Below are 144,179 nucleotides of genomic sequence, written 5' to 3' on the forward strand. Positions count from 1 at the left end.
ACCGGTCCCAGTGCTACTGCCACTGGTCAAACATTTTCTGGAAGTCCTGTTCTTTGAGGGTGTTTATCACTGCCAGTGATACTTCTTGAATCCTCTCTAGGGTGTCGAACCAACGGCCTTTCAACTTGAGTTTCAGTTTTGGGAATAGCATGAAGTCTCAAGGTGCCAAATCCAGCGAGTACAGTGGGCACTACCCTCATGTTGTTTTTTGCCAAAAAGGTCCTGGTGAGCAAGAACGTGTGACAGGGCGTGTTGTCGTGATGCAGCAGCCAGCTCCCTTGATGCCAAAGTTCAAGCCATTGTTGCCGCATATTTTCATGAAGCAGTCACAAAACATCAAAGTAGTACATGGAATTCATTGTTTGGCTGGGTGGGATGAATTCTCTGTGCACAATTCCCTTGGTATCAAAGAAAATGATGATCATGCTCTTCACCTGTCTCACTTTTTTGGGTCTTGGGAGAGCCCCAGCTCTTCCACTGAGACGATTGTTGGTTTGTCTCTGTGTCATAACCATAAACCCAGCTCTCATCACTGGTGATAACCCGTGACACAAAGATTGGATCATCAGATGTGGTCTGACGAAGGTCTGTGCACACTTCAACACGCTATGCCTTCTGATCGGCAGTCAAGATCCTTGCCACAAATTTTGCAGCTACACGATGCATGCCCAATTCATCAGTCAACATTCATTGATATGTCCCATAACCAATACCCATTTCATCCGCAAGATCTCAAATGGTTCGATGTCGATCCGCATGAACCAATTGTTGAAGTTTGGCTACAATGTCTGGCACTGTCAGAGTAACGGGCCTTCCAGTGTGAGCATCATCTCAGACGTAAGTATGGCCGGCCCTGAACCGAGCATGCCACTCAAACACACGTGTAAGGCTCATGCACTGTCCCCTAAACACTTGTTGAATCATTGCAAAGGACTCCATAGCACTTTTCCCCAGATTCACACAGAATTTTGATACACACACGCTGTTCTGTTTGCAGATCTATCGTAAAATCGCCACACACCAAGCACAGAGTAATATGGAAATCAATGTGGACATGCAACACATCCTCCCAGCTGATTGCCACTCCGCACACTGACTCATCAGATATGCAGCTCTCGCCACCAAACGGTGTGAAGATCTACTACTCCTGCTTTCGAGATGGCAGCACCAGTCCCAAAAATTTTGGATTCCACCTCTTAGTATTGCAGGTTGGGACACATCGAGAAATTGGCTATGATGGTGCATGCACTGTGTGTGGGCTACCACATAATAATAAAGTTCATCAAGATGTAAGTTCTCCCTATACGGAAGAGCTAACACACTGGCCTGCTCAGAGAAGCCACAGAAATCCACAAACTTGACAATAGTTTCAACAATAAGGCAGACAGCCTCCAGGTAAACAGATCCTAGATTCCTGTGCTGCAGCAAATGACTGTATGACTGTTGCAGGAAGCACGGTGAGAACCACAATAGTAATGGTCAGGGAAAACCCCTTACGTTGGCATGACAGGCACATATAATCATTGGCCATGGGTTTGATTACAGTCTGCAACCAGCAATGGAGGGTGAATGTTTGACAATGCTAGACAAAATATCAGGCTGGCAAAGTATCAGGAAAATTGTTTACATATGCCGGCTGAAGATCCTGAGACAGAATCCAACAACCAATATGTCAACAGTGTATTTGTTTCAGTTGTTTTAACTGAAATCTTGTGTGTTGGTTGCTCTGCAGCTTGAATATACTGTGTGACAGACATCTTGTTGGTACACTTTAAACTGCATTAATTATTAAACTTCATCCAAAATAATGTACACACTCTTTGTAACAGAATATCTCTTTAATTAAAGGAGACAGAAATACAATTTTTATGGGTAATAATTTAGAAGGCGGTGAAAAACATAACAATGCTTTCTTTTATTTCAGGATTGTCAGCAAACATGGCATTATCGTTTGAACAATGGAAATGGGTGCTAAAGTGTTACTGGAAAACAGAGAATGTGAGTCTGGTACACTGACATCAGAGAGTTGACCACCGACAGGAGTAACAATTACAAGAATCAGAGATAAGTTTGAAGTCAAAGGATATGAAGAAGGGACATAGCGGACAAAAGAGAAGTTCAACAGACAATGAGAGTTTTGATGCAGTAATCCAGGCATACACACGATCCCCAAAGAAATCTGAGGCAATGCTTTCGTGAGACTGGGATCTGCAGAAGCAGTGTTCATAGAATTTTGTGGTCTCGGAACTTTAAGCCTTACATTCCAAGACTTCTCCATGCTCTTAATGAGGATGATCCTGATGAGTAAAGCGAATTTTGTTGAGTGGTTCATTAACAGTTGTGAAAAAGAGCAACATTTCCAAGATTGAATTCTTTGGTCAGATGAAGCAACGTTTAAACTTGATGGAACAATTAACCTCCATAATTGCCTGGGCCAGGGAGAATCCATATGTAACCAAGCAATGGCATGTTAATCTACCTGGAGTAACAGTCTGGTGTGGTCTGTCTTCTTGAGGGTTAATCGGGTCGTATTTCTTTTACAACGTTGTCAAGGGTGACTCTTACTTGAAAATTATAACTCCTGGTCTTAGCGTTGTGTCTGGAAATGAAAATTGTTACTTTCAACAGGATAGGGCACCACCTAACTTTCACCTGGATGTGAGGACATTTCTCAATCGTACATTCCCTGTCAGATGGACAGGACGAAGAGAGAGTGTGGAGTATCCCGCTCGATCTCCAGTTTTAACTCCTCTAGACTTCTTTCTGTGGGGTACTCTCAAGAACACAGTTTACACTGGATGATCATAGAGAGTGAACTGAGCAAGCCTGTGATGCTATTCCATTGGAAACAAAGTTGGCAGGTCGCTCAGTCGTCAGTCATTGTCGACAATTCAGTTGTCGGTCATTGTCGACGGTGTATTGTGATGGACAGACATCAGTTTGAACATTTACCACCTTAAGTCGGACCATGAGGCACCGAACACCACTAAAATTTTATTTCTAACCCCTTTAATGTTCAGCTTCAAAGAGTGTATACATTATTTTGGGGCATCCTGTATATCACCTAGTGGCTAAGTTTTACATATTTTAGTTATATGAAAGGACCAGACTATTCCATCTTTCATAATGTATCAATAAGTGATAGTCAATATTTTCTACTATTTCATTTTGTTCTTGCCTGTGACCTACATGGGTAATAAGATCTTCAGGTTTTGATCATCCAGTACAGTTATATTTGTGGGTATTCTATAGCACATTGGATGTTGCATGTCAGATCAATCATACCAATTTTGTCGAATACTGCAGGAGAGAGTACTGTGAAATCTTGGTCAGCAGTTCCACATTTCCTTGAATTTTATCTGAAATGGGCTAATGTAACTTGGAAGCACAGCCATGACAAATGATATTACTTTACTTGGGAATACATTTATTATAAATTGTATGCTGACTGGCATTATCAGCTGTTCTGCCAGATGTTTTTGGCTCCACTGAGGTCATCTGGATTTGGTTTTTTCTCTAATCACTGTACTCTTACAAGCTTGCATTGGGTTATGCTTTTGGTCCATACTATAATGAATGTTTTCCAGAAGTAATGCAGATGTTCATATTTATGTAGGTTATTCCCTTTGTACTATGTCAATTAGTAAACTGCTTGACAATTGCTAATGGACAGACACACTGTTGGACAGGAGTAATCACTGCCAATGGTGGATGACATGAAACACAGTACATACGTAACATAAGTGTAGTGATATAATTGTAATGAAAAATAATACAGGTTTCGCCACATGGGAAAGCAGGATAACACGATATAAATAACATTCATGTTTGACACAGGTCTGACTCCCAACATAAATGTTGATATTGGACTCTCAGTAAGGAATTTGCCTACCTCACACACTAATGCACATTTTGCTTATGTTACTCATGCTGGCTATCAAACTATTGAGGAGTCCTTAGAGTACATCGCCCCCCTCCTCTTTCAAGGAGGTCTTCTGGTTATTGCATGGTTTGGGGAACAGGTGTTCATTGAGAAACACATTTGCCAAGGGCATTCCAGGCATGCTCTAAAGGGTTTAGGTCTGAGGACTACGCAGACCATTTAATATGTTCAATATATTCACTTTCAAGTGTTTCTGATACCTCAGCTGTCCTGTGTGGGTAGGCACTGTCATCCATAAACAGAAAGTCAGCATAACGCCTGCCCACACCATAACATCTAGGCCATTCCAATAATGTTCATGAATATTCTGTGATGTACAATGTGTTCCTGTCTCTCCACAGTACCTGGTGACCAGAATCAATTGCTGCAGTGAAGTGAGATTCCTTCAAGAACACCACTCTGGATCACTGCTGCCGCCCCCAACTAACATGCTCCCTACCCCAGCAACCTCTTTCTCGACATTGACATGGTTGAATGAGATGCATTTAACACGCTTCTGAGCATACAAACCAGCCTGATTTAATCGCCATGAAATGGTTCTGGCAGTGACTGCAAGGTCTGTAGCGATCTGCCTAGTAACGAGATGTCTGTTCCTCTTCATCACTAGAATTACATATCAATCCTCTTGCTGTGTGGTGGTCCGTCTATGACTACTAGCATACGTTTGCATACGATTTCCACCTTCAGTGGCCCTTTCTAATTGCAAAATGGCACTTTTGGACACAACTATTACTGTGACCACAGTAGTGACACTGAGTGGCTTTGAGCTATCCATCTGCCCAGCCATAATCTTAAGTACTCAAATGATGTTTTGCAGACATGTTGCCATACAATATGGAATGTCACACTAATCAGTTCCACAACAACTTTTGTCAAACACCATACTGCATGAAATGTCAAATGCATACAAAACATTTGCACACAAGCTTTGCTGCAGTTAACATGTCCTGCCCTTTACATTTCCTTTACTATCATGGGTCGTAGCAATTGTTGGTTGTTCCACAGCAACTGGCAGTTGTTCCTTTGTAGCTGTGAAGCACGGAAATTTTTGGTGTAGTGATATACACTGAATAGCCAAAGAAACTGGTATAGGTATGCGTATTCATATAAAGAGATATGGAAACAGGTGGAATACGGCACTGTGGTTGGCAAGGCTTATATAAGACAAGTGTCTGGCACAGCTGTTACATCGGTTATTGCTGCTACAATGGCAGCTCTCAAGATTTAAGTGAGTTTAAACATGGTGTTATAGTCAGTGCACGAGCGATGGGACACAGCATCTCCGAGGTAGTGATGAAGTGGGGATTTTCCCATACTACCATTTCACGAGCGTACCGTGAATATCAGGAATCCGGTAAAGCATCAAATCTCCAACATCGCCTTGGCCGGAAAAAGATCATGCAAGAGTGAGACCAACGGTGACTGAAGAGACCCGTTCGACATGACAGAAATGCTACCCTTCCACAAACTGCACCAGATTTCAATTCTGGGCCATCAACAAGTGTCAGCATGCGAATCATTCAATGAAACATCATTGATTTTGGCTTTCGGAGAAGAAGGCTCACTCATGTATCCTTGATGACTGCACAACACAAAGCTTTATGTCCCACCTGGGCCCCGTCAACACCAACATTGGACCGTTGATGACTGGAAACATGTTGCCTGGTCGGGAGAGTCTCATTACAAATTGTGTCAGACAGATGGACGTGCACAGGTATGGAGACAACTTCATGATTCCATGGGCCCTGTATGTCAGCAGGGGACTGCTCAAGCTGGTGGAGGCTCTGTAATGGTGTGGGGTGTGTGCACTTGGGAGTGATATGGGACCCCTGATACATCTAGATATGATCGACAGGTGACATGTACGTAATCATCCTGTCTGCTCACCTGCATTCATTCATGTCCATTTTGCATTCCAATGGACTTCGGCAATTCCAGCAGGATATTGTGACACCCACCATGTCAGAATTAATAAAGAGTGGCTTCAGGAACACACTTCTGAGTTTGAACACTTCTGCTCACCGCCAAACTCCCCACACATGAACACTATTGAGCATATCTGAGATGCCTTGCAATGTACTGTTCAGACGAGATCTCCACCCCCACATACTCTTACGGATTTATGGACAGACCTACAGGATTCATGGTGTCAATTCCCTCCAGCACTACTTCAGACATTAGTCAAGTCCATGCCACATCATGCTGTGGGACTGGGACTTCTACGTGCTCGTGGGAGTCCTACATGATATTAGGCAGGTGTACCAGTTTCTTTGGTTCTTCGGTGTAGTTTACTAACTGAATAAAGTTTCTGTTTTTCTGTACTCCGTATTTGATACCCATGAAGGTAAACCATGCCAAATACTGGTCTTCTACTACATATAATCATTAATGTAGCTTGAAGTGTACCAACAAAATTATGATAAGATTTTAACTGAGTTGTATTAATGTTATGAATATGGACTTCTCACCCAGGTCATTATGCATTCAAATATATTGAACCTTTATTAACATTTTAGTATCTTAATATCTGCCAGTATTATGCTGAAAGTTACAGTCAGCACAATAATGGAATATTAAAAAAAGTCAGCTATTAGATGTTTATTTGCTGACCTAGGCCAAGTATCCTATTTAAATGTGGAAATTAATTTCATAATTATGATCTGGCACTTGTAATACAGACGATGAAACTAACTTTAGTTGTTCCATTTATTCTTGAAGTATTTATTTCAACATTTCATTAACATCTAGCAAAGCTCTATCAGTTCCTAGTACTCTCTCTCTCTCTCTCTCTCTCTCTCTGTGTATCACAGAATGGTTCACTTGAGTATCACAGTTATGCCAATAGCTCCTCCAAAAGGAGTATCAACAACAGAAAAATTATGTACAATGTTCACCATTCCCTTTAATCTCAGGTTTGTGGTGATAGTTAATCTGTACTTAGTGCAGTGATATTTACCTCATTCAGTTTTTTTTTTCTATGCTAGTCATTTATCTGGTAAAAATAGACAAAAACGAGCCTAATGAAACTATGTTGATAGTAGTAGATGAATAAAGACACACATTGTAGACAGTTAAATGATAACCTTAGGAACAAAACATGTAAAGTACTGTATTTTAAAGGTTCAACTCAAGCATTCTATAAGTACAAAGAAAAACATACACATATGAAATGAAAGAGAATTAGAATGTTGTGATGAGTGTATAAATAAAACCTACAATTAATACTGGTTGAAAAGTGGGATGCATATGTATAAAAATATAAGAACTATACAAATAAGTTCACTTAGTTTCTTCTCCATTTTATCAGCATGTCTCTGGACATAACATCTCCTTTACAGAAATTTGCACACATTCTCTGTTCTCCTCATTATGTCCCAATGAGAGGTATTCGGATCTAAAAGCGGAAATTCAACGCCTCCATTGGTTCTCCTTTGGAAACAATTGCGATGTATTCATTTTCAGCTTACTTCCTGAATTATTTTTCCATGTAATCATATATTAGACGGTAAAAGGATGAAAATACTCTGCAGTTAACAGAAATAATTTTCTTGCAATACTTTATATTTTAAGTTTACTGTCCTCTTGGAACTCCTGCTATTGTCTTATCTGCCATACTGGCTAAGGAGTGTAGCCAAAGGCAACTCCTGTAGATAGCCTTCCATCACAGTCTTATTGGAAACAATCTCATGCGACAGGCAACTGGTAATCGTGCGAGGATGTCAATCGCTTTCGGGACCAAGAGTCCCTTGTCAACATCCAGCCATGTCGCAGAAGAATTGGTAATAAGAATGCTGCCATAATCAGTGCATATAAAGCACAAACAAAGCACAGTGCAATCCTGCAACAAACAGGAGCAATAAACAGGACACGATTAACATTTCCTGCTTAAAAATTATACATTAATATTTTAGAATACTTTTTTGACTTAACTAGGAATCTGAGACCATCTTAACAAGAATTAATAATTTCTACTAGAAATAAGAAACAAAAAACTCTTCTCATTTCTTATTCTAAGAATCCATAGAATTCCACAAATATGTTGCCTACTCAGAAGTAATCAGTCATGAATAAACTTAAAACAATATCCAATTTCTACACTGCTTTACTTGGATGCCATATTTGTCACAGTGATAAGCAATAGGGCATGAAATGACAGACAGACAGACACACACACACACACACACACACACACACACACACACACACGTTCCACCAGTTAGCATAGAGCAAAATGCAGTAAAATAATTTTTAACAAAACAGTTTGATTCTTATACCCATGTTGCATTACCCCCTCATACAATAATAATAATAATAATAATAATAACAACAACAATAACCCACTGAGACGTGGGTGACAAGCAGCATCATGAATCGATGATGCTGCTGGACTAAGAAATCAAAAGTGTCAACACCTGACTTCACTTTACAGGATTTGGTACTGTAATTTGAATGGAGAAACTTAAGTTAGAAGTCATGATGACTTAAAAATTGCATAGGCATAATTCTGCAGTAATACTGATATGCTGGTTCTGTCTCGTATATTCCGGCTAAAGCTGTTTCTCAATATTTGTTCAGAACAGTCGTCACGGGCACTATACTTTCCAATTCTCTGCCCTGAAAAAAAATCTGTAATTTTTATTTCACTGTTGCTTCATCTATTTAAGTCTTATCATCCCACTGTCATGCTGTTCTGTAATTAGTTGGTTGGTTTGTGGTATAAAGGGACCAAACTACAGGGTCATCAGTCCCTTTTTCCAGATGCAAACAAGGGTCACGGTAAGACAACACCCAAAATTACTTTGGGAAAGTAAAGGGGCAACCACAACAAAAGAGAAAATGAAAGAAACGAACAAGAAAGGGGGAAAACATACACCATAAGGAAAAGTAGAGGAAGGTATTAAAACCATAGAGCAGAAGAGCAGATAGTCTGGGTTGGCTGATCACAAGAATAAAGGAGGATGAGCCAGCCACTCTGCAACACACTAAAATGTCCAGAGAGAGAGAGAGGGGGGGGGGGGGGGTGAGATGAGCACTTGTAGAAAAAAGATGAACACCAAAACAAACAAAATGCAAAGAAAGGGAGACAGAGAGTTAATTAAAATGGAGGGAGGGTGAAGGCCTTGGAGAGAAGGCCAGACACCCACCCTTAGATGGTACGATAATAACCCCCCTCCTGTATAAAATGTAAAACTAAATCTGCTGTTGAGGCACTGTCAACCAACACTGTAGGTAGTGTGCTGGGAAGGTTAAAAGTCTGCTGCAGAGTGGCTAAAATTGGGCAGTCCAACAAGATGTGGACGACTGTCATAGGTAAGCCACAGCGACACCGAAGTGGGTCCTCGCAACAGAGATGACAGTGTGATAGTCACGTATGGCTGACGCGGAGCCAGCACAGGACAACAGATTTCCTGCGATTGGCTCACATAGATGACCACCACACATCTGTCGTCTCCCTAATAACACATCGTTTATTTGGTGTACTGAGGGTGTGCCATTCTGTATCCCAGGTCGCAAAAACTTTGTGGAGTGACAAAAAGTTCTGTATAAAAATTGGGAGCGGGCCCCGCAGACCCCACTCATGCAGGGTAGCGAGGATGTAGTGTCGCCAAGTCATATCATAGGCCTTCATCAAGCCTATAAAAGACGGCAATCAGGTGCTGGTGCCAGGAAAAGTCCAAACAAATGGCAGAGTCCAGGTGAAGCAAGTTGTCAATGGTGGAGCGTCCTTGGTGAAAACTGCCCTGCGACGGAACCAGCTTACCATATGTTCAATTATCTTGCACAGAACGTTAGTGAGGCTGATGGGACAGTAGCTATCCACCTCTAGTGGGTTCTTATAAGGCACTACAACTGGGATGATGACAGTCTCCCACCACTGCAATTTGTCATTGCTCCAGATGCAGTTGAAGACAGCAAGGAGGCAGTGCTGGGAATCTGTTCACAGATGCTTCAGCACTTGTGAATGGATGTGGGCTGAGCTAAGGGATGTGTCAGAACAGTCAGCAAGAGCACTGAGAAATTCCCATACACTGAAGGGAGCACTAAATGGCTCAAGGAGGCGCGGAGAAAAAGAGGGGTGTTGTCATTCCATCCTGTGTTTGAGGAGACGGAAGGTGGGGTGGTAATTCTCAGACCCAGAGGTGTGAGCATAGCGCTCAGCAAAATGCTCTATGATTACATCTGGATTGGCAGATACAGTTCCAATTGTGGAAATTCCAGGTACAACTGCAGGCGTCTGATGGCAGTAAAATTGGCAGAGCTTGGTCCAAACGTGGGAGAGGAGGTTCATATTCCAATGGTGGAGACATAGCATTCCCAACACTCCTGCTTCCTTCGTTTGATGAGGAGGCAAACCTGGGCATGGAGCCATTGGAAGGCAATAAGGTTCTCCCGGGAGGGGTGGCGCTTATGATGTTGGAGGGCCCACCTATGGTTTCTAATGGCCACAGTGATTTCCGGTGATCACCAAGGCACTGACTTCCACCAGGTGCAGCTGGAGGAACAAGGAACTGCCAATTCAGCTGTGGCAGTAATAGCATTAGTAATGGTGTGAATCACCTCATTGATGGTTGCATGCAATCGGAATTCGATGGCAGTAGCAGACGTGAAAGCATCCCAGTCAGCCTTGGAAAGAGCCCAAATGGCAAGTGTCGAGATGAGGGACACAGGGGTAGGGACAGGAAGAGTGGAAACTGGTCACTAATTGTCATGTGCTCTCCAGTGGATAGATGGAAGAAGGCCAGGACTTCCAACCAAGAGATCAATGGCTGATAAGTGCCATGTGCCACATTGAAATGTGTGGGGACACCTGTATTTAGGAGGCAAAAGTCAAGGTGAGTTAGTTGGTCCTCAACGTCTTTAACACAGCCAGTAATCTGGGTTCCACCCACAAAGGGTTATGGGCATTAAAATCATCCAGAAGGAGAAAAGGTTGCGGGAGTTGCGAAATGAGTGCAGACAAGACATGGGGCGGTGTGTCACCATCTGGAGGGAGGTAGATGTTCCTGTGTTGTCCTCACCCTGACAGCCACAGCTTCTAAAGGTGTTTGAAGGAGCACAGGTTTGTTTTAGACACAGGTAAGGACACAGATGCATACTCCACCTGACGATCTGTCACATGCAGGACAGTTTTTTTTGGTATCCCTGATAGCCACGAAGGGTGGGAGTCTGCATTGCGGGAAACCAGGTTTCCTGAAGGACAATACAAAAAGTAGGTGTACTGCTTAAGAGTTGACAACTCAGCCAGGTGAGAGAAAAAACCGCGACAGTTCCACTGGAGAATGACGCTTCCTGTCAGCTAGGATGGCATGAAGTGACCAAGGAGGCAAATTAGGCCTCAGCATCACCTGTCGCCACTGGTTGAGTGTTGGCATCCAGTAACAAAGCTGTGGAGGAGTGCTGGTGTGGGGACCACTGTAGGTTCCTGTTTCTTAGCGGACTTCTTCTTTGATAGTTTGCCCTCTCTCCACTCCTAAGGGGCTTGCTGGGAGGGCTTCTTGGAAGTAGCTTCAGGCACACAGGAAGACCTTGAAGTCCTTCAACCAGCAGCCAGTGGCACTTTCAGCCACTGGCTGGTTTCCCAAAGTAGAAGCTTTGGGAGCAACAGAAGAAGACATGCCCCCAGCCAGCTGGAGGAGTGAGGAAGATGGGCAGCCCTGAGGGCCCACTGGGGCAGGCTTAGATGATAGGCATAATGGCGTCATCGATGGCGACACCGTCACGGTAGCAGAATAAGAACATAGCATTCAAATAGGGTTTACCGTTCATATTTGAGTTTAGCCTCACGGTATGACAGCCTGTCCAGGGTCTTGTACTCCATGGTTTTCTGCTCCTTTTGGAGTACCAGGCAGTCTGGCGAGCAGGAGGAGTGGTGCTCTACACAGTTCACACAGGTGGGAGGTGGCGCACATGGAGTACTCGGATGCAGCAAAAGTCCAGTCTTTACTTGTGGTGCTGGACTTGCACCGGAAGGACATGTGCCCGAATTTCCAGCACTTACAGCACTGCATAGGGAGAGGGACGTAAGGTTTGACATCACATCAGTATACCATCACCTTGAACTTTTCAGGTAACAAATCACTCTCAAAGCCCAAGATGAAGACACCAGTAGCAACTCTATTGTCTTTGGGTCTCCTGTAAATGCACCAGATGAAATGAGCACCTGTCATTCTAAATTGGCGCACAGCTCATCATCGAACTGCAACAGGAGGTCGCGATGAAAAATAATTCCCTGGACCATGTTGAGGCTTTTATGGGGAGTGACTGAAACAGGAGTAGTATCACCCAGCTTGTCACAGGTGAGTAACACCCAGGAGTGGGTTGGGGATGCTGTCTGAATCAAAACCACCCATTGTGCATTTTGGACAGCACTGTCACTTCCCCAAATTTATCCCTCCAAGTGCTCAACAAAAAGTAGAGGCTTCGTATCCAGAAAGGAGTTCTCATCAGCTCTGTTGTACAGTAAGTAACAAGGTAAATATGGATCCCATTGTTCTGTAGCCCTACATTCATCCCTTGGTGTTGCTAGGGAGGGGAACAATTTAGGGTCATACCTATCAGCATTATAATCAACCTTCTCTTTCTTACAGACTGCTGGGGCTATTCGGTCCACAGTAAAAGATGACTTGGTCCGCTTCATTGTGGGTCATCCGCCCTGATGCCACCCACTCCAATCAAGTGCTCTCCTCACAGGTGCCACCCAGCCACAGCGAAGGCCACCTGGCATGATGGTGGTTGCCACGAGCGTGATCCCTATGTTGTCAGGGGGCTACCACCAAATGGATACATGACAGCCCCACCACAACGGACTGGTTACCATGCTGGATGCTGGGTGCAGAGAAATCCAATATTGTCTTAGGCGAAAGAGGGCAGAGAACTATGGAAGTACATGGTGTACCCTGTAATGTGTTCCTTGCCCAGATAACTGGATTGCAGGTGGAGATGCAGATCCAGGACAATATGAGGTGCAAAAGGCCTAACTGCATACTGGATATATGGCGCACCACATAAGGCATCCACCCCCAAATGGTCCGCACTTCTGTAGAATTTGGAAAGTGGGAGGTCAAACCATAAAATGGGACCTGAACTTATAGGGCCGAAAAGTGGGAGACTCCTTTTAGTTGCCTCTTATGACAGGCAGGAATACCTTGGGCCTATCCTAAACCCCGGACCCACAAGAGGACTGTAATTAGTCTGAACAAAAATGAGAGTACAGGAAATCTGATTCATATTGTCTGCTGTAAAACTGACGGAGGATTATATAAATAGATGATGGAGGAAGGAGAAAGGAAAGGGAGAAGGAACTGTTGATGTCAGTTGTTTCTGGATTTTATGCAGAATTAGCGACGATGAGTGAAAACGTGTGCAGTGCCAGGTTTCAAACCTGGGATATCCTACTTACTAGGCAGTTGTGTTAACCACTGCGCTATGCAGATACAGTGTTTCTCGAAATTGCATGGACTATCCTCCCAGCTAACCACATTCCCACCTCATGCCATCTATCAGCAATCGCCATCCATGTCCTTCATACTCACTACTTCAAGGTTCCCACTGGAGTTCAAACGTGATTTCAGGCATGTCTCTAAGAACAGAAACTGTGCACTGACATATAATTGATGAAGGATTCTTGATAATGTACAAGGTAAGTGCAGAGGTTTGTTGGGGGATCAGCTACAAAACAATAACTTATGTTAAAAAGGTATGGAGGAGAGAAACAAATGTTTAGTTGAAGTGCTGAGTCAGCATTTTAAGAGTGTACATGTAATGCAATCCTTAGCATACTGCCTGCGAAGTACAGTGTCCAAGTTAAGATTCTCAGTCGGGCACAATAGTTTTACTTATACAAATGTTCAAAAGCTATGAAATACCACTTAACTACAAGAAAGAGGCATAAGAAACCAAAAGCAACACCTGATCAAATATTACATCAATATAATAGGTAAACAGTGTTAGAGACAGAACAATGTTCCTTACATTATTTCAGAATGTCAAGATGCATTTCAATGCATTAGAGAAATAATTATCTGACACAAATGAAATGGGATAGTGAAATTTAAAATGTTCCCAGTGAATTAAATGTTCAAAGAGATTTTGGGATTGCAGTTGGTCATTGTAAACTTCACTATACGATATTTCAACTGGACACCTGCCAGTCATCTTCTGATGAGCCATTGAAGACTGACAAAGACGTTCTCTGCTCCGCCTTGTATAACATGTATAACACGCTGGTAGTATTGCTGCACGTATGTCTGAGGCACAGTGACAGAAGAACCACACTGTCTGGCGGCAGTGCTCTCACTGGTGGAACTGCAATGATCAACTGCCTTTGGCATTACCGCTTGCCGAAGTCATCAGAGTATTCTGGCATCTTTGTCTGGAGCATATCTTGGAGATGACAGGATTACATGCATTATCCAGTTGGTAGCTGGTGTCATGGTTCATTCAATTTTCCGCAATGTGTATTTTAATGGATTCAGCTACAGATTTTTCTAGAACATTATAATCTTTATCCAATTCCCAGTTATTGGTTTTAGCTGATAAAGCCCTGTTAATTTGCCACGTCGAGTATCCATTGTTTCTGAACACTGTCCTTAAATGTGCAAGCTCTTTAGGTAAACTAATTGCATCTGGCACTGTATGGGCCCTGTGTACAAGGGTTTAAGCATGCTCATAGTTTGGAATGGGTGATGGCAACTTAAAGAGTGCAAGTACAAATCTGTATGAATGGGCTTACAGTAAACAGAATGTCCCAGACAGCTGTCAGTCCTCTGTCTCACCAAAACACCCAGGAATGGGAGACAACCATCTTTCTCTAATTCAATAGTAAACTGAATGTTCTCATGAATGGAGTTAAGATGATGAAAAAACTCCATTAACTTATCTTCTCCATGGGGTCACACTAAGAAAATATCACCCATGTACCTCCAAAAAAACAATTGGTTTAACAACCACTGATTCAAGTGCTCTTTCCTCAAAATTCCCCATAAACAGGTTAGCCACCAGGGGAGACAAGGGGCTGCCCATGGTGATGCTGTCAGCCTGTTCCAAATATTCTTGGTTCAACATAAAATAGGTTGACAAAAGAGCATGCCGAAAGAAAGCAGTGATGTTCGACAAACTGTTTTCCAATTAGTGCCAAGGAATAAGCATGAGATACCTTTGCAAAAAGAGATACTACATCAAAACTCGCTAAAAGATCCAAACTACTTATGTGGAGTGAAGTTTACAATGATCGGCTGCAATCCCAAAATCTCTTCGAACATACAAATCACAGGGAAAATTTTAAATTTCACATCAAACGCCTTTATGGGGAGGAGGTGGCCTCACTTGTGAGAAGTTTCGACAAGCTGAGTGGTAAGAGAGCAAAACTTTTAAGTTTTTACAATGAAATGTCAGAACCATGACATAATACCAAAATTTGCCAGAGTGACACATTTTATTAAGACTGCCTCTGAATGGAAGATAACAGAGAAGACCAGTCATACTACTGTTAAGGAGAGAATCTGTTATATGAGACAGAGGTTGGACGGCATTTCAGAAGAACTGTTCAACATAATCTGACGACTGCAGCACTTCTTTCTAGGGAATAACTGCACGGCGTTCTGTTATTAATTTCACGGAGAAGAATTTGGACAATATCTGCTTTGTCCAAAGGACTCAATTTTGCATCTACACCTAGTTCACTACCTCTGATAAGTTTCATGAGTGACATTGAAGAAGCTGTATGATGTCTTCCTATGGACGCTGCTGAAGAAACAAGAAGAGAAACTTGCTGTGCTCTTTTGAAAGCTCCTCCTCAGTGCAGTAATATAACCTCTGAAGAAAGGGCTGCACTATGAAATCTCTGAGAGGATCCGGATAATAGTGGTGCTGTTACCTCATAGTTTGTATTTGGAGATGTATGGCCTACTTAGTGATATTATGTACAGGAAGACTGATCACAACCCTACAACATGTATTCAATGGAAGACATATACCGTATTTACTCGAACCTAAGCCGCACTTTTTTTCGGGTTTTTGTAATCCAAAAAACCGCCTGCGGCTTAGAATCGAGTGCAAAGTAAGCGGAAGTTCTGAAAAATGTTGGTAGATGCCGCCACAACTAACTTCTGCCGTCGAATATATGTAGCGCTACACAGGCATGCTTTGCAGGCACAAGGATAAAAACTGGCGCAAAAACCTCTGCATCAGTAAACAAATTTAAAAAAAGGTGGAAGACGAGCTTTTTTTCTCTGCCCCAAGTTTCGACCACAGCATTTTCATACATTATCCAACGAAGTAAACACAAATTCCGTATTGTTCATTTTCGAATGTAGCAGCATTTCAATGTACTATGAAAATCCGACTGGCAAGACTGTTTGGGATGTTTCTCAATATTCTGAATTTTTTCCTACCTGTGAGAAGAGATGGTTGCTAATAGGAACTCTTATGAACTGTGAATCACTTGCAGTATTCTCTTCACCATAAGAATAATAGGAATATAAACATTTTGCCATGTATTCTTTCATGTTTGCTGCTATCTCATTTAAATCCTGTCTGCCTAATAAACTACGAAACTAGAGTGAGACAACAGCAAATGCGGAAGAATATATGTATCGTGTCATGTTTATATTCGTATTATTCTTATGCCTAATAGTGATACAGTCAGAATTGAAGCACGGCAGTTGATTAGATTTTTAAATCTAAGATGACTCTAATTTCTGTGCAGAATGTAATGTACTACAGAGGCATCTACAAAGATTTTCAAACGGAGAAAAATTTTCGCTAAACTCTCGTTCAGAACATCTTCTATCATACACAGTTTATTATTTGGTTCTTGTTGATCATTATCAAAGAAAGCAGCAGTGTAAGTAACAACAAATAGCACTCTCTTGCCATTGTTTCGCTAATGAGACATTCCCTCTCTCTTTTTTCCTTTTTAATTGAAAGCGGCGGTGGCGTGCACAAAAGCAAGCCATGCCGCGAGAGGCGACATGTCGTTAACACTCATTATCAGAACGCGACAAACAATGCACGACACAGTACAGTAATGCATCTTCATCTTAGAGTGACGTAAACACCTATAACAAAGAGAACGGCACTTATCAGATCAAAGCAAAATAAGCAATCAATTCAAACTTGACGAAGCACGTGAAAAAGGAAGGGTACCCGAATAAATACAGACGGAGCGCCTGACGCATAGCAATGGCTACCTGGTAAAGCTTAACTGCTAAGCTTACAACTCGAACCAAACTACTGTAGCTGTATCGTCATTCATTCCACCTAAATTGTGTCTCATATTACAATGGACCAACTTTGTTTCAATTTGGAGGTGCAGCCTAAAACTTTTCTCTCACCTTGAATTTCGAGTCTCAAATTTCAGGTGCGGCTTAGATTCGAGTAAATACGGTACACTCCTGAATGCTTCCATGTTACCTCCAGACACCATCTGGCAGTTAAGACCATATGGCAGCTTACCACAAAGACTTTATCGTCTTCCTAAAGTGCACGAAGGTCTTCCTTTACGGCCTGTAGTGAGAAATATTGATGCTCTCATATATGGTTTAGCCAAAACATCTTGATTCCTTGCTATGACTATTCATTGGTAAATGTCCACATCATACATGGAACTCTGCCGATTTTATCAACAGCTGGGGGCTCTCCACTTAAGTAGTTTGGATCTTATAGTGAGTTTTGATGTAGTATCTCTTTTTACAAAGGTTCCTCTTGCTGATTCCTTGGCACTAATTGGTAAAAAGTTTCAGTCAGACATCACTGCTTTGTTTCAACACGCTCTTTCCTCGGCCTATTTCATGTTTAACTAAGAATATTTCAAACAGACTAACGACATCAGCATGGACATCTCCTTGCCTCCCCTGGTGGCTAACTTTTTTGTGGAGTATTTTCAGAAATGATCATTTGGATCAGCAGTTCTTAAGCCAACTGTTGTTTGGAGATATGTGGATGATACTTTCATAGTGTGGTCCCACAGAGAACGTAAGTTAATGGAGTTTTTACATCATCTTAACTCCATTCATGAGAACATTACATTTACTACAGAATTAGAGAAAGATGGTTGTCTTCCATTCCTGGATGTTTTGGTTAGACGGAAGAGTGAAGGCTGTCTGGGAGATCCTGTTTATGCATAAGCTCACTCACACTGGTTTGTACTTGCACTCTTCAAGTTGCCATCAACCATCCCAAACCACGAGCAGGCTTAAAACCCTTGTACACAGGGTCAATACAGTGTCGGATGCAGGTAGCTTACCTGAAGAGCTTGCACACTTGAGGACAGCGTTCAGAGACAATGGATACCAGAAACGGCAAATTAACAGGGCATTCTCAGCTAAAACCAAGAACCAGGAAGTGGATAAAGAGGAGAATGCACCAGCAAAGCCGATAGCTTTTCTTCCCTTCGTTGGAAATATTTCCTTCAAAATATAAAGAATCCTTAGCAAGTTTCAAGTGAAAGTGATTTTCTGCCTGCCATGAAAGATTTTAGACTTGCTGGGATCAGTGAAGGATAATTTGTTGTCACGTAAGGCAGGAATTTACCAAGTACCTTGTCTGTGTGGCATGGCCTATACAGGACAAACAACATGCACAGTGGAAGAACATCGCACAGAACATAAACGTTGCACCCGCCTTCTGCAACCCAGCAAGTCTGTAGTTGCATAATACTGTATCTCCAATAGACATTCACAGGAGTGTGACAAAACATTAATTTTGGCCACAGCAACACCTTTTTGGGACTCCACTATAAAAGATCCATTGAAATACACATCACGGAAAATCTAATGAAGCGTGACAGTGGCTACCAACTGGATAATGCAAAGAATCCAGTCATCTCCGAGATTTGCTCCAGACAAAGACGCCAGACTACTCCGATGACTGGAGCAAGCGGCAATGCCAAAGACAGCTGATCCTTGCAGTACCTTCAGAGTGGGTGCTCCTGCCAGACAGTGTGGTTTTTCTGTCACTGTGACTCTGACGCAAGTCCAGTAACACTATCAGCATGCTACCGTATTAACTCGAATCTAAGCCGCACTCGAATCTAAGCCGCACCTGAAAAATGAGACTCGAAATAAAGGAAAAAATAATTTCCCGAATCTAAGCCGCAGCTGAAATTTGAGACTCGAAATTCAAGGGGAGAGAAAAGTTTTAGGCCGCACCTCCAAATCGAAACAAAGTTGGTCCATTGTAATATGAGACAGAATTCAGGTCGAATGAATGACGATACAGCTACAGTAATTTGGTTCGAGCCGTAAGCTTAGCAGTTAAGCTTCACCAGGTAGCCATTGCTATGCGTCAGGCGCTCCGTCCTTATTTATGCGGGTACCCTTCGTTTTTCACGTGCTTCGTCTGGTTTGAATTGATTGCTTATTTTTCTTTGATCTGATAATTGCCGTTCTCTTTGTTATAGGTGTTTTCGTCACTCTAAGCTGAAAATGCATTACTGTACTGTGTCATGCATTGTTTGTCGCATTCCGATAATGAATGTTCACGACCTGTCACCGCTCGCGGCATGGTTTGCTTTTGTGCGTGCTACCGCCGCTTACAATTAAAAAAAAAAAAAGAGAGAGAGAGAGAGTAATTGTCTCAGTAGCGAAACAATGGCAAGAGACTGCTATTTGTTGTTATTTACACTGCTGCTTTCTTTGATAATGATCAACAAGAACCAAATAATAAACTGCGTATGATAGAAGATGTTCTGAACGAGAGTTTATCGAAAATTTTTCTCCGTTTGAAAATCTTTGCAGACGCCTCTTTAGTACATTATTTTCTGCACAGAAATTAGAGTCGTCTTAGATTTAAAAATCTAGTCAATTGCCGTGCTTCATTTCTGACTGTATCACTATCAGGCATAAGAATAATACGAATATGAACATGACATATGTGTATACTTCCGCGTTTGTGTTGTCTCACTCTAGTTTCGTAGTTTATTAGGCAGACAGGATTTAAATGAGATAGCAGCAAACACGAAAGAATACATGGCAAAATGTTTATATTCGTATTATTCTTATGGTGAAGAGAATACTGCATGTGATTCAGAATTCACAAAAGTTCCCATTAGCAACCATCTCTTCTCACAGGTAGAAAAAAAATCAGAACGTAGAATTGGCCATACTGATTAACATCGCAAACGGTCTTGCCAGTCCGATTTTCGTAGTACATTGAAAAGCTGCTACTTTCGAAGATGAACAATACGGAATTTGTATTTATTTCGTTGGATAATGTATGAAAATGCAGTGGTTGAAATTCGGGGCGGAAAAAAAAGCTCGTCTCCCACCTTTTTTTTTTTAATTTATTTACTGACGCAGAGGTTTTGGCGCCAGTATTTATCTTTGTGCCTGTAAAGCATGCCTGTGTAGCGCTACATATATTCAACGGCAGAAGTTAGTTGTGGCGGCACCTACCAACATATTTCAGAACTTCCGCTTACTTTGCACTCGATTCTAAGCCGCAGGCGGTTTTTTGGATTACAAAAACCGGAAAAAAAGTGCGGCTTGGATTCGAGTAAATACGGTATATAAGGTGGAGCGGAGAATGTATTTGTCAGTCTTTGATGGCTCATCTGAAGATGACTGACAGGTGTCCAGTCGAAATATGGTGGAGTGAAATTTATGACAACCAGCTGCAATCCCAAAATCTGTTCGAACAAAAATGGGATTGTTTGTGTTAATGAGAAATAATCTGTATACTGTATTAGTGCACAACTGTTTGAACCTAGAGCTGTTTCTTCACAATGTGACTATTTTCAAACTGATACGTCAAATCAGTGATTGTTGCATTCCACCAGAAAAAATAATCCGTGTGCTGCTCAAACTGTTGTTATTCCAACACACTGTACTTCAATGTTTGTGCTATAATAATGCCTAAAGGTTTTCTTTGACTGATGAGGGTGTATTGAGAGGCACAAAGACTTCCTTCAGACCACTACAGTTCTCAAAGCTTCCGTAAGGGCAATGATGAAAAGCGGTGCTTAGAAACTCAGGATGCATACTACACAGTTGACCGAAGTATGCATCATCCGCACAACTATTTAATTAATAAGACACACACACACACACACACACACACACACACACACACACACACACACACACATGCTGAAACTAACCATTTCTACGCAATCAAAAATATCACAGTTTGGATACAGTTTTTACTTACTCAAGGTCATGATAAACATCACTGCAGTCATATGGCAGCAATATAAAGTCCAACCAGAAGAAAGGTCGGCACACTGATGTGAGAATGAGGATAGAGCCATAAATGAGAGCTCCAGTACCTAATACCAGTGCTGTTATAAAGGCATGCCTGTTGTATTCTCCAATACAGCAGTCTAACCTGAAAAGGAGGAGAGGAAGAAAGGTTAGGTTTGTAATGTCTTGTCAACAATTCCAAGCATGTAGATGGAAACTGATTGTATACTTTTCAAAGGGAGCAGCTCAGCATTTGTCTTAGGCAATTGCAGGTACCATAAATATGGATGGGTAGGTGAGGATCTCTGCATCAGTTCTTCAAAATGAAAGTACAATATTGAATATTCCATGAGGTAACTCTTACAATACTGGTCTATACAAATCTCATATTTTTCAGTCCAGTTTGTGTCCACCCATACTGTTTTTAAAAAGAGCTAAGCTCTTCACTTTAACCTTAATAATAATAATAATAATAATAATAATAATAATAATAATAATAAATGTTATCTACAGGTTATAAGACAGAAAAGCTGACTGCCGTATATGGTGTAGGGAACCACAGGACTATTTCAAAAAATTACATGCAATATGTGAAAAAGGAGGATGAAGTGTGAGACAAATACAGGCATCATATTACTGTGCTGCAGTTACACCTGGAACATGTGTAACCTAGTATGTAAATGATATGCTAAAGTGTCAAATAATACAGTCCGAGAAGACAAATTGAAGAAGAGGAATTATATCCCAGGCTAAGAAGGCTGTAATACAGTGTAATATCTAAAACATAATTTACTATTTTTATTGAATATTACTACATTTTAATTGGTAATTAATGTTTTTCAGCACAAAAACTGCTAGAACCTTTTCATATTACATCACAGATTGAATTTCGTGCATAATTTGTCTAAATGTCTGAGTTTTTAGTTTTCTGTCATCAGTCTTTCCAGTATCAGTACGGGTATGAACAGGACACAATTCTGATGGCTCACGTTAAGTGCATATTATAAGCATAATACATGTGTATCAGAGTGGTGTACTATACTGAGGAACATAGCAATTTATGTGATGCTAAGTGGATGAATTTATTGGATTATTAAAATTAACATACACGCATTTCTCGTTTACTCCAGTAACCTGATTTGTACTCATTGTTAAGTATGTTTTCTTTCTGTTGAGTACTTCTCTTAATATAGTGGTGTTCCACAAGTTTGTGACCTAAGCAACTGCAAGATCCAGTAAGATTTGTACGCAGAAAGCAACTTTTTATCCTTGCAGATTGCTTTTATTGTTACAGTGCTAAACATACCTACAAAATACAATTCAAATTAATACAATGAAAGTAAAGAATGGAATAACAACGCGAAAACCAAAGCCTTCACAGACACGCACTACCCCTGAGTATGTTCTAGTCAAGGTCCTTCTGATCCCTCCTAATGTGGTGTTCCATCACCCATCCAGCCTACACAACATCCTAGTCCACCCCTACACCACCCCTTACAACATGGGTAAAATCCCTGTCGAAGACCAAGGTGCAAAACTTGTCCAATCCACGAAACGAGCACTTCCTACTTCAGTCCTGTCACAGGCTTATCCTACCCCATCAGAGGCCGGGCCATCTGTGAAAGCAGCCATGTCATATCAACTCTGCTGAAAACACTGCACAGATTTTTATGTTGATATGATTGCCAGTCAGCCGTCCAGCATGATGATTGGCCACCGCAAAACTGATGCCAAGAATGAAGTTGACCACACATTGGCACAATATGCAGCTGAGCACAACATGTGCAATGCTTCAGAACCTGGGTTGTTTGGATCCTTCCCTCCACCACCAGCTTCTCTGAACTACACAAATGAGAACAATCCTTGCAACACATATTTCGCTCCTGTAATCCTCTTGGCCTCAGTCTCCAGACCCAACAATGCCCCCTCCCACCTTACAATTTCCCCTTCCTCTGTCCTGTCACCCCCTCCCAAACTTACATCCCATGTTCAGTGCACACCACTCACCACCAGCTCCAACACCCATACATCAAATGCCTTGCCCATGCTCCTGCTGCCCCTACCTCCCTCCCTTGTTCCTAGCTGCAAACTGGTTGCACCCCGTCAAGCCGCTAGCCACTAACTCCCAATCCCTCTCCCTGGTTCCCACCTCCCCCTCCCCCCACCCCTCTACCCATCCTACCAGACATAACCCACACCACACCCTAGTCCACCTGCTGAAATGCAGCACTGTGCATCCAGCCAGCAGCATGTAGGGGCATTGGAGTGTGTGTGTGTGTGTGTGTGTGTGTGTGTGTGTGTGTGTGTGTGTGTGTGCGCGCGCACTCACACCAGCTTGGAAGGAGAACCTTTGCGTCCAAAAGCTTAAGTTTTTAGCTGTCTTTTTATTGTGCCTGTCTGCAACTCGAACCAATCTATCCTTTTGACATAGTTCAAATTTGATTTATATTTAAGTCAACAAATATTCAGATGTTTATAAGTAACTGAAGTATTTTGTAAAAGGGTAAAATGGAATAATATTTTTAATCAGGTGGATGCTACTATAGTGCTCACAGAATGTAGAAGGTACTGATTCAATTCTGCGAAATAGCATCAAAATGTTTGAGCTTCTGCCTCCCAGTTACCTTTTAAATTACAAAAGCTTATGTTTACATCATTAAAAGTAGTTATATTGCTACACACTGTCAAGGTACTTGCTTGGGATGTTTTAGATTCATAAAGCAATACAACATTGTAGTTCCCTGAAGGTTTTTCTTTCCTGCTGTTCCTCCCTTTTCTTCATTTGCACCTTGTAATAGTATCATCTGTAGCAACCTCCATCCAAGATAATTTTGGTGTCACGAGCAATTCTGATACAAAGCCTCAGCTGTCGGGTTCTCTTGTGAGCACACCACTGATGAAAAGATGACTAAAAATGTGGAAACGTTTAGCAAGGGACTAATGATTACCACCAGATGTATTCTCTTATTCAGTGCTGTGGTCCAAGCTTTCTGTCTAGTTGTGTGTTGCTTTTTTACTTGGAAAGGAAAACAACTTTGTTTCTGGAGGAGAATTACTGCATGTCAAGCTACAACCAATGACAGAACAATTACAACTGCCCTTCCTAGACTGGTTGGTTGTTTGGGGAAGGAGACCAGACAGCGAGGTCATCGGTCTCATCGGATTAAGTGCGGCTTAGATTTGAGTAAATACGGTATCACTTCCTCAATTTATGAAAATGTCTTCCCAGTAAGCCAAAATTCCAAGTTAGGGAACAGGAAGAAGTGACTTGGGGGGGGGGGGGGGGGCTACGTCTGTTGAATAGGGTGGATGAGGAACCAATTCAAATACCAATCCATGCACTTTCGGCATTGTTTTCGCTGATGTGTAGGATGGCCCATTATCTTGGTGAAAGTTTCAACAGTCCAACAACAAAGCATAATAGTGTCCCATTATGATTCTGCCTTTTTCCAAGTAATCCATGAGGATTACTCATTGGGCATCCCAAAGAACTGTGGTCATCATTTTACTGGCTGACAAAACTGTCTTTGCCTTCTTCGGTGCACTTTAACTCAGCTTTGTCCATTGTTCTGACTGTCATTTTGACAATGTTGTGTGATGATAGACACAAGTTTCATCAACAGTCACAAATCAATGCAAAAAGTCTTGTAGATTGCAACTAAACATCACAGACATTGTGTTGAAATGTTTTGCTGGATGTGCTTTAGGTCGACTGCCAGCAATCACGGCACCCATCACACACAGCTTCTTTACAGTCACTTCTCCATGATGGAGATTATGCACTCAGCGTGTTGAGATACCTTCAGTCTCCACAACCTCAATTTTTTTTATTCGACATTCTTGCATTACCATATCATGCATTTTGCCAGTGCTTTCCTTTTTGATGACCTCAACTGGATGGCCAGAGCATGCTTCACCTACAGTGCTTGTCCAACCACATTTAAATTCATTAACCCAAACACAAATTGTTCTCAATTATGGTGCAAAGCCCACATGAACTTCATCCAATTCTGCTTGAATCTGTGTGGTAATCCAACCCTCCAAATGAAAATGTTTGATAACAGTACAAAAAACTGTTTCTCCCTTTTCAATCACAGACCAAATCAGATTGCCGTCAACAATAAACTGTACACTGTACAATGTGAAATTCTTTACATCATCCTTCGAATAACCAAGCTTACCAACCATGAAGGTGTACCAAAAATGTTCCATTCTTTCTCGGAGCTTTACCAGACTTATCAAACCATCCTTGTAACAGAAGGATTTGTTACTCATAGGAATAAGGATACCCCTGAGAGAAGGGAAAGATCTGAAGTGGCACTTGATGGGACTGAATGTGTGATTGGAACAATATGAGATGTTGGTTCATAGGAACAACTGTCAGGTCAGGAGTGACTGAAGGTCAAAGAAATGCCTGGAGACTCCAACACACTTAATGGTGATAGTTCAACTGGTGTCCACGATGAGTTGAAGGAAGCCTTGTAATGTTTATGTGCCATACAACAAAGCACTGACAGAGACACTGAGATAAATTGTGCTCAGACAATTGTACCAAGCTGTACCAAAATGGTTAAGGTTATGGTAGCTGAAAGTAAAAAATACTGTGGCCAGAAATGTAGTGCTGCATAATGAAAAGTGCCATGATTCAAGGAAGAAATAAATGCAGGCACAGCAGAAATCTGACTCAATTTAGCTGCCAAGATTAGTCACAGTAGTAAAGAATGGAATAATGAAGGCAGCAACTTAGAGCAACAACCTGGAAAGATTCTTGAGAGTTTTACAGAAGGACTATCAGAAGAAGATGAAAGTGGATGAAGTACACAAATGAGCACCCAATAATCCATCAACGAGAAAGAATTATTAGATACCAGAAGTGAGTATTGTACAATTTTTCTTTCCAGAAATATATGAGTACATAGTACAGAAGCTGACAACGACTGACAATTTTCGTCTTCTTACTGTCCACACTTTCTAATACGTAAACTACTTTTGAAGTGCGAAAATATACTAGAACAAATAAAATTTCTATAAAATGCCACACTGTGCAATGTACTTGCGGTGAGACTGTCACAATTCATGAAATCCATCACCCATGGCCTCTGGCCTGCTGAGGAGCACCACAGTCCTGGGTCCATGGATAAACCATGAAAATCCGCTCCATTACACCATGCACAAACAGACCTGGCCTGCGGGCAGATCGGTGAGACTAGATCCGACGGGCAAGGCCTGCACATTAGTGGGAACAGAAGAGCTTCAGATTGGCAGGCCAGATGCATTAGAGATACCTGCAGAAATTGCCTGTAGTTTTGGCTCATTGTGAAAATCCACTTGTGTGGTCAGCTATTCACGAGTCACAGACAGCATATTGATGAAATGAGGCCATGGTGATCAATCCATGCAACAGATAAATTGGGTGAATACTCTGAGAATCAATAATGATGAGAATAGGCAGCAACTCACCATAAAGATTGTCGCTGAGCCACAGACAGGCATGTAGAAAAGACAATCACACTCTCACAACTAAATTTCCATAGCCACAGCCTTCGTTAGAAAATGAGAGCGCACAAGCATGCACGCACGTGGGTGCGGGTGCGCGCATGCGGGTGCACGCATGCGCGCGTGCCCACACACACACAAAACTTGTGCGCACATGACTGCCATCTCCAGCCACTGTATCTACAGTCTCTGGGAATCAAACCCAAACAAACCATTCCAAACACCTCCCAGCCTCTCATCGGCAGCTGCTAGGCTAGCAGTAAGAAGTGACAGCAGCACTGATTGTAAGCTGAGGGGAGTGGTAGGAAGGGGAAAAGCAGTAGTAATGAGGGAGTAGGCAAGTCACGCACATGCTCAGCTGCACCCAGTCAGCAACAATGTATAATACCTCAGTAAACAAACCATTTCATCTACTGACGCAAAACAAGCTTTTTCCAATGTTTTCTTCAAAGGTCCCCAATATTTCCTTGACATGTTTGAAATTCCCTGATATTCCTTGATTTCCAGAACCTGTTGCAACCCCGATGAAGCAACAAATTAACTACCAAAGCCACACTATTTTTTAAATATGATATGTGAACACAGTTAATACCTCTAATAATGTATGCCACATTTATCAGATGATCAGTATGTCAACACATTACCGACATTTAACAGTTACTTAAGTTTTACAAATCAAACTTCCCCACTTTGTGTACAGGCTGTCCTCAATTACAAAAAAATGAAAAAGCTATCAGTGCAGTCTGATTGTGACTGCACATATGTGAAAAACAAACCCCAGTAAATTCTGTTTAATGCACATGAGCAGTTACAGGCCCAATGTGTCCATATAAAATCTATTGGACAATTATGGGGATGGAGGTACAGCTTTCCTTTCAGCCTGAAATACAATTTTAATAAGTTAACCATTTCACTATACAGCAATGTACGACCTGAAGTCCACAATACCTAAGGGCCTCAGATACCCTTTGTTCTGGCATAACCACAAGTGCCGGAATGAAGATGATGAATGCAAGAGAAGAGAAGGCGGTGAAATGATGTTGGCCAATGGTGTGCTGATTAAGACCGCACCACGACAGGAGTGGCCTCTACAAGAGGCGAATATAAGGGCTGCTCCTGCCAGCCTCGGCTGCTCAGTATTGGGACAGTATATGGACAGGCCTAGCAGAGAACACTATGATAGCCGTTATTAGTGATCCACAAACTGTGTGTCAAACTTGCATGAACATTGTCTACAGTGAAGAACATTACTGTTTGCATGCTGCCCATCGCTTGCGGCGCCACTGTATATCCCAAGTTCAGTATTATCAATCTTCTTATTTGTAATAAAAACTATTAATGATATTTGTTTGAATTGTTGTATAGCATTCCGAGAATGCGGTATCCTTTAGGCACCCTATACGAGACAAGTGGGCAAGACCCCACACCATTACTCATCCACAAGAAGCCTTGATCAAATTGGTTGAAACATCAGCTTTATTTCATGTTATAACATTTAAATATAATAAGCAGAAGGTTATTAAACTTGATGAAAGCACTCAGTTGGTTCAAAGCTGTTATAGAAGTGTTTGATGTGTAGCAATAATCCAACAAGAAATGTATTAACATTCACATTAATAGAAAAATTAATAAGCTACAAAATTCAGATTTAGATTCAAAATTGTTACTTTATACTATAGGAACTATGAGCCGCCAGACTCATAAATACAAAAATCTATGCTCTTTAGCTACTGAAGAATAAACAAGATCCATTCTGAACCAATATGCTTAAAGAAACTTTTCTTTTGAAATACTATAATTTAAACTTTGCTTCACATTCTAATAGTACTGACCATATGCAGTGGTGAATCCTGCCAACAGAACAAACACGGCAGTACTTGCAATGTCTGGCACCCAAAGGAACCCTTCGACGGCAAGCAGCACATGCCACACCAGTGCCATCGACTGGTGCAAGAGGTATTGCTAAGCTTGATCTAGAGCGTCTCCACGCAAAATGCAACAGTATAAATGTTGCCAAAGTAAGGACAACAAGGATCAGGTTCTCATCTGGTAGAATCTCCAACATTGGCACGACACTTGCTTCAAATACCTGAAAGTGTAAGAATACATGTTCTATACCGGTTAAATACAAAGAACACCCAGTATTTTAATACAGTAGACTAAAAGCCTCCTACTGCTCTCAATTTGAACTCATAAAATTTACAAACCTATATATTCTCATTCATAATAGTTATACATCAGACAACAAATGCATTGTTTTAGCTAATTTATACATCGCAAATGAGTAAAAACACACACCTACACCCACACTTACAAAGAGAAAGAAAGAAAGACACTGTGTGTGTGTGTGTGTGTGTGTGTGTGTGTGTGTGTGTGTGTGTGTGTGTGTAGGGAGGGAGACAGGATGGAGGGCGGAAACGAAACAGAGGGGGCAGGGGATGGAGAGAGAGAGACACAGAATGGAGGGGGGGCAGACGGAACATAGGAGGGGTGGGGGGTAGACAGATGTAGGAAGGGGGCAGACAGAATGTAGGAGGGGGGGAGGGACAGACAGAACAGAGGAGGAGGGAGGGGGGACAGACAGAACAGAGGAGGAGGGAGGGGGGACAGACAGAACAGAGGAGGAGGGAGGGGGGACAGACAGAACAGAGGAGGAGGGGCGACAGACAGAACAGAGGAGGAGGGGGGGACAGACAGAACAGAGGAGGAGGGGGGGACAGACAGAACAGAGGAGGAGGGGGGGACAGACAGAACAGAGGAAGAGGGGGGGACAGACAGAACAGAGGAGGAGGGGGGGACAGACAGAACAGAGGAGGAGGGGGGGGACAGACAGGAGGGGGGGACAGACAGAACAGAGGGGGGGGAACAGACATAACAGAGGGGGGGGGAACAGACATAACAGAGGGGGGGACAGACAGAACAGAGGAAGAAAGCCGCAGTGCAGATGAGAATGAAATACAAGGGCATGGAAACACTGTTGGAGATGGGCATGTCACAGGTTAACAGAGACTGCGGCCAGGAACACTGTGAGATTGAAGGACGTTCCGATATGGGGGCAGATTCTACTCACTGTAATGGTGACACATTGAACTGCAGACAGGTGCAGAGGAAAGACTGTCACAGATTTAGCTTTTGCCAAAGTCTTCTTCAGAAATGAAAACAAACAAACACAAAAACACACACACACACACACACACACACACAAACACACACACCGCGCGCGCATGCAAGCAAGACAGAAAGCAAGCAAGCAAGCCAGCCTCAAGCACATGTGTACACCATCTCTGGTCCGAGCTGCTAGAGATGGTGTGCTTGCTTGTGTAAATGTGTGTGTGTGTGTGTGTGTGTGTGTGTGTGTGTGTGTGTGTGTGTTCTTTTCTGAAGAAGGCTTTGGCAAAGAACTAAATGTGTAAGTCTTTTCATTGTGCCTGTCTGAAATTCAACCTGTCATCTTTGCAGTGGGTAGCAATCCATCCTTTTTTAATATTGTTGATATTGCAACCCGAAGCTTCCATTGTTTCATATCTCCATAACAAGCTGGTATACATGGAGGGAGTGGGGAGGGGAGGGAGGATTACATGGCACTTGTTGCAAAACAAACATTGTAATTAAGCATGTGGTGCTCAGACCCAAGTCCTGCCACTGAATGGTTAACACTGCTTTTGGCCTTCCTTGACCACAGTTTGATGCTGATGGCAGGTATGTATTCAGGCGGGCCCAAGATGACTCACATATAAGATTGTGCAACAATCAGAGCTGAGCTGGTATACAACATGGCTGCTTTTACACGTAGCCCTACATCTGAAAGGGTAAGATATGCCTGTGACGTGACTGGCGTATAATGAGCTAGATGGGTGTACAGGACAGGCGTAAGGGTGGATCAGGATATTTCATAGGTTGGTCAGGTGGTGGAATACTGCTTTTAGAGAGATGCAAAGGTTTGTGAGTAGGATATTTATAATTTTTTAGGAAGGGTGTGGTTTAGGTGTTCCAGTCCTGGGTGATATAGGGTAAAGAGTGGGAGGAAGGGGTGTGCTTTTGCAGCTGGTTCATTGGGGTGGTTTTATGATTAGGGGCATGATCGGTATGGTGTGACAGAAATGTTTGCAGACTAGGTTTAGAGGGTAGTTCCTGTTTGTGCAGGCTTTGATGAAACAACTGATACTACATGTGAAATTGTGTGGGCACAGACTCAGTATCAAAAGTGTGCATAAATTTATAACTGATTTGTAACCAAAAACTTTTGAGAAAAATTAACCTCACTAGTACATCTGTTCCCTGATCCTATTATTATTATTGCAGGAGGCTTTAATAACCCAGCACTTGACTAGGACAATTATAGTTCTGTTAGTGGTTGGTATGACAAGACATCCTGTAAAACAATGTAAATACCTTCTCTGAGAACTATCTACAACAGGTAATACAGAAGCCTGTTCACGAAGGAAACAGACCTAATGACTCCAAACAGAGCTGACTTATTCAGAAATTTCATTGCTGGAACTGATATAAAAAAGAGGAGGTTGTAGCAACAATGATTACCAAAGTACAAAAAACAACTAAAACAAGCACAAAGATTTACATGTTCACTGAATTTGACAAAGAGGCAGTATGTCATTTCATCAGTAAATTGAAATATGTAACTCTGGGCAGCAGACTGTAGAAGAACTATGACTCAAGTTTAGAAAAATAACTGACCAATCACATACGAACCTACAAGAATAGCTTTTGACAGGAGAGACCATTTATTGGAAACAGTCTATGTAAAGAAACTTCTAAAGAAATGACTACTGTACTAGAGGTGCAAAAGAAAACATAGGGATATAGATAGGGAGATATGTAGAAGGAAATGTCTTTGGCTGTCAAATGGATAAAGTAAAGCCTTCAATGACTGAGTAAAATTTTGTTGAAAGAATCTCACAAAACCCAAAGAAATTCTGGTACACTATGTGATCCCAAGTATCTGGACATCCACAAAACATACTTTTTTCTTATTAGGTGCATTGTGCTGCCACCTACTGCCAGGTAAACCGTATCAGCAACCTCAGTAGTCATTAGAGATCGTGAGGGAGCAGAATGAGGCACTCTGCGGAACTTATGGATTTCGAATGTGGTCAGGTGATTGGATTTCACTTGTGTCATACGTCTGTACCTGAGATTACCACACTCCTAAGCATTCCTAGGTCCACAGTTTCCGATGTGATAGTGAAGTGAAAACATGAAGGGACATGTACAGCACAAAATCGTACAGGCTGACCTCATCTACTGACTGACTGTGATGGCCAACAGTTAAAGAGAGTAGTAATGTGTAATAGGCAGACATCTATTCAGACCATGACAAAGGAATTCCAAACTGCATCAGGATCTACTGCAAATACTATGACAGTTAGGCGGGAGGTGAGAAAACTTGGATTTCATGGTCGAGCGGCAGCTCATAAGCCACACATCACACCGGGAAATGCCAAACGATGCCTTGTTTGGTGTAAAGAGTGTAAACATTGGACAATTGACCAGTGGAAAAACGTTGTGTGGAGTGATGAATCACGGTACACAATGTGGCGATATGACAGCAGGATGTAGGTATGGCGAATGCCCAGTGAACGTCTACTGCCAGCGAGTGCAGTGCCAACAGTAAAATTCAGAGGCAGTCGTGTTATGGTGTGGTCGTGTTTTTCATGGAGGGGGCTTGCACCCCTTGTTTTGCATGGCATTATCACAGCAAAGGTCTACTACATTGATGTTTGAAGCACCTTCTTGCTTCCCACTGCTGAAGAGCAATTTGGGGACGGCAATTGCATCTTTCGACACGATCGAGCACCTGTTCATAAGGCATGGCCTGTTGCGGAGTGATTACATGACCATAACATCCCTGTAATGGATTGGCCTGCACAGAGTCCCGACCTAAATCCTATAGAACCACTTTGGGAGGTTTAGAAATGCCGACTTCGTGCCAGGCCTCACCAACCGACATCAATACCTCTCCTCAGTGCAGCACTCTGGGAAGAATGGGCTGCCATTCCCCAAGGAACCTCCCAGCATCTGATTGAACGTATGCCTGAGAAAGTGGAAGCTGTCATCAAGGCTAAGGGTGGGCCAACACCATATTGAATTCCAGCATTACCAATGGAGGGCGCCACGAACTTGTAAATCATTTTCAGTCAGGTGTCCGGATACTTTTGATCACATAGTGTATGTTAAGGCTGGTTAGTGGCACTAAACCTAAGTGTCCAGACACCCACAGATGACACATGACACGACCTGAAATTGAAGGTTAGCAAAGGAAAAGCACAAATGCGTAACTATGTTTTGATGTGTTCCTATACAATAGAAATATCCATGAGTAATGACCAAGTTTAATTACAGCTATGAAAAAAATGAGTGACATAGATATTAAACAACAGAAACTCCAGGTAGGAATATCAACAATGTAGGAAGAGACAGATTACTACTTACTGTAAAGAGGTCTGTGCTTGAAATGTGCCTGCTTTTTTTCGTGTGTGTGTGTGTGTGTGTGTGTGTGTGTGTGTGTGTGTGTGTGTGTGTGTGGCCGAAAGCTTTATGTAAGTGTGTCTTAATTGCACCTGTCTGAAATTTGATGTGTCTTCTTTACAGTAAGTAGCAATCTGTCTTCTCCTGCATGGTTGACATTGATATTGGTGTGTGGTGTTGAGCAGCAGCTGAAATTGCTAAACTAAATGAAGTCCCAGAGCCAAGAGAATCCATAATTGTCTACATAGAATTTGTGTCTGATATAGCATCTTAAACCACAACATGGATCCCTTGAATAAGAAACTTGGCCCAGTGTTTGGAGGGATGCACAACACACACCACAATCTACAAGAGTAGCAGAAGTGACACCTGCAACTACTGTAGTGATTCGAGAATTTTTGTGTAAATTCTAGAACCACTCAGCCTTCTACCGTCTCAAACACACGATATTCTAGATACAGGTGTGGGATGGTGAAATCGTATCTACTGCGTGTCACATGTTTGTGTGTGTAGGTTTAAAATCAGTCGCAGGAAGAAAGTAGATGCGGCAGTCGAATGGCACCGACAAGTACCTGTCGGGCAATCCACAGATGTGTTAGTGAGAGTGTATGGAAGAACCATGGAATCTATATGCAACTTTGTGCTTATTGTGTCACTATTATGGTGAAGCTGTCAAAATCGTTTTTTGTGCGCCAAGAACTTAAGTTCTTAGGGCATATTGTAGGGGTAGAGGGAATTAGACCAGACCCTGAATGCATAAAATCTATCAAAGAATGTCCACATCCCAGAAATGTAAGACAATTCATAATATTTATAGGTGTGGCCAGATACTATAAACAGTACGTACGAGGGCAGGAGTTAAATGACCCGTGAATTTTACGTTTATTAAAAAAGGGAGTACCGTGGACTTGGGCTCAGGGTGCAAATGACGCATTTGAAAACGTACAAAGAGCACTTGTTGAGGCACCCATATTACATCATCCCATTTATGGGCGAAGTGTTTAAAATTTTGACAGATGCATCTGATTACAGTATTGCTGCTGAACTTTTCCAAGGAGAATGGAATCCAAGTAATGTAGAACAAAGAACCATAGCTTTTGCTGGTCGTAGCCTAAATAAGCACGAACTTAATTACACAGCTACCAAAAAAGAACTAGTGCCGATTGTATGGAGTATTCAAAAGTTTCAAACGCTAGTATGGGGATCAGAAATCCATATTTATACCGATCATCAAGCTTTATCCTTTCTTATGAGTAGTAAATTACTGCACAGTAGGTTGATATGCTGGATGCTTTTCCTACAGGAATACGATATCAAGATATGATACGTAAAAAATTCCTATAGTATAGTACCTGATGCATTATCGAGGCTACCCATAGGAATGGAAGACTTGAAACGTACGGAAGAGCCCAGCGTTATTTTTGCCATTAATTTTATGTCAGCAGAATATCTGAACATCAGGATAAAAGAGATGGATCAAAGAATAATAGAGAATATCCATCATGATCCTTATTTCACAGAAATATTTTCCATGTGTATTCAGAACTCGTTACCTCCTAATCAATTGGGAAAATGGAAAATTGTAGATCATAACTTGTTTTAGAGAGGCAGTGTAACATCACAGTTTTGGCGTTTATGTATTACGAAGGTAATGGAAGACGAATTTGTACGGTATGTTCACATAGGGTATGGACACTTTGCAATCAAAAAAATGCATCTCTCATATGAATAAATTTTATTATTTCAAGAAACTGGGGCACAAAATAGCAACTTTGATTAGAACCTGTGAAACTCGCCAGAAAGTAAAAGAGAGTAATACTCACGTGAAATACAGAACGTATCCTATTATCCCTAAGTCATTACACGACCTTAGAGCAGCAGATTTCTTTGGAGCAATAGAACAAGGAAAGGGAGGAGTATCATATTTTTGTTTATCAGAGAATGCTGGTCAAAATATGTTAAACTACATCCTATTACGAGAGCAAATATGCAGACAGTTATAAACTGTTTACAACAATACTTGATAGAAGTAGGTAAATCAAAACGGTTTCTTACAGATAACGGAACACAATTTGTGAACAACAAATTTAAAGAATTCCTAGCTTGGGAAAGTATTCAACAAGTGTTAATTTCCAATTATAACCCATCATCAAATCTGCGTGAATGGGTAACGAAGGAAATTGGGAAATTATGTCATACATACTGACATGAAAAACATACTTTGTGGGCAACGAAAATTAAGGACTTTGAGTTTATCCTAAATGAATTACCCCATTTATCGACTGGGTTGACAGCTTTAGATGTTATAGGCAAATCTTTTGTAGGAGAACCTTTAATTAATTATTTTAATTGGCCTCAACAACCTAGTGTCAACTACGAAGTTGTTGTTGTTGTTGTTGTGGTCTTCAGTCCTGAGACTGGTTTGATGCAGCTCTCCATGCTACTCTATCCTGTGCAAGCTTCTTCATCTCCCAGTACCTACTGCAACCTACATCCTTCTGAATCTGCTTAGTGTATTGATCTCTTGGTCTCCCTCTACGATTTTTACCCTCCACGCTGCCCTCCAATGCTAAATTTGTGATCCCTTGATGCCTCAAAACATGTCCTACCAACCGATCCCTTCTTCTGGTCAAGTTGTGCCACAAACTTCTCTTCTCCCCAATCCTATTCAATACCTCCTCATTAGTTACGTGATCTACCCACCTTATCTTCAGCATTCTTCTGTAGCACCACATTTCGAAAGCTTCTATTCGATTCTCGTCCAAACTGGTTATCGTCCATGTTTCACTTCCATACATGGCTACACTCCATACAAATATTTTCAGAAACGACTTCCTGACACTTAAATCTATACTTGATGTTAACAAATTTCTCTTCTTCAGAAACGATTTCCTTGCCATTGCCAGTCTACATTTTATATCCTCTCTACATCGACCATCATCGGTTATTTTACTCCCTAAATAGCAAAACTCCTTTACTACTTTAAGTGTCTCATTTCCTAATCTAATTCCCTCAGCATCACCCGACTTAATTTGACTACATTCCATTATCCTCGTTTTGCTTTTGTTGATGTTCATCTTATATCCTCCTTTCAAGACACTGTCCATTCCGTTCAACTGCTCTTCCAAGTCCTTTGCTGTCTCTGACAGAATTACAATGTCATCGGCGAACCTCAAAGTTTTTACTTCTTCTCCATGAATTTTAATACCTACTCCAAATTTTTCTTTTGTTTCCTTTACTGCTTGCTCAATATACAGATTGAATAACATCGGGGAGAGGCTACAACCCTGTCTCACTCCCTTCCCAACCACTGCTTCCCTTTCATGCCCCTCGACTCTTATAACTGCCATCTGGTTTCTGTACAAATTGTAAATAGCCTTTCGCTCCCTGTATTTTACCCCTGCCACCTTCAGAATTTGAAAGAGAGTATTCCAGTCAACATTGTCAAAAGCTTTCTCTAAGTCTACAAATGCTAGAAACGTAGGTTTGCCTTTTCTTACTCTTTCTTCCAAGATAAGTCGTAAGGTCAGTATTGCCTCGCGTGTTCCAACATTTCTACGGAATCCAAACTGATCATCCCCGAGGTCGGCTTCTACCAGTTTTTCCATTCGTCTGTAAAGAATTCGCGTTAGTATTTTGCAGCTGTGACTTATTAAACTGATAGTTCGGTAATTTTCACATCTGTCAACACCTGCTTTCTTTGGGATTGGAATTATTATATTCTTCTTGAAGTCTGAGGGTATTTCGCCTGTCTCATACATCTTGCTCACCAGATGGTAGAGTTTTGTCATGACTGGCTCTCCCGAGGCCGTCAGTAGTTCTAATGGAATGTTGTCTACTCCCGGGGCCTTGTTTCAACTCAGGTCTTTCAGTGCTCTGTCAAACTCTTCAAGCAGTATCTTATCTCCCATTTCATCTTCATCTACATCCTCTTCCATTTCCATAATATTTTCCTCAAGTACATCTCCCTTGTATAAACCCTCTATATACTCCTTCCACCTTTCTGCCTTCCCTTCTTTGCTTAGAACTGGGTTTCCATCTGAGCTCTTGATATTCATACAAGTGGTTCTCTTCTCTCCAAAGGTCTCTTTAATTTTCCTGTAGGCAGTATCTATCTTACCCCTAGTGAGGCAAGCCTCTACATCCTTACATTTGTCCTCTAGCCATCCCTGCTTAGCCATTTTGCACTTCCTGTCGATTTCATTTTTGAGACGTTTGTATTCCTTTTTGCCTGCTTCATTTACTGCATTTTTATATTTTCTCCTTTCATCAATTAAATTCAATATTTCTTCTCTTACCCAAGGATTTCTATTAGCCCTCGTCTTTTTACCTACTTGATCCTCTGCTGCCTTCACTACTTCATCCCTCAGAGCTACCCATTCCTCTTCTACTGTATTTCTTTCCCCCATTCCTGTCAATTGTTCCCTTATGCTCTCCCTGAAACTCTCTACAACCTCTGGTTCTTTCAGTTTATCCAGGTCCCATCTCCTTAAATTCCCACCTACGAAGTAAATCAGGAAATAATTTCTAAAAATTTGATTGAAAAGGTGCAACAAAGAGTAAGCAAGCATAATGAAAAGGCTGTGGAACCTCAGTACCAAGTCGATGACCGGGTTCTTATAAAACAACATCTTCCCAGCTCGACTCTGAAGAAAGACACAAGTTTTTTCAAAAATATGACGGACCATACAGGGTACAAACGGTGGTCCATCCTAAGACGTTATTTTTAGTAGATCCCACAACTGGATAGGAAAGGGGAAATATGATGTAAAGGATGTAAAATTGTATATCCCCCAGGAACGTTAACACACTGAGTTAATGGGCGGAGTGACGACTTGAGTTGTTTTCAGTGTTTCTTCCAAAATAGTTTTCCTGCAGCGAATTCCTCTAAAATCTAAAACTATCCTATAATCTTATTGCTTTAAATAAAAACATCAAAAAGGAGAGAAAAAACTGAATATCACCATAAAATAGGGAAAACTTGAGAGAACCACAAAAAAAAAGAGAAAAAGTGATGTCTAGGCAAAATAAATTGAATAGAGTATTATGTTTGTGGAAAATATAATATGATGTGACAAACTGAACAATCGTTATACCGAAGTGTATTGAGTATTTTATACCTTTCATGAGATGTGATATAGATGGGAGGGTTTGTCTAAATTTTGAAGGGGTGGGCAGTGTAGCTAAAAGCTTGATTTACAAGAACAGATAAATCATGACTAACACAAAACACACATCACACCTTTCAAACAACTCTCACAAACAAGTGTGCCTGATTCTTCTTCATTTGCTGTTTCCATAGGGTTGCTAGGATTTCCTTCCGGGACCTCATCAGCAAGGGCTGGATAAGAGCCTTGATTATCAATCAGGGCTGAGTGAGATATCGATTACTGTGCATAATTTTAAAAATGTAAGCGACATAACAGCCGGGATTTTCCGAAGTAAAATAATGGTGTGAACAATGTGATTTAAGTCAATAAAATTATGAATGTCATTTTCTATGTTTTTCCACAAGCACCCCAAAATTCATTTACTTGTAAGTATTTGCAAATAATCAACAATAAAACAAAACCAATCGTTCCTTTTCAGGACCACCAAATCTTAAATGGGAATACGTTCATCTTTAGTTAGCGAGGAGTTAGTCTTTTCCTCAGTTAGTCTTTTACTTTGTTTACTCTGTTAGTTAATGAGTTCACCCGTTAGTAAGTAGGATATTTGGTTAGTTAGTTAGCTAGTCAGATGATTTGTTTGATAATTAAAAGTTGTGTGGCCTCATGATCATAAAGCAAACAAAACTTATCCGAATCTGCGGAAAAAATTAATATTTCTGTCGACATTTGTAAAACTCTGATTCCTCTCTCTCAAACCCCACCTCGAGGGAGAGTTTTAGTTTAGCAAAGAAGTAAATAAGTGTTTTTTATTTATCCGTAACCATTTTCCATGCAAAAATGAGAACATGGATTTTCTTGAATTACAGCGGCAACTACCAAGAATCAAAACAAATGTAGTTTTTTATGTAGAATCTGATTCTGCAATAAAAAATGGGGGTTCCCAATTGAAATTTTAAAGTTTCCTTCCACCCCACCCGCAGGGAGCTGGAGCAGCAGGATAATTCTGGCAACGGCAGAATCTGATATATAATAATCTTGTTTTACTTCCTCTTGAGTTTGCTTAACTGCATAATGGCCTTTCTCTCGCACAATCTTGATGATTTCATGTTGCACAGTGCATGGAATGATCAACGTCTCTTTTCAGTCACAGAACTTGAAAAGAATTCCATTTATCATTCAAAAGTGTTCATAATGCCACTATCTGAGAATGGATTTGATTGGTGCTAAATTATCATCCTTCTCTTGAGCTCTCCATTTCTTGCTATTAAACCATCTGCAAAATCAAGTGGCACATTCACAACAAAAAATTTACAGTGTCTACATGTTTCATTCTAAAACAGAACGGTGTAGGAATACTCTTCCAAGGCTAAAGCTCATCTTGATAATCTCGATTACAAGTCCTTCTTATCCATAGTCTTTTGGAATGTAGCAGACTCCATTGCAATTTTAAAACATATTCCTAGCAAATATACCCTGAATTTCCTTATGGCATTAACAACAGCTAAAACTTGAAGCTCTTTATTTTTTTACTCATATACGTGACTGGATGGAACTTGTCATCACCTTTTGTATTCAAATAGCTCCAAAACCTTCTTTGCTTGTGTCTGCGTGTAGTTCAGTTTCACATTTTGGGCTGTAGATTTTTGAAACTGGTTCAGATGAAAGAATATCTCTCAGTATCTTGAATGCTTGCCTCTGTTCTTTCTAAAACCTATATTCTCGATATTCCTCAGCAAATTGCTCAGGGGTTTGGCAGTTGCAGAGTAATTTGAGATAACCTCGCTGAAGTATCCTGTTAGACCTTCGAAACTTAGTGTTGCTGCAACAGATTTCTGTGAAGTTTTGAACATGTATTGCCTTCTCAGGAAGAGGTCAGATATGCCCACACTGTATAACACACCCAAAAATTGAATAGTTCTCTTCAAGAACTGGCATTTTGCAAAATTAATTTCCCAGTCATATTCTGCTGCAATTTCTAACACTAAACAAAGCCACTGAAGTGCCTCATCACCACCCTTTGTTGGGATTATTATAGTGTCTATGTAACTAGATGTTCTCTTGAGCCAATGCCCAAAAAACTATGGTCATAAAATGCTGGAACACTGCAGGCGAATTTAATAAGGCAGAATAAACTATCCTGAACTGAACCCACCCAAATATGTCACAAATGAGGTATATTTTTGGCTTTCTTCTTCAGCATCAATGTGGAAAAAACCATTCATGCAGTCTAGTGTGGAAGACATACATGCGTCTTGCAGTTTATCTAAAAGATCTTATATGAAAGGCACCAGGTAACAACCTTTCACTGTGATCTTGTTTAATGTTCTGTAGTCTATACAGACACAAGTCTCCATTTTTCTTTCATACGACTACAACCTGGATAGCATATTCAGATGAATTGGTTCTATTATTCCTTGATCAAGGCATTCCGGGACTTGGTTGTCAAAAATTTCTAAAAATTTCTCTCTCTCCTGGTGATGGTCTTCTGGGTCTACTATATGTTGTTGTTGTTGTTGTGGTCTTCAGTCCAGAGACTGGTTTGATGCAGCTCTCCATGCTACTCTATCCTGTGCAAGCTTCTTCATCTCCCAGTACCTACTGCAGCCTACATCCTTCTGAATCTGCTTAGTGTATTCATCTCTTGGTCTCCCTTTATGATTTTTACCCTCCACGCTGCCCTCCAATACTAAATTGGTGATCCCTCGATGTCTCAGAACATGTCCTACCAACCGATCCCTTCTTCTAGTCAAGTTGTGCCACAAGCTCCTCTTCTCCCCAATCCTATTCAATACCTCCTCTTTAGTTATGTGATCTACCCATCTAATCTTCGGCATTTTTCTGTAGCACCGCATTTCGAAAGCTTCTATTCTCTTCTTGTCCAAACTATTTATCGTCCACGTTTCACTTCTATACATGGCTATACTCCATACAAATATTTTCAGAAACGACTTCCTGACATTTAAATCTATACTCGATGTTAACAAATTTTTTTTCTTCAGAAATGCTTTCCTTGCCATTGCCAGTCTACATTTTATATCCTCTCTACTTCGACCATCATCAGTTATTTTGCTCCCCAAATAGCAAAACTCCTTTACTACTTTAAGTGTCTCATTTCCTAATCTAATTCCCTCAGCATCACCCGACTTAATTCGACTACATTCCATTATCCTCGTTTTGCTTTTGTTGATGTTCATCTTATACCCTCCTTTCAAGACACTGTCCATTCCGTTCAACTGCTCTTCCAAGTCCTTTGCTGTCTCTGACAGAATTACAATGTCATCGGCGAACCTCAAAGTTTTTATTTCTTCTCCATGGATTTTAATACCTACTACGAACTTTTCTTTTATTTCCTTTATTGCTTGCTCAATATACAGATTGAATAACATCGGGGATAGGCTACAACCCTGTCTCACTCCATTCCCAACCACTGCTTCCCTTTCATACCCCTCGACTCTTATAACTGCCAGCTGCTTTCTGTACAAATTGTAAATAGCCTTTCGCTCCCTGTATTTTACCCCTGCCACCTTCAGAATTTGAAAGAGAGTATTCCAATCAACATTGTCAAAAGCTTTCTCTAAGTCTACAAATGCTAGGAACGTAGGTTTGCCTTTCCTTAATCTTTCTTCTAAGATAAGTGATAAGGTCAGTATTGCGTCACGTGTTCCAATATTTCTACGGAATCCAAACTGATCTTCCCCGAGGTCGGCTTCTACCAGTTTTTCCATTCATCTGTAAGGAATTCGTGTTAGTATTTTGCAACTGTGACTTATTAAACTGATAGTTCGGTAATTTCCACATCTGTCAACACCTGCTTTCTTTGGGATTGGAATTATTATATTCTTCTTGAAGTCTGAGGGTATTTCACCTGTCTCATACATCTTGCTCGCCAGATGCTTGAGTTTTGTCAGGACTGGCTCTCCCAAGGCTGTCAGTAGTTCTAATGGAATGTTGTCTACTCCCGCGGCCTTGTTTCGACTCAGGTCTTTCAGTGCTCTGTCAAACTCTTCATGCAGTATCGTATCTCCCATTTCATCTTCATCTACATCCTCTTCCATTTCCATAATATTGTCCTCAAGTACATCGCCCTTGTATAGACCCTCTATATACTCCTTCCACCTTTCTGCTTTCCCTTCTTTGCTTAGAACTGGGTTTCCATCTGCGCTCTTGATATTCATACAAGTGGTTCTCTTCTGTCCAAATGTCTCTTTAATTTTCCTGTAGGCAGTATCTATCTTACCCCTAGTGAGATAAGCCTCTAAATCCTTACATTTGTCCTCTAGCCATCCCTGCTTAGCCATTTTGCACTTCCTGTCGATCTCATTTTTGAGACGTTTGTATTTCTTTTTGCCTGCTTCATTTACTGCATTTTTATATTTTCTCCTTTCATCAATTAAATTCAATATTTCTTCTGTTACCCAATGATTTCTATTAGCCCTCGTCTTTTTACCTACTTGATCGTCTGCTGCCTTCACTACTTCATCCCTCAGAGCTACCCATTCTTCTTCTACTGTATTTCTTTCCCCCCATTCCTGTCAATTGTTCCCTTATGCTCTCCCTGAAACTCTGTACAACCTCTGGTTCTTTCAGTTTATCCAGGTTCCATCTCCTTAAATTCCCACCTTTTTGCAGTTTCTTCAGTTTTAATTTGCAGTTCATAACCAATAGATTGTGGTCAGAGTCCACATCCGCCCCTGGAAATGTCTTGCAATTTAAAACCTGTTTCCTAAATCTCTGTCTTACCATTATATAAACTATCTGATACCTTTTAGTATCTCCAGGGTTCTTCCATGTATACAACCTTCTTTCATGATTCTTGAACCAAGTGTTAGCTATGATTAAGTTATGCTCTGCACAAAATTCTACCAGGCGGCTTCCTCTTTCATTTCTTAGCCCGAATCCATGTTCACCTACTATGTTTCCTTCTCTCCCTTTTCCTACTCTCGAATTCCAGTCACCCATGACTATTAAATTTTCGTCTCCCTTCACTACCTGAGTAATTTCTTTTATCTCATCATATATTTCATCAATTTCTTCGTCATCTGCGGAGTTAGTTGGCATATAAACTTGTACTACTGTAGTAGGCATGGGCTTCATGTCTATCTTGGCCACAATAATACGTTCACTATGCTGTTTGTAGTAGCTTACCCGCACTCCTATTTTTTTATTCATTATTAAACCTACTCCTGCATTACCCCTATTTGATTTTGTATTTATAACCCTGTATTCACCTGACCAAAAGTCTTGTTCCTCCTGCCACCGAACTTCACTAATTCCCACTCTATCTAACTTTAACCTGTCCATTTCCCTTTTCAAATTTTCTAACCTACCTGCCCAATTAAGGGATCTGACATTCCACGCTCCGATCTGTAGAACGCCAGTTTTCTTTCTCCTGATAACGACGTCCTACTCTACATGTATTACGGCAATTGTATTTTCGTGTTGAGATTAGTTTGCTTTGCTGACTCTCAACAAAACTGTCGCATTCAAACCTAACCTAGGCAACTGGCTATGCTATAGGTCAGTCTGCCACCGCATCTTGTTTTTTTCCGGACACAACCGTTCGCTTCATGAACTGAAAATTAATCTGTCACATTCAAACCTGAGCTTGGTCTCAGGCTCTGCTACAGGTCAGCCTGGCACCACATTTAGTTTCTGTCCTAGCTTCGCCAAATCACTACCACATTGTCACATTCCAAACTAACCTAGGTCTCGGGCTACACTCGAGGTCAGTCTGTCAGTATTTATAGCTTGCTTCAACTCATTTTTTCCCTTCACCAACCTATGCCTGAACTGTCAAATTCCAACCTACATTAGTCGATAATCATGACATTAAGCTGTGCTATTAAGTCACAAGGTAATCACTGTATTGGAAATAATGCCACTTGCAAAGAAAACATTATTATTAATAAAACTAATTGACATAAAAAGTATTACTCTCATTCAACAAGTAATTGAAAAATGAAATGAAAGAAAATAAAACTTTATTATTGATTATAAATTCTTTTAACTGCCTCCATGAATGTAGTAAGTCTTTCTCATTGCTCCACCTCCTCCACATATACTCAAAGAAATATGCATATAAAAATGTTCTTGCATTTATTGGGTCCATTAACAGAATGCTTGACTGCAGACCATGTGCCCTCTATACTACTCACATATGCACTTGTTATTCGATCTTTAAAATGGATTCTGCATTTCACCAACTTTACAATGCATTCTATGTTTCAACAACAAATGTATGAACCTCTCACCCAACAAACAGTCACAACGTCAGAAGTAATCAGAAATTATAACTGTTCCTGGAAGCACATACTTCTTCAGCACATTCGGTAGAACACAAGTTTTTCTTTTGGGAACAACTTTGAAAAAATACTTCTTGCTATTCGTTTTCTGAACTCTGATTTGTCCATTTCTGTAATTCTTTCTTCACCCCTGCCCCCCCCCCCCCCCAATACACTACTATTTCTAACAGATCATCATACATAAACTTCGTGACATGAACTGCACCAGTCAACATCTCTTCACAAATAAAAGCATTAGTACACTTCTACACCCACAGGAAAGGCATTCTTAAAATGACTTCCATCTTCAGTCTGCTCCCCACAAACCACTCTTTTGCTTCCATAGACACATGAAACAAGAAACAATATCACCAAAACTCATGACTTTTCTGATGTATGGACGATGCTACAAAAAATATGAAAGTGAGTAACTAATCTTAAAATTCTTAACAACGAAACCAGCTAAGTTTATTTTGCATTGTCCTTTTCAAAAATCAATGTAATTAATCAGCATCTTCTGCCCCGACACCATAAGCGCATTTTCACTCACGATTCATCGTATCGAATTTGTTGGTTGTCAGATATATCCGGCTGTTACTTTCAAATATGTCGAGATTTCTGAGGTTTCAATTAGTTGTATTTTAATAGGAAAGTTTAAACAAGAAGAAATGGTAAAATTTTCTTTGTCAGATACATTTCATTGTTATTTCCAAATACATGTAGATTTATGAGGGTATGACCTAATGAAACAGATAAGTATATGTTTAGAAGCACTTTTATTTTATAAACAACACTTAAACGAACTAACATAGAAACAAAAGCACTGTTTAATTAACCAATAATAAAATAAACTTTCCTTATATCACTCTGTTGCCGTGGGCAAGGGTGACCCTACAGAAATGACCCACTTGAAGCATTTAATAGTGTGGCTGCATCAGATCAATTACTTATAATCTTGTAGACAACTGTCTCATAGTGAGATTGTACTGCAGGCTCATAATCTGGGTAATTTTCTTGCAAAGGATGATAAATTTTCTGTCACCTAGCGCATTGCTTATTTTATATTACTGCTACTGACTTGGATGTAGTGCAACACAATTTGTCATTGTGTTAGCTGAAGCAATAATGAAGGAATAGCTATGAGCTCACAATTGTAAAACAACAAATGAATGGCGCAAGACACGGTATTTGTGGTTGGTGACTTTGCAGACAGAAGCACCTTCTCTAAGGTTAAGGAGATTGTTATGCTGTTTTGACTCACCAGTGCACAAAAACTGGAAAGAAATCATTGCTTAGCATCTCAGCTCATTTACAATCACCCAGCTAAAAGTATTTTAGCAAAATTCCAGCACATTTATATGCAGCTTTCACTGTCGAAGTCTCTAGCACACCATCAAATTTTTTGCAACAAAACACACAATTTACTCACTGCATATATAGAAACAATACAATCTGCATTTGCCAGATTTCATAATACTGGGACTGACCGTTCTGGGAAGTTCCCAAAGTAAATGGATTGTACTATTCCTGTGACTGTCTACTCTGCACTATGATCCCAGATGCTTAACCGATGCCCATGACTACTTCATTACGGAGAACACAGTAAATCACATTATCATCTCTGATGAACAAAAACAGTTTCAACAATAATTGGTGCCAGAATTAACTTCAGAACCAGTAGCCCGCAGAACGGGGACTGCCTATCATTCACAGATAATCTGTCACTCAATATTTTATTAATATTATGATTGATATCCTTCTCAGTACGACACTCAAGACAGCAACTGAATAAGAAACTGTGCAACAAAGAAAAGGGAGAGACTACAAATCTTACTCCTCCTTCCTATTCAAAGAGTCTTAATAATGAAATCAACTGGCACACAATGTCTACTTCAACCAGATGATACTCGGGATGATTAATCAAACAGCTACACATTGCTTTTGAAAGACACAGTGATGACGAGGATACAACATGATTGGAATATGATGATGCTGCTAGAACAAAGACCACAGATCCATACTCAAGATGCTGCAATAGGTTCTTAAAAGGCTTCTGTAGTACCTGTTTGATACAATCATTAGTAAATAAGTAAAGTGCAACTTCAAAACTACTATATGCATCGATAATGAAAATGTCAACAGAAGATGAAGAAAAAGTTCTCCACACAACACAAGAAACTTGCCTTTACGATGTAAGTTATTCATATTTTATGGCACACAGACATCATCTGGTTAACAGATTATTGTCAGCTACCCCATCTAATCCTCTCACTGCTACTATCTTCATTGCATCCATCTCCCTCCCTCACCTGCCTCCCCCCCCCCCCCACCTCTTACAAGGACAGAAAATGGAGGGTCCATATTTAAGCTCAGCCAAACATTGTAAGCCACATGTTATTCTTTATTCAGTAAACTAACAGCTTGAGACATGTCATCATTTGTCACAAGAAGTAAACAACTTCACCACTCACCAGTACTGGCAATACTACAGAAGAAACCATCCATGCAACAAAATATCGTGGTGGTACACAATGTAGCATTAACCGAGCAGCCAATGGCACAGAACCTAATGTCAAAACTGTCCACCACGGTCCTTGGGCTGCCATCACACCAATTAATGCCAGTAACAGTGGGGGCAGGAACATTTCTGGTGCAAGAGGTCGTGCACCACGTAGCCAAGGAATTCGCATTCGGTCACATATAGTTACCATGACCGCATGGAAAAGAGATACAGGCACTTTCCGGCACCGGAACAGCCTGAAAAAGGATTATTTTTTAAAATTTGTTGGTTATATTACACAGATTAAACATTAATCACATAGTTATTAATACAAAGCCCTTTGTTCCAAAGGGCTTTTTATACCCTGAACAGCTATTAAACTAAGAAACTGAAACAAATAGATAATGACAAATGAGACATAATTACATGTGTTCATCTGCAATGATGCTGAATAGGTACAAAAGTAACAGTTTTAATCTGATAATCCAGATGCTGATGAAATTTTGTACAATTTCAATTATTATTATTATTATCATCATTATCATTTTGTGACTGTCCCAACTTCCTGCCCTGTCATACACTATGTGATCAAAAGTATCCGGACACCCCCAAAAATATACGTTTTTCATATTAGGTGCATTGTTCTGCCACCTACTGCCAGGTACTCCATATCAACCACCTCAGTAGTCATTTTTGACACCGTGAGAGAGCAGAATGGGGCGCTCCGCAGAACTCACAGATTTTGAACATGGTCAAGTGATTGGGTGTCACTTGTGTCATATGTCTGTATGAGAGATTTTTCACACTCCTAAACATCCCTAGGTCCACTGTTTCCGATGGTGAAGTGGAAACATGAAGCGACACGTACAGCACAAAAGCGTACAGGCCGACCTCATCTGTTGACTGACAGAGACCACCGACAGTTGAAGAGGGTTGTAATGTGTAATAGATATCTATCCAGACCATCACACAGGAATTCCAAACTGCATCAGGATCCATTGTAAGTCCTGTAACATTTCGGCGGGAGATGAGAAAACTTGGATTTTATGGTCGAGTGGCTGCACGTAAGCCGCACATTGCGCCGTTAAATGCCAAACAATGCCTCGCTTGGTGTAAGGAGAATAAACACTGGATGATTCAAGGTTGGAAAAATTTAGTCTGGAGTGACAAATCACAGTACACAATGTGGCGATCCGATGACGAATGCCCAGTGAATGTCATCTGCCAGCGTGTGTAATGCCAACAGGAAAATTTGGTGGCAGTGGTGTTATAGTGTGGTCATGTTTTTCATGGAGGGGCTTGCACCCCATTTTGTTATGCGTGTCACTATCACAGCTAAGGTCTACATTGATGTTTTAAGCATCTTCTTGCTTCCCATTGTTGAAGAGCAGTTCGGGGATGGCGACTGCATCTTTCAACATGATCGAGCACCTGTTCATAATGCACGGCCTGTGGCGGAGTGGTTACACGACAATAACATCCATTTAATGGACTGGCCTGTACAGAGTCCTGACCTGAATCCTATAGAACACTTTTGGGATGTTTTGGAATGCCAACTTTGTGCCAGGTCTCACCAACCGACATCGATACCTCTCCTCAGTGCAGCACTCCGTGAAGACTGAGCTGCCATTCCCCAAGAAACCTCCCAGCATCTGATTGAATGTATGCCTGTGAGAGTGGAAGCTGTAATCAAGGCTAAGGGTGGGCCAACACCATATTGAATTCCAGCATTACCAATGGAGAGCACCACAAACATTAAAGTCATTTTCAGCCAGGTGTTCGGATACTTTTGATCACATAGTGTATGTTCTTAGGCAAGTTGTAAAACACTAGAATCAGCATAAACAGCTTCATTCTTTATCGTAAATTATTTTAAATCTTGTTATGTGGTTTGTACAACCACACACAGGGTTCATCTGAATGACTTTATCACTGCTAATGAACGCCATGTGATTATGTAAGAACTCAACCACAACATTACTACTGTTCATTTTTGCAAATATATTAACAACTTAAAATAACGTTTTCTGTGCTGTTCCAGAACATACTATTTTAACAGACAGATATAAATATGTTCTAGAAGGTTTTGGCATCTATGTTATGCATACATTGCTTGACTATCTGTAAAGAAGAAGAAGAAGAAGAAGAAGAAGAAGAAGAAGAAGCACAAAGTAAGTAAGTTAGGCTAGACTTCTGCTCACCTTGTGAACAGCAAACAGCCACATTTAAAAGTAGATTGTGGGATATCTTTTCAGCATTCATTCATTACATGAAGAATCACACACACACACACACACACACACACACACACACACAGTCCTCTAGGTGCTGTGCTCCACTGGCATAAGTAATGATCTTGGCTTGATCAGTTAGTGCAGGTACGAAAATGTCAGGGGAGTGGGAGGTTTGCAAGGTATGGGTGGGGGAAGATGATGCCATGGGAGGGAAAAAGTGAGAGAAGAAGAGAAATAGAAAAGGTCTATGCAGGTGAGTTGGGGTGATAGAAAGTGTGTGCGAACCTGGAGTAGAAACAGAGGAGGAGGAGGAGGACAGGTACTAGTGAAGATTCAGGCATGGGGGTCACAGGGAATGCTGCAGACTGAGTCCCCATCTGCATAAATCAAAAAAAGCTGGTGTTGTTGGGAAGGATCCAGATGGTACGAGCTGTGAAGCAGCCACTGAGGTCAAGCATATTGTGTTGCACAACATACTCAGCATTAAGTGGTGAACTGTCCCTAGATCATAGTTTGACTGTGGCCATTAATGTGAGTAGTCAGGTTGTTAGTAGTCGTGTCCATGTAGAATGAGTCACAGTGGCTCTTTACCCTGGTGGTACTGCCTGTGATAGGGTTGGAAGTGTCTGTGAAAGAACTGGAGTAGGTGGTATAGCCTGTTCACAGAGAGATGAAGAAGAGCTTTCCAGTTCTGGATCACACTAGTTGGCCAACTTCGGCCCATCCAGAACCTTGTGTATACTGCCATTGCAAGGTGATTGTTGTGCTATGTTGTGTCACAAATTAATACATCTCTCGGTGAGTGATGAAGGAATTCCCAGCCCATCAAGAGCAGTGATAGGTACTCTTTCACTTCTCAGAGAAGACAAATGGTAGTACTTTATGGAGTGGAGCTGGAAAAATAATTAATAACACTTTTGAATGTTGCAAGCAGGAGAGCCAAAATGAAGAGCTGCTCCAACCTCTGTCCCAACCGATGAGGTGAACAGTGACATTCGCGGGAGTAAGCTTCAGCTCTGTTAAGAGAATTTGAATTCTTCCTAAGATAATCCTGAGAAATCAATTTAAATACTGAGGAAAAAGAAGTTCCACTTTTTTAGTTCGTGCTTTGAAACTGCTCTCCCCTTTGTCTGAATTACTTTAAAATGGACAGTTTGTTAGTGTGCGTAAGAGCACCATTTATTTACTGTAGGAACTGTTTGTATTATTTCTTTTACATGGAGAGGTCCCAAGGAGTGAGAGTGACTTTCAGAAATCACTTATGTGGTTGTGTAGGTATTACATCACATCCTGCAATCATTTATCCTTGTGGGCCCTCGTTTGTGTGTAATCAACAAATATGTCCAATGACAATCTGTTTTTAATCTGCCAGTGAATCCTTTCCATTAGTAACTGCTGGTAACTGGTGATGGTACTGCAGGAATGTCCAATAACTGAAAACAAATTAATGGAGGCTTGGCAGTCCAATCACACTCGCAATAGACAAAATCATTATTGATACATCTGAATTGCACAGTAGTGTAATCAGGAAGATAATGAGACTGATTGTGACAATGAGTGATTTAATAAATCTTCAAAATTATGAGTCCTTTTAGTAATTTCTATTACTGGCTGTTTTTAATTTCAAATTTTCTATGAGAACTGATACAGAACCAGTAGCAACAAGCACTGTCATTCAACAAGAAACTATCAATTTCAATTTCATGACTACTGTAAGCTTTTGTTATGCCTGTCTCAGTTTTTACTTTTGCAGATGCACAATATTTGACCATTGACAGCTGGTACTGTGGCACTAGATTGTACTGTCAATGTTGTTTGGAGCATATGTCGACATGTGAGCAATATTATAGTGCCAGCATGTGTGACACAAGAGTGGCTTGTGCCTCCCATACTGTCCCTCACCCCTCGACGGACTATGTGCTGGGAATTGGTGGGCAGAGCTTGCTTCTCTTGCTCTCTGCAGTCACACCAAAATTTGTTCCTCTCTTCGTGAACAGACTATAGTGAGAGGATTGAGAGGATGTACAGGACATGACTTGTATCCGAGTCTCGCAGGGGTATAAGCCATGCAGCAACAAGTGGGCAGGAGGGGTGGAATATGGATGGACAAAGACATTGCATAGGTTGGGTGAACTCTGGAATATCACTGTGTGAGGGATGGGGAGGATATTTCTCACTTCAGGGCACAACAAGAGGTAGTCTAATTCGTGGTAGAGAAAGTGATTCTGGTGTTACAGTCTGGATGCTAATGAGTCACAATGGATGGAGAACAATAGATGACTGGGGAGACAAGGCAAAGGAGATCTTTTTCTTATAACTGGACAAGGTGAGGACGGTAATTTTGGACTGAAAATGCCTCTGCTAGACACTTGACATCTTTGTAGAGGTACTGCTTGTCACTGCAGATGAGATGGTTTAAGTGCATTTACAGTTTACCTGGCCATTCCATTGTATGCTGCATTTGATAACTGTAAGCAAGATGAATGATGTGAAGTGAACATGACAGACTGTGAGTCAGCTGAAACTTCCTGGCACATTAAAACTGTTTGCTGTACTGAGACTCAAACTCGGGACCTTTGCCTTTCGCAGACAAGTGCTCTACCTTTTCAGTTACCCAAGCAAGACTCACGACCTGTCCTCACAATTTTACTTCCACCAGTACCTCGTCTCCTACCTTCCAGATTTCACAGAAGTCTTCCTGAGAAACTTGCAGGAGTATCACTACTGGAAGAAAGGATACTGTGGAGACATGGAGACACAATATCCTTTCTCCCAGTAGTGCTAGTCCTGCATGTTTCGCAGGAGAACTTCTGTGAAATTTGGAAAGTTGGAGATGAAGTACAGGCGGAAATAAAATTGTGAGGACGGGTCGTGAGTTGTGCTTGGGTAGCTCAGTTGGTAGAGCACTTGCCCGCAAAAGACCGAGTTCAAGTCTCTGTCCAGCAGACAGTTTTAATCTGCCAGGAAGTTTCATATCGGCACACACACTGCTGCAAAGTGAAAATTTCATTCTGTAAGTTCTATGGTTCATAAATAAATCTAGCTGATAGTCTGTTCTGTTAGCTTAGAATTTAAAGACATCATCTCAATGTTTGGCAAAAATGGAAATGAGACGTACAAGTAGGTTTCCTCGGAGTCTTTCGCGACGGCATACGTGCATAAAACGTTCTTGGTTTTCAAGCCATGTCAATTTGAATTGAAAATTGAGAACATTTTATTCACACAAGTTGGTTATTGCCATTAGGGATACGTATCTCTGATTACACTACACATCAATCTATTAAGCCAATCATATTTTTGTATTGAGATTCATTGGCTTCACAAACTCGTAGCAAATTGTCGTATCCCAGCAAAATCTACGTCTTGAGCTTTGCTACAGGTCAGTCTGTCAACAAATCCAGTTTTCATTTGTTCACATTCATTGGCTTCACCTACTCATGACCAAAGTGTCACCTTCCAGCCAAACCTAGGTCTTTGGTTATGCCTCAAGTCTGTAAATCTAGTTTTCTTCCCGTTCTCCACATCAACAACAAATCAACTTGTATATTCCACTAAAAGAAATCATTAAATTCAGTAATGCTCATTGGTTACTGTATACTATCAAATAACTGACTACAATCAACAGCCAACAAAAGGACAAGTGGAAGTACTGGCATGCTGTAAGTGCACTATAGCTCATGTGATGAGCATGACTAGCTAGATAGTATAGAAGTGACTTCTTTATGTGGAGTGGGTGGCAGCTGTTGAAATGGAGGTATTGTTAATGGCTTTAGGTAGGTTTCAACAAAGGTAGTTATGAAGCCACCTGTGAGGTAGTGGTCGAGTTTGGGGAAAGTTGCTTGTTGGACTGAAGAGAGCGAAGTGAAAGGAATGGGAGAAGGTGTTGAGGTCCTGGAGGAATGTAGGTAGTGTCCTTACCCTCAGTCCAAATCATGAATTTGTCATCAGTGAATTTCAACTAGGTAAGGGGCTTGGAATTCTGGGTAGCCAGGAAAGATTCTTCTAATGAAATCTTCTCGGGCTTCCACCCGGGTAGCTACATCGAAAATCCATGACGTTTCAATGAGTGTCATTCTCATCATCCTCTGGTGAAGATGATGAGAAACATCATAGAAAACATCGTAGATTTTCAACGCAGCTACCTGAACGGAAGTTCGAGAAGATTTCATCAGCAGCTTCCACTGGGAAAGCCTACATTCACACAGGATTCTTCTAGATTACCCATGAACAGGTTGGCACTGATAGTGCTACGCAAGTGCCTCTGGCTGTACTGCAGAATTGTTTGTCAGCGATGTCTTCACAGGAGAAGTAATTATGCGTGATAATACAGCTGGTCATGATGCCCAGGAGAGTGGTTCTCTGTTTGGAGTCAGTCAGGTATCGAGGATGTTGGTTCAGAGAGAGCCAGCACTGACAGTGACAAGCAGGACATCAGGTGGTAAAGGGACAGGAACTGTGTAGAGCAGGTAAAAGAAACTGTTTGTCTTTTATATAGGAGGAAGGTTTTGGGTAACAGGCTGAAGGTATTGATCAATAATGGCACATAATCTTACTGTGGGGGCTTAGTAGCCATCCACATTGGGGAATTCCGATACGAGGTATGAGTCTGGGAAGTGATGAAGGTGAGGGACACACACTCAGAAGAGATTTTGGGGTGAGCCTTGAGATTTGAGGAGGGACTTGAGATCTGGCTGGTTGGTTTAAAAGAGGGGGGAAGGGACCAAACAGCTAGGTCATCGGTCTCTTGTTCTGAATAAAACAATCCACAAGAGTGAGAATAAAACAAGCAAGACTGACAACACAAAATGGAGAGAAAGGAAAAACCACAAGAACTATGGAAGGGCAACAAACACTTAAAGGGAAAAAAGGGGAGAAGAAAACCACAGAAACACAAGAAACAGGTAGAAGAGATTAAAACGACAAAACAGATTACCGTGGCTGGCTGACCATGAGAATAAAAAGGAGAAGCCAGCCACTCTGCAACACATTAAAACCTCCACCCTAAAAGCACTAGGCTGGAGGACGCAGAGGGACAAAAGACATGCACTAAAACTTAGATCAAATGATAAAACCCACCCTCATGAATAAAACGTAAAACTAAATCGACCAATGAGACGTTGTCAGATAAAATTAGCGGCAACAAGTCTGGTAAGTGAAGATTTTGTCACAGAGCAATCGAAGCGGGACAGTGCACCAGAATATGGCCCACTGTCAACCGGGTGCCGCATCGACACTGAGGCAGGTCCTTCACGGGTCAGGAGGTAGCCATGGAATGCCCAAGCATGGCCAATGCAGAGCCACCAGAGAACCACAGAGTCCCTGCGACAGGCACGCGTGGAGGACTGACACACATTCATAGTCTCCTTAATGGCACACAGTTTGTTGTGTGTACTGAGACTATGCCATTCCATCTCGCAAAGCCGAAAAACCTGATGACGTAAAAACGAATGCTGTCAGCAAGTTCGTTGCCTGGGATTCCGATGTGTCCTGGGGTCCACACAAACACCACTGAAAGACCGGACCACTCCAGGGCATAGATGGACTCCTGGATGGTTGCTGCCAAGGAATGATGAGGGTAGCAATGGTCAATAGCTTGTAGGCTGCTCAAGGAGTCAGTACACAGAAGAAATTATTCCCCAGAGCATGAACGGATGCGCTCAAGAGCGCGATATATAGCCACCAACTCTGCAGTGAAAACACTGCAGCCATCGGGAAAAGAATGTTGTTCAATATGTCCTCCATGGACATACGAAAAGCTGACGTGACCATCGGCCATCGAGCCATCAGTGTAAACCACTTCACGGCATTGGTACATGTCAAGAATCAAGATGAAGTGACAGCGGAAAGCTGCGGGGTAAACTGAGTCCTTTGGGCCATGTGAAAGGTCCAGGCAAAGCCGCGGCCTAGGTGTACACCAGTGAAGTGTACGCGATTGGACTTCAAGTATAGGTGGTAAAAGCAACGACTCCAGTTCAGATAGAAGGGATCGGACGCGATGCGCGAGATGAACCGTCGTGGGTGGGAAAAGGAGATGGTAATCCGAACGCCCAGGAGAACTACGAATGTGTGCAACGTAACTGGTGAGCAGTTTTGCACGCCTGACCTGCAATGGAGGAACTCCAGCCTCCACAAGGTCGCTGGTCACCGGACTCATCCTAAAAGCTCCTGTTGCTAGTCGAACGCCACAGTGGTGCACTGGGTCGAGGAAATGCAATGCTGAGGGTGCCGCTGAACCATAAACCAGACTCCCATAGTCAAGGCAGGATTGAACAAGGGCTCTGTAGAGCTGCAGCAACGTAGGGCAATCTGCACCCCAGATGGTGTTGCTCAGGCAGAGGACGGCATTGAGGTGCTGCCAGCACTTCACTTAAGCTGATGAAGGTGAGGAAGACAAGTCAATCAGGTGTCAAAAACCAATCCTAAAAATCAATACGTCTCCACTACAGTAAGGGGATCATCAGTAAGGTAAAGATCTGGTTCCAGACGAATGGTACGACACACGCGACTTTGCGGATGAAAACTGAAAGCCATGGGCTAGAGCCCATGACTGCGCCTTTGGATGGCTCCCTGTAGGCGCTGCTCAGCAACACCAGTGCTGGTGAAGCAATACAAAATGCAAAGACGTCTGCATACAGAGAGGATGAGACGGACGGCCCTACAGCTTCTGCAAGACTGTTAAAGGCCACTAAAAATAGAGATACACTCAATACAGAGCCCTCTGGGACCCCATTCTCCGGGATATGGGGGGGAACTATGGGAGACACCAACTTGGACACACAAAGTACGGAGCGACAGGAAATTCTGGATAAAAATTGGAGCGGGCCTCGAATACACCACTCATATAATGTGCCAAGGATATGATGCCGCCAGGTGGTGTCATACACTTTTCATAGATCAACAAAGACGGCAACAAGGTGTTGGCATCTGGAAAAGGCTGTTTGGATGGCAGACTCGAGGGACACAAGATTATCAGTGGTAGAGGGACCCAGATGGAAGCCGCCCTGGCACAGAGCCAGTAGACCATGAGACTCCAGGACCCAAATCAAATGCCAACACACCATATGTTCCAGCAGCTTACAAAGAAAGTTGGTGAGGCTGACAGGCCGATAGCTATCCACATCAAGCGGGTTTTTGCCAAGTTTGAGCACTGGTATGATGGTGCTCTCCCGCCAGTGCGATGGAAAGACGCCATCACACCAGATCCGGTTGAAGATCATGAAAAGTTATCGCTTGTAGTCAGACGAGAGATGTTTAATCATCTGACTGTGGATCAGATTGGGCCCAGAAGCTGTGTTGGGGCAATGTCCAAGGGCACTGAGAGTTCCCATTCTGTAAATGGGGCATTACAGGGTTCACTGTGGTGTGTAGTAAATGGGAGGACTCTCGCTTCCATCTGCCATTTGAGAGTGCGAAAGGCTGGGGGCCAATTCTCCGACCCAGAGGCGTGAGTATAGAGTTGAGCAAAGTGCTCGGCAATCACATTTGTGTCGGTAGATAACACACTATTTATATTAACACCAAGAACACCTGTTGGGGTCTAGTAACTAAAAACTCTGATCTTTGCCCAGACTTGGGAAGGTAAAGTATGGCACCCACAGATCAACACTTACCTCTCCCAACACTCCTGTTTCTGCCTCATGGTAAGCTGGCAAACGCGGGCACGGAGCCATTTATAGGCTATGAGGTGCTCCACGGGAGGGTGCCGCTTATGCCGCAGTAGAGCTCACCGACACTCCTTAATTGCCTCAGCAACTTCCAGTGACCACCAAGAGACTAACTTTCGCCAGGGGCACCCTAAAGAATGAGGGATCACATTTTCCACCGCAGAAACGATCATTATAGTTACCTGCTCACCCACCACATCAATGCTACCGTGTGGGGGAGATTCAACGGTGAAAGTTTCCCAGAGCGCCTTGTTGAAAGCCCATATGGGCAGGTGTCCATGGGCCTGATGCCGGGGCAGTGACAGGAAGATGGGGCAATGGTCACTACCACACAGGTTGTCATGTGCTCTCCAGTGGATAGATGGGAAAAGGCCAGGACTGCAAACCAAGAGATCAATGGCCGAATATATGCCCTGTGCCACACTGAAATGTGTGGTGGCCCGAGTATTTAAGAGGCAGAGGTCGAGTTGTGACAGCAAATTTTCGACAGTAAGAACTGTGCCACCCCACAATGGGTTATGAGCGTTAATATCTCCCAAAAGTACGAAAGGTTTACGGAGTTGATCAATCAGTGCAACCAATGTATTCAGACATACTGCATCATCTGGAGGAAGATATACATTGCAGACATTTATTTCCTGTGTCGTCCTTATCCTGACAGCTACAGCTTCAAGATGGGTTTGAAGGGGCACAGGTTCACTGCATACTGTGTTCAGGACACAGACACAAACTCCACCTGACACTCTATTATTGTTGCTACGGTTCCTGTAGAAAGAAAGAAGAAACTGCAAAAAGGTGGGAATTTAAGGAGATGAGACCTGGATAAACTGACTAAACCAGACGTTGTACAGAGTTTCAGGGAGAGCATAAGGGAACAATTGACAGGAATGGGGGGAAAGAAATACAGTAGAAGAAGAATGGGTAGCTCTGAGGGATGAAGAAGTGAAGGCAGCAGACGATCAAGTAGGTAAAAAGACGAGGAGTAATAGAAATCCTTGGGTAACAGAAGAAATATTGAATTTAATTGATGAAAGGAGAAAATATAAAAATGCAGTAAATGAAGCAGGCAAAAAGGAATACAAATGTATCAAAAATGAGATCGACAGGAAGTGCAAAATGGCTAAGCAGGGATGGCTAGAGGACAAATGTAAGGATGTAGAGGCTTGTCTCACTAGGGGTAAGATAGATACTGCCTACAGGAAAATTAAAGAGACCTTTGGAGAGAAGAGAACCACTTGTATGAATATCAAGAGCTCAGATGGAAACCCAGTTCTAAGCAAAGAAGGGAAGGCAGAAAGGTGGAAGGAGTATATAGAGGGTTTATACAAGGGCGATGTACTTGAGGACAATATTATGGAAATGGAAGAGGATGTAGATGAAGATGAAATGGGAGATACGATACTGCGTGAAGAGTTTGACAGAGCACTGAAAGACCTGAGTCGAAACAAGGCCCCGGGAGTAGACAACATTCCATTAGAACTACTGACGGCCTTGGGAGAGACAGTCCTGACAAAACTCTACCATCTGGTGAGCAAGATGTATGAGACAGGTGAAATACCCTCAGACATCAAGAAGAATATAATAATTCCAATCCCAAAGAAAGCAGGTGTTGACAGATGTGAAAATTACCGAACTATCAGTTTAATAAGTCACAGCTGCAAAATACTAACGCGAATTCTTTACAGAAGAATGGAAAAACTGGTAGAAGCGGACCTCGGGGAAGATCAGTTTGGATTCCGTAGAAATGTTGGAACACGTGACGCAATACTAACCTTACGACTTATCTTAGAAGAAAGATTAAGAAATGGCAAACCTACGTTTCTAGCATTTGTAGACTTAGAGAAAGCTTTTGACAATGTTGACTGGAATACTCTCTTTCACATTCTGAAGGTGGCAGGGGTAAAATATAGGGAGCGAAAGGCTATTTACAATTTGTACAGAAACCAGATGGCAGTTATGAGTCAAGGGGCATGAAAGGGAAGCAGTGGTTGGGAAAGGAGTGAGACAGGGTTGTAGCCTCTCCCCGATGTTATTAAATCTGTGTATTGAGCAAGCAGTAAAGGAAACAAAAGAAAAATTCGGTGTAGGTATTAAAATTCATGGAGAAGAAGTAAAAACTTTGAGGTTCGCCGATGACATTGTAATTCTGTCAGAGACAGCAAAGGACTTGGAAGAGCAGTTGAACGGAATGGACAGTGTCTTGAAAGGAGGATATAAGATGAACATCAACAAAAGCAAAACGAGGATAATGGAATGTAGCCATATTAAATCGGGTGATGCTGAGGGAAGTAGATTAGGAAATGAGACACTTAAAGTAGTAAAGGAGTTTTGCTATTTAGGGAGTAAAATAACTGATGATGGTCGAAGTAGAGAGGATATAAAATGTAGATTGGCAATGGCAAGGAAATCGTTTCTGAAGAAGAGAAATTTGTTAACATCGAGTATAGATTTAAGTGTCAGGAAGTCGTTTCTGAAAGTATTTGTATGGAGTGTAGCCATGTATGGAAGTGAAACATGGACGATAACTAGTATGGACAAGAAGAGAATAGAAGCTTTCGAAATGTGGTGTTACAGAAGAATGCTGAAGATAAGGTGGGTAGATCACGTATCTAATGAGGAGGTATTGAATAGGATTGGGGAGAAGAGAAGTTTGTGGCACAACTTGACTAGAAGAAGGGATCGGTTGGTAGGACATGTTTTGAGGCATCAAGGGATCACAAATTTAGCATTGGAGGGCAGCATGGAGGGTAAAAATCGTAGAGGGAGACCAAGAGATGAATACACTAAGCAGATTCAGAAGGATGTAGGTTGCAGTAGGTACTGGGAGATGAAGAAGCTTGCACAGGATAGAGTAGCATGGAGAGCTGCATAAAACCAGTCTCAGGACTGAAGACCACAACAACAACAACGGTTCCTGTAATATCCCTTATAGCCACGGAGGGTAGGGGTCCGCATTGCCAGGAACCAGCCTTCCTGGAAGGCAATGCAGAAAGCAGGTGTAAAGCTTAACAGTTGCTGTAGCTCAGCCAGGTGGTGGAAAAAACCGCCACAATTCCACTGGTGGGTGATGTTATCGTGAGGCTGGGAAGGCATGAAGTTCGCAAGGAGGCAGGTTATGCCTCAGGGTCACCTGCTGCCTCTGACAGTTTTTGTAGCCATTTTTTTTTCTATGGTGGATGACCAGAGGGTCCTGTTTCTTAGCAGACTTCTTCTTAGTTTGCTTGCTCTCTCACTTCGCTTTAGGGGCTTGCTTGGAAGATTTCTCCGAAGCAGCTTCAGACATGGAGGAAGACTGCCAACCTCTTCGTCCAGCAGCTTTTGGCTCCTTGATCCACTGGTGAATGTCTGCCGTGGCACTAGTGGAGACCTTGGAAGAGAGGGCCCCAAGGGACCCCTTCCGCACGAGAGGCTGTTGCTTCTTCGGCTGGGGAGAAGGGACCGATGTCCGCTGCATTTGGGGGGGGGGGGGGGGTGGGGGGGGGGCGCTTGCTCCCAAAGTAGGTGCTTTGGGAGCAACAGAGGAAGATTTGACCCCTACCACCAAGGGGCAGATGTATTCTGGTGGCCCGAAGGGCCCACTGTTCATGGCACATAATGAGGAAACACTGGCACTTGGGACGGCGATGATGATGTAGCTGCAACATACGTCAACATCAACTGAATGGGATGTAACATTCCGAATTTAAGTTTAGCCTCTGTGTAAGTCAATCGGTCCAGGGTCTTGTATTCCATAATTTTCTGCTACTTTTGGAGTACTAGACAGTCTGGCTAGCAGGAGGAGTTGTGCTCTCCACAGTTGATACAATTGGGAGGTGGCGCACATTGAGTATCTGGGTGCAGCGGACGTCCGTAGTCTCAACATGTGGCTCTGGAAGTGCAGCAGGACGACATGTGACCAATCTCCCAGCACTTAAAGCACCACATAGGGGGAGGGACATATGGTTTAACGTCACAGGGGTAAACCATCACCTTGACCTTTTCAGGCAATGAATCACCCTCAAAGGCCAAAATGAAGGCACTGGTAGCAACCCTGCTATCTTTGGGTCCCCTGTAAACGCTCTGGATGAAATTAACACTCCACCGTTGTAAATTGGTGCGGAGCTCATAATCAGACTGCATGATGGAAAATAATCCCCTGGACCATGAAACCCTCTGGCAGATTGTGTGCCAGACGGAGACTCGAACTTGGGACCTTTGCCTTTCGCAGGCAAGTTTTAATCTGCCAGGAAGCATACCAGCACACACTCTGCTGCAGAGTGAAAATCTCATTCTGGAAACATCCCCCAGGCTGTGGTTGAGCCATGTCTCCGCAATATCCTTTCTTTCAGGAGTGCTAGTTCTGCAAGGTTCACAGGAGAGCTTCGGTAAAGTTTGGAAGGTAGGAGACGAGATACTGGCAGAAATAAAGCTGTGAGGACGGGGCGTGAGTCTTGCTTGGGTAGCTCAGTTGGTAGAGCACTTGCCCGTGAAAGGCAAAGGTCCCGAGTTTGAGTCCCGGTCCGGCACACAGTTTTAATCTGCCAGGAAGTTTCATATCAGCGCACACTCCGCTGCAGAGTGAAAATCTCATTCTGGAAACATCCCCCAGGCTGTGTCTAAGCCATGTCTCCACAATATCCTTTCTTCCAGGAGTGCTAGTTCTGCTAGTTTCGCAGAAGAGCTTCTGTAAAGTTTGGAAGGTAGGAGATGAGGTACTGGCAGAAGTAAAGCTGTGAGGATGGGGCATGAGTCGTGCTTGGGTAGCTTAGTTGGTAGAGCACTTGCCCCCGAAAGGCAAAGGTCCCGAGTTCGAGTCTCGGTCCGGCACACAGTTTTAATCTGCCAGGAAGTTTCATATCAGCGCACACTCCTCTGCAGAGTGAAAATCTCGCCCTGGACCATGTTGAGGCTTTTATGGGGAGTGACGGAAACAGAAATATCACCCAGCTTGTCACAGGTAAGTAATGCTCGAGATTGGGCTGGGGATTCTGCCTAAATCAAGATTGTGCCGTTTCGCATCTGTCCGTTCTCCAAACTTATCCTCAAGGTGTTCAATGAAAAACTGAGGCTTCGTCAGTAGAAAAGAGTCCCCATCAGTTCTGCTACAGACTAGAAACCAAGGCGAATATGGCTGTCTCCGTTCTGTAGCTCTACGTTCCTCCCACGGTGTAGTGAGGGAGGGAAACGATTTAGTGTCAATACCTGTCGACATTGTATTCTATCTTGCCCTTCTTAGAGACGCTGGTGCCGTACGGTCACCAGCAAGAGATGACTTAGTCCGCTTCATTGCAGGTCAATTGCCCTGATGCCACCAACTCTGATCAGGGGCTCTCCCCATGGGCACCACCCACCCACAGCATAGGCCAACTAGCATGATGGCCGTTGCCGGGAGTCCTGATGCCCCAGGAAGACAGGCATCTACTCCTTGGCATACATGGGGAGTTTACAGCTTAGGCATCAGCAGTGCGATGCCTGTGTTATCGGGGGGCTACCACTGAATGGGTACATGACGGCCCCACCACAATGGACTGTCTACCTTGCTGGATACTGGGTGCAGAGAAATCCAATATTGAAACAACAGAAGCAGATGACATACCCCGGAAAGTGTCCTCGACCAAATAGTTGAATCACAGGTGGAGATGCAAAGCCAGAACAAGATATTCAGGAGATCGAATCTAAGTGCACTCATGCACCACATAAGCCGTTCTTCAGCATATGGCCCGCACTTCTGTAGAATTTTGAAAGTGGCTGGTCAAACCATAGAATGGGACCTGAACTCATATAGCCGAAAAGTGTGCCTCTTACGACAGGCAGGAATACCTCAGGCCTATTCTAACCCCCGAACCCATAGGGAGTGATCATGTTGGACTTCTGGAACAGGGTCCCTGCGCCAAGGCTTTGGTGGACATGTCTGACCGTTGGTGGAGGCCTCAGCTAGGTAGCCTCTGCATTTCACAACAACAGTTGTGGAGCCTTGTCAGAAGGTGGGATTATAAAGATGGAATCAGTTCTTATCATGGTTATTTCAGTAGATGTGAGGTTGGTTTACATGTTGAGGGATTTGGGGAAACATTGTGAAGCAAGATTTGAGCTTAGGAAATTCTGGAGAATTGTCGGGGGATGATTCATGGTAAGATGCAAGAGTAAAATGAATGGTGCAGGGTTAGTGGTGAAAATGTGTTTCAACTGCAATGACCATGAGAAGGAAAGGTCTTTAAAAAGCCCAGCATGATTGAATTTGGGAGAGTGGCAAAAGGTGTCACATTTGGAAAGGACTGATTGAGGCTTTTAGTGGATAGGTTAATAACTGTATCACGGGTCTCTTTAGGCTCTGGGTTCTGTAGTGTGGTGGGAGGGGTTTTTGAAAGTGGAGCATATATAGTAGGTACAAAAAAATGCTATACAAGAAATTATCTTATGAAAGATTACTGGATTCCAGTTAAGAAGAAAACCACTCTATGGATGCTTGCAGAGAAAAAAGGTAACTGCACAGCCAGAGAATGAATGATTTCTTGGCAAATAAGATCTGGACCAGGCAAAACAATTTAGCATTGTAATGTGTACTTGGCTTATTTGAATAAAGGCAGGAAATGGCAATTACAGTTAAATACAGCAACAAAAATATGTTTTTAATCTGAAGCATAGTTTGAAATCAAAGATGCAGTTACAACATAAACACATTTACAGTAATTTCTGTTGTATCATATGGAAAGCAGCCACTTTCTATCCATAGCTTTTCAACCAACTATATCACACTCCCCATACATAAGCTAAGAGAGGATGTAATACTGAAGTTATGTTTGAGACCTAACACTCATTCTTCAGTACACTTATTCCTTATTGGTATTTGTTGGTAATAATACATTGTTTTCATTACTAAGCACAACACAAGAAAACTATTTCCATGGAGCCTTTGCCTGCTTGTCTATGGTTCCAAGTGAAGTCATATCTTCGGATGCAATGGTCTCTGTTGACCACCCACCTGATTCTCTAGATGTTGCAGACCCCTTCAGATTGAAAATTTAATTACAAATGTACCTTATTAGCCACTACTACTGCAAATCACCTGATTATATATATTTAAACAACGGAGGAAACAAAGAGCAGGACAAACCAAAACTTGTCCACACTTCAATATGGCACAGTGAGTGCACATATGTAACTTTTTTCACCTAATATATTAACTAGAACACACCAACAACAAAAATTAATGAAGCAGGTCCTTGTATATATACTAGAGGACATCAATTTTAGTCTCATTCTGGATATGGCAGACTTTCAACTGAAAGTAAATTAAATTAAAATTTATAAGTTTTTGACACTTCCATGTTCGAAAAGTGTCTTCAGTACCATACTGACTCTTGATAATTATATGAATTTTGAAAACTGCACATGTCTACAGTTGATTTCAGTTAGAAATTAGGGCACATTTATGCCAAGGGCAAAGGCAACAATATTATGTTACTTCAATTCGGTTTAACACCATACTGGTATATGAAAAAAACGTAATGTTTCACAAAATCCTGAATTGACTTTACTCATTCCTTAACTATGAGACACCAATAGGTCAGCAGCTTTTTATTTCTATGACTTTGTTTCTGAGGTGGTAATTGGAGAGGGATGTGACAGTATGTAGCACTCAAACCAACAGTCTTTTCAGGAAGTAAGTTACTGAGTTTCAAAGATGAGATGGGATATTTTGTAAGCCGGTATGATTATCTACTGACTGGCAAAACAGAAAATTTAGAGTACAAGCATATGTTTTATGGCACTATGGATTTTTTATTGGTACCAACTAAAGGGTAGTGATAGATTTATTTCTTTGGTGGCTTTTATTTTGCTGTGATTTCAAGGACACTTGGAATAAAAGCTGCATGTAGAGAAGTGATTGTTGGAGGAGAACCCATATTTATGAAAATTAAAAATAACAGATGGTGGATTGAAAGCAAAAGTCAAGAGTCTATTTGAATGTGTACAATCTTCAGTACAACTAATTTGTGTTGGCTTGATCTAGTGGATGTGAAACAAATGCCTTCAATCTATAGTGGTCACACACATTTGAGGTTCAGACTCAGATACTAACCTTCTGTCCTTCATACCTGCCACAACTGCATAATGACAGGCACTCAAAATTTGAAGCAATTAGAGATGGTGGACCATAACACTCAATATTAGGTCTGCTGTTGTTTCTGATATACCAAAATTATTTTCCATTTTAAGCTTCACAAGATTTTCTTTTCATCTCTCTTCTTTTTTTTTTTTGCAAATGATACAGGCATAGGAATAAAATAAAAAAAAAATACAATAAGGGCGATTTTGTTTCAAAACTACAATATTTTGATTTTCTGATGATTTGTTAAAACGCTGCTGACCTCTCTAAATGAAAGTATTTGTGAAAATGTCTTAATGAATGGGAAAATTGAAAAATTTTAATAAAGAAACCAAAAGTGAGATTTTTTTTTTTTTTTGCAAATTTCAAAACTATGTTTTGAAAATACGAATAGTCACAGGGTGTTAACTGTCTTGAGCAATGATAAAGCAGGACTGGTAACTGTCAGCTATGACATTGATGCATGAAATTCTTGAACTCAAAATATTTGTACATAAAGATAAAAGAATCTGAAATTTTTTTGTTATTTAGAAATTACTTTCCAAAATCCCCATCCTACACGTTACAAAAATTTCATATGTTAGCTGGTCACTTATGGAATGCACAATCAGAGTGGGCAATACTTGTCTGTACAAAATGTGAAAAATTTTTTTTAGGTAGACCTAGCTCTACTCTCACAGTCAAAAAATCATGGACACTTCAATATTTAAACCAGTTGCTGATTTTAAGGAAATGTCATGCAAAACTGGTATTTCTGACTCAAAATAATTACTTTACAACATTATAAGTGACTGGGAAAAGAATTCACAATTTTGTTCAAAAGCATTTTATAAGAGTATAGAATATTAATATCCATTTTTCTTTTTATATTATTCACAAATTATTATTGTCTTCTGTCATGATTCTACTTCATGATTTTCCATGAATTAAAATTGCCTACAATGTAACAATTAACATTGCACTGTTGAAAAGACTTCATTTTGTTTGTTTGTTTTTCATCTGCTTGAACTTGCATAGCTGAACTGAATTTGCACACAGACAAGGATGATGCAACAAGAGCAATGCTTGGGAAATAGAAACTGCAAACTGATTTCATGATGATACTCATTTGAAAGCATTCGTAGGACCATGAGGTAACATAGAGGAGACAGTTATATCTTGCAGTTCATGAGACGCATTATTATCTGTCCCACCAACCACTGACTGTCACACACACAAGAAATGAAGTGGCTTACTTCAAAGTATGCTAACATATACTGTGGTCTCTGCATTTCACACGCAGTGACAGGCTGCATTTTGTGGAGAACCGTTCTTGCAATGTATGTGCTACTCTGGAATGCAACCCAGTGGTGACTAGATTGAATTCCTATCACAGGCTTCATAGCAGACCATACTTCTCTCTTTTTTAAGTGGAGTTCTCTTAAATGTACTTTCATTTAGAATTAAGAGTTTCATATGTGTTACTTATGTTGATATGGTGTGTGCAAATCCAGCAGCATCTCTTATAGCATCAACAGCTTCATGTTGGAGAGTAAATCTTGTTGCAAGGTGTTTACAGAGAGCTTATACCCCAGCACATACACTTTTTCCATGGCCTGTTACTGAAAATATCTTTTCTTTGTCTTAATTTCTGTACTACAGTGTTGACCAAGTTCATAAATATGAAAGCAGTTTTTAAAACGAGATGCTGCACAATCAATAACATACACATGTTTAGGAAATGCATAGCCTCTAGATGCTATGTCATCAATTATCATGCTGACAGCTTAGCACGCATGTGCACTGTCATGAATGAGATTGCTGACAATAGCAAAACAGTGTGATGTTCCAAGGAAGTGGGCAACACAAGTGAAAATTGATATTTGTGATGGGTGGAAGTGGTAATTTTGAATTTCGTCCTGCAAAGCAACAGACAGTTCTCAGCAAAGTGGAAATGAACTAATGTGTCAGTATTCTGGGATGTGGCTGATTTTACTTCTGCTATGGCTTGCCTCTGAATCCTCTGGTTATGATGGTGAGCTATTCCTTTCACGAACCAATGCCTAACCTCTGTAACAATTTTTTCTGGCTCTACTGTCTTCTCCACCAACTCTCCTTCCTCCCACAACACATAGGTTATGTTATTGTCACTATCCTGAAGGTGTAATGCTTCAACAGTCATCACTTCAGCACCAGGACACATTGCACACTCCTGCAATCAACATTTATTTTGCACCTTGTTACATACACACAAAAGCATCTGGTCCATCTCTGTGTACTTCTTTCCTGTGACACTGCTCACGGTGAAACAAGTAAGTTTCAAATTAGTGCAGTAAATACATGTGCATATTTCCTTCACTGGCTGGGATTTACCCATTTTGGTCATAAGGAGTAGAATTTTTTGAGACCTATTTTTAAATTCAGGTTCTCCTTTTTCATTAGGAGATATGCTTCTCTTATTGGTCTTGTCATATATCTTTTTACCTATTTCACCATTTTCACTAACAGAGATAACATCACCTGGTTATGACTTTGCCTGCTGCAAACTTTGTCAACACTCAGGTAATATTCCTGAGTAACAGTACGCATTTCATCTTGCAACAGATGCCCGTAGTAAGAATCTAGGCATGCCCAAAAGCTCATTCTTTATTTTACTAGCTTTTGAAATCAGATAATGTGATGGAGTGGGTATGTAGTTCTGTATCTGCCGCTTAGAGTAGCTACATGGTATCAGTGTCAGTAACTGTACCTTCTCAGTGTAGGTGGCTGCTGAGGTATCAGTATTTAGTTTAGAAACCACACAACACATTTTGTGCACATTCTTCAGGTACCACTAAGTGCATCTACGTTATACACTACACAAAGTTTTGCAGATGCTTGTGTAAAACTTGTTTCAATTTCTTCCACCTTTTTTTTTAACATACTGTTTTCTTCTTGTGCTTCTTACTTTTCCCGGATGTTTACGGGGGGATGTAGTAGGGGCTACAGCAAAAATGCTAACATTCAACACGTCAACAACTTCATGTCCAGCAATATAAATATCTGCACTGTCTTCTGCAGTTTCACATTTGTGTGATGGTGATCATTCAGGCGGATTGTCACTAAATTTCTTCTATAGTAATTGTAGCAATTCCTGCAGAATGGATGTGATGGTAATACTGTGATGTGAGGACCAAGATATTTATGCAGTACCTCTGATAGATTTCCAACAACTGTGAAGCATTTTTTACTTTTCTTAAACACCACCTTATTGTGTCTTTTTTCATAGTCCACATTCCTCACTCTTTCACTATTGTATTTCCTACTGTATCTACCAAAAAGTTCAAACCAAACAATAAACTTGATGAAGAATGGTTTATGTGCAAGTTCTCACTCGTTCATCATTAACAGAAGAGACTGGAAACATTGTTGCCAACATCCATATTTTATACTAGAAATTCAGTAATGCGAAGTGCGCAGAATGATGAAAAATTTTTAACGCTTTACACGGTAAAATATTGCCCACTGCGTTTGCTCTGACTACAAACGTATTATCCAAACAATATTTTATGTAACTTTCAAAAGTTTTGGATGGAGGTTTTCCAGTAGATAATTCATAAAAACTCATAATAATGCAATTTTTTACATTTTTAGTAAAAAATAATTACATATTACAGACGGCTGGAGCACAGAAGGTACCGTTTTGTATCCGGTAATACAGAAAAGATATCATTCAAGGACTTTCCAAATTATATATATATTTAAAAAAAAATATTTAAGTGGAAAAATTAACTTAAATTTTGTTATTTTTTGTCTTAAATTTGTCAGTTAAAGGAAGCCCATAAGTGTGTGGGTGTCAACTAAATGTCAACGCAATAAGAGGGAGCCTCAATGCAAAACACCTGCCATGTTTCCAGTACTTTTAGTTTATTAGATTTGTAAGAGTTATTTACAAAATATATATTTTTCAAAGGGCTGTATGATTCACAAAATTAAGATAAAGCAAAAATACTTTATTTCTTAACATTTATGATATAGAGGCCTAATATACTTTTTTTCCAGAGAAATTCATGACCACGAGTTGACATGACCTGTATGATTTGAGATGAAATCACCCACAAGTCCTCTTACTGAAAAGATAGCTATTGAAATATTTATATTGTGATACATCTATGTCTATACTCTGCAAACCACTGTGAAGTGTATGGCAGAGGGTACATCCCATTGTACCAGTTATTTGGATTTTTTATGTTACATTCACTATGGAGTGAAGGAAGAATGCTTGCTGAATGCCTGTGTGTGTATGCTGTAATTTGTCTAACCTTGTCCTCACAGTCCCTATTGGAGTGATATGTAAGGGGCTGTAGTATATTCTTAGAGCTATTTACAGTCAGTTTTTTAAGTAAGTTTTCTTGGGACAGTTCATATTTATGTTCAAAAGTCTGACAGTTCATTTTTTTCAGCACCTCTGTGACACACTCCCACAAATCAAACAAATGGTGACCATTCTTGCTGCCCTTCTCTGCTATGCCCAATGGCCCCTGTTAGCCCTGTATGATACAGTTCCCACAAACTAGAGCAATGTTCTAGTATGAGTCATGGAGGTCATTTTTAAGTAATCCACTTTGTAGACCGAAGGCATTTCCTCAGTATTTTAAAAATAAAGTTAAGTCTGCCTCCTGCTTTACCCACAACTGAGCTGCTGTTCATTCCATTTCATATCCCCACAAAGTGTTATTTGTACAAGTTTACTGATTCCAACAGTGACTCACTGATATTGTAGTAATAGGATACAATGTTTTCTCATTTTGTGATGTGCTCAACTTTAGGTTTCTGAACATTTAAAGGAAGTTACCAATCTCTGAAATCACTGAATAGTTATACAGCTTCTTTCAGACACATAGCTGCATCATCTGCAAAAAGTCTGAGATTGCTATTAATAATGTCTGCAATTTCATTAATATACAATATGAAGAACAAGGGCACCAACACACTTTACTGGGGCACACCCAAAGATACTTCTACATATGCTTATGACCCTCCATCCAATACAATTTGCTGCATCCTCCCTAGCAAAAAATCATTCACAAATGTTGCTTGATAAGTGTATGGTCATACTGTCGATAAGGTCAATGTAGCGTCAGATTCCACTCGTCTGCTTTGACCAATGATGTAAGGGTGTTGTGGTGTGTGATGTCATTACAGCGCAGAGCTTATGTGTTGGTTGTGTTTCTAAATGTCGTCTTGTTGTGTTTGATGGTGCCCTCTGGTGGTGTGTGTGCATATACTGAGTGCAATGTGTTGTATTAGCTTCATTTGAGCCTTGGTGTTGGATATGTGATGTCATTGGCAGTGCTTGTAGTAAGGTTTGGAAGTTTTTTCAGTGAGTCATGAATTAATATATTTTTTTGTTTACATGTTTGGTGTTTTCATGAGGTGTTATTGGTTTGCTGTTTGTGGCGTGGCGTGGCGTGGCTTCTGTTGTTAGGTATGGGTACGATGATGAAATATAACATAACTCTGTTGCGGTCGGAGATGGGGGAGGACATGTCTGTTATTACATTCCTCCAGTTATATGGACTGATTGCTGGGATTGTGAAGTGTAGTCATCTCAGACTAGAGACTGGGGTGACCAACCTAGTTTACAGCTCCGGCATATGTTGCTGCTAATTAATTAATATTTTTTTTTTTTTTTTGGGGGGGGGGGGGGGGGAATTCTTCTCGTGTTGTGATGTTTTGGTATTAATGGTCTAGTGAATGTGTTTTATGTAGGGATGTTGGATTTTTAGATTTTTTTAGGTGTTGTGCTTTTGGTTTTATTTTTCATGGTTGTACATGTTGGTTTTTTGGTATCAATAGTTGTGGTTGATCTATATAAGACAAGGGAAATGACCGACTTCAATTTTCATAGTTTTAGCTGTGGTTGACCTTTATAGGTCAGGGAAAATGTCCAATTCCTGTAGATTTTGTTGGTGTAGCACAATGTTTTAATTTTTTTCTTTTGTTTGCCATTTTGTGTGTTTTGGGATTGTGGTGTGTTTTTTACTGTTATATTTGGCTTGTCCCCACCCTAAAACCCCAATTTCCCATGGTAGCCCCGTTAGTTTGATCGTATTTTTGGAGGGAGATGTTATTGTCTTATTTTTATGTATTTTCATGTCTGCTGCTGCATTTATGTGTTGACATCATAGGCGCCGTATTGCAGACACGTAGAATAGCCATTATGGGTCAATGCAGACGGGTGGACTCTGAGACTTCTGTAACACAGGTGTGACAATGAGTCAAACGCTTTTCATGAATAATAAATAGGCTACTGCATCTGCTTGACTGCCTACATCCAAAGCTTTCAGTACATCATGCGTGAAAAGTTAGAGTTGGGTTTCACATGTTCCATGTTTCCAAAATCTGTGCTGGTTGGTGTGGAGGTGGTGTTCAAGATACCTCCTTATATTTGAGCTAAGAGTATGTTCTAAGATTCTACACCAGATTGACGTCAAAGATACTGAGCAGTACTTTTGAAGATCTTCTCTATTACCCTTCTTGTAAATGGATATGACTTATGATTTCTCCCATCTACTGGGCACAGTTTTCCGTTCGAGAGATCTGTAACAGATTATAGTTCACTGAGCAGCTGACGCATCCGCAAATTCAGTACCGAATCTGACAGCAGTTTCATCTGACCCTTGAGCAGTTTAAATGATTTCAACCATTTCTCAATGTCACTGACAATAACACTAATTTCACTCATCTTTTCAGTGGTACAAGGATTAATCTGGGCAACTCTACTGAGTATTCCTGTGTAAAGTAATATTTGAAAATGGGGTAAAGCATTTCTACTTTTGCTTTGCTACCCTCAATTTCAGCTGCTGTTTCTCCATGAGAGACTGGACACTAACTTTGGTGCCACTAACAGCCTTTACATAAGATCAGAATTTTTTTGGGTTTTGTGAAAGATCATTTGACAATATTCTGCAACAGTCGTCATTAAAGGCTTAACGCATTGCTCTCCTAACTGCTAAACACATTTCATTTAGCATCTCTCTAGCCACAGCTCTATGCTTGTCTACATATATGCAATAATCTGTTTCATTAGAAATTTCTTTACAGCAACCATATATCATGGAGGATCCCTCCCATCATGAACTGTTCCACTGGTTATGTATCTCTGCAGCACATGATCAATAATTCCTTTAAACTTTATCCACAGTTCTAAGCAAATAAATTATCACTGCCTTTTGTTAAGATCCCGCACTTAGGCCTAAATTTAAGTATTTCTCAAGAACTATATAAACTGTGTTTCTCATACAGTGAAATACAAAAACTAGAAAGTATCAGCTTTTGAGACTACAGATATATCACATCCATAATTGAAAAACACACTGCCTAGAACTAATAAAACTGGATAAACTGAAAACTACTTCACAGAGATCTTGGCTTTGATTCCCAGTAATTCCTAAAAGTTTCACTAGTTTACATTTTGCACCTCTGGAACTGTTCGCTAATGTAAAAAGATGCCTAACTGCACTGGTGTTCAGAATCGATGTTAAACTGTGGGTCTGCCTGTAACTGACAAGTCAGAGGAAGACAACGCGCAGTACCTGTAATAGTACCATGCTTAGGAAAGAACTGTGGTGTGTATGTAAACCACATATACAACTAAGTCCAAAAACAACTTCAACAAAGACTTAAACGGGTTAAAATTTGTATAAAAGAAAAGTCATATACATGGGTACATATGTCTTCAACAATCAAAACAACCTCAGCATATTAAATGTCATGTAGATGGTGCAGTGGGCAGTAAGTTCAATTAAAGAATTTTGTGTTAAATGACTATTATTCCACTAAACTTTATCTACATGGCAACTCTTAGATTTAATATTTTAAGTTAATTTGTAATTTTCACTGTAATATATTACTGTAATGTCATTTCACTGTACCACACTTGAATTAAATTTACATCTTTGTTTTCTGCATTCGTTACCATACATCAAATATGGCAAATGTAATGTTACACACCAGTACCGCAGGGGAAACAAGGTGTAAGAAGAAAGAAACGCAGTCCATAGGTGCAGCATAACACATCGTTTTAGATGCGATTCGTTGTACCAATGCGACGTCAGTGCGTCATACGTTACCTCGCATATGATTACTTCGTAAGTATTTAATATTACTGGAAAATTATTTGTAAATTATAATCTGTAAGCACTCTGTTCCTGTAAGTGTTTAAATTTCCCACACGTTCTTCGCGATGGTATGCCATACATAACGATGTGATGATGACTGAATGACACTTTCTGGTATTCTTGGGTACCAATAACTGTACTGAATATAAGTTAAGAGAATTGTAAGTAATCAGAAACTCCAGATAACACGTAAAAACTTTTGTGTTACCAGTAGCATCATGCTCGTTACGTTTTGCGAAAGATATATGTCATTGTCTATTTAAATTCAGCTTCAATGGCATCTTATAGGCAAAACAAATATTTTTAAATCAATTACATTAGATTTATGTTAGTATCTCGCACGTTTGAAGTTCATCATATATAGTTTCTTTTTGCCAGAACTATCATCAATCTCACCTGTCAACGCAGATATCAAGTTCTTCACAATTGCAACAACACTCTAACATGTGGTATCTTTCTTGGTTGCGATTAATATACTCGCAACAACATAAGCTATCTCTGCCATCCATTTCTCCTTATGTCACCCATCAAAAACTGTCCACTTTTCCTCACGTAAACAATTTACATACGACAATAACATGCCACCGGCGCACTTGCCAAAGAACTTCGAGTAGTTGGCACTTCGCTATGCTCACCATACGCACTTCGTTTCTCGCACACCAAAGAAGTTTTTCAGCTACATGAAGCAAGTCGCTAAAATGAGTGCCCTTCAATAGGCGTTCGTCTGAAACCGTTCGATTTAGTTGTGATGACAGACTGAAGGCCAATTCACACTGGCCGTCATATGAAGTCCCGTCTCTACAAAACAATCTGCAATACATTTCCAACGTTGGCATCCACACTGGCAGTGCCGTCCCGTCCCGTTACGTCACGTCACATTACGGCACGGTCAAGGTTTCTCTGGATGAAAGTTTTGTTTGCTGACGTAATCAGTCCGTTACTGATCATGTGATCCACAAGCTCATTTCTTCCCAGACAAGGTCATGGGCGGAACTCCACATTTCGTTTCATCGTGGTTGATATCAGTTGTTTGTTGGTCGTTATCTGCTATAAATTGTTTCGTTTTGTTATTTTGTTAAAATTTATAATAAATGATGGCACATTAATCGAAGCAGTGAGACTGCAGTCTCAAGTGTAGAGTGCAGGCAGGATAAATTGGCCGGTAGATGCTCAAACGGCTGGGCAAGCGTGGTGGGAGCGGTAGTGCTGGGGTTAGCAGCTGGGCAGTGAGCGAGCACTGGAGGGGAAGTACTTAGCGCTACAGGGGAAGTGCCGCCCTACAGTGAAGCCTATGCTTGACCATCTGGCCTAATGCGGAGGAACTGCACACCAGATAATAAAAATAATAAGCTTTTTTAAGTACTACAGCCAATTTTATGAACATTATTTTATTATTTCTATTATTATATTATTAACATTATAAATCTTGCAACGAAATACATGTTAGTTAAACATTAGTTATGTAATGTTTGCGATATAGGTTATGGACTGATTTGTGGTGCATGCGGGAAGTACAGCGTTTTTGTTGAACCTGAAAATAGAACGAGTTTTCATTAGTGGTCACTCTACTGCATTCGTCTGGATAGTGCTTAAACAATCAGAGAGGACAATGCTAAATCACGAAGCACGTGTCACAATTCACATGCTTCACAGTTAATCTGATAATACATGCAGTGGGCGACGTCCCTGACTACCATGTTCAGACTGAAAAACAAAGAGAATGCACAACGTCTGTTGTTTGTCTACTGACCTTTTATTTGTTCACCGTCCTCAGACTGGAAAGGTTGGAAGTCATCATCATCGTCATAATAATCATCGCTAGTGTCACCAGTATCGCTGGCACATATGTCAATAACCATTTCTTCCAGTTCGTCTGTCAATTTTTCCTGATTTGCCTATGTTTCTTTCACATCTTCCACATGCCTGCAAACTGCCTCCCATTCGTGTACAGTAATGTAGAAAAATTTTTCTTCTGCTAGCTTCCACACATCCTCCAGCTTGTACATAACATTCTTTGAACCCACCCAGTTCTTTACTGTAGCCCATACAATTTCTATAAGATTTAGTTCAGGATGGTAAGGAGGTAAACGGAGAACGGAATGACCATAATGTGCCAGAAGTTTAACCACAGTGTAAATCTTTGTGGTTTTGTTGCTTCCCGTTAAGGCAAGCAGTTCGATCTTTGTGCTTCCATGGTCGAATTGAATGTTTCGGGAATTTAGCCAATATGCATTGTCAGCTCTCCTGCCAAGCATTGTTGGTGATTTTTCATTCAGAACATTGTGATAACTATCATTGTCAAGCACAACAATGGAGTTTTGCGGCACATTCGGTATTAGTTTGTTTTCCAGCCACGTGATAACAAATATAGTCATTCAGTCTAATTATGACACTACTTTACATGTGTACCACAATCAGATAGTAAAAGATAAAACAAATACCTTGAAAAACTTTCAGCATTCATTTCTGCATGATAATCTCCTGTTTTAGTGCCGAATTTGAAAATTAAAAGTGCATTTGGCACAAAACCTGATTTGCCTCCTGTGATCAGAAAAACGACATAAACGCGTTAATAACACTGACGTTATTTCTGTCGCTGTTTTGAAGAACATGTTGAAATTTCAAAGGAATGCTCACTATCTCCTGATCCACAGTATCGTAGATCAGAAGAATGCGAATGTTTCCTTTAACGTTTAGACACATTAATACGTTACAGTCTACAGAACTACTTGTCCTTATCAGATATTTTTGTTACCTGTGTGTACTATAATCAGACGTTGTCCTTTTGAAAGTGGCGCCTTTACTTCCTTACTTGAGCCATCTGTCCATTCTTTGGGCGTTGTATGCGAACTGTGAATATAGGTTTCATCGACATATATGATAGGTCCACCCTCTTCACGGTACTTTTTTATTTTCTTTAAATATTCAACACGTTTAGTGTGTATTTCTAAACGTTCCACAAGCACCTTCCTGTTATCTGTTGTTTTGCGCCACCTGATAGATATTAAGCAGGTTAATTACACAAAAATTGACGCATATAAATAATACATTGACATTAAAAAAACCAACGTACCTGGAGCCTAAAGTTTGAAGTAGGTCCCGTAATGAAGAAATACTCCCTGTAAAAGACTTATTTTCTCTCGCTACAGGATAAAGTGCCTTTTTTTTTGGGATGCTGTTTGTTTGTCACGTGTAAATTATGTATCAGTCTCCACACAACTTGTTCATCAAAATCATCTAAATGTAAAATCTTTTTCTCTTTATTCCTCTTTTTTCCGGGAGTAGAGAAACCCTTGGAACTGCCGGCAACTACTTTTTCTCCCTCTTTCGTTATTCTACGTATTGTTTGAAGTGACACACCAGTAGCAGCCTGCACTCTTTCTAGAAGACTTTTTACTGGGATTTGTCTCCCCTCTTTTGCCTCATCTGGCATAAATGTAATGACATTGCAAATAATCTCTCTTGCCTGGCTATGCAGGACTCTTCCTGTCCCTATAGTGATTGCAGATGTGATGCCATGCCGTGTATACCGCTGAGCTCACTCGACGTGCACTAGCCAACAGGTGGAAGTACAATGAGACGGTCTCCCCTCCTGCACGACAAAATGGACTCACCCAGCACTACGGTCAGAAACTCGTGTCTGCGCAAGGGCCACCTTATCCTGTGCGGACTCAACGACATGAGCACTGTAAATTACATGCCCTGTACTACATTTATAAAATGAATTTTGAGATACCAGTACCATATTTAATATTTTGCAGCGAAATGGAGTGCAACATGGCTGCAACTAGAAGTGAAAAAATTACTCTGGGTAGAACCAGTTTGATTAGTGGATGGAATTTATTTGTGTGAGGCATTTTTAGTGTTAGGTAAAGAAATGCACTGAAACATTCAGACACTGCAACTTGTTTATTTAAACACATATTTGTAGTAGGTCTATTTATTGTTAAGCAGTTCTCTAAATTGTGTGCAAAACTGTTTTGCAAGAATCAGTGTTTAATATTTATGTGGTTTCACTTGCTAAACCCAGTACAAATAAGACACTTGAACGACTAAAAGGTAAAAACAACATACAAGGAAAAATATATAGCTATCTTGAAGGGAAAGATATTGAGGGAGAGCCGGCCGCGGTGGTCTCGCGGTTCTAGGCGCGCAGTCCGGAACCGCGCGACTGCTACGGTCGCATGTTCGAATCCTGCCTCAGGCATGGGTGTGTGTGATGTCCTTAGGTTAGTTAGGTTTAAGTAGTTCGAAGTTGTAGGGCACTTATGACCTAAGATGTTGAGTCCCATAGTGCTCTGAGCCATTTGAACCATTTTATTGAGGGAGATATGACTATGTGCAGATTAGATTAGATTCAGTTTTCGTTCCACAAACCCAAAAAATTAGATGATTCTCTTTGGTGTGGAACATGTCAGAAAGTATAACATAAAACATTTGAATACAATACTTACAACACTGATCATTTGTCAGAAGACTGTCGAAATCAGTGAATACAAATGCGGTAAACTGGAGCAGCTAATATTTACAGAATTAACATGCTGTCAGAATGAAACATTGTTATGCACTATTAATAAATTTATCATACACAAAATGCCTAATCTTGACTATTGTGACCAAGTGCTGTCAAAACTTAAATCTAACAGATATTTTCACTTAAGCTGGCTTAACAGTGTCTGTCAAGATATTCATCTATAGAGTAGAAGGAGTTGCCTATCAGAAAGGTCTTTATGTAGGTTTTTTTATTCCTAGTATAGATACTATGTATTGAGCTATTGGTTGGAAATAGTGATGTATTACTTGCAACAAATTGCATTAGGGAATAAATATATTGAGAAGAAGTGGTTAGAATACAAAGTTCCTTGAAAAGGATCTTCAATTAACACCACAAATGATTCTTTTGCACCCTAAACACTTTTACTCAATTTGATGAATTGCCCCAGAATATGATCCCATATGACACAATAGAATAAAAGTAAGCAAAGTATGCAAATTTTTTATATTTATATCTCATATATCTGACATCATTCTTACTGCAAATACAGACTTGTTTAAGTGCTTAAGCAGTTCTGTGGTATGCCCTTCCCAACTGAATTTATTATCAAGTTGTAATCCAAGAAATTTAATACTGTCAACCTCTTCGATCTGCATGTCTTCATATGTTACACACATGCAAAATTTTGTACTGGACTTGAACTAAACTTAACCTTAAACCAATTTCTTACAAGACTTGTTGGCCACTTCTGACAGTGTGTCTCTTATGGTAATTCTGGGTGCAATTTGACGTAACAAATGAAAAAAACTGATGCTTCCCCTTTCCAAAACATAAAATGCAGATTCCTCTTTCTCAAGCTCCTTGTATAATGTATTACATTCCAAATTTGTAGTACATAATAACATTTTTTCGACCCTACGCACTTTCTTTGGTTGTTTTGCACTTCTGTCTCCCTTCTCTAATATAAAAGCTATCCCTGCAATGTGCAAACAATTTGAGTCCAGGAAATGTCATTTTTGTACAAATTTTAGACACCAGCACCCACACATATAAGCTATTGCGTTGTGTATGTGCACTTCACACATAGAAATAACAGCAATGCGAATTGAGACCATGTAACTTGAATTGACTTGATGTGCTATGATCTGAAGGTCTGACGTGACGATGCCATGATGGACAGTATGAATTGATCTTGATCTGTAGCATAGCCCAGTGTCTAGATTAGGTTGAAAGGTAATAGCCTAGTTGTGAGTTGGCAAACCCAATGAATGTGAATGCCAAATGAAGATTGTGATAACAGATTAACCTGTAGCGTAGACTAATATTTACGTTTGTGCTATATCTAAGGCCGATTCACACTGGTTGCCCCATCGCATCACATCACATCCCCTCGAAACATACTGCAATGTATTTCAAATGGCGGCACCCACACTGGCCGTCCCATCGCGTCATGTCACGGTACCATCAAGATTTATTGGCAAGAAAATTTTTACAGCTGAGATCATCCATCCATTGTTAATCACATGACCCTCAAGCTCATTTTCACCCTGTATACAGCCATGTTCAGATACCCATAATTCGTTTAGTTGTGGTTTTAGCTGTTAATATCAGTTGTTTTTTGTTCATTATTTGTTAAAAAACTGTTTCGTTTCGTTTTTTCTTTCGTTAAAATATATAATGAATGACGAAACATCAATTGAAGCAGTGAGACAGCAGTCTGAATTGTATGACATGAGCGTACTAAATTACTTGCCCTCTACTACATTTATAAAATGGATTTTTGTTCATACCGGTATGGTATTTCATACTTTACAATGAAATACTTTAAACATGTGTTTGTAGCAGGCTTCTTATTGTTACGTAGCTCTCTAGATTCTGTGTGAAACAGCTTTGCAGGCACCTGTGGGTATACTAGCTAAATCTAGTAGAAATAAGGCACTTGAAGTATTAAAAGCCAAATACCAGAAGTAAAGAAAACCTATCAATCTTGAGGGGAAAGGTATTGAGAGACGTATGACTATTGCACTACAATTTACACTGAACTAACAGCGAAACTTAACCTTAAACAAACCAATTTTTCACTGGATTTAATGACAGAGCGTAACACTTCGTTTATTTCAGTAATTCTGGATGCAGTTTGATATAACATATAAAAAACTGATGATTTGACTTTCTAAAATATAATATGAAGATCCCTCTCCCTCGAGCTCCTAGTATAATGTATGAAATACTCTTTCTGTACCACATTACCATGTTTTTCTGACCCACACTCTTTTTCGTGTTGTTTTGCATTTCTGTCTTCCTTCTCTAATATACAAACTGTCCCTGAAAGCTGCAAACCATTTGAATGCAATAAACGTCATTTTTGTACAAATGTGGACTCAAATATCCACATATATAAGCTATCACACTGTGTATGTGCAATTCATATGTAAAAATAGTTGAAAATCATCTTCCAAATATCACAATTTCTGTGAAAAAGCAGTTGAGGACAGTCGTGTGAGTTGAGATCACTTGACTTGAACTGAGTTGACATACCATGATGGATGGACAGTTTGAATACACCTTGATGTGATGGTGCCGTGACATGGTGGTACCATGATAGATAGTGTGAATTGGCCTTTAATCGGTCGATTTCAGCATAACATCAGTTGTACTGCACTCAGTCTTATCACTCATAGCAATGGTGGACCCTCTGGAAAAGACAATCTGTATTTCATTCCATACAGTATAACATCTATTGAGAGAGCATCCAGATACACAGAACAGATTTATTGTCCCCAACAAACGACAACTCCAACAGGTACATGATCTTGCTGAGGAATAATGTTTGCCCATAAGCACCTAACAGACCTTGAATGGAAATAAATCCCTAATACAAACTTATCCCACTGAATAGTATCCTGTATTTTTACATGCCCTCCATAAGCATCTTAATAACTTGCATTCGCTATCTGGACTGGACTTGGATTACAGATTTTAAGAGATAAGCACAAGGACTTTCTGCTCTTATGCTGCTGTTTTTTGTTGTAAGGAAACAAAAAGTAACAACCACCATACTTAAGTATTACAGTACACTTTATCATATTGGTACATCTCTGTTTTGGTAAATTATTCTGCAGCAGCTCTGTGAAATAGCTTTCTAATATGCCAGAGTGAAAAAAACCTACAAAATATCTATTTGGACTTATGATGCGCAGCAATTGTAGAACAGACAGTAATATTGGATTAGATAAGATTTAGTTTTCGTCCCATAGACGCAAAATGAGATGATTCTCGTGGGTGTGGAACAAGTCAGAAAGTATAACATAAAAACATAGAGTATTTGAATATAATACTCACTCCCCTTATCATTTGTGAGGGGATTGTCAGAATTGTGAATACATTACAGTAAACTAGAACTGCTAATGTTTGCAGTGTGGAACACAGAGTGAAACATAGTTATGCACTTTTAACAAATTTATCATACACAAAATACCTAATCTTGACTATTGTGACCAAGTGCTGTCAAAATTGAAATCTAACAGACATTTTTACTTAAGATGATCTAACAGTCCCTGTTAAGGTATTCATCTATAGAGTAGAAGCAATTGCCTATTAAAAAGTCTTTCAAACTCTGTCCAAATTGTGCTTCACCTGAAACCAAATTTTTAATGGTTGCTGGCAATTTATTGAAAATGTGTGTTCCTTAATATTGGATCCCTTTTTAGCCCAAAGTAACTGATTTTAGGTCTTTATGTAGATTGTTCTTATTCCTAATACTGATACTATGTATTGAGCTATTGGTTGGAAATAAAGGTGTATTACTTATAACAAATTTCATTGAGGAATAAATATACTGAGAAGCAGTGGTTAGAATACAAAGTTCCTTGAAGAGGTTTCTACATGATGTTCTTGAATTTACACCAGAAATGAGTCTTATTACATGCTTTTGCATGCTAAAAACGTTTGCTCACTTTGACCACTTATCCCAGAATATGATTCCATCTGACATAATAGGATTAAAGCAAGCAAAGTATGCAAGTTTTTTATATTTATATCTCCTGTATCTGACATCATTCTCAGTGCACACACAGACTTGTTTAGGCACAATTCTTGGTATACTCTTCAAAACAGAATTTATTATCAAATTGTTATCCAACATTTAACATTGTCAACATCTTCGATTTGCATATCTTCATACGTCATACACATGCTGGAAGGAAATCTTTTGCATATTCTGAACTGTACATAGTGGGTCTTTCCAAAGTTTAATGAAAATGCATTAGCCTTAAACCATTTGTTAATGTTAGTGAAAATTTGATTAGCAGCCATTTCTAAAGTTGTACTTGACTTACTACTTATTGCAGTGTTTGTATCATTTGCAAACAAAACAAACTTAGCATCTGGCAGTGTAACAGATGAGAGGTCATTAATGAAGCCAAGATGGAAGCTTCAGGATCACCACATGTAATTAATTTCCAATCAGATGAAGATTGATTGCCTACTCCCAGATATTTTGCAACAACACCCTTTGTTTCCTGTTAGGTAAGAGTCTAATCATTTTGCGGCACTGCCAATGACACCATTATAGTCTAATTTACTTAAGAGAATGCTGTGATCCACACAGTTAAAAGCTTTTGGCAGGTCACAGAAAATGCCAGTAACCTTCGATTTCTTATCTAATGAATTATGTACATTCTCACTGTATGTGTAAACAGCCTTCTCTATATCAGAACGCTTAAGGAACCCAAACTGTGGCTTGAATAATACGTTACTTGTAGCCAGATGCTTAAGGAGATGCTTGAACACAACATTTTAAAATATTTTTGAAAAAGCTGGCAAAAGTCAAATTGGTATACAGTTTGATGGTATCTCTTTATTCCCCCTCTTGTAAAGAGGCTTAACTTCAGCATATTTTAGCCAATATGGAAATGTTCCACTGATAAGAGATTGATTACACAAGTAACTTAAGAGAGAACCCAACTCACATGAACATTCTTTGATTAACTTCATCGATATGTTGCCATAACCACTACAATACTTTTATTTTAACGATTTTATGATGGATGCTACTTTGTAGGAGACGTGAGTGTCATTTCCATTTTACTGAAGTTATTTGTTAGGACTGCTCTCAGATACTCCATTGCACTGTTCACTGAACCTGATAAACCTAAGCTGTCAGTAACAGAAACAAAGTATTTGTTTAAGAGGTTTGCAACGCTACTTGCACTTGGCACTTGTTACCAATGTCTCCTTTATTTCTAGAGCTATCAGTTCCTCTTCCTTTTTGGCCCCATCTATGTCTTCGATATATCCCATATAGTTTTTTTTGTTCCCCGATGTAAAGATTTCTGGATTACTTGCTTCAATATTTTGCGGTATTCTTTGTAATGCATTACAATGCTAACGTCAGAGCAGTTCCTACATAGAAGATACAGTCTCCTTTTTGTCCCACATGATATCTTTATTCTTTGTGTAATCCATGGTTTATTTTTAGACTTCTGTTTGAGTTGAGTTACCTGAGGGGAGAACAATATTCAAAACAGGATGTAACTTTATTAATGAATGCTTTGTATTTTCCATTTGAGTCAGAAGTATTGTAAACGTCTATCTAATTCATGTCTGTGAGGAATCTCCTATAATTCTCAATTTTTGACTGATTTATTACCCTTGTGTACTCAGATTTAACATATTTTTTTGTCCTGACAAGTTACAATGTTTAACAGAAGATGCTTCATATCATGATCAGATAGTCCATTTACTACTGGTTTTGTGATATGACTTTTTTCCCTGGCTTCATCTACAAAGATACTGTCAATAGCAATCTCAGAGCATTTACAAAGTCTAGTTGCAAAGTTCACAGCAGGAGTCAAATTGAATGCCAGTGTTACTGATTGCAATAATTGTTCACTGACAGGGTTTTTCAATAAATGCATATTAAAATTACCAGCAACAACTATGACCTTGCTTTTTAATGTGAGATGTGGCAAAAGCGCTTCCAGATTTTTTTATGAAGAGATTAAAGTTTCCTGAAGGTTCTTTGTAAATACTTATTATTATAAAGGACTTATTATGAAATACTACTTCTGTTGCATAAGCTTCAAAGTGCTGCTCTGAACATGTGCCAACTCCTCCTTTCTCCATATTTCCTCTACAGAAGTAAGAATCGTGTAACATTTAATATATCTATACCAAATTGTGATCAAGTTATTCCAGTCTGGGACGAATTAGTGTTGTTACTTGAATAAAGAGGAATCCACTTAAAACGCAAGAGACAAAACAGATTGCATTAACAATGGTAGTAAGTCAAAAAGGTCTCAAAGGAATAAAAGATCACCTTTCAGTGGGAAGTGGGAAGATACAAAAAAAGTCAGGTGCACTAATGAGATATTCTCCAACCATCTACAGACATCACAATATCTTGTTGTCTTGTTTTAAAGACACAATTAATAATGATCTACAATTAGTTCAAAACTTTTCTTTTGTAAGAGCTATTGTAAACATGTCTGCCAACCATTTTTCTGACTTAACTTATTAAAATAGAACCATCATTTACTCTCCATGGAGTACTTAAACTTTATATCTATGTGTATAGTTCTTTTCTAATGTTCCTTGTTTTTTAACAATTGCAGTGCACTCTAGCTGTTCTCAGAGTAGAGACGGTTGTTCCATGTTGACAACGAGCACCTATAAGAATGTGTGCAGCTACATTACTGCAGCTGCAGCATTGTATGCTGAAATGCAGGCTGAGCAACATATTTTGCCTGCGAGACGTTTGGATAACAGGTCCCTAACCAATTGTGATGGTTGTTGAGTATCAACACCTCCAACAAACTAATTACAAACACTTCTTGGCAATCAACTTGGCCACAAAACAGACAATTGTTTGAATAAAGCTGTTTGAAATAAAAAAAGCTTTGTAAACTGAAAAAAATTTTGAAGCCAGCATCAAGGCGACTGCTTCACTCCACAAAGGGTTTCCTCTATGGTTGAATTGTCATAACAGTAAGGGTGTTACATGAAAATGTCCTGAAAATAGCAACAGTGAAAGGCAATCAGGTCCAATCACATGCTCCAGCCAAACCTAAAAGAATATGAATTGATTCATACCTTAGAATAGGCGATAAAAGTGTCTCCATAATAAAGTTCAAATTTGTGGGAATATCCTATTGCACATAATTTAGCTTTATATCTCTTTATATTACCATCTGGTTAACATTTATATTTCTAAATCCATATGTAGGCAGATATACTAACTCCCAGGAATTATTTATTCCCAATGAGGTCATTTCATCTTTCATTACTTTGCACCAACGTTCTGCGCCTCTGGGTGCCATCACCCCTTGAAAGTTTGTGGTTTATCAATGACTTCTGCGCAAGTCACACACGCTGAGGTAACACAAGTCATGGGATATATATGTGCACATTACAGATGGAAGTAGTATTGTGTGCACAAGGTATAAAAGGACTATGCACTGAAGGAGCTGTTATTTGTACTCCGGTGATTCATGTGAAAAGGTTTCCAACGTGACAGGAAGTAACAGGCTCTGAGAGCAAAATAGTAGTTGGAGGTAGACACATGGGACATTTCATTTTGGAAACCTTTAGGGAATTCAATATTCTGAGATCCACAGTGTCAGGAGTGTGGCTAGAATACCACATTTCACGCCTTAGATCTCACCACAGACGACACAGTAGCCAATGACCTTCACATAATGAACAAGGGCAATGGAATTTTTCTTGAATTATCAGTTCTAACAGACAAGCAACACTAGATAACCGCAGAAATCAGTTTGATGTGGGGGGGGGGGGCGTACAACGAACGTATCTGTTAGGACATTGTTATGAAATTTTGCATTAATGGGCTATGGCAGCAGATGACTGACGTAACAGCACGATGTCACCTGCAGTGCCTCTCCTGGTCTCGTGGCCATATCTGTTGGGCTACAGACAACTGGAAAACCTTGGCTGGTTATATGAGCCCCAGTTTCAATTGGCAAGAACTGACTGCAGGATTCGAGTGTGGCGCAGACCCCATGAAGCCATGTACCCACACTCAAAAAGGCACTGTGCAAACTGGTGGTGGCTCCTAATGGTGTGGACCGTGTTTTTGCACAAAATCCTGCACCAGAACATTTTCGTAATTATGGATGGCTACAGAGGCAGCGGCTCAGTATTTCCCCATTGAACTTCCAACAACTCGTTGAGCCTATGTCACATCGTGTTGCTGCACTGCACCAGACAAAGGAGGTCCAGAACGATATTAGGATAGTCCCATAACTTCTGTACCCTCAGTGTTGTTTTGGAAACGAATTAAAGGGCAAAATTCATTCATTCCAAGATGAATAACCTTATCAGCAGCACAAGGTCCTTGGTCTTGCACAATTTCAGCTGTACTGTCCAAAGCCTATTGAACTGCATCTTTAAGAACTACAAGATAGTTGTCTCCACCTAATGTTGTGAGTGCCATCTTTCCACACATCAACATGAATAAATAGTCCTGGATTACAGATATGAGTTGGCAAATTTGATCAAGATTCCTTCTTATGTAGTTTATCGTATCAACATGGTTTACAAAAAAATTGTTTAAAACAGCTGATTTTAAATTTGGACTCAAGCCACAGTCAGAATGCTTCAATCTCTCGAAATTTATATGTCCCAACCTCTTGTGCCGTAACTGAGCTATGTGAAACAAGCTTTATAACAGCCTTTATAAGAATTGCCACTGTCCTCTCTCAATGTTCTTCAATTTCGTAGTCTTGAATATTATTTTTAAATCTTTACTGATTGTTGCTACTATTGAAAAAAAAGACATTTCTTCAAAGCAGGTACATGTAATGCGTTCTTCAATGTTTGGGGTTCCTGTACAGGATTTACTAGTGCACTAGTTGTCATGATTACTGCAGCTGCAGCATTGTATGCTGAATTGCAGACTGAGCAACATATTTTGCCTGTGAGATGGTTGGATAACAGGTCCCTAACCAATTGTGGCCTGATCATACTGAAGGTTGTATCTCATGCCTTGCTTATACCTTCAGTATAGGCAACTGAAATATCTTCTAGTTGAACTTTGAACTTCCCTAGTAGATTAAATACAGAAAACCATTTCTGTATGAGCTTGTGTTCTGATGTGGCCTATTGGTTTTGTCTTTGTCTCCCCATGACAATTTAGTCTTTTTTGCTCTCTTTCTTACAGCTACCTTTCTTTTGACATTAATAATACTTCACATTGTTCTAGTTCACAGAATTTTTACGTAAATGAAGTGAACACTGACTGTCAGACTTTCTGTGAGTAGTCCTAACAGCAGCAAATGCGTCACTTCTTCCAACTCTGACACATGCTCTTCTTTTCGTAATCTCACTGTAAAGTTATCGGAAGTCTTTCTACTTTCAACACAGGGTTTCCAAGCAGTAGCAAAAGAACCTTAATCTGCCAAAGTCTCACCTAAAACTTTGGCAGTCTCACATGTATCTTCCAAAGATTCATCAACATCTGCAGGAGAGAGTGATTATGTTTCAGCTTTATGAATATGTTGCACAGCTGTATCACAGTGGGACATTTTCTAATTTAAAAATTCGTAAACACAACCTGCAATATTAAAGTTACGAAATACAACACCAACCAAAACCAATCAGGATGGAAAATATTCCAATCATAGCACAAAAAAGGCGATTATGTACTGGGAACAGGTAAGGATGTAAAAGAAGGGAAATAGCTTTTCGACTTATCTGGCAACTCTGAAGACATTTAAATCAACACATCTTGATATACAGGGTGTTTCAAAAAGAATATATGCATATATTCATTAAACTTTAAGACATACGAATATGAAACTTTACAGACATTTTTATGAACTTCTCAAGTTCAGATTACAGATGTTCAATATGTCCTCCATCAGCAACATGAAGCATATCAAATCGATACTCAAATTCCTCCCAAGCATGTTCTTTATTACTGATGTTATGGCTGTGTGGATGATCAACTCTTCCAGGTTCTGTGGGAGTGGTGGTACATAAACGTTGTCTTTAACGAGACCCCACAGGAAGAAGTCAGAGAGTGTCAAATCTGGTGACTCTGGAGCCCAGCTGAGACATGCGAGGTCGCCAGCTCCTTGACGACCAATGCATCAGTTTGGTAGAGTTTCATTCAGATATTCACGCACTTGGTTACTCCAGTGAGGGGATTGAAAATGAAGTTGTCTTCGTGCAGCCTCAGAAACAACCAGTTTTGTAACATAGCGAGATACTGCTGACCGTTAACCATGTTTCCATCAAAGAAGAATGGGCTGTAAACAGATGATCAGGATATCGCACAAAACACCTTGACTTTGGGCGAATCTCGTACATGTTCAAAGGCTGCATGTGGGTTCTGTAGGCTCCAAATTCGAACATTATGTTTGTTTACCTGACCACTAACATGGAAAGTCGCTGCATCACTGAACACAATGCGTTGTGCAAAAGTGTTATCATTGTTAATAACATCAAGAATCTCCTTACAAAATGCCACACTTTTGCGTTCATCAGGATGCAGGGATGGTAACAGCTGTATCTTGTATGGCTTCATAACCAACCGGGGTCTCACAACACGCCAAATTGTTGTTGTAGGAAATTGTAACACCCGACTGGCACGACGAGTTGATTTTGAAGGACTACGTTGGAAAGCAGTTTGAATTCGTGCAACATCTGCTTCAGGAACACGAGGGCGGCCAGGGCTCTTTCCTGTACATACACATCCTGTATCTAGAAACTGTCGATACCATCTGCGAATGTTCCACACATTTGGAGGATCAATTTGGTACCTCAACTTGAAACGTCTTTGCACTCTAATCACGAAATTACACTTCGCAAACTCGAGAACAAAAAATGATTTCTGCTGCAGAGTAGCCATTTTAAACATATGACGGCTAGCAAGCAAAACAGAAGACAAGTGACATCTAGCGGCGATTAATATAAACTAGACTATGTATTTGTTCTGCAATAGCCGAGCCGAGGCACAGCGATCGATTGTTTGGACAAAATAATACTTTGTAATATGTATATTCCTTTTGAAACTGTGTATTTGTGCTTTCTTAGTATTAGCACCCATTGCATGTAATATAATTCATCACGTCAAGTAAAATAACATGACACATGACATCATGTCGTATAACATGACACATGCCAGCACATCTTCCAACAGGCATTTGTCATTTTGTGCAGTATGGCACAGTGTGTCATTAAAGTTTAAGATATCTCGGCAAACCGACTTCTTACCATCTTCAGGTGTTCCTGGTGATGGGTGATATTTGCTGGGTGCTGCCTGGGTGCCTCCTGAATCCACCACCGCCTCCAGTTGGTGCCTCCACCCACAGATCTAGTGCGATGGTGAGGGAACCATTACTCAGTGCGTCTATCCAGGCCTTCAGTAGCACTGCAGCAGGCGCTGTATGCTAATCTCTGCTGGCATGGTGACAATGCATCTTCGTCCTCTTCAGATGTCGTGAGCAGACCTCTTTATAGACTGCTGCTGTGCTCCGATCATGCTCAAGGCAACAACTTGGTGTCATAATAATTCATCGTATATCCTTGGGAGATGCACTGCCCTGCCACAGTGGACTTTGTCAGCTGAATGTTGTCTGTGTGGCATTTATGTCCAGTGCACCTCACCTGTACTGTCCAGATAGTCTGGCCTACATACATTTTTCCACACTGCCAAGTGATTTGGTAGAGTCCCACTTTCCAGAGCAGTAGGTCATCCTTGACTAATCCTGATAAGCTTTTCATCTTGGCTGGTAGTGGGAACCCACACATGACACTGTGTTTCCATAGTATCCTCCAGATTTTTGCTGATGTATTCCCGACATAAGAAATAATCGCCGTTGCATCCGCTTTTTCTTCATCTTCAGCAGGCTTTGGTGTTGGCTTATTAGGTTGCAAGACATGTTGTATCTTGTAGTTGCTGTAATCGTTCGTAAAGAACTTGAACTGTAAGTGCTGTCGCAGTCCAAGAGGTCGTGTGCTCAGTGCACTAGCTGTGCTTAGGACACCCTCTCGCTGTGAGAGGGGCGTGACAGCTGGCGACTTGCAGGTACGAATCTGTATATTTTGGTTTACTGTAGACGCTGTGCTCTACCGTGTCATTTGGTCGTCGATCGACGAGTACTCCATCTCCATCAATAATTTGACGTCCTGGTGCAGCGAATTCAGGTGTTGCAGAAATACTTGTAGGTGATGGAGTCCATGTAGTCAGTTTACGAACGTTCTACAACGTACCACAATAGGTTTGGGAGATTTTACGTGCATTTTACATGCAGTTTTAGACCGCTATATCGTGGCAACAGATAAAGTTTTCACAAAAAACAACAGTACGACCATTAATTTCATCTAGTTCTCTCCCTCCTAACAAAATGTGAAACGAACACACATTTCTTAAAGCTCTTCTGCCTTGCAATAATAAACTTCAAGATATAAAAATAACAGAAAAAGGAACAGAGATATTAGAAAAAGTGCTCAAACACAACATCAGTATCAAGTCAGACAAACACTACATATAAAACCTAATTGTAGAAACAGAAATCAATCTGATAGAGGAAGTGTGATGTGTAGAAGTGGTGAACATAAACTAACTTAAAAAAATGTGTTTTTTGCACGTAAAATCCGTATGAAGCTAGACTGTCGAATGCGTATTTTCAATGTTATCTTATGAATGCATTTTTTATTTGTTTCTTTGAACTGTTTTAGGACATTTAAGTCACATAAGAGCGAATTTTATGGTTACACTTAGCTCAACTTTATACCATTGTGTTTCAGCAATGGATGAAGGTTATTGGGTAAAAAAATCAATTTTACTTTATCCATTTATCTACGTTCATGCTAAGTTTGAACCTATTCGTAGAAATTTAAAGTATAGAAGTAGCATGCTTCGAAAACCGCATAGGAAAACTTGCTTTTTTTGCGTGAAAAATACGAATCAATTAGCTGAGCAGTAATTTCAGCCCAAGTAAAATATTTTGCAAAAGGAATTAATCGATTCGCACCATTTGCCTGGACACCAGCCCCAGTTTGTCTTTCAAATCTTGCTTAATAAACTGCAACATAGCTACAGTAATACAGATGTTTGAATGGCTATATAAATAGCCTCTCGTCTGGGATGAAGCAAAAACATTTCACTCAGTTTTCCTTGCTTAAATATGAACTGAGCACCAAGACCTCCAAACCGCAATTCTATGTGTATCCTTTTTCGACATATTTCTTACAGTAATGGTAAACCTCAAGATACAGAAATAAAAGAAAACAAACAACAGTATTAGAAAAAGTGCTGAAATACAACATGAGTATCAGTAACAACACAGACATCCACTTCATATTAAATCTAATTACAGAAACAGAAAGCAACAGGCTAGAGGAAGAACTAAACTAAACTCTATTCAAACAGGTCTTGGAAGATTTACTGTTAGCAACTGATTGCCGTGTCATCCTCAGTCGATAGTTGTCACTGAATGTGCACATGGATTACATGTGATCAGCACAACACTCTCCTTGCCATTGTCAGTTTTTGTGAGCAGATGATAGAGGAAGAGAAACAAGAGAACATCACAGTATGTCTAAGGCTAACATGAGAACTGGTGAAGGATGATATGAACAACATAATCACTGTATGAAAGTAAAGAGCATAATAGAAAATCTCAATTAGAAAACACCAGAAAAATTTAAAAGAATAGTACACTCCAGTAACATCATAGACACCAAAGCTGATAAAGTGAACACAATGGCACTGATCAATAAAAAGCAATGATCAGAAATTAACCAAAGAATTCAGCTCATCAAATAACATCACAAAACTGAAATCTGATCCAACAGCATCTTTTCAGACACACACATAAAAGTTCTTCAAGAACATCAAACATTTATTCAGGGACAAAGAGAAACAATACATTACGTAAAAGTGACTTACAGCATCAATTCTCAGATGCCAACCCAAAATTCACAAATAAAATAATCCTATAAGATCTGTCATAAATTTCATAAATGCACCATCATACTAGATGGTGAAATACACAAACAAAATGATAAAAATACTATGAAATGAACAACAGTAGAACAGCAGAAACCATAAATGAACTTACAAAGCCAATAAGAAAACTACACATTCCATGAACAGCATGACTCATTTCTTTTGACACAGAGATCATGTACACATCAGTAACAACTGAAGATACAATAAAACTAACTAACAAGAACCTAATGACTACAAATATCTATAGACATCAGAGAAAAAACCAAAACCCTAAAAGCAACCACATGTAAATATACTTTCAGCCTCAAAAGGAAAATTACTTACAAAAAGGTGGCCTTGTAGTGGGATCCCAAATTCCCGAAATATTGGCAGACACATTCATCTACTGCACAGAAAATGCAATCTTCGATACAATAATTGCAAAGACAGGATACAAAATTGTTTACTGGTATATATTTGTGAATGATGTTACATGCATGACAGGTTAACTAACAGAGAAAATAAATCAACTCCATGCAGGCACAACCAATATACATAAAAGTGTCAAGTTCACCATAAAAAAGAAACTAAAAACAAATAGACTTCATTGATGTAACAATAAAGACAGATGACAATACACATATCTTTGACATTTTCAGAAAGCCAACAGAAACAGATACAGTAATGCACACCACATTAAACCACAAACTGGCAGCTGTTCAACATAATACACAGACTACATAAAATCCAGCTCAGCAGTTAACACTATGAAAAAGAATTAGAAACAATATAGCTCATGCCCAAAAACAATGGACATAACACTGACACAATACAAAAGCTCAACCACAAAATCAAAGTAAAGAAAAATTTAAATAAATAGAGGACTCCACGAACAGCACTGACACCACAGTACACACAAAAGTACATAACAAGAACCACAACATGACGAACAAAAAGAAATGGTACACTTTAACCTAAAGATATAAATTAACACACAGAATAGGGAATATGATAGACGAACAAGAACTACACTTAGCATACAGTACAAGAAACATACCCCACTCAAATTTACAGATACCAATATACAAATAGAAAAACCAGACAAATACCAAGGACCTAGTACATACTATTAAGAAAGAAAAGACTGGAAATCAGTATCTGGGAGCGACAGGCGAAAATTTAAAAACTGGATATAAACAACACATAAGAAGATGAAAATATGAAAACAGCCATTCTACTTTTGCTGAACACCTTGTTAGGTGTAAGCATAGACATGGACCACTTAACACAGAAAAGGATGTGAAAATGGGAAGGATGAATGATCACAGAAAACTCCTAATATTACGGAAAAATTTTTACTTACAAAGATCACTGACAATGAACAATAAATAAATAAATGATAAAATCATTATAAGTAACAACTCACAGACCATCTTAGCCACTAAAAAGTAACAAACAGAGCTTTAGAACATAACCAGGCGAAATAACTACTAAATACCTAGATACAGATACAACAACACACGAAAACGCAGAGTAACAATTGGCAAAACTACGTACCTTAAAAATACCAAACGAAAACAGATGTACAGTGGAAGTGAGGTGTGGAAGTCCTGGATATACAGGTGAAATAAACGCACAAGTAAACCAATACAACAAGAAAACCACAAAATGATATATGTCCCTGTGGTCTGTGCACTGTGCTGTGGCACTTTGTAACAGTAATATCCAACATGGATTTCGTAGTGGAAGTTTTCAAACATGTACATTGGATATGAAATGGATTTACAAAACTTCTTGTTGCCATCAGAGCATCGTTTGCGGCAAAATTTTTGTGGCGAGTTTAATTTTAATCGTCATGTTTCTTTGATTCTGAGGAGGTTTACACCTGTGACAGAATTGATCTGTGTCAAAAGTTTGGCGTTGCAAATTGTATAAGAAAAACGATTCATAGCATTGACCCTAATGTGAGATTAGTATGGAACAGAGACTAAGAGATTAGAAAGTGCAATTTTCGGAAAAAAATGGAAGATCCAAAATGAAAGAAAACTACTGCCAGCTCTGTAAAGCAGTGTGCTTTAAGAACTGTTTAAGAGGGGCTCTACAGTGATGGCTTGTTATGAAACGCTTGTGGGTCCTGTCTTTGAATGTTTCACAGGCATATGAGACCCATACCAAATAGAAATGATTTGTCGAATTTTACTTGAACTCCATACCATGGTGTAACTTGTCATTTTTCAAGTTAACAAACACTATCATTCTGCTTTTATTTGTTTGACATCACACATCTTTGGTCGTTTGTGTGGCAACAAAATGGGCTTTGTTTTCAGTTCAGTACGCAGATGAATGCTTTGTAAAGTGACACATTCTTCTTAAATATGATGACAGAATGATAGAATCTCATACAAGTGTTCAGGAATTCCTTATAGTCACTTATCTGCAATAAAGTGACACAGCGTCATTTGAAGTAAACCAACATATTCCAAAAGTATTGTAACTGAAAATACAAACATTCTGAGTTTCCTGTTACTCCAGAACAGTTAATATTGTAAAGATATATTAATTTCAGGATAAAAGTACTAAGTTTTCACTTTATTTATTGAGTGTAAATATTATGATGAGATGGAAATCCAAATTTATTTGTACTGTGGGAGCACGCAGACGAATAGTTGCGTGTGCACAGTACAGGGGCAGCGGCAAAGACTCTAGTGTGCACGTAATCATTTACTCTTTGCTTTGTGTTTGTTTTGTCTTAGATGCGATTAATAAGCAGCGGCGCGCTATTACTGGTACACAACTTCAAAAACTCAAGGAGCAGCTATACGGGCGGCAGAGGCAGATGGAGGCGTTGAGAGCTACCGGTTCGGAGGTCCGGCCGACACATAAGGACAGCGGAGATGCCGGGTAGGAGCAGTTGTGTTGGTATCATCAAAGATTCGGGGAGCGAGCCTCAAAGTGCATTCTTCCGTGCAGTCACGGCACAGATGTTTCTTTATTAACGGTATCTCGGCGACTTTATGTTCGGGATGTGACGGCTTCGTGTTATTATTTGATAGACGCGGGGTCTGATGTCAGCACGTGGCCAAAGGGGAAATGTACTTCCCTCAGTGACAGGACATCATTTTGCCTCAAGGCTGCAAATAAACAGTCCATAATGACGTATGGCAGTTGTGTCGAAGAAGTGAATTTAGGACCTAGTATTATTTGCAGATGTGGCAGAGTGCATATTAGGAGCAGATTTTCTATATGCATTCGGTTTGTGGAAATTTGGTTATCGCAGCTTGGAATGGGCAAAGAGGTGGTGCATGGTCATGTAGGAATAATCGCAGAGAAGGTACACGGTTCGGTTGGAGTGAGAGAAGTATGCCGACTTAGAGAACCGTCAGCGCAGCCGATAGCCAGGGTGGCTCACCATACAGTTCACCACATAAACACCGTGACCGGGCCTCCAGTCTCCCTCAGACCGAAAAGGTTAGCCCCAGACAGATATGCAGACACAAAAGCTGGGTTCGGAGAGATGTTGGAAACGGGAGTGATACGAAGATCTGATAGTGCATGGGCCTCGCCTCTACATTTAGTGCGGAAGAAAAAAATGGTTCAAATGGCTCTGAGCACTACGGGACTTAACTTCTAAGGTCATCAGTCCCCTAGAACTTAGAACTACTTAAACCTAACTAACCTAAGGACATCACACACATCCATGCCCGAGGCAGGATTCGAATCTGCGACCGTAGCGGTCGCGCGGTTCCAGACTGTAGCGCCTTAAACCGCTTGGCCACCCCGGCCGGCTTAGTGCGGAAGACAGACGGAAGTTGGAGACCTTGTGGTGATTATACGTTATTGAATGTCCGTACGATACCTGATCTGGTTCCCAACATTCGCGACTTTAGAAATAAATTGTCTGGAGCTGAATGTTTCAGTGTAGTCGATTGTAAAAAAGCATACCACCAAATACCGGTGGCTGACATTGACATACCGAAGACAGCAGTCACTACACGTTTCGGTCTTTTCGAGTTTTTACGCACGCCATTTTGTTTAAAAAACGCTGCACAGACATGACAACGTTTCATCGATGAGGTGCTGCGAGGGCTAAATTTCACTTTCACCTATTTAGACGATATACTGGTGTTCTCAGCGGCAGCAGCCCTCCACGAAGAGCACCTCCGAACAGTTTTCGAGAGGCTACGTACTTATGGTGTAGTGGTAACTGACACCAAATGCAGTTTGCGTAAAGATCGGGTGACTTACCTAGATCACACAGTCTCAGCAGCCGGCATCCGTCCTTTGGAGGAGAAGGTCGAGGTTATACAGCAGATGCTTCGCCCGTTCGATTTGCAACAGTTACGGAGGTTCCTAGGTGTTTTAAATTGTTACCGCAGACATCTGCCAGGAGCTGCGGCTTTACAAGCACCACTCACGGAGGTTTTGGCGGGCACGAACACCGGGAAAAATCAGAAGCTACAATGGACAGCAAGCATGCAGCGCGCGTTCGAGCGGATCAAGGAAATCCTAAAGCAAGTGGTTTTACTACCTCACCCAGAGAAAGATGCGAAGCTAGCTATTGTTGTTGATGCAAGTCAGGTGGCGATTGGGGCAGCGTTGCATCAGTAGACTGCTGGTCACTGGCAGCCTTTAGGATTCTTCTCCAAGAAACTCACAGACCCACACCGGAATTGGAGTGCGTATGATAGAGAGCTGCTGGCTGCTTACGAAGCCATAAGGTATTTCCGGCCTTACGTGGAAGCCAGACCATTTACATTGTTTACAGATCACAAACAGCTCACTTTCGCATTCTGCAAGCGTACGGATACTTTGTCACCTAAACAATTCAGGCAACTGGAATTTATAAGCCAGTTCACTATTGGTTTACGACATATTAACGGGGCAGAGAATATGGTGACAGATTACTTCTCACGAGTTGCGGCAATAAAGTATTCAGTGAACTATGCTACAATGGCGAGAGAGCAGAAGGATTTTTCACAACTGCAAGTTTTTCGGCAGAGCACGCCCACAGGTTTGAAGTGAAAAAAACTGTATCTAGAAGGTGAGACAATACAGTTATGGTGCGATACCTCACAGGGACAGCCAAGACCTTTTGTGCCGGAGAGTTTGCGCCGGGAAGTATTCGAAGGGTTACATGGTTTGGCTCATCCGGGACCCAGAGCGAGTATAAAATTAATGACAGAGCGTTTCATGTGACCAGGAATTAAGAGAGACTGTCAGAAGTGGGCGCAGACGTGTCTGGATTGTCGGCGATTTGAAGTGGGACGCCATGTGAAGAAGCCAGTGGGTAAAGTTGACGGGCCAACTGGTCCTTTCGAACATGTGCAGCTGGATATTGTTGGACCGTTGCCAATGTCCGAAGGCTATCGGTATCTATTGACAGCAATTGACAGACTTACGAGATGGGCAGAAGCAATCCCCATTTCAGACATATCAGCAGAGACAGTCAGTCGGGCGTTCTTGACGACGTGGATATCACGGTTCGGATGTCCGGTACATGTCACGACGGACCAAGGACGTCAGTTCGAATCCTCCTTGCTCCTGGAGCTGGCAAACATGTGCGGGTTCCGCCGTCACCGTACCACAAGTTATCATCCAGAAAGCAACGGCGTGGTAGAGCAGTGGCACCGAACACTTAAGGCCGCGTTAATGTGCCATGGCGAGAATTGGTCAGCAGCATTGCCACTAGTGTTACTAGGCTTACGCACTGTTTTCGAACCCGACCTCGGAGCATCTACAGCGGAATTAGTATATGGGGAAACCTTACGCCTACCCAGAGAGTTTTTTCAGAAGAGTACAGGCGAGACGGACCTACCGTACTTGTTGACGAGAGTAAGGGCTCAACTGGCCGAGCTTACGCCACAACCAGTGACACGGCATGGCGTTAGGCCGTCGTTCGTACATCGAGAATTGAGCAAATGCTCGTATGCGTTGTTGTGAACGGACGCAGTCAGAACTCGATTGCAGCTTCCATATACGAGACCTTATAAAGTACTACACCGTACGGACCAGGCTATGACTATCCTAGTTCGCGATAAGAGTGTTACTGTGCAAATAGACCGGGTGAAGCCGGCTCACTTACTGCTAGAAGATGTAAGACAAGAGGAGGCGGCGGGCCTGCAGCAAGACGAGGGGCCCCTGCAGGGTGCAACGGATGGTAGGACAGCGAGCCAAATGAAGCCGCGAGAGGATACGACGATGGAGGAAGTACAGCCGGAAATTCGCACAACAGCCAGGCGAAGGGTCCGGTACAAGTTTCCGCACATTCCTGGAACTCCGCTCTTCAGGGAGGGGGCTGTGTGGGAGCACGCAGACGAATAGTTGCGTGTGCACAGTACAGGGGCAGCGGCAAAGACTCTAGTGTGCACATAATCATTTACTCTTTGCTTTGTATTTGTTTTGTCTTAGATGTTCTATGTTAATGTCTGGTTCATTGCTTCAGAATAAAGTAAAACATTAAGAATACGAACGAGTCTATCATTAATAGAATGGAGCTACGTAGTGGCTACAGTACCATCAGAGATACAAAGCTACTCTTGAATTAACTGAAGTCGTTTGTAAATATAATAGTGTTCATGCTGACATAATCACTGAGTGATGACACATTCTATACTGTAATACAAAATTAAACGAATGGAACGTTATATTTACAGCACATGTGCCGTACCAGAACTACCTCTGAAAATAAAAACAAAACAGAACTGTTGAGATAAAAGCCTTACTTCCAATTTATATTTAGGGAATTTTAAATAACAACCAGAATATCGCATAAAAAATTAGAAATTGTGCCTTTGGAAGTGCAGTATTCACACTGCAATGATAATAAGAAGGTCTCCACATGCAAGGTATCTCAGTGTTATCAAAAACTTAAGGGAAGCTGTGATATTATAACAATTATGTGTATCTCAGTTCCTTGCATAGCAAGAAATATAGTTCAAAAGGAATTCAAATGCATTTTTACTTACTGCTGTTAGTTTACTTTTCGAATAATCTAACGCTTTGGACGACTTAAAGTGGCGAAGTATCTATGCAAAATCCCACTTCTTTGACGATAGACTCACCTGAGATAGTCAGCTGACTGTCCTTGCTGGTTAGCTTGCTGCGGCCACCTCCTTTTCTCTTCTTCTCCGAAGTATATCTGCTAGGAACAGGAATTTCTCGAGACTCTTTCTACCTATAAAAATAAGCAGACGTACACGGTTTCTATTGCTTAACTTCACAATGTATATTTGAACATCAAACTTTTACAAAACTCATTCTCTACATAAACAAACAGTATCAAGTAAATCTCTTCAAGTGTGCAAAGGTTAAAAACAGAGTTCATTTACACATAAGAAAACGTTGGCTTAAAACTGAAGTCCATTCTCATTCTGAATCTGAACACACGTCTTATCCTCTCCAAGTCCAAAACGAACCTTAATTAAAAGTCTTTTTCCAACTCCATTGTTCTTTTGTCACTACAATCGTCAAAGTTACAGAACAGCACTGAATACATAAACATTCCTTGTTCTCTCACTATGGCTGCCATGGTGCGATCGGCAGACACTTGTCGGCACTGTTTGACTGCCACGTCTAGAGTCGTCTCACGATAACCTTCAGTCCTGCACACACAGACAGGTGATGTGCAGTAAATAGGCTCTCTCGCACTTATATTGCAAATATTGTGTGTTCGAGTTGGTAGTTGGCCGAGTGGTTCTAGAATTTACGTGGAAATTCTCGAAACACTACATATCCCCCTCCTCAGATCGAACACGCGAATTTTATACATAATCATTATGTACATTAATATCATACATAATAACAATTCACATATTAAAAGTATTCATCTATTAGATAGATTTATATACACATATATATTTTTTCTTTAATTGTAAATCTTTGTACTCTATAGAACAAGCTTCCGATCGTTGTCTTTCTACTGATTCCTTAGTCTATTTTGCTTTTTAGAACATAAGCATTTATTTATGATTTCAGTCCACATTATTAATACTTAGGAATTGTGAGGACTCGTTCTTTAACTCCAATTGCAAACTTCAGGTGTTCATAGCACTTGAGTACTTTATTATTTATTCTAATTTTTTGTACTGCTTCTTCAGTACATAATAGTCTCATTATTTATAGACTGTAGTTTGGATGAACTCTGGGCAAAATAAAAGTGTTCCCTTTTGACACTCATAAACTTACTTAAAACGTGACAGTGCTAGTGTTACATAGAATTCAAACTTACCAGAATAATCCTTCTTCTGTCACGATACTGTCCCCTCCTGCTAGGATCAGCACCTATACCTTACTTGTGAGTTGACTATATGAGCGAACTTCCTCGTTCCATTCTGGCAGGTACGCCCATTTATACAACATCCATATTCGTTAGGGCACAGGTCGTCCTATCTCCATGTAGGTACGCCTGCCCTTTATATTCAGTAAATGCCGGGTACGTCCCCCTTATCCTTTCTGAGTAGGCCTCATGGTTCATTACCTCCACTATACATTCCTATATATACTATAATTAAATTTTTCTGGTAAAGCTACAAATCTATTCTACACTTTGCATTCACTTCTTTATACATCATCAACTCCCTGGAGTCCTCCCCTACTCATCAACTTCTATACCTGTAATAGAGAGCATCTCTGGAGGTACCATTCAGTAGATAATATGTTTACTTAGATTTTACGAGTCCCACTATCCTACAATTCTTTGGCTTGGCGGTTCTCTTTCATTACTCATGCCTTCTTCTTATGTACACCCATTGTAGAATCATCGTTCATAGTTCTTATTGAATATATAGAGTCCCACTATACTACAATTCTTTGGCTTATGTTCTCTTTCAATGTACTCTTTCATTACTCATGTGGCCTTCTTACGTACACTCATTGTAGAATCATCATACTTCGTAGTTCTTATATGTATATATGGATGTGACAGTTTTTATATAAATTAGCGATGTAGAACTGTCATAATATATAAACGATGTGTGCATATTTCATGATGTACACATACCTTTCCCCCTACAACACTTGGTGGTTCTCACATTGCATCAGGTTTCTGATTGGTAATTATAATGTTTGTGTTTAAGTGTAGGCCTATCTTTGTGTGTATGCAAGGAAACCACGAAAACTAGGAAGGACTTCTGCAATAGAAGTAGATGAATATGGAAAGAGGGAAAAAATAGATAGGTCCTTAAATGAGAAGTAAGAAATAAATAAATAGAAATGGTTGCTAAGATCGAAGAAGAGAAAGAAGATAGCCCCAAAGACAAGAAACCCCTCCCACCCCCCTTCCCCAGGATCCCTACCTCGCAGGTATTTGAGTGAGAAATCGGAGGAGGTGTTAAATCGTCTCCTACAGAACAGACATTCCCAACTTCACCCTTGAGGTCCCCGAAGGAGATTTTAGCAACCCTATGGAAACAGCAAATGGTGAAGAATCAGGCACACTTGTTTGCGAGGTTTGTTTGAAAGGTGTGTTGTGTGTTTTCTGTTAATCATGATTTATGTCTTCTCGTAAACCATGCTGTTATCCACAATACCCACCCCTTTCAAAACTGATACAAACCCTCCCGTCTACATCACATTTCATAAAAGGTATAAAATATTCTATGCAAAATAGAAAGTCTATCCACTATAGTATAATAATTATTTAAATTAGTCACATAATATCATGTTTTCCACAAATATAATATTCCATTCAGTTTATTTCGTCTAGAGATCACCTTTTAATCATGATTCTCTTAAATCAGTCCTAAGGTTATCGTCATGTCCAGTTTCCTAGGTAATCAGATTATAGGACAGTTTAAGAATTCAGAATTAGATGACAGAATAGTTTAAGATTTGAAGGGAATTCGGTGCAGGAAAACTATTTTGGAAGGAACACTGAAAACAACTCGGGATCCGACGGTCGTCACTCTGCCCGTTAACTCAGAATGTTAACATCTCTGGGGGATATATGACTCTGCCCAGATCCCATGGATCTGATATTAGCCTCACTTGTACAAGTGCAGACCAGTACCTTTCGTTAAATTTAGTTTGAAAGTCTCCCCACTGCAAAACAGTCACCACCTAACTGGATAACACCACATTAGGTGAAGTTATTCTATGTCCTAAGAGTTCTACTTTATTATTTAAATCATCAAATTCAGTCTTTAAAGCCCCCATGCTTTCGCATAAACTACCAAATTCTTTGCTTTGCGATTCTATTTTGACATTTAGCAAATTTAATTGATAATTTACTGAGCTTAGTTCTTTCTTTAGAGTTTCATTCTGAGCATTAGAAGCTTCATTTAATTGTAAAGTCTGGGGTTCTAGTTTATCATTTACTTCCTTTCTCAAAGCCTCTGAATCTGCACTCTGTGCATCTAATTTAGCATTTTGAGCTTTGATTAGGTTTAGTAGCTCAGACCAGTCTGGAATTTCTCTACTGATTCTCATAGCCATAGCTGGTTCTTGAGTTTTTTTCCATTTGCCCTGAGTTACCCATATTCTTACTAGCTTTAGACATAGTAATCATTAAAAAAATTCAACTCTGAGTGTAATAACCACAGTAATATTGTTCACTTAACAGTTCTTACTAATATGTACTAAAACAATAAAGTTCTCTTTTACACTCACCTGGCGTAGAGTGTAGGCTACATTGGCGAGCTGATGTGTAACCAGCACCAGTGAACAGCAGCAGGTGCTGATGGCGTCAGTTATTGGTTTCTGCATAGGTGTCAGTGAGCAAACGTGGAAATAGTTCAGCACCGGTGAACAGCAACTGGTGCTGGTTGCATCAGAAGTTGGTTTCTGCATTTGCATACCCATGATGTGTGAGAGCTGTATACTCCCCACACCAGACCTTCTTAGTCGAATTGTTCTTTGCATATCTCTTCTTAGTCTAATACGTCGAGATCTTCTCTCTGTTCTTTTAACGTTATTACTTTATTACGTCGTCCGTTTTTTTGCATTTACTAATTTTCAGCATTTGAATTTATAGGCAGAATCCAATTCCATGGACTGGTTCTTTTCTCATGTTAGGCTCGGTTGCTATGGCAACACATAATATCTGCTTATCTCGTTTTCGTCTCAAAATTCCGGTTTTCTTCTGTCCTTTCACACAGGACGCCATTTTCTAATGCTTTGTGGCATGTGAGACAAAAAATTAATTTTCTTATCTTTGTAATTTGATGATCACATATACAGACTTCAGTGTCACCGTACTCGTCGATTAACGATGTATTTGATTCGAAACCAAGCAGAATTTTCTGCGGAACATAGATATATGACTGCCAGAAACAAACTAACAAACATTTATGAGAGAGCTGGTTTAGTAACCATGTCCTTTTTGAATATGAATTGGATACACCTCTTATCCTTTCCAAGTCCAAAACGAACCTTAATTAAATATCTTTTTCTAACTCCATTATTCTTTTGTCACTACAATCGTCAAAGTTGCAGAACAGCACTGAATACATAAACATTCCTTGTTCTTTCACTATGGCTTCCACGGCGCGGCCGGCAAACACTTGCCAGCGCCAATTGACAGCCACGTCTATAGTCGTCTCATGATAAACTTCAAGCCTGCACACACACACACATGCGATGCACAGTAAATACGCTCTCTCACACTTACATTTCAAATATTGTGTGTTCGAGATGGTAGTAGGCCGAGTGGTTCTACAATTTACGTGCATTATTCAATGATAATAAAAAGGTCGCCACATGCAAGGTATCTCAATGTTATCAAAAACTTAAGGCAAGCTCTGATATTATGACAGGTATGTGTATCTCAGTTCTTTACATAGCAAGAAATATACTTCAAAAGGAATTCAAATGTATTTTCACTTACTGGTATTCATTTAATTTTCGAACAAAAGTTCATCCTCTTTCAAGAAAATTTTTGTTAGTGTGTTTGACACTCCTTAATCATTTCAGTGAGACACTCATTTTCATATCAGATGTTGATAATGTTTCTGTGAACTCTCGAGCTAAAATCTGTATAATTAAATTTACACCTGCAAGAAATCTTTCAGTTTAGAATATCTTGAATAAAGCACCAATAGAAAATTAGATCACACATGTCTAACTTTCACAGCCTCAGAGTGTAATAGTATCAGGATGCACAAGACATTTTTTATTGCCTGTGGAGAGGTGGTTGTGGCTAATGACCTCATCATTGATTTCACAGTAAGCCATAATCTACCTATAAATGTTGGTGACATAACACATTGTATATTAGTCAATCTTTATTATGAGAGGTGGAAAGGATCGAACATATACACATGTTTATTCATGTCATGTATATAAATTTGAGGCAGAGAATAATTTTTTCCTGTTTCCTTCTTATTAAAAACGTGGTTATATTCATATATCTGTATATGATTTACGTTTTCCATGTGTCACGGTGACAAATCCTGTATTATTGTGAAATGGTATACTAATACTAATGTGACTGGAAATGGCTCTTATTGTGGCTTAGTGGCTAGGTGTTCAGTTCAATTGAAATCCAGTTTAGTTGTATGTTCAATTGATTGCAGCTGAAATCACTCGTAATGATGTGAAACATGTGAGTTTTATAGTTATAGTACTCTTTTACACTGAAAAATATGGCAACATACCGATGACTACATGATTTTCTTAAGTTTTTTTACATACAGTGTTTTTTTTACATACAGTGATTTATTATTAACTATGTTCAACATGTCTCTCTCTCTCATTCTCATACAGCTCCCTTTCCCCAACTCCCCTCCTCACCCCACACTCACATTGTAGTTATTATTATGAATTCGGAAGTTCTTTCATGGATTAGGAGGAGTCATCAAGAAGATGCGAGTTCAGTTTGTGTATGAAATCAACTTTATTATCTATTACATTCTCTACATCGCTAGACAGGTGGTTGGAGGTTATTATGGCTGAATATCTCAATTCTTTCTGTAAATTGTGTCTTCTTCTAGAATTTTATATATATATATATATATATATATATATATATATATATATATATATATATATACATATATATATATGGAATGTATATACACACATGTGTTCTGATGTCCACACTTTGTATCATTGTGTTAGCCATCTGCTACATATACATTTATTTGCTCAGAAATTTGTGCTGTGCTTCTTGTAATGAATGGTGACAGAAAAAGAAAATACTAAGGCAACTATGAATAAAACAGTATCTAAATAACACAGGTATGAGACATTTAAATGGCAGTGGCGTGTTGTCTACAGATTTCAAAATTAGTTCACAGTATGATTTCAGATTTTTTGCTTGGGAAACTGCAGTGATACAGCTGGCAATAATATTTCGTTAACTGGCAAGTAGTGATGTATATACCAGTTTGAGCTATTTATTCCTGAAACTGATAATTACTTAAGGGAGGTTCTTAGTCATCATGAGAAGATTAACTGATTTTCAATACATAATTTAATGAAAAACTATTTATGCAACTTCATTCAAAAAAGATTATACATGGATTAAAATCCTCAATCCCGCCAAATTCAATTTTTTGTCATCAGTGTCCTTCACTCCAATTTCCAGTAGTTTGTTGAAGGGCTCATCTATTACATCTTCTCTTTTGTTCTGATGTAATGCTCCTCCTCTGTGCTATTACATCGCCATAACATGAATATACATCCACAATTTTCATATACGTTTTTAATACATTTGTAGGCTTCTTCTTCTCTGTTTCCCTCTTTATGGACTTATTCTTTCCAGTAATATGACTAGAGACTTTTTATCTAATATCTTACACTCAGGGCATCACATCTCAATTTTTTAATTGAATAATCTTTAGAAATGATATTCCATATGACTTCTGTTTGTGTGGAATCATCTATAAATTTCAGCATACTTTCTAAGCAGTCAAGAGACAATACTGCATATGAACGACCTTCAAACCTAGACTCAATACAGTTCACAAAGAAAAAGACATGGAGCCTAGCTGCCTGAAAATTACTAAACAGTGCAAGAATACCCAATAAACCTGGGGAGCAATATGCTATGATGTATGCCCTCCAATTTGAAGAATTTACACATGTACAAATATGCATACTTGGAAATGTAACCAAATATGCATAGTTGAGTAGAAAAAAGGCTTCATGTGGAGACACCTTAAGGGAGAAAATGTACTGTGAGGCTGTTATCACTATGCCAAACTGTTTAAAGAGCTCCTTGAAACAGGTTCTAGAGTATGCTAAATGTTATCTTCACTTCATATTTCTGTGTAAGAAACACTTATTGTCTCAGTGACAAGTTACACCTGAATGTGATGAGGTAAGACATCACTGAAAAGAAATGAAGTTTCAGTTAACTTCCTGATATTTGCATGAACAAAATCTGTTGTTATCCACAACTCAAAAGTTGCAGAGGTTAGACATTTAAGAAAAACTGTAATATGTATTTTCAGTTGAGATTCTAGTCAATATAAACACCTAAGAATTTAGAATATTCTGTATTACATTGTAAATCCAAAAGCGTCTAGCATTCAATACCCAGTCAGTCATAGAACCTTTTGTTTGTCTCCTATCACTCCTTCCACTTGGAAACATAGCATGGTAGAACAGACTCACTCCTTAAACAGACCATGGTTCATGGTGTGGGTTCCTGTTGTCATGTCCTAGTTCATGAACCACAGGCAATGTATGAGTGGCCAAGTAAGTGCTCCTGACAGTCGGGATACGCGTTACTTTGGAATAAGGCTGGGCATCTCGGACATATTCTGAGTCATGGTCACCTTTGTGCTCAGACGGCAAAGACTACGAAATCCACCGGTTAGTCCCTCAATCGTTAGGGGTAAAACTCAATGGGACCCGGGGCAAGTAAGGCTAGCAACCTGCTTCCCAGGTACTTTAAATATGATGCTGGCAACAATCAGAGCAAAATTTCTCAGACCTTTGGAGGTGACGGAGTCCCACCTCTAACTGACAAACCAGGGACTCCTACGATACGACTCGGCAATCGAATGGTAACGAGATGGGGAGCTATTAATATCAATGGGGACTACTCTGGGAAGAAAGTAGAGCTGGCAGAGGCTGCAAGTAAGATGGGGTTGGACGTTTTAGCTGTTAGTGACATTCGGGTAAGGGGTGAGAAAGAAGAGGAAGTGGGAGAATACAAGGTCTACCTGTCAGGAGTCAAAGCAGGAATAGCACAATGGGGTGTAGGGCTTTACATCAGGAAAGAAATGGAACCCAGCGTAGTTGCAATAAGGTATGTAAACAAACGACTGATGTGGATAGATTTGACAGTGTCTAGCAAGAAAATTAGGATTGTGCCAGTATATTCGCATTGTGAAGGGACAGATCAAGATAAGATGGATAGTTTTTATGAGGCACTCATTGATGTAGTTGTTAGAGTAAAGGACAAGGACAGTGTTCTGCTCATGGGTAATTTTAATGCCAGGATTGGAAATCGAACAGAAGGGTATGAAAAGGTTATGGGTTAATTTGGAGAGGATCTGGAGGCCAACAGGAACGGGAAACAACTCTTTGATTTCTGTGCCACTATGGGCTTAGTAATCACAAACTCCTTTTTTAAACATAAGGACATTCACCGGTATACTTGGGAAGGCAGAGGAACCAGATATGTCACTGACTATATAATAACAGATCAGGAATTCAGGGACACACATGTATTCAGGGGATTCTTTGATGACACTGATCACTATTTAATCTGCAGTGAACTCGGTATTGTGAGGCCGAAAGTGCAGGAGGTCAGGTCCATATGTAGGAGGATAAGAGTGGAGAAACTTCAGGATAAGGAAATAAGGCACAAGTACATAACAGTGATATCAGAAAGGTACCAGTTAGTTGAATGTAGTCAATTACAGTCATTGGAAAAGGTATGGACAAGGTACAGGGACACAGTACTAGAAGTGGCTAAAGAATGTCTTGGAGCAGTAGCGTGTAAAGGTAGGATGAAGCAAACAGCTTGGTGGAATGAAACAGTCAAGGTAGCCTGTGAAAAGAAAAAGAAGGTGTATCAAAACTGGCTACATACTAGAACTCAGGTAGACAGAGAAAGTTATGTTGAAGAAAGAAACAAAGCCAAACAGATAATTGCACCATCCAAGAAGACATCTTGGGAAGACTTTGGAAACAGGTTGGAGACTTTGGGTCAAGCTACTCAAAACCATTCTGGAGTGTAATTAGCAGTCTTCGAAAGGGAGGTAAGAAGGAAATGACAAGTATTTTGGACAGGTCAGGAAAATTGCTGCTGAATCCTGTTGATGCCTTGGGCAGATGGAGGGAATATGTTGAAGAGTTGCTCAATGTTTCAGATTTCGATGTACAATGGGATAGGAATTATGATGCAAATAGGATCACATTTGAGGAAGTGGAGAAAATGGTCAATAGATTGCAATGCAATAAAGCAGCTGGGGTGGATGAAATTAAGATAGAACTCATCAAATAGAGTGGAATGTCAGGTCTTAAATGGCTACACAGGATAATTGAAATGGCGTGGGAGTCGGGACAGGTTCCATCAAACTGGACGAAAGCAGTAATCACACCAATCTTTAAACATGGAAACAGAAAAGATTGTAACAACTACAGAGGTATCTCTTTAATTAGCTTTGTGGGTAAAATCTCCTCAGGTATTGTTGAAAGGAAAGTGCGAGTATTAGTTGAGGAGAAATTGGATGAAAATCAGTGTGGGTTTAGGCCTCTTAGAGGTTGTCAAAACCAAATCTTTAGCTTACGGCAAATAATGGAGAAGTGTTACGAGTGGAATAGGGAATTGTGTCTATGCTTTATATATCCAGAAAAAGCATATGACCCAGTTCCTAGGACGAAGTTATTGTCTTTTCTATGAGATTATGGAATAGGAGGCAAACTTGTGCAAGCAAATAAAGGTCTTTAAATAGATAGTCAGGCAGCAGCTAGAGTTGACGGTAAATTGAGTTCATGGTTCAGAGTAGTTTCAGGGGTAAGACAAGGTTGCAATCTGTCTCCACTGTTGTTCATATTATTTATGGATCATATGTTCAAAACAATACACTGCCTGGGTGAGATTAATATATGTGAACACAAAATAAGCAGTCTCGCATATGCAGATGACTTACTTGTGATGGCAGATTCGACTGAAAATTTGCAAAGTAATATTTCAGAGCTAGATCAGAAATGTAAGGAGTATGGTATGAAGATTAGCATCTCCAAAACGAAAGTAATGTCAGTGGGAAAGAGATATAAACGGATTGAGTACCAAATAGGAGGAACGAAGTTAGAACAGGTGGACGGTTTCAAGTACTTAGGATGCATATTCTCACAGGATGGCAACATAGTGAAAGAACTGAAAGCGAGGTGTAGCAAAGCTAACGCAGTGAGCGCTCAGCTTCGATATACTCTCTTCTGCAAGAAGGAAGTTAGTACCAAGACTAAGTTATCTGTGCACCGTTCAACCAACTTTGTTGTATGGAAGCAAAAGCTGGGTGGATTCAGGTTACCTTATCAATAAGGTTGAGGTTACGGATATGAAAGTAGCTAGGATGATTGCAGGTACTAGTAGATGGGAACAATGGCAGGAGGGTGTCCACAATGAGGAAATCAAACTGCGAATGAACTCTATAGATGTAGCAGTCAGGGTGAACAGGCTTGGATGGTGGGGTCATGTTACTCGCATGGGTGAAGCAAGGTCACCCAAGAGACTCATGGGTTCAGCAGTAGAGGGTAGGAGGAGTCGGGATAGACCAAGGAGAAGGTACCTGGATTCGGTTAAGAATGATTTTGAAGTAACAGGCTTAACATCAGATGTTGCACCAATGTTTGAGCTGAAGAGGGGATCATGGAGGAATTTTATAAGGGATACTATGCTCCAGACTAAACGCTGAAAGGCATAATCAGTATTAAATGATGATGATGAAACAATTTTTCTGTTTTATATTCTACATATGATGCATATACCAGAAGAACACAAAATTGCTAAATTCTTATTCATGTAATGTCTCACAAATCTTTATTATTCACAGCATAGTTCACTGATTGCTTATGACAATGATGTAACTAACTCCTTCAGAGACATTTTATTGAAACCTTGACTCATGAGGTGACTTTCCTGTAATGTACACTACAAGGTGCAGTCTCTGGGACCTGTATGCTTAAACCAAATTTAAGGCCTAATCAATTGAAAATTTTAACTCAAGTTATGTAACGTTTATTTTTGCAACAGTTTAGGTGTCGTTTAAATACTACTTGTTCATTTTATTGTATTAAGTGAGGCCTGCAGTGTTTTACTTTTTACCACTCAAAAGCGCATACTTTTGTATGGTTTTCTGTGTAGTAAACATAAATGACCTGTTAGAGAACTGACTTTGACATTCTTAAAAATTATAATACCTGTAGCAAGTAAATTTTCGCACAAAAGTAAATTCCAGGGTTCTCTTCCGCCGCAAACGAAATGGATGCCTTGGCGGCAGCGTCTATAGGAAACCCACCCATACCAATCTATACTTACATGTCATCAGTCATCACCCCGCACATAAGTGCACTGTTTTACAAACATTGGTGCATCATGCAAGAATGATATCACATGCTGATAACCTGCTCAATGAGCAGAGCCACCTACGCAAGGTCTACAGGAACAACAGCTATAAAGTCCATCAAATAAATGAAGTGGTTTAAAGCAAGACTCAAAACAAGATCACTGACGAGGATTAGGAAAAGACAATTGCTTTCTTGGCATTCTGTGGCTCTATGTCGGGCAAGATAAGCCACCTGCTGAAACAACATAACATCAAATCAATCTTCAGGCCTCTAACGAAAATCCTTCAATTCCTCAAACCAGTTACAGCTTCAGCAGGTCCTGGAACACCTGAGGTCTACAAGATACCTTGTTAGCGCAGACAGTGTGAAGTCGGAAAAACTGTAGATACTGAGGAACAATGCTGGAAGCAGCATGAGAGTTTTTATCACCTACACTACTCCGACAAATCTGCTTTAGCTGACCATGCCCTGGAAAATGGACACTGGATAAAATTTGATGAAACGTCCATTGTGGCTCACCCAAACAGCTTCTGGGATTGTTTAATTGAAGAAGCATGCTTGGTAGGTTGATTTGGAGGAGTGGGAAGGGACCAAACAGTGAAGTCATTGGTCCTCTTGGATTAGGAAAGGCTGGGGAAGGAAGTCGGCCGTGACTTTTCAAAGGAACCATCCCAACATTTCCCTGAAGCAATTTAGGGAAATCAAGGAAAATCTAAATCAGGATGGCCAGACACGGGTTCGAACCATCATTCTCCTGAATGCGCATCCAGTGTGCTAACTACATCACCACCTCATTCAGTGTTAAAAAAACCGTTGAAATAAGAATCGCCAATACAGATGGTGGCCTGTAGCGCAGGATGGCGTGGGACCCAGCGATCATATGGTTGAAGTGGGCACATCGAATGCCGAGTCAACATATGCCCATATGGCAATGCTGTGGGCACCAGTGATGTCACAGCTAGTGGTGTAATAGCAGCCCTCTGACAGTCATATGGCTTGACAATGGCGAAGGAGTGCTTTGTCAAAACTTTGCGTTATTTTAATTATTTGACTGTGTTATTTTAATTACTTGGCATAGTTGGAAACCCCAGAACTTTTTATTCAGTCGAGAATTGACTATTTTCTAAAAAGGTGAATTATATTTAGAAATGTATAAATGAGGAGTACAAAACTGGGTACTTTGTGGACAGAATCTAATAAAAAATAGTAGTGGGATATATTCAAAAACACATTCAAAATTACAATATGTAAATTAAAAATGGAGAAAAATTAGTGGTATTTTGAACAATAAGACTGTATTTTGAATGCGAAAATGTACAAAATAAGTGACATAGATCGTCTGAATTAAAATTGGATTTAAAATTTGACAGTTTGCAAAAGGAAATTAGCTAAATGGATTGTTGTATTGAGAAGGGAGTGAAAGGTGTAAAAAAGGAACTGTTTTTTAAAACTAGTTGTGTTAGTAATGGATGTGTAGGTAAACAAAACTAAATGAAAACAACTGTAATAAGTAGATGGAAGTAGTTGTTAATTCTGGTCAGGTCAAATCAGAAGTAGTAATTCAAAAATGTTCTGATGATAGTAATAATGATCTGACTTAAAATAACGAGTAAATATTTTCTGTTGATGTAAAGAATGTAGAAGTGCCCAAGGAGATCATGAACAGAAATGTTGATAATATGGAGAGAACACAGTAACAAAATACTTGGTTGAAGAGGAATGTAAATCTATTGGAATTGCCAATACAAAAAATAAAGTGCAGCTAGATGAAAGTTACATAGAGTATACAGAGTCAAAATGTACAGCTAACTGATGAAAATTTTGGGAAAATGAAGGATATAGTCACAAAACTTCCAACAAAAAATACAAGAAAAAATTTCAAGTTGTCAAAAATGGAACTATTGCACAGAAGGTAATTTTTATAAATACACAGTGTTAAATAAAATGGTATGGTGAACTGTTCAGTGAACAACAGTTGTGTTTTATGGTACTGAATTTCTGAAGTTAATTATTAACAAACGCTGGAATTAATTAAAATCTTTTAGACTAAGCTGTGAAATAGGGGGTGAGATAAATTTTGAGTAAAGAAGTAACTAGGGGTTATTGCTGTTTAGTAAATACACTACCTGGTGAATGGTAGTTCCCCAGTGAGGTGTAACACACAATTTAGGAGAAATGATGTGTTACACACTTGGTCACTCTAAATGATGAAAGATGATCATGATATTTAAAGTATGTTTTTAATAGTAGTTAAGTTTTAGGAAGCATATTATCAGGGAAATTGTTAATTATTATGTGCAGATAATTAGAGGTACATGGGTGAAGCATATCTGCAAGAAAGATCCGTTTAGTGTGTCCACCTGCTATGGGATTCTTTTTCTTAGAAGCTGCAGCTTACAGGTGTGTTGCGCTCATGCAATAAGAGTGCTCACAATAACAGTTGTGACATCATAGAAGAACAAATTAAATTTTAAAACCGTCATTCTGTCTTACATTTTCGATGGTCTGATTGTCGAACAGTAATCTCACTGAATAAGATATTTGTATCCCAACATTTGTGGTACAATAAACTCAGTGTATACCGAAGATTAAATAGATTGGTGTTGAAAGAAAAAAAATAATGTTTGTCAATAGGTAAGATTGAGAAGTATTTCAGGTTTCTTTTAGCCTCTATTACTGAAGAGACTTCAAAGGAGAAGAAGTCCACTAGAGAGTAGAAGCACATTTATCCAGATTTTACTAGATGGTCTGGATAAAAGTTAACTTTATGAAGTAGGTTACTGCAGAAAACATATTATATTGTGCGATGGAGTAAAGCCAGAATAAATAAATAAATTACACTCTGTTTTGGCTCAGTTCCTAGACAGGACTGGATAAACAAATAAAAAAATAACACCCCATTTTAGTGCCCTTGCGAAGGATGCATGTATAGAAAGTTGTACTAGAAAATAATGACACAAAGATTTTTAAGAAAATTGGAGCAATTTGTTGTTATTCCTGAAAACGAGTGTCAACAGTTGCCAATAATTCGCAGTGAAAGCGCTATTAAAAAAACTCTACCTTCGAATTAATAGAAGAAATTTTATGCAGTCGATCAGTTACCAGGTTTTGGCAGCTGTGTCAGATTCCAGAGCCCAGAAGTTTCATCAGTCCACAAGTCGGAAGAGCCATGACAGCAATTTGTGTGATCTCTGACTGTCACAACAGCTTACTACAACGCATTGCTGCCACCTCGCCACACCTCGCCACAGTCTGCCACTGTTCCAGCTTAGGCAATACATTTTTGTCAGCAGGCTAGTTTTAAACAGCAGTGGGTTAACTTCACATCAGCAGTTCAACGAAGCAGTATCTGTGATAAACGATTTTTTTTAGATTACTCTGAATGCTGTTGTGTAATAGTAGCTCAAAAATTAGCAATTTAATGCTGAGTGATTTTTTTAAAATTTGTTGTACAAGTTAATGAATTGATATTGCTACAAGATGAGGAATTTACTAGGAACATATAGTCGAATTTACTGTTGTTACCCATAGAATGGAGTGCAATTTACAGGAAATCTTCAAAACTTAGAGGAATTAACTGACCAGTCTAATACACACTTAAAAAGTGAGTTAAGCAATAAGATAGAAACTAATAAAGACAAATTGCAAGCAACTATAGCGACTTTTACAAGAAAGTTACATACAGAGGTGAACAATCAAAGTGATTTAATGCAAAACGTGGTCAATGAACAATTTTGTGAATTAAGTAATGACTTTGAAACAAATGAAAGAACTTACAGAGCAGGAGTTTAGCAATGTTAATGAGCAAATCTCTGATACCTAGGTAATGTTAATGTGCTACGATAGACTAAGCATTCGAATGTAATGGTAAGTCCCCAACTTACTTTACTATTGTGGAGGAACCAATAAACAAATCAATCAAAGCCTTATCTGCAAGATTAAACTAGTCAGAATCCAGTATTTGTATTCACATTGGACCTGTATTTGGATCAGTCACACATGATATCTCAGTGATTTTAGCCTTGCATTCTGATGCACTGCTTCCCGCACGGGCAGGCGTGCCGGTCCCTGGCACGAATCTGCCTGGCAGATTAGTGTCGAAGTCCGGTGTGCCTGCCAGTGGATGGCTTTTAAGGTTGTTTTCCATCTGCTTTGGCGAATGCGGCTGGTTTACCTTATTTCGCCTTAGTTACACTCTGTTGGTGATTGCTGCACAAACACTGTCTCCATGTATGTGTACACTATAATTACTCTCACATGCAAACATTTAGGGTTACACTCGTCTGATATGGGTTTGGTGTGTGACGGTGGTGGGGTGAGTGGACTGCTGTGTCTGTTGTGGGGTTGTGAACTACTTAGGGCTATGGTGGGACAAAGCCTCTCTGTCGTTTCTTGGTACCTGGTTTCCATTCACACAATACACACACAATATAGTAATTTGAAGTATTATGATAATGAGAATGTGAACATTCTTCCATATGCAGGGGTAGGCTTAAACCAGTTATATATATATACACTCCTGGAAATTGAAATAAGAACACCGTGAATTCATTGTCCCAGGAAGGGGAAACTTTATTGACACATTCCTGGGGTCAGATACATCACATGATCACACTGACAGAACCACAGGCACATAGACACAGGCAACAGAGCATGCACAATGTCGGCACTAGTACAGTGTATATCCACCTTTCGCAGCAATGCAGGCTGCTATTCTCCCATGGAGACGATCGTAGAGATGCTGGATGTAGTCCTGTGGAACGGCTTGCCATGCCATTTCCACCTGGCGCCTCAGTTGGACCAGCGTTCGTGCTGGACGTGCAGACCGCGTGAGACGACGCTTCATCCAGTCCCAAACATGCTCAATGGGGGACAGATCCGGAGATCTTGCTGGCCAGGGTAGTTGACTTACACCTTCTAGAGCACGTTGGGTGGCACGGGATACATGCGGACGTGCATTGTCCTGTTGGAACAGCAAGTTCCCTTGCCGGTCTAGGAATGGTAGAACGATGGGTTCGATGACGGTTTGGATGTACCGTGCACTATTCAGTGTCCCCTCGACGATCACCAGTGGTGTACGGCCAGTGTAGGAGATCGCTCCCCACACCATGATGCCGGGTGTTGGCCCTGTGTGCCTCGGTCATATGCGGTCCTGATTATGGCGCTCACCTGCACGGCGCCAAACACATATACGACCATCATTGGCACCAAGGCAGAAGCGACTCTCATCGCTGAAGACGACACGTCTCCATTCGTCCCTCCATTCACGCCTGTCGCGACGCCACTGGAGGCGGGCTGCACGATGTTGGGGCGTGAGCGGAAGACGGCCTAACGGTGTGCGGGACCGTAGCCCAGCTTCATGGAGACGGTTGCGAATGGTCCTCGCCGATACCCAAGGAGCAACAGTGTCCCTAATTTGCTGGGAAGTGGCGGTGTGGTCCCCTACGGCACTGCGTAGGATCCTACGGTCTTGGCGTGCATCCGTGCGTCGCTGCGGTCCGGTCCCAGGTCGACGGGCACGTGCATCTTCCGCCGACCACTGGCGACAACATCGATGTACTGTGGAGACCTCACGCCCCACGTGTTGAGCAATTCGGCGGTACGTCCACCCGGCCTTCCGCATGCCCACTATACGCCCTCGCTCAAAGTCCGTCAACTGCACATACGGTTCACGTTCACGCTGTCGCGGCATGCTACCAGTGTTAAAGACTGCGATGGAGCTCCGTATGCCACGGCAAACTGGCTGACACTGACGGCGGCGGTGCACAAATGCTGCGCAGCTAGCGCCATTCGACGGCCAACACCGCGGTTCCTGGTGTGTCCGCTGTGCCGTGCGTGTGATCATTGCTTGTACAGCCCTCTCGCAGTGTCCGGAACAAGTATGGTGGGTATGACACACCGGTGTAAATGTGTTCTTTTTACCATTTCCAGGAGTGTATATATATATATATATATATATATATATATATATATATATATATATATATATATATAATCCTTCAAATTACTATATTGTGTGTGTATTGTGTGAATGGAAACCAGGTACCAAGAAACGACAGAGAGGCTTTGTCCCACCATAGCCCTAAGTAGTTCACAACCCCACAACAGGCGCAGCAGTCCACTCACCCCACCACCGTCACACACCAAACCCATATCAGACGAGTGTAACCCTAAATGTTTGCATGGGAGAGTAATTATAGTGTACGCATACATGGAGACAGTGTTTGTGCAGCAATCACCAACAGAGCAAAGATAAAGCAAAGATAATTTAATATGAGGTAGAAAACTAAATAGAAGGTTTTTAAATTTGTCTCACATGTGTGCTCTAATGTATTGCAATGGCATTGATTATGGCAATGGGATTAATTATTTTCATGTAATATATATATATATATATATATATATATATATATATATATATATATATATATATATATATATAACATGAAAATTGTAGGAAATCATATCGACTAATGTGCTTCATGCTACCAATGTCACGATGACAGGAGGAAAGGAAGGCAACTGCACATATTTCCTAAATTTAGTTATGATGTGCTAAAATTTGGAAAAAATGGTAGCAGTTTACCTAGGAGTACAATGAGGATGTGACAGCAAATAAGGGAGTTAACGATAATGGTATGACTATCTACCCAGAACATTAATGAAGGAAGATAGGAGAGAGCTTTTCTAGTGAAAAAGAGAGAGGACAGAGTCATTTGTAAAGGGGTTTAATAGATCAGGTAAAGTCACACCTACAAGGGGACATTTCTTCAGACTAGGTGAAAAGGGAAGGAGGAGGGTAGTTGAGTGTCTTTCATTGTTGTAGTGTATCTAATTTGAATTATATGTAATAGGGAAAGGTTAGGTGGATCCTGGAAGTGGAGAACCTATACCTGATGTTAGGTGGACATATAGAAGGGATGATCTATACTATTTTATGGAGATTGTGAGAGGAACACTACTACTGTGAGGACTGTAAATAGTTGAGAAGTATCTTGCAGAAGAATGCATCTAACCAGTTCTTACAGAAGAAGGGAAGGGTAGTGAATTTTGTTTCCCACTTGTGAAGACTTCTCAGCTATTAAAGTATAGAGAGACATACCATGGTGTGCAGATTAGTGATGAGACGTGTCCCTAAATGCATGTGTCAGAGCTGTTCTGCTGATGGTACGGGCTTGTGATTACCTCCCCAGATACATCTACATCTACATCTACATCTACATACATACTCCGCAATCCACCATACAATGGAGAAAGGTTCATTAAAAAGACATGTAAATGGACTGATGTATAAGCTAGGGTAAGTCATTACAACAAGTCAGTATTTACCTTATTAAACATAAAGATAAAGCAAAGATAATTTAATATGAGGTAGAAAACTAAATAGAAGGTTTTTAAATTTGTCTCACATGTGTGCTCTAATGTATTGCAATGGCACTGAGTATGGCAGTGGGATTAATTATGATGTAATAGAGATGTTAAGTATGAAGTAACAATATCTATGGCATAGTAATTAGATAATAATCAAGTTGGTAATGAAGAATATGGTAATCATTAAGTTACATAATGATATATTAAAAACTACAAGACCTACTAGAACCTTCCATTGAGTGCATGTAGCAGCAGTAAATTTTTGCAAATGTGCTGGATCAATAAACAAACTGAAAAATAATAAAGAGTGAAGTAAAGATATAAAGTGCATAATATATGAGAAAAGTCAGAAAACTATGGCTAAGAGAGATAATATTTGCTGTGAACATCTATGTGGTTTGTGGCAACACTTGTAGGTTTATGTAAAACTTAGAGGATTAAGGTTAAAATTATTTGATATTTTCAGAGATGTAATATGGCGCTGACTGATTCAAAGAAATTATTTAGAAATATGAAATGAAATAGTGAATATTTAACAGTTAATAAGGACCATATTACTTTGAAGTTGCTTTCAGATTGCGAAAGTGTTTACTTTCTGTGTAATATAATTCTGTCCTTCATGTTTCTGACACTAATGATTTCAGATAATGTGTTACCTTCCAAAGCTTGTACATGCAGAATAAATCTGATTAAATAACGAAGTGAGAGAACTTATTTACAAATTTCAGTGAGTATAAAAGATTTAGATTTTTTAAATTAATAATTTGATTTGATTCTGGGACAATGTGTGCCTCCAATGTAACTTCTATGCACTTAATTTAATTTTAGTGGTAATGAATTGAAAAATTTTGTAAATATTTGTAATTGTTGTAAAACCATATTTATTTCCACAGGTATGTTTGTAAATTTCCACAGTTATTTATTAATGTAGATTTCCTGTTTGTTTTTCACTTGATTGAGAAGATTTATATGAAAGTGTGGTAGAATAGACAACAAATTCTGACTAAAAGGACCTGTAGATGGTTGGGGGCCAAGTTGAGAAATAGCCTTTGAGAAACAAAAGGAGGAACCTGACTAAATCTAACTGAAACCGAGTAATTTAAGTGAGGAATTAATGAGAAGAAATGAAAAAATTGTGCAATGACATCATAAACAGTGTTTTATGAAAAGCATTTAAATGTGAAGAAATATTCAAGCTTTCATAAATCTTCTAAAAACGAATTATATGCATGTATAAAAATGAAATTAATAGTTCACATTCTGGATGTGTTTGAACTGGATGTACTTCTAAAATTTGTTATTTTGATTGGTTATGATCAACTCTCTGTATTTTGGTTCATAGAATTTGTAAATGTTAGAGTATGAAATTGTCATTGGCTACTTGTTTAAAATTGCAATATGTTTAATGATCTGTGATATACTGTGATTTATTACAGTCTGACGGAACTAATTAATTTTAATGTTATTTTTCAACATTAGATTGTCCATTTAGCTATTAACAGTATCATTCTGTATAATCCAATAGGGGTAGTGAGATGTAGCAAGGCTGAATAGCTACACATGATACACTTCTACTATTAAATATTTGTTATGTTTTCTTTTCTACACATGATGCATAAACAATGAGTGCACAAAATTCCTAAATTCTTATTCTTGTAGTATATCACAAAATTGTTGTATTCACGATACAGTTTACTGATTGCTAATGACAATGGTGCAAATAGTTGATTCAGAAATATTTTATTCAAAGAATAAACTTACGATATTTGTAAGCTATGTGCAAATCAAAATTAGATGCAACTGACAACTGTTTCAGGATAAACATAACTTTACACAAAGCCCCCATTTTCCTATTTTAAATGAGTATTTTACTTTTCCCAAAAACTTTGGATTCCAGACCTTATCTGTGTTCAAAATTTTCATATTGCAGCACATTCAATTTGTAAAATACAGTCACACCAAAAGTCTACTCTTATAGTTTTGTAAACGTGATTTTTTGTTTTCAGAAATGTACATCTCGCCCTAAAATGAAATGCTAATTTGTGAAATGTGCAAAGTATAGCATTTAACTTTCCAGAATATTTTTGGTGTGCTTTGAAAATATCAGTGTATAGAGAAACTTCCACATCATAAAACAGTACCTATCATTCAGCCATTTTCTGAGTGCACAGGTTAGAGCTAATTAAGATAATTTCATTAACTACTTTATTTTTGTAAGTTCTCCTTATTCTGATTTTTGTGTTAATATCTGAAATACAATAGCTTGGTATTTTAACAATTTGTTATTTACATATATATGCATTTTTATACAGGTATCACAAACAAAGTTATAATCAGTTAATAACTTGTCATCGACAAGTGTATATCCTCTGGTCAGTGTTAATCAGTATTATCATGTCAGCCAGTGTCAAACCGCATTTGTCCATGGTTGGTCAGGAAAACCACTATTTTAAATTTTGCCACCTATGAATGTTGTGAGACTATTTAGAATACTTAACTTGTGTTAATAAATGACTTTAACACGTTATAAGGAAGGTGATCATCTTGTACATAATATTAATAAACGTGGAAAGAATGAAAAAGTATATTCAACAAAGTTGTGTATATTTATTTAATAACTGTTTACAACATCAAATAATCATAGAAAGAAGAATGCTGAAGATGATTGTACAGGAGAAATATGAGACATCATACAGGCTGTTAATGCCTCAACCTACAGAAATGATTTACACATGTAACAAAAATGTCTAGTTGCATCATGATTTGAAGTGTATCTTAAAGGTAAATCCTCCTGTAACTGATTATGTAAGTCAGTTTGAGATTGACAAAGGGATGGGTATATCACTTGTAACAGGACCAATGCTAGTGAATCACTATGCTATTTAAACCTACATGTTGATCGCAGCTTTACAGTACAGCTCTTATTGATCATCGCAATGATATCAGAAATAGAAGTTATTTTGAATCACTCCACAGGAAAATATAATTTAATGTAATTAAAAAGCCTTTTCTCGTAAAGTAAATATGCCTAAGGGTACTGATTTATGATTTGTGCCATGTTTGGAGAAGATAAAGTGTTAAACATGTTTGAAAATAGCAGTTTTGTGCACCTTTTCCTTTACACCAAACAAATACAGTTTCATTTACAGATATCTTACGTCTGTTACGTGTAAAAAGGAAGAAGGGTGAGGGTGACATGTATGTTGATTTTCCAAAGTCTTTATTTGCATTTTCAGTAACATGATAGGTCTTATAGGCGATGATGTCTCGGTCGACGAAGCTTTCCAGTCCTGTCACGTTTGGAACACCTGTTCCACCTCGTACAATGGCGATGCCCGCGCATAGCGGGTCAGTCGCGCTGCTGCTGCCGCACAGGCAACTGCATTGAACGCTGCCAAGATGCCATACAGAAGATATGGCCGTCGTGCAAGACAGACAATATATAAAACAATCGAAGATGTGGAAATGACAACATCAGCTGCAGACAAGAAGAAGAACACAATTAAATCTGTCGCTGCACACTCGCTTCTAGATGGACCCGCAGTATTTTGTGGGTGTAAACTCAACTTTAGCATCGACATTAATGGCTGACAGTGGCCATTGTACGAGGTGGAACAGGTGTTCCAAACGTGACAGGACTGGAAAGCTTCGTCGACCGAGACATCATCGCCTACAAGACCTATCATGTTACTGAAAATGCAAATAAAGACTTTGGAAAATCAACATGTAACCAATTTTTAAACGTTTATTAAATCATACCTGAACATATTTCACCAATCTTGTTGTTGTTGTTGTTGTTGTGGTCTTCAGTCCTGAGACTGGTTTGATGCAGCTCTCCATGCTACTCTATCCTGTGCAAGCTTCTTCATCTCCCAGTACCTACTGCAACCTACATCCTTCTGTATCTGCTTAGTATATTGATCTCTTGGTCTCCCTCTACGATTTTTACCCTCCATGCTGCCCTCCAATGCTAAATTTGTGATCCCTTGATGCCTCAAAACATGTCCTACCAACCGATCCCTTCTTCTAGTCAAGTTGTGCCACAAACTTCTCTTCTCCCCAATCCTATTCAATACCTCCTCAATAGTTACGTGATCGACCCACCTTATCTTCAGCATTCTTCTGTAGCACCACATTTCAAAAGCTTCTATTCTCTTCTTGTCCAAACTGGTTATCGTCCATGTTTCACTTCCATACATGGCTACACTCCATAAAAATACTCTCAGAAACGACTTCCTGACACTTAAATCTATACTCGATGTTAACAAATTTCTCTTCTTCAGAAACGATTTCCTTGCCATTGCCAGTCTACATTTTATATCCTCTCTACTTCGACCATCATCAGTTATTTTGCTCCCTAAATAGCAAAACTCCTTTACTACTTTAAGTGTCTCATTTCCTAATCTAATTCCCTCAGCATCACCCGATTTAATTTGACTACATTCCATTATCCTCGTTTTGCTTTTGTTGATGTTCATCTTATATCCTCCTTTCAAGACACTGTCCATTCCGTTCAACTGCTCTTCCAAGTCCTTTGCTGTCTCTGACAGAATTACAATGTCATCGGCGAACCTCAAAGTTTTTACTTCTTCTCCATGAATTTTAATACCTACTCCGAATTTTTCTTTTGTTTCCTTTACTGCTTGCTCAATATACAGATTGAATAACATCGGGGAGAGGCTATAACCCTGTCTCACTCCTTTCCCAACCACTGCTTCCCTTTCATGCCCCTCGACTCTTATAACTGCCATCTGGTTTCTGTACAAACTGTAAATAGTCTTTCGCTCCCTGTATTTTACCCCTGCCACCTTCAGAATTTGAAAGAGGGTATTCCAGTTAACGTTGTCAAAAGCTTTCTCTAAGTCTATCACCAATCTTAGCATTAAAGAAATCATATATGAAAAATAGGAGTTTATAAACAATACAAGATCAGTATGAAGCTTAACAATTAAAAAAGCATTTAATGGCTTAAGGGAAAAATTAGATTGTATCACATGAGATCCATTATTGACATTTTGTGCACTCCCTTTTATTTGTGATACAATCACATTTTATGACACAATCTTCATTGATTTTGACTTAAATTGGCCTTCTTGAGATACTATTATTCATGGGAGGCATTTTTGTGAACATAACATTTATGGAATAAATTGTTTTAATGGTTTACTTGGTTTAGAGCGGTAGGTAATTACTTTAATAATAATAGAATTACTCATAACTGTCTAATTTAATGATACACTCTAACTGCTGTAACTAAATTCAGTGACAGTGCATTTCCAGACACCCAACTTTCAGTTTTCAAGAAAATATTATGTACATTTTCAAGTGCTGAACTTAGGCTTGATTATGAGATTTGCTTTGACAGGAAAGATAGCTATTACTGCATCTTGCACATATAATGAAAGATTCTTCATACATTACAAGAACAAGAGGAGACCCAATGTCAACCCCTGTAGTACACTTGCAGTGATTATTCTCCATTCTGAAGATGCTGAGACATTATATACATTCCATGAGTTTCTTAATGTGACATTCTGCATTCTTTTACTTAACAAGTATGAAAACCAATCACCAGCAACATCTTTTATACCTTCTCTAGGAGAATACTGTGAACAGCACAGTCAAATGATTGTGGCATTATTTTCAGTTAAATTTTCTATAAACTGGTTTTTAATTTGAAAAATAGCATATTCTGGCCAAGAACACTTTTTAAATTCAGGTCAAGACTGCCTAATTATCTTATTTTCAGAAATTATGCTTTGAATATTGTTTACATAATTTTTCCAGTAAATATAAATATATTTCTTAATACCTTTCTTGGAAAGAGGTCTGATGGTGGCAATTTTACAAGTGGTATTTTCGGACAGACTGAAAAATTGCCACCATCAGACCTCTTTCCAAGAAAGGTATTAAGAAATATATTTATATTTACTGGAAAAATTATGTAAACAATATTCAAAGCATAATTTCTGAAAATAAGATAATTAGGCAGTCTTGACCTGAATTTAAAAAGTGTTCTTGGCCAGAATATGCTATTTTTCAAATTAAAAACCAGTTTATAGAAAATTTAACTGAAAATAATGCCACAATCATTTGACTGTGCTGTTCACAGTATTCTCCTAGAGAAGGTATAAAAGATGTTGCTGGTGATTGGTTTTCATACTTGTTAAGTAAAAGAATGCAGAATGTCACATTAAGAAACTCATGGAATGTATATAATGTCTCAGCATCTTCAGAATGGAGAATAATCACTGCAAGTGTACTACAGGGGTTGACATTGGGTCTCCTCTTGTTCTTGTAATGTATGAAGAATCTTTCATTATATGTGCAAGATGCAGTAATAGCTATCTTTCCTGTCAAAGCAAATCTCATAATCAAGCCTAAGTTCAGCACTTGAAAATGTACATAATATTTTCTTGAAAACTGAAAGTTGGGTGTCTGGAAATGCACTGTCACTGAATTTAGTTACAGCAGTTAGAGTGTATCATTAAATTAGACAGTTATGAGTAATTCTATTATTATTAAAGTAATTACCTACCGCTCTAAACCAAGTAAACCATTAAAACAATTTATTCCATAAATGTTATGTTCACAAAAATGCCTCCCATGAATAATAGTATCTCAAGAAGGCCAATTTAAGTCAAAATCAATGAAGATTGTGTCATAAAATGTGATTGTATCACAAATAAAAGGGAGTGCACAAAATGTCAATAATGGATCTCATGTGATACAATCTAATTTTTCCCTTAAGCCATTAAATGCTTTTTTAATTGTTAAGCTTCATACTGATCTTGTATTGTTTATAAACTCCTATTTTTCATATATGATTTCTTTAATTCTAAGATTGGTGATAGACTTAGAGAAAGCTTTTGACAACGTTAACTGGAATACTCTGTAAAGAACGAGATTTTAATAATTTTCTTTTGCCAAAGCATGTAGTAATTTTAATTAGTTGTGTGTATGAGGCATTGCTTCTTGCATATATTCTGTTGTATTATGCCTTGCACTCTCCATGCCAGTCTTCTGTGCTACTTGAAGGAAGTGATTACCAAATGCAATGGGTGTATCTGACTGCTATACTTTTTTTACTTGTTTTTTTTTTTAATAATAAAGTACTTCATTCCTCAATTGGTTTTCCAATTTCTATTTTAATAACTGCCCACACAGATCTAATTTTATTACTTGAATTATTGATTTCAGGCCTTGACAGTGGATTTTGATCACTTTCCATCAGACAGCAAAGTATTTCTTGTAAAACCTAATCAGTCAACTTCTACATTTATCCTAACAGATACCCTTTCCTTGCATTTGACATTAATTCCTTTTGTAATCTAGGACTAACTGTGCATCATGGTCATAGACAAATGCAGTGTATGATCCATATCTGATTCAGGCAGCATATTCAGTGAGCTACATCATTTCAGCACCATATTCCTATAAAATGGGTATTCCAAACAAGAGTTTCACTGTGCTTTACACCCAAAACATTTCAGAAAGTGTGTAGTGCTAGAAGAATGTGAAGAACAGAGAACAGTCATCTTGCCAGACACTGGCACACTTTCTCTGGAAATAGCATGTTTATTGAAGAAACGTGAAGTTAAAAGTGTCCTTCATATATGAACAAAATTCAGTTATCTGGTAGGCTCAGTGAAGGTTTGAGATGGCTAGTTGTTTGTGCGAGTCTGTGTATCTGCAGGACGTGATACATCAGACAAACGTATCACTTTGTAGACAAGAGATGTGCTGAACATCGATGACACATACTTCTGGGCCAATCAGACCATCTACAATGGCTGAGCACTTGTAATGCTGGAAATGCATATCCTCCTATTTCCGTCTATTGTACTATAATTTTTTTTCTTATTTTGTTACCTGAAGATATGACATTTATGTGTCTTTGTATATTGTAATTGTTTTACTATTTGTATATATATACAAATAGAAAAACAATTATTTATGCTGATTAACTGACAACCTCAGCTGCCGACAGGTGTTGTTGATATACCTCGATGTGGACAGCTGAAAATGTGTGCCCCGACCTGGACTCGAACCCGGTTCTTCTGCTTACATGGCAGACGCTCTATCCATTTGAGCCACCGAGGACACAGATGAATAGCGCGACTGCAGGGACTTATCCCTTGCACGCTTCCCGTGAGACTCACATTCCCAACTGTCCACAATTCTACGTATGTATTGTACCTTATAGACATTTGCCCACCCACTCATTACTCGCGCATGCTTTGGCGATTCCCGTAAGAGTTTGGGCAACCTGTGCGCATTCACACAGACGAAGGTCAATGGCTGGGTAGCCTTTAACTATATATACGAAGATGGATAGAGCATCTGCCATGTAAGCAGGAGATCCCAGGTTTGAGTCCAGGTCGTGGCACACATTTTCAGCTGTCCAAATCGAGGTATATCAACAACACCTGTCGGCAGCTGAGGTTGTCAGTTAATCATCATTTATTCCAGGGAAAAGCTGCACAGTCATCAACAGTAACTGTTCTTTCGAGAACAAGTTACTGTCTTCGTAATTATTTATGCATTTATGTCGATGTATAACTGGTTTGTTTTGCAAATATTATTTGTATTTATACACTGGCTCTTGCCTAGGGAAAAATATGGTATCGAATGATTACATCGATAGGTCGTGTGGAGAACCAAAGTGTTTCGGATCTTGGGTAGTGTTAACTCTGCCATGTGGAGTGCGGACAGAGCAGAGTCTGGCTGGAGTATGGCGATGGAGGAGGTGTGTTCAGTGACGCTCCCACGAGTTGCAGCGCTTTCGGGGCTTGGCAGCATGTAATTGCGCTAGACTTGCTATGATAGTTTCTGGCACGGTGTCGCGGATGGGAAACATTAGCTGGCACACATCAAGAGCCAGTTTCGCCTGGTGACCGTGGCGAGAAGAAGGCGCGCCAACATCCAGCTTCTGCAACAGTGACGGCCGACAATAAGTGATTGTCGCCACCTCCTCGATCGACAACTTTAAACCTACAATCAACCAACAAGGAAGACTGAAAGCACGTAAAGTTTTAGAACTGTATGGCAGACCTCAGCTTTTCAAACTGTTCCATTTGTCGCGGACGGGAAACATTAGCTGGCACACATCAAGAGCCAGTTTCGCCTGGTGACCGTGGCGAGAAGAAGGCGCGCCAACATCCAGCTTCTGCAACAGTGACGGCCGACAATAAGTGATTGTCGCCACCTCCTCGATCGACAACTTTAAACCTACAATCAACCAACAAGGAAGACTGAAAGCACGTAAAGTTTTAGAACTGTACGGCAGACCTCAGCTTTTCAAACTGTTCCATTTGCATCACTAAAATGCAGCAACTTAGCATGAACCTTTCTTGCTCATTGTCCCAATTGCATTACCAAGCAGGGTCCCTTCCTTTTCCGAAATGAACGCAAGTGTCAATGATATTCAAACGCCAGCATTAAAGTAATATCAATCCATTTCAGTGCTTTAATTTCAAAGTTGAGTTAAGGTATTCATAGCTGGCTACAATAACCAAACACAACTATATTTAGATTACACAAACACAAATTAAGAGTGCGAGTTTTGTTAGCTTACCTGTGACTGCAGCTCAGCTTGGTACGTACTAAATTTTACTATTGTTAATTGTTCAAAATCATTTAATTCAAGTTCAAATTTAAATCTCTTATTTCTAAATTGCGTAGATTCAAGTTGATTTTGAGATGATTGTTGAGGTAGCCCAAGACTAATCTTATTTTATTTAATTTCGTAGTGCTTCAGAAACAAAGTTCACTATTAAATTCATTCACTAAATTAACTTTCAATTTTCCGGTTTTATTAATTCTTTTGCTAAATGAAGTCAGATTGTAGCGAAATCTATTACTTCTGACAAACATTCAGTTTTCATGTAACACATGTCAACCTTCAGTTGCCACGCTTTTAGTGCTAAATATATGTGCATTAACCTTTCTTTTCAGTTATTATAGTAGTTGTCCATAAGACTGGCGACCATAATTTTCCCAACATCTCAAATATCTAATTAACGCCAGGTAACTGTTAATGTAACGACCACACATTTACTTTCTTTATTAACTTTACCCTTTTTCAAAGTTAATTTCCACCAATTTCATTTGCATTTTTCCTTTCATTTAGATGTAACCCTTCCTCCCTCTTTACCGACAGATTAACTTTGGTGACGATTGCTTTTCACAAATTTCCATAAGGTACACGTGGTTTCATTTTTTACTGGCAATATAGGTCGATAAGTGAGGGGGAGGATGCACACTGTCTCAGTACAGGACACAACATGGGCTACAAAAGCTCCAAAATTCTCTCATCAGCATCTTTGTACTGGAACGGAGAAATTGAAGAAGTGCTGGAAACCTGTAGCTCGATGAATCTTGTGAACAAAGTTATGGGTTTCCAACTTAGGACATGATAAAGATCAAAAAAATGGTTCAAATGGCTCTGAGCACTATGGGACTCAACTGCTGAGGTCATTAGTCCCCTAGAACTTAGAACTAGTTAAACCTAACTAACCTAAGGACATCACAAACATCCATGCCCGAGGCAGGATTCGAACCTGCGCCCGTAGCGGTCTTGCGGTTCCAGACTGCAGCGCCTTTAACCGCACGGCCACTTCGGCTGGCTGATAAAGATCCACTGATGGCATTATTAGAGTCACAGCAATATCAAAAGGAACTTATTGGTCATCCAAAGGATGATGGTTTGGTGGTGATTTAAATTTTCAGCTGACAGCAGCAAGGGTAATCATACATCAGCCTGAAGGTGTATTTCGGCATGTGGTTTATGAAAAAGGCGTGCTGGAACGACCAATGGCAGCATCAGGATGAACGACAGCATTTATGCATGTGCTGAACTCCTTGATTCATCATCTGACAAGTGAAGTAGCTGTTCTCCGGTATACATTAACAGAAGAATTATACCAGTTCTGTTTAGCACCACAGACTATTACATCATACTGGTACCGTCTTTGACTCGATGCGACAGGTGGCAGTATTCATTTTTCCATATTTATCTCTTATGTATTATGCCATTTCAAAGCAACTGTGCATTGAAAATTTATCTCAAACATGTCACATTTATCATTAAATATCAGTTATTACCATATCAGCGATATAAGCTCTCAAGAAGTATTATGATAATGAAGGCAAGAAACTAAATAGTTATGACTCACACTTAGTGTAATGGCTAGTGTTATTCAAAATGGAGGCAAAGGATGAATGTTCATGTCCCAGTATACATTAATATTTTTTTCCATATTAGCATTGTCGGACTTTCTTATGAGTGTAATAAAAGTATGTACTTCAGTATTTGGTGTTATTTACATTTATGTCTAACTAGAGAACAAAGGACGAAATAACGATCAGGCTTTTTATTTCCAAATATGGGGCGATTTCCATGTGTGTGGTTAGACAGGAAAGTGAGGGGAGAGCTTAAATTGCTGCAAATGAAACGAGAAGCCATAACATTAATATTCTTCCATGTCAAGTTGTCACAGATTTTGGATGTTTGTATCCTAGCATATGTGAAGATCATGAAGAGCAAGACACTTCACATCTACAACCAATGGCTTTTGTTGTTTGTATATTTGTGCTGCTAATGTCATGTCTGTCCTTCTCACTACCAGTCAGGAAATCTTCGCTGTTGGCTACCGAATTTGGCGCCATTAGAAGTGTGCATTTCCCACTTAAGAATGGCATATATATAAGACTTCAATCATGGCTTAGCTCTCTCTCTCTCTCTCTCTCTCTCTCTCTCTCTGTGTGTGTGTGTGTGTGTGTGCGTGTGAGTGAGTGTGTGAGAGAGAGACGACTTCTGAGATCTTGCCCAAGAATCATTTCCACAATTATGATGAAAACTGTGGCAGTTTTTCATCAACGACTTCTGAGACCTCCCCTGAGAATCATTTCCACAACTAATCCATTGGGAAAGCCTCGAGCAACACAGTGTCAGTATCATTTGTACATGACAGACAAATGTATGTATGTACAATTCTTGTGCATTAAGTCAATTCTTGTATCTTCCTGTGAAGCAAACAAATTAATAACCTTTTCGTAGAAATTGGATACACTTTGAATCACAGCCATTTTTATAACAAGACTACCAATGCACTCAGTCGGGCCTTAACTATTGTGATCCTGAAAAATGTTTTGATTCTTTTCAGCATTGGTAATAATAGCTAAGTCTAAGCTGGAGTCATTATTATTGTCCAGACAATAGTCGGCAGTTTGCGTATTTATGAGAACATTGTTTGCAAATCGTTTTCAATTGTGAACCAAAGGTTGATAGTGCTGTTCTCATTCACAAGTCTCGTGATATATAGACAAATTGAAATACAGTTTTTAGATGTCCCTTATCTAAGAATGGTTACGTTTCTGCTGTCTGCGAGATTGCAAAACTCTCAACATCAGAAGAAGACATGTATATCTGAAATTTACTAATGAAAATCTTTCTCCTATATGATATTTAACATTGCATACTTCTTTTGTTGTGGCTGTTCTATTTTTGTAGACATGTTTGGTCTTCCTTCTTTCCAACGTCGTTTCTGTCACTAATTGTTCGATTTCCAGTATTTTTTATTCTAATTTTGTTCTACTGTTTAAACTTCTTTTTGAAATTGTCGTTATAACACCATTGTGGTTTTTCTGCATCTAATTACGTAAAATATCCATGTGGGTATAATTATGAGCTAAAATACAGAGCCCTCGTCGTACCATTGGAGCGCAACTGAAGAATTCTTTACAACGCCAGCACTTACGTTTTCGAGGAAAGCAATAAACTGCTGTAATTCGTTGTACATCAGCTTGTTCTCAATCATACAGGATGGTCAGAAACAATCTGAAAAGCTTATGAGGGTGTTGCAGGATAGTCTGTGCTGAGAAATAATTTTTAAGAAAAAAATTCGATACATTGCGCATTTCCGAGTTAATTAGAATTGAAATTAGCCAATCAGGCCATTGTGCGGGTAATTCAAGCGGCCCTCCTGGCACAATTAGTGTCAGTTGTTCTAATAATGTAGATGACAGTGCATGAGACTGCTCAGCCTTTTGCTTGGGTTCAGTCCTCACTACCATCCCATGTCTAATTTTTGTGTCACTCTCTTGTCTGTTTTTAGGAAAACAGACAAAGAACACATATGGCGACACTGTCTCTGGCAGGCTGCTTGAATTTGCATGTGAAATGGACTGATTGACTAACTTCAATACTAATTAACTCAGAAACTGTACAACACATCGAAATTTTTTCTCAACAATTATTTCTCAGCGCAATGTATCCTGCAACACCCCTACAAGCTTTTCAGACTGTTTCTGACCATCCTGGTTTTTTATGTTTCTTCCTAGGTGTACCTAAAACATTGTTATGACATTTGAACAATTTACTTTCCAGCCTAATTAAAAGCAGGAATTCTCCGAAATAAAGTCCTCACTAACATAAGCACTCTTGACATAAAATTAAGCTGAAAATAGAAAGGATTGACATGGTAGTAGGACCAATTTTATTGCAGCGACTGACAAAGGAATTAATGCACCAAGAAGACATTTTTGGGTGCAATCTAACTTTGTACCATACACAATATTAACAGGTATATACATGATTAGAGTTGCTATTCTCTGTGACAGATAGGGCTGATAGGAGAATCAAACAGTGTTGTTTTTGTTTAGTGTTGTAGGTTACATAAGATGCATGGACTCTGCCTGATGTTAAATCGTCACTGCAAAGGATACTGAGATGATGTGTACTTGTTTGTGTGTGATGGCATTATCAGCACCTGACAGACTCTGAAAGTGGCCTGGTTGTGCTTGACAGCACAACACAGCAGTAATTATGTGATGGCTATCACAATGTCGTAAGGCTTACAATCCATAATTATTATCAGTGATAATAGCAGTAGTAGTAATTGTTGTAGTACACTCATATTCAGAAAAAACAGAATAGCTTGGACGACTAGAGATAGGAAGTTCATGTTTTCAGGACATGTGCATTAGTATATTCTGCAGAAATGATTAGCCTTTCAGCCACCATGGCTCAGTAGACACATTGTCTGCTATGGGCCCTGATAACTTGCTCTATATATGATGGCATCGACACATATAAAGCGTGGATGGCGTCCTGTGGTATAGCCAGTCATGCTGCATTCACCTAGTTCCAAGGGCCATCTGTGGTGATTGGCATTAGCTCACAGCGATGCACCCGTCATTTCACCATATACCACACATTTTCGATTGGTGACAAGTCTAATGATCTGGTGGGTCATGGCAGAAGGGTGACAAGAAGCCATGTGTTTGTGCCACAACATGTGATCATGCATTGTCTTGCTGAAAAATGGCGTTTGGGGTGTTGTGCAAAAGGTGTATGGCTTTGGGTCGCAGGATGTCATTCATGAAGGCCACACCAGTCACAGTGCCATAGATCCGCCTCAACTGTGATTTATAGTTGCACTCAATAGCACCCCACAACATAAGGCCTTGGGGTGGTGTTGTATTTCTTGCACGAGCGGTACTCACTGTTATGCTGCTTCCCCTGTCGAACTGAAACGTGGCCATAATTTTCGAACAAACACAACCTGGATTCCAATGACATCGTTCCATGCTCCATTGCCGTCTAGAACGTTTCTGCTCATTCGTCAAAGGTAGGCGGAGAAGTGGACGACGTGCACATAACCCATGGCGTAATAAACGGTGACACACTGTCACCCTGATAGTGTACAATGTGTTACATTGCTGCACTGTTGAGCCAGAGACGAAGAGGATGCAGAACTGCCTTGCACTGCCACTCGATCAGGTATCGATCTTCTCTGGGGATAGTCTGAGTGGTGCGACCTGATTCATCACGTCGTTTTCTACGGTCTTCCGTGAATCATTCTGCACACACCCTTTGCACTGCCGAAACACTTTGTTCCACAAGAGCACCAATTTCCCGGAATGATGCATCATAATCTCTCCCACCAATAATGCACCCTCTTTCAAACTCACTGATTTGATGGTAGGGTTTGCACATAAGTCTGCAAGGCATCTTGCATATCTGCTTAAGTCTCACTGATCAATAACCTTCGGTTTATAGTGACAACGAAAGCCGCACAGCAGACGTGAAGCACACGACGGTTAGGACGACACTGACACTACTGGCACTATGGCTGACTAAAAGGACTCTCTCTGACTGTATTCAAAACAAACACGAAATCTATGGAACACTAATAATAGCACTCGACAAATACAGCTTCCTAAAAGCACCTTCTACCGATATGTCGTGTTGCGCCACTATATCGATTCAGGCCTTGAACCCAAAGGCCGACATGGTTCAAATGCTGGTCATTTATGCAGAACATAATAATGAACATGTCCGGTGAATTTGAACATCCTATCTCTAGTCGTCCGAGGTGTTCTGTTTTCTCTGAACATGCGTGTAGTAGGGACAGTGGCCATACAAAAAGCATCGGTCATCTGAAGTCTTACAATTTCTACAAGTACAGAAGTAAAGAGTCCAGTAATCAGGTGATTTACGAACAACAGGCCTAAGCATAGCACGAGCATTTGAATTTGGTCCATTGTTAATGGGGAAGTAGGGTGTGAGTCAGGTAAGTGTCGCTATGGAGAGGTGAAGTGCAGAGAAAGGATGTTTTGTGACAAGTATCTACCGTCAGTGAGAATACCTAGCTTTCTTTTATGAGAAGGAGCTTTAGGTAGTGCTCATGGTACATTAAGAATTGCTTCATCGTTTTATAAAGAACAAGTTGTTAGAAATAAGGAGTAGAAATTGTATCACAGACCCATTAGTTCATTTGTCTTGAGAACGGAATAATGAAGCAAGTTATGGTCTATGATGGGAACTACCTGCAACTGGGAGACAGTGTTTTCGTGATATATTTATATGTATGTCTCAGTTTACTATCACTGACGCATGGTACAAAGTACAAAATATTTTTGTAGTGGGTAGCGCTACCATATTTCCATATGAAAAAACTGGAGGTATTAGACACAATCGTTGTGAACTACAATGTTTACTTTTTTTACAAAAGCATATTTCTTGTTTCTTTGGCATTGTTAAGTAACTATTTCATGGCTTTGATGTTGTCATAGTATATAAAACAAGTGAGATCTTCAACAAATTCATTACATATGAATAATAATAATAATAATATTTTATTGTCATTCAGCTCATTGCAGCAATAGACAAAGTCAAGAGCTTACATTTCTCAATGTATGTTAGCTTTAATGAAATGGATAAAAGTACAAACCATATGTTACAAAGCAGTACTTTGATATAGAAAAAACTTCGACAACAGTGTAAAAATGATTGTTTACTAGTTCAATTTGGTTTTAAGATATTTACAGGCAATTCCTTAAAATATTTGCTTAGTCTGTTAAACATCCTTAGTCCAAGGACTAGGTAGGAGTCCTGTGACTTACATAATCTATAATGTGGCATGTCTGCACATGTTCTATTTCTAGTATTATGGTAATGAATTTCACTTCTCAATACAAATTTCGGAACATTGTTTCTAATGTACAACAAAACATTATAAACGAATACGTTTACTACAGTCAGACATTGCAATTTAATGAACATAGATTTACCAGAGTCAGTAATTATTCTTAATACTTTCCTCCGTAAAAGTAGAATGTCATTTAAATGACAACTACTACAATAAAATTTCATATGATATGATGCTTTGGAAGAAAGGAAAATATGCTGATCTTACATAGTTATCTGGAACATATCTTTTTAAATTTCTAAATAGATAAATAAGTCTTGAAAGTTTAGCCAATATATTTTCGATGCGTGGTTCCCAGGTCAATTTGTTGTCAATAGTAACACCTAAAAATTTAATGGTTTCTAATTAATGGCAGTTAGGGATCTTCTTCAAGCTAAAGTAAAGTTCCTGGGTTTTACTTTTGTTTAGCAAGAAACCATTCACTCTGAACCATAATGCAGATTGAGCAAGGGTATTTTCAGTCAAAGTTTTCAGTGTGGCTAGATCTGAGTTTTTATTTATAAAAGTTGTGTCATTGGTATACAATATTGTGCAGGAATTTATGAATAAAAACTGATCACTAATCATTAACAGAAGCAATAAAGGTCTGAGCACTGATTCTTGTGGCACTGCAGACCTAACATAAAACAAATTTGATTTCTTTCTACCAATACACACAACTTGTTGGTGGTTCTCTAGGAAAGATTTTAACATATTTACACTGTTGCCATCAAAACAGTAATAGTGTAGCTTATTCAACAAAGTATTATGCTCTACACAATCAAAAGCTCTGCTCAAGTCACAAAACGTAGCCTGTGTGTAGCCCCTAGCCTCAAACACATCTAGGGCAAATTTTACTAAGGGATCCATTTTGTCAGTTGTGGATTTACCTGTCCTAAATCCAATTTGTTTATCACTACCTTGATTATATATTATAGTTTAAAATTTTTTGGAGAAAACAGGAGTGATGGATATGGGGTTATAGCTAGTGGGACAGTACTTTTCACCTTTTTTATACATGGACAAAACTCTAGAAATTTTTAGTTTATCGGGGGACTTACTTTCAACAAGACATTTATTTACACAATAAATTAAAGGATAAATTATACAATCAATAACATCTTTCAACAAATTACATGACAAATCATAGTAATCAACAGGTTTTTAAATTTTTCCCTATTTCCAGGATAGTATTTGGACACACTTCTGTAAAAGTGCTTTGGAAAGGCTTTTCTAAGCCTTTTAGAGATTCCTTTATTGAACTACTAATTTCTTCAATGGATTAGGTACACAATTTATTAAATTCTTTTGGGATTATGGCAATATCATCATTTTGTTTATAGTGAGCAATTGCATTAATTACACTCCAGGCTTTTTTGCATTTATTTTTGGACTTTGCAATGGGCCTTAATTAAAAAGAAAAGACTAATATTAATTAATAAATGCAATAATTTTACTAGCTGTGTGACCAGTTATGAAGTCTCATAACTGGTTGGCCCTGACTAGTATTAGTACGCAATCTGACTACATAAAATAAAAATAAAGAATGACAAGGAATTTCCATTAACACAGTTGATTAATTAAGTTCCCTGCAACTATAAAAGCTACGAAACAACAAAGCACAAGTGTAACTGTTCTGTGTGTGGTATTGTGACTCAACGTACATGTATCTGGCTCGGTTCTTTCTCAATACGACAAAATATTTTAAACACCATATACAATGAACTAATTGAAAAACCAGAAATACTATAATTGCACATAGAAACTAGAATTACAAGTCTCTTAAATGAACACGACTCAGATGCTTTGTTGACTGTACCTGTGAGCAAGAGGGATTGTTATTAAAGAAAACTGTAATACCCTTTTACCTCATTATATATTGACGAGAATATTCCATTACACCAGCATCATAAATCAAAAGCCCATCTCCTTTCTCAAATATATTCTGACAATTGCATCTTCTTCCATCTATACGTTACACCAACTGAACAGTACAACATTTCAGTCAACACTCAGATCGTCTACTCTCTCGCCCAACAGAACAACGTTGCTCTCAACATCCTATCAACTACTACTGCGCCCAGTGGAGGCGGCGGAATAATAATCTTTGGCGCAATCTCTGGCTCTGTGTCTCAGTGTAGCCACCTTTCAACTTTTCAATGTTTACTATATTATATACAATCTTTGCATCACCTACTGCCTGCCTATTCTTATGCTTAGCTCGAGCATACAATTCTTTATACATTTCTGATTTACCATTTTTGTTCAGGCCAGGATATAACATAACAGTATTTTTCAGTGGAGTATAGTGTTCCCTGTTTTTCCTTTTTTTGTAATTACTACTAATATTTACTGTACATTTATTCACAGGAATGTTATTTCGAATTTATTTTAAAATACAGAGAAAGACTTAGTGAAAATAATATCAGGGGAACAATGTTGAAGCCTACTAAAAAGGGAGTCCCAACTGAAACAAGTTGGGCACGTCTAAACCTATCCATCCTCTCTCTACTCATTCATCTAGTAGTCAACATTTTGGATTTTGGGTCAGTGCAATCTGAAGTTACATTACTAATACTAATAAATACTGCATCAAAATCTAAGAATAGTTAACATAGCATAGGGTAAATTGTTGAAGCAAATTTATGAGCTCTGTCACAGTTTTTTTGTCCTGCAGTACATTAAAGCTTGAATTGGCACCCCCACCAATGACAATATTATATTTCTTCCATTTTGGTATACCAAAGTACATTAAGAGGTCCTCAGATTTCTCAAGGCAGACATGTGGGTCACCACTAGGTGGCATGTATATTACTACTACCACTAGCCTAATACACTCAGTCACTAGTCCTGATATTTCAAAATGTAATTCAGCACAAACAATGCTGAGATGTGCAAGAGGTGTTTTTGCATATATTGCTACACCTCCATGTAAGTGATATTCTCTACTGTAGCAACTAGGTAATGTGTAATCATTCAATACTTTGTACCCAAGCTCATTCTCTTTACATAAATTTTCACATAACCACATAATATCCACCATGTTTTCATTGGAAAATTCATTAACTATTAAATTTTTGTCTGCCATATCTGTAAAGCTGCTTTTGGCATTGCTTTATCTGCATCTTTACTCTGTTGATGCAACATAATGTTACCATATAAAAGTTGACCAGGCAGTTCCCTGTACTGCTGGAACGACCACCCTGGTCTATACCTTTAAGTTTTTTGTCATTTCAGTTGCGAAATAGTCTAAAGAGAGCACAATGAGAAACTCAGACAGGAGAGTACTGCAAATGTTAGAATAAGGAAAGGTTCTCATAAAAGTATAATTAAAAATAATGTAAGTATATTTCATCAAAATATTGGGAGTTTAAAGAATAAAGTAGATGAGCTTCTGGTTTGTTTAGAAGATTTAGAAGCTGAGAATGAAATAGATATACTATGCCTGTCTGAGCATCACATTGTTACTGATATGGATAAGGTAAATGTAAGTGGATATAAGCTCTCTGCACATGTAATGAGAGAAAATATGGAGAAAGGAGGAGTTGCCATATATGTCAAAAGTTATCATTGTGCAAAAAGTATAGAAACAAAAAAGTTTTGTGTAGAGAAACATATAGAAGCATGTGCCTGTGAGCTTAAATTAAATAAAGGCACATTTATAATTGTAACTGTATATAGGTCCCCATCAGGAAATTTTCATCTATTTCTGAAAAATTTGGACTCCTTGTTGTGCTATCTGTCAGACAGGGGGAAGCAAATTATTATTTGTGGGGACTTCAATGTAGATTCTCTGAAAGAGGGTAATAGGAAAATGACCTTGAAGTATTACTCGGTTCTTTCAATTTGACACCCATTATTGATTTTCCCACTCGTGTGATAAAGGATAGCAGCTCACTGATAGATAACTTCTTTATAGACCAAGATAAGTTTAACCAGATAAATGCTCAGCCTGTTGAGAATGGTCTTTCTGATCATGGTGCACAGCTAGTTACAATATATGACATAGCTCCATTCAGCAATACTAAACAGTCCTCCAAAGTAGTACGTCCAGTCAACGATTTAACAATTGCAAATTTCAGGGAAAGCCTACAGCAGTTAGACTGGGATGAGGTGTACCGTGAACCTGATGCCAATTTAAAATATAATTTATTTCATGACATTTTTGTAAATGCATTTGAAAACTGCTTCCCCAAGAAAATAGTTAAATATACTCGTAAGAAACCTTGTAACAAACCATAGCTTACTAAGGGTATAAAAATATCTTGTAACCGGAAAAGGGAAATGTATCTGACAGCAAGAAAGAGTAGTGACCCAGAAACTATCAAAAATTATAAAAACTACTGTGTTATATTAAGAAAAGTTATTAAAAAATCCAGGAGTATGTGTATCATGTCTGAAATCAGCAACTCTGATAATAAAATTAAAACAATTTGGAATATTATTAAAAGAGAAACAGGTCAACCAAGAGCAGAGGAAGACAGTATTACCATCAAATTGAATGAAAACTTTACGAACAAAAAGTCAGAAGTTGAAAATATTTTTAATAATCATTTTCTAAATGTTGTGGATATAGTAGGATCCAGGTGTTCATTAGAAGATGCTAGGCTGTTAATGGAAGAGCCGGCCGAAGTGGCCGTGCGTTTCTAGGCGATGCAGTCTGGAACCGCGAGACCGCTACGGTCGCAGGTTCGAATCCTGCTTCGGGCATGGATGTGTGTGATGTCCTTAGGTTAGTTAGGTTTAAGTAGTTCTAAGTTCTAGGGGACTAATGACCTGAGAAGTTGAGTCCCATAGTGCTCAGAGCCATTTGAACCATTTTTTCGTTAATGGAAGAGGCCATACCTATGCAATTTGATACAATTGAAATCTCACCCACTTCTCCCTCTGAAATTAGGAAAATAATAAACTTGCTTAAAAGCAAAAACTCACATGGAATTGATGGCATTTCCAGCAAAATACTAAAAGCTTGTTCTCAACAGATAAGTAAGATTCTCAGCCACCTGTGTAATAGCTCTCTGGAACAGGGCATTTTCCCTGATAGACTGAAATATGCTATTGTTATACCTTTGCATAAAAAGGGGGATAGATCTGATGTCAACAATTACCGTCCAATCTCCCTTCTAACAGCTTTATCCGAAATTTTTGAGAAAGTAATGTATTCAAGAGTAGCTTCACATATCTGTAAAAATGAAGTACTAACAAAATGTCAGTTTGGTTTCCAGAAAGGTTTTTCAACAGAAAATGCCATTTATGCTTTCACCAGTCAAATTTTGAATGATCTGAATAACCGAACACCACCCATTGGGATTTTTTGTGATCTCTTAAAGGCTTTTGATTGTGTAAATCATGAAATTCTGCTAGACAAGCTCAAGTATTGTCGCATGAGTGGGACAGTGCACAAATGGTTTAATTCGTACCTAACTGGAAGAGTGCAGAAAGTTGAAATAAGTAGTTCTCGTAACATGCAAAGATCAGCACATTCCTCAAACTGGGGAACTATCAAGAATGGGGTTCCAAAAGGGTCAGTCTTGGGTCCTTTGTTGTTCTTATTATATATTAATGACTTGCCATTCTATATTCATGAAGAGGCAAAGTTAGTTCTCTTTGCTGATGATACAAGTATAGTAATCACACCTGACAAACAAGAATTAACTGATGAAATTGTCAATACTGTCTTTCAGAAAATTACTAAGTGGTTTCTTGTAAACGGACTCTCACTGAATTTTGATAAGACACAGTACATACAGTTCCGTACAGTGAATGGTATGACGCCATTAATAAATATAGACCTTAATCAGAAGCATATACCTAAGGTAGAATATTGCAAATTTTTAGGTGTGTCCATTGATGAGAGATTAAATTGGAAGAAACACATTGATGATCTGCTGAAACGTTTGAGTTCAGCTACTTATGCAATAAGGGTCATTGCAAATTTTGGTGATAAACATATTAGTAAATTAGCTTACTACGCCTATTTTCACTCATTGTTTTCATATGGCATCATATTTTGGGGTAATTCATCACTGAGGAATAAAGTATTTATTGCACAAAAGCGTGTAATCAGAATAATAGCTGGAGTCCACCCAAGATCATCCTGCAGACATTTATTTAAGGATCTAGGGATATTCACAGTAGCTTCTCAGTATATATACTCTCTTATGAAATTTGTTATTAACAACCAAACCCAATTAAAAAGTAATAGCAGTGTGCATAACTACAATACTAGGAGAAAGGATGATCTTCACTATTCAAGATTAAATCTAACTTTGGCACAGAAAGAGGTGAATTATACTGGCACTAAAGTCTTTGGTCACTTACCAAATAGTATCAAAAGTCTGACAGATAACCAACAAGTATTTAAGAAGAAATTAAAAGAATTTCTGAATGACAACTCCTTCTACTCCATAGAGGAATTTTTAGATATAAATTAAGAAAAAAAAAACACAATAAAATAAAGTTGTTATATTAACTTAAGTATGTTGTTAAATTAACCTAATTATGTCATGTATTGGAAAATTCGACTCGTTCCACATCATTACGAAATATCGTATTCATGATCCATGGAACTAGTATTAAACTAATCTAATCTAATCTAATCTAGTGGTCTTTCTTTGTTCCCTAGCTTATCCGATATTACTCTGAGAACTGTATCACTTAAAAAACGTTTACCTAGTTTGTCGAAGTGCTGGCTGTGCTTGGTATGCCAATCTCTGCTACAACTACTGGTGTTAATTATGGTAACATTTTTAAAGTGCCTATAGATAGCTTTAAACTCGTTGTTGGTTTGTTCCACTTCCTTATTCACACATAACCACTGAGGCAAATCATTTCAATTAGGCAGGTTAACAATTCGAGAGTCTTCTTCAGTGTCGATGTCACCATCTACCTCTCGTTTCTGCTGGCGTCATTTGCTCTAGCCACTAACACTACAAAGTCTTTTTCCATTAGGGCTATGCTGTCTTTCTTGATTGATGTTGAAATATCTCGTAAACCAGCCCCTGGTTTAACGATTCCTTCTATTTCAAATTAGTTAGTCACGGAAGACCTACTTACCTTTTGAATAACTGTCTGCACAAATTGTGATTGAAATTCTTTCTTACATATTAGTTTGTCATTTACTACGTTCTGAGTCTCAAGCATGCTGATACAATTCCTACATCATCTGTGTTTAGAAGTGAATCATATTTGTTATTAATTGGTAGAACAAAGTACTGCCCATATTTATTGTTACCAGGTTTGCGAGAATTCCCCTTTGGTTTTACAGTTACCCATCTACTGTCCAACTTTATAGTGAGCCATTATAGTCGTAACCTCACTCTCTGGCACTCCTTCCGTGGGTTAAGACATATTAACACGTATCTGCTTACACTCTCTTCCAAATAAAGTTTAAGACTTCTGTATTCATCGCTCAGAGTTTTCAAGTCTTCTGGTAGTTCAGCAATAATTAACAATAAAGAATTTTTATCATCATCAGATACCATGTTAGGTTTTACAATGTTATCTATCGTACTGCATTGAGCATCAGCACAATTTGCACAGATTCATTCGGTACTGTCTTCAGGTAGGTCATTTTCGGTAATGTTTGCACATGCAACATGATTCCAACAGTCGCACGAATTACACAAAGTAACATTTCTCACGTTTCTATTACTTTCACAAGTTTAATATCACGGATGAACCTGTTGGTTTTGGAAGCTGAATCACTATCTACTACATCGACCGACGACATTTTGCCATTTTGTACAGAAAGTGTTTCTTTGGTCAGTCCAATGTATCTTCATAAGGAAAATATTTTTTCCATAGTTGTACTGTGGCAGGGACTGCAAAAGAAGTGTTATACACTTTTTCAAAGTTGTGAATAGTCATCTCCAGAGTCATTGTTCAGGAAATCACACCATCAAGTCACTGTGCCCCGACACTTTATCTCTTCTCCTGAAGTGCTACTAACATGCTTTTATCTCTGGCTCTGGAGTGGCGGGCTAATTTTAGCATCAGCAGATGTCCCCCTCGAAAATAATCAACTTTGAATTTTACACACTTTTTCGTGTGAAACTTTTTTTTTCGAGTTATTCTGGTTTGCAACTTAAAATTTATACCCTGTATGGATATTTACTGAAAATTTTTGTTTTTCTTGAATAACAAAATCTGCTAGTAAATACAAGAAGCCGGCCAGAGTGGCCGAGCAGTTCTAGGCGCAACAGCTTGGAACCGCGCGACCGCTATGGTCGCAGGTTCGAATCCTGCTTTGGGCATGGATGTGTGTGATGTCCTTAGGTTAGTTAGGTTTAAGTAGTTCTAAGTTCTAGGGGACTGATGACCACAGCAGTTAAGTCCCATAGTGCTCAGAGCCAAGCCAAATACAAGAAGACCTTACCATTTACAGACACGTTGTATATGTATCCAACAGTGCAAAGTTTTGTTCTCTATACTTTCAGCCAAATCAGTGAATTTGGAACACAGAAAAGAAATATGGAATGTAATACCTACATTATTTAGCGTACCAAATAGGCCACCATACCTGCAGCTGAAGGGAAAATCACACAGACGTGGCAATGAAACGTCAAAAGCAATTTAAGTGTTTCCCGACACAGAAGAAACCAATTCGACAATCGTTGCTACATCTAAGTCACAAATGGCAAGAATATTGAAAACATTCGCTTTTGAAGCGTAAGTAATTACATTTACCAAAAGATTCATAAGTTAAAAAATCGAATGACGTGTAAGAATGGTGAATAATTAGATTTCATAAAAAAATTTATGTGTCAAGGAAAGTGCCTGTAATACTAAGAACAGAAAACAATTGAAATATATGATTCTCATATATGAAATATGTTTATATTCTCCTGCTTTCAGCAGAATAAGCTGCAGTTATACACATATTCGTAAGTATTTCTTCATGAGCATGTTGTAGCTTTTGTCACTGAATCAGAGATATTCACATGTTTTTACATTTATTTCACATTCATTGATGTCTTCTGATATTATACAAACTCTTGGAGGCAAAAAATAGATTATGTATGTCGTACATCACGTAGAAAAGAGATGAAATACAAACATCATCCTTACGAGCATATGGCTCTACTTTCCCACCACTTGGAGCACTACTGTCGCTCCAGCTGTGAAATGATAACAGCTTTTGCAGCAGAGACTATCGTTACTGTATGTATTAGACGTCACAATGAGTTGACATGGAAGTCCAAAACCAGTGGTTTTTTACTGTTTTTTGAATTTGCAACTGGGGGCTGAAACAATGCGTTAGAAACTTGGTGGAATCCACATAATTTGGATGAAATGGTAACCCTTATAGTGGGTAACTATGTGATGAAGATGTTGTTCCTTCATTTCACAAGCTGTAAAATCCATCAGATTGTGTCATGCATTTATGCTAGTATTTGAAAAAAAATTTTTGGTAACTTATGTGATCAGTACTGGAGTCATACAAAATAGTGATAATAGTAATGATCTTTGAAAAATAATTTAGTTTCATGACTGCAACACATTTGAATCCTTTTGTTTTTATCCCTAAGGAAATTATATTTTGCCCCTCAGGGGGTAATTACCCCAGATTGGGAACCCCTGACCTACAAATACCAGGCACTGAGCAAGGTGGCACAGTGGTTAGTACACTGCACTCATAGTTTGAAGGATAACAGCTCGAATCCTCCGCTACCTATCCAGATGTAGGTTTTTCGTGATTTCCCTAACGCACTGTAGGCAAATGTTGGAATGATTTCCTACGCCATCCTTAACAAAACACTCTGAGCCTGTGCTCCATCTCTGATGACTTCATTGTCGTCAGGCTGTTAAACCATAATCTTCATTTCTTCCTTTCAAATATCAGGCCTTTTGATTTTACTAACAGACACTGCGGAGGGATATTGAGGGAGTTTAGGGAATTTATTAAAGAAGGCGGGGCCAAAATGCACTGGTTGACAAAAAGGAAAACGAAGTCCCCAAAAGGAGAGGAGACGCAAAGTGAAACTTCACTAATTGAGTGTGCATATGACGTTATTTCATCGATTATAAAATCAATTCTTATTTAAAACGAACTTGGCAGTATGAGCAAAGTTATCAGTATGGTGTTCACTCTTGGGTGCATGCACTAATTCGTTTAGGAAGGGTATCATAAAGCCATAGTATGCCTCCAGAGACAAGCTGGCCCACAACTGTTGTAACTGGTCTTCAAGGTGCCATATACTAGCATTGGGATGGAGTTGACAGCCTCACTGAACTACGGCGGCTTGTCAAGCTGACAATGTCGTAGCTTGTGATGTCAATGGGTCAGCTAGTC

The 144,179-nt window shown here is 39.6% G+C and overlaps 2 protein-coding genes across 2 annotated transcripts; both read right to left on the bottom strand.

The window, feature by feature from the left end:
• Window positions 1-7,217: 7,217 nt before the first annotated feature.
• On the bottom strand, window positions 7,218-73,990 carry LOC126194802 (palmitoyltransferase ZDHHC23-B). The gene is made up of 5 exons (XM_049933113.1): window positions 73,522-73,990; window positions 46,969-47,254; window positions 28,452-28,708; window positions 21,092-21,268; window positions 7,218-7,781 (listed from the first exon to the last, which is right to left on the bottom strand). The coding sequence occupies exons 1-5, from the start codon at window positions 73,632-73,634 to the stop codon at window positions 7,628-7,630; spliced, it is 987 nt and encodes a 328-aa protein (XP_049789070.1). The 5' UTR covers window positions 73,635-73,990; the 3' UTR covers window positions 7,218-7,627.
• Window positions 73,991-75,020: 1,030 nt separating this feature from the next.
• Window positions 75,021-75,500, bottom strand: LOC126195667 (uncharacterized). Its single transcript, XM_049934292.1, has one exon. The coding sequence runs from the start codon at window positions 75,498-75,500 to the stop codon at window positions 75,021-75,023; it is 480 nt and encodes a 159-aa protein (XP_049790249.1).
• Between the last annotated feature and the right edge of the window lie 68,679 nt (window positions 75,501-144,179).

This window comes from Schistocerca nitens, chromosome 7 (genome assembly GCF_023898315.1).
Source record: "Schistocerca nitens isolate TAMUIC-IGC-003100 chromosome 7, iqSchNite1.1, whole genome shotgun sequence".
Taxonomy (NCBI): domain Eukaryota; kingdom Metazoa; phylum Arthropoda; class Insecta; order Orthoptera; family Acrididae; genus Schistocerca; species Schistocerca nitens.

Coding starts and splice junctions, on each gene's coding strand:
- LOC126194802 (XM_049933113.1), bottom strand. CDS start 73,634: ATGGATGGCAGAGATAGCTTATGTTGTTGCGAGTATATTAATCGCAAC. Junction 28,709..46,968: donor CTGTAGTATTGCCAGTACTG/GTGAGTGGTGAA, acceptor TTACACTTTCAG/GTATTTGAAGCAAGTGTCGT. Junction 21,269..28,451: donor AGGATTCACCACTGCATATG/GTCAGTACTATT, acceptor CCTCCTTTTCAG/GTTAGACTGCTGTATTGGAG.
- LOC126195667 (XM_049934292.1), bottom strand. CDS start 75,500: ATGACTATATTTGTTATCACGTGGCTGGAAAACAAACTAATACCGAAT.